We start from the raw sequence: 144,179 nt of genomic DNA on the forward strand, positions 1-144,179 counted from the left end.
ATGCTCCTTTAAATCCCCTTTTAAAGACACACTTTTACAAGCATGCTTTTACAGTATAATACAGATCATACATCAGTTCTATGTAATTTTGTGGTTACTGTCAGCTTTTAATTGCCTTTGTTTCCCTTTAATTATTATGGTGTCCTGTAAGGCACTTTGTAACTGATTTGAATTGTGCTATATAAATGAAGCGTTATTGTTAGTATTACGTGGTCATCGTCGTCTGCCGTGCATTTGAAAACACGCGCGCGCCAGCTTTGTGTGAATTCATTGATATGACACTGACATGCGATAACACACGTTTCAATATTCTTAAAGCTGCCATATTTCTGGAAACTTAAAAGTTTCTGCACTCAGCACACTTGCTCACAAGGATCAGCACTGCCTCACACACACACACACACACACATCTACAGGCTATCTCACAGGCCATCCCATCAAAGTAGGGACCATTTCTTCCACTCCCTGCCTGCCTTATTCTCTCTAAATCTGACACTGCTCTCATAATAAGCAGCCTTGCATATCAGCTCCTTGGAAAGAGATGCAACTGCTCAACTGAAGGGAAGAAAGTGGGAGGGAAGGGGAGGGGGTGTAGGGAAAGGAAGGAGGGAGGTGGGCGGTTGGGGGAGAGATAGAAATCGCGAAGACTTCTGTCACTTCATGAAAAATAGCTTCCCCTTTGGACGGAACTTCACAGGCCACAATCAAGCGGTGCCAAGACGCTGCAATCGTGGCAAATCAAGTCAGCATCTATTAATAATATTTCTGGGGCTGCTGCGGTGAGTGCGTGGCGTGTCCTCCCGCTGTCACAGCCCCGTGATGGAGCGCTGCCTTTATCTCAGCCCTGGCACGCTTCTGTCACCGTGATAAACAATTCACACACAAATATGAATAAGGATCCTCCCAGTAGGCCCCTACACACCCTGCCTTTTCCCCTCATTTTGTAGATGAGGGAATGTAATCTTCAGGCTTGGTCTTTCTTTCTTTTTCTCTCTTTCCCACTCTATCCATCACTCTATTTCTCTCCATCTATCTCTTCCTTCCCTCTATCTTTCCCCTCTCTCTCTTCCTCCACACCTCTGTTCCCCCTTTCTCTTTCTTTTCAATCTGTCTTTCAAAGATATGTAAATGACCCTGAGATGGGACCCCAGTGCGTAGGTGGTGTAGCGTGAATGTCAAAGCCCAGGCCTGTGAACCCTGCACACACACACACACACACACACACACACACACACACACACACACACACACACACACACACCTGCTTTGCATACTTATTCCCAATCATATGTTAGAGTCGCCCGTGTATATATGTCTCTCTCTCTCACACACACACACACACAGAAGCTGAAGGACACTGGTTTCTTGATTGTGAGAAATCAAAAGGACCTTGTTTTCCGCCTTTAAGTTACACAATGAAGCTTTATGACAGCCATTGTAAAAACGAGAAGTTCCATACTGAATATTTATGTATCTATCAATTATAATTTCTTGAAATAACAGAGTTAGAGAAATGATAATTAATGAGTCAACCTGTGTTTTCGCTCCACTGCCTTCCAGCTGTGGCGCCTCTCATTATGTGCACAGCCACCGATGTTGTGTTATTCAAAGATTATTGCTCCTTCATATATGTTTTATTTGATAGATGGATATGCTATAGATCATGAAATTTAAGGGATACTTTAATTTTCCAAGAGATTATAAACACACAAACTAAGTTACCTGTACCGTCGCTCCGTTACTCACGCACACACACACACACACAATACAGGAATATAGAGACGTAGACAAAGGAGTAATATTGCCTCTCTTTGATGGACACTGAAGATTAATGTACTGACTTAAGATAATGGCTGAGAGGCAGTCAGATCATGTTAAAAATCCTTCAGTAAAGCCCTGACGCTCTCAAGGTGTAGAATATTGATAAAGCCAATAACTGCAGTTACCTCCTCCTTCCTGTGCTTAAGTATATAAGCTATAACTGAGACACTGTCAATATCACGGCAGGTTGTGTGTGTTTATCAAACCCTGCAGTGAGTATGTCACATGCACACTATTGTTGTACTAACTCATTTATCAGAGATCATTTCATTGCACTGCACATGTCTTTTTTTTAATATAATTACTGCAGTTTAACAGTTCAAAATTGTACAAAATCTCCCCCAATTTAAGGAGATTTTGACGCATGAACGCGTTACATCACGTGACGCGAGATTTTACATGTTCAAAATCACGAGCTGCATGTTGCGGGAGTGAATGTCAAGGAAAAAAAAAATGAAGCCCACGTCCCACTTAGCTGTGCTGTAAAGTCATTATTATGTAAATAAGCAGTGGGTGGATGTAACTAAGTAGTTTACACTCAAGCAGTGTATTAAATGCAGTCTCTTAAGGTGTTTACATGTGAGTTTTTCCATTCAGTCTTACTTTAAACCATGCTTTGGATGGATGGATGGATGGATGGATGGATGATAGATAGATAGATAGATAGATAGATAGATAGATAGATAGATAGATAGATAGACAGACTTCCTTCCGTCCTTCCTTCTTCGTGTGTGATGTGCTGCAGTACAGTTCACACCTGGTCTGTTTGGTGTTTAATTGTTAGTGGCTGCTCCCTGCCAGGCCTGGTACCTCCATGTCCGTGATGTAATTGCGTATTTCCGCAGTGAAACATCCAAAGAGGCCTAAATGAGATTTCACTCAGCAGGACAGAGCCTGCGGTGGGGCACTGATGATGAATGTATTGTAAGATTGATTAGCGCCAGTAAGAAGTGTGGCGGATATGGCCACCAGAGGTCTGTGTGTGTGTGTGTGTGTGTGCTTAAGAATGTAAGAGGAAGACAAGATGTTGGTGGTGAAAGTGAAGACAAGTGAGAGAGTGTGTGTGTGTTTGTAAATGCACCATGTGTGACTGTGCTAATTTGTGATGTGTGTATGTGTTTGGATGGACTGCAGAGTGCAGATCCAGGTGAGAAATGAAACTTGGTGGGGGAAAAAAAAACGTGTTGAGTTGTTCAACAAATTAATTAAAAAAAAAAAAAAAACATTCCAAAAATATATCTACCACGTTCTTTCTTAAAGGGGTTCTCCTTCCTCTTTTGCCATCTTTGATTTATAGATCCAATCCAAATTTATTTATAAAGTACATTTAAAAACAACAACGTTTTTAAACACAAGAAAACACTAAGATCTTAAAACCAATAGAACATTAAACTAATAAAGGCATTAAGACCAATAGGAAAGGAAAGAAGGATTAAAATAGGCAACTCTCATGCCGAGCCAAAAGATAAGGAATAAAAGTAAGAGTTAGTCTTTTTTATGAAATGTGGTTAAGAGGGAGAGCAAACAAAAACATAGTCACTATATCAAAATTAAAGTGAGTAAAGTAAGATTTCAATACTGAGTATAAAATAAAAACAACTGGGATTGATTAGCACTGAATATGCACGGTTAATTTGAACTGAAAGTCACTTTTTTATAGTGCTTGGCTTGCGTCTCCAAGTGCAAAGCTGATCACTGTCTAGTGTATTGCATGGTGCCCTCACTTTGCCAGTTTAATTAATGGAAATCATCATTTTAAACAGTCAGACTCAGCCCCACTTATCCCTCTGGCCTTTGTTTTATTGTGCTGTATTGTAGGTCAATATTTTTTCATGAGACTCTCTTTGTAGCCATTTCACTTGTGTCGCTTGTAAAAATGTAACCAAATATAATTGTTTGGTAACACTTTAGATTAGGGGACCCATATTCACCATTAACTAGGTGCTCAGTAACATGCCTAAATAGCATACTAGCCGTGTATTAGTAATTATTAAGCACATATTAACACCTTATTCTACATAACCTTAATCTACCTCTATTACAACATGAATTAAGATTTTTCCTGATTAAGGTGTGCTTAATCAGCTTAATACGTGCTTAATAATTACTAATATATGCATCTAGTTAATGGTGGTGTTTTAGAGTGCATACAATATTACAAAACATTATGTGGTATTCACTTTATATGGAAAAGAGAAAAGTAAATAAACTTCCAAATATGCTAGCGGTTGTAGTTAATAGCACTAATTTTAAAAGCATAATAACAGCAGTTGTACAGTGGAAACAGTGGTAATGATAGAGACAATAGTAGCAGAAGTTAGTATTGGAAATGATACACTAAAGCACCACAGTACAGATTTCCCAAGAAAAAAAATGCTTAACCATCAAACCAGAAGCTGTACTGTGAAATCCAAACCATGCTCATGCAGATGAAAGCAAATCTGTCAGTAGCTACGGTAACGCTGAGATGAATAAATTGACGAATACAAAGTGTGCAACAAAAATCAGATGGGATAGATAAAAAAGACATGGTAGCCAAACGATTCTTAAGCCCCTTCATAATGTGTCACATTTAACACAAAACGCATGTTGTTCATACTCGTTCCACACATTTTCATTTACATGGCTGATTGTTATTGTGCACAAACACAGGGAGAAAAGGATGTGCTCTGAATACAAACGCTCTGCGGTTTTCAATTGTAGAGCACCTTTTTCTCACAGAACTAAAACACCAGCACCTGCACTGATACTCATCCATGTCCATACAAACATCTGTAGCCGTCACAAAAAAAAACACACGTTCTGCAGAGCTTCATGTCTTTGTTGTCTTTACAAACCTGACAATTTGTTGTTGTTTTCTAAAAGCAAATGAATCCTCAGATTTCATTTAACCGTGGCAGTGGCTTGGTAGGACACAGGCCTCTGGGCTTTGGCAAAGTATTACTGTACCTCTTTCATATGAGGGAAATGTCTGTGCATCCATTCACACTGGAATCCAGCCACCAAACACAGAGCCAAAAATGCCACACGGACAATTCCCCCCACTCTGTTTTTAATGGTGGTACACAGAGGCAATAATCATAAAAAGCCAGGATCTCCTTCTGAATGGTAACTGACATTTGTCTCCTACAGTAACCGCAGTGCCGGTGCTGGGCAATTTCCCCTCAACATGCAAAACTGTGGGGACAAAATGTGGGACCTGCCATTCTCCATGCATATTAAAGACACTTGTCATCAAGACGTCACCCAGGAGCTATGAGAACAAGAGGTACAGTTCCTCCGAGACAGACTCACTCACCATCAAAACCATGAAATTAGACCCAGGAAAATATCCTTGTGATGGGAAAAATGCTACACTTTAGTGCATTTTGCATATAAAAAAAAGTGAAACGGATGCATGTAAATTGCCCGTGCCACAAAGACAAATTGGTAATTCAGGTTTGGAATGAAAATGACACTAAAGTGCAAAAAGGAAATGATGCAGCGTGAAAGGAATAAGGGTTGTTAAAATGTCACATTTGAGATTCTGTGCCTTTAGGAATCGAGATGTATTGTTAGAGGAAATGTGATAAACACAAACCAAATGTACGGGGAGCAAATAGAGCTCCATGTATACCACGTTGTCTTAGTCACCGTGCTCACAGTGACGCCCACAGAGCAGACGCAAACTGATGAATGTACATTTTGTAGTTATATACTTCCCCGCACCTTAGTCGCAGGAAGTCGTACATTTTCTCAATAATGACAAAAAAAGGCAACATGTACCCACACAATGACATTCAAAGTGTAATTCTCAGTAAATGAAAACCAAATGCTGATGTGTTCAAAGTGTTTACAGATCTGAGAAACACATGCTTATGTACTTTCACTGTGAGGTGGCACGCAGCCATTTTCAAATCCACATCAGAAATAAATATTTTTTTCATTTCTGACAGCGTGTCAACTACACGTGGATCATTTTTCAGCCACTCAAAAACACTTTTCCTACAATTAACTAGTGTCAGTGAAGAAAACAATATTCTTTAGTGTGTTTGTTGTGTGTTATTGCTTAGTATAAATATATATATATATACTGTATGAAATGCAGATCGCTTCCCCCCACATAGGTGCTGGTGACATAAGCCCCCCTCAGTTTGTCCCTGGGCTCCTCGGGGCCCAAGACCAGTGCCCTCCAGGATGACAAATGGCCTTAATGAAATTGGACAACTCAGCATACATGCATAAGAGGATGTTAAATATTGATAGTCAAGATCAACGTAGCGGTGCATATTCCACTCTTTAATATTTTAAGTGTCAGACAGGCCTATTGTCTATCTTTTGGGGGTAAATCACTGTCTGCCCCCCTAGTTCTCTTTGAGGCTCATATGATGGCCAGGGCAGTGTTCACTCAGCTACGGATGAGAGAACCCACGGCCTGCGCTTTGCATATATGCTCACCAAAAGCCACTTGGGGTGGGGGTTGGGGGTGTGGGCAGCATCTTTACATAAATTTTCTTTGTGTTTATGCATTTGAGAACCTCATATTTAAGATAACACATGGAAAGCACATATTCATTTATAGTATAAACTGCAACTTTTCCACATGACTAACAATAAGGGCATTCTCAAGTCTGGCCTTACCAATATATATAGGATTTATATTACCAGATAAAGGATGAACCACACTATTTTGTTATGATCCATGTCTTTGCAGGATGCTTTAGCACCTACAGTCAGCACAGTTACATGACATCATAAGAAATAATTATTGTGTTTGTCCAACCAAAACCAGACTTTTAAAATACATGAAAAACATGTTCCTCTGACTAACCTGAATGTCAGACTAAGACACTCAGATGCCACAGTTCCCACTCCCTGCTTAAACCCAAAAATACACAAACAAATGAGATAACAGCCACAAGAACATGGCAAAATTGCGGCCTGGATATTTTGGGACTGACGAGGAGACTGACTGTCAGCTCAAAGGATCGAAGATTTTCAAGTTCATAGATGGTAGGAACTCGGAATGGTGCTCTAGCGTGGTACCCCACGACTAGCCACAAGCTAAATTGGAAACCGCCTAAGACCAACAAACTGAAAGGCAAACATATCACTACGTAGCATAGCACAAGCAGAAACACCTGAGTCAACATGCTGTTTCCCCATATTGTTTGTATACAAGGACAAGAACATGAGAACAACTGCAAGTTTCACTGCATGGAAATGTACTAACTGAGAGAAAACTTAAAGGTCCAGTGTGTAACATCTACACAGGCTCAGTGGCAGAAATGTAATATATTACCTACTGTAAATGTTTGTAAAAGTGTAGAAATAAAAATTGGTTTTGGTAGCCTGAGAATAAGCCTGGTTGCCTTTTTGCAGCCTGAATGGACAAACCAAGGGTTTTGTATTTTGAAGTGGATGTTTACAACACATGCAAAGTATGAAATCCTTTCTGCTTATGCAAAGATCGCTGTAGTTCCCAAACATGCTTGAGAAAGAAGGAAGAAGGCCTTAAATCTCTCTTCACTTTTTGACTGAGTTCACCATTTTTTTTTAAATTCCACTTACTGTTATCTTACTGCAACTTAGATATTTTGTATCCTCTACAAATTCTGTGTGCAAATTAACTGAATTTGTTTTCATATTCTGCTACATGACTAACAGGGCATAAGCCCATGTGCAATATTATTCTACAAGAGACGGAAGACATAAATGTGTTACACAATGATGGTGCATCAAGTGTCTGAAGTGCAATGTGGATGCCAGACTGAGTTCAGATGTCCCCAGTGCAGAGTCGCGGCTGATCACAGACCTACCATCAGTGCTGACTCAGACAGGGGACACAATTCACACAAGCCCTCTGCTTGGCTGCATCTTGGTCCTCCACTTATTCTTTTTGTGTAGTCATACCTCAGAGACATGGCTGATGGTGTCTTATTCAAGGCTTGGGGCATCATCGGAGGGTGACTAACGCAGTGGAAGCAATATAGTCAAATTATGCAGTAGGTATGCGACCTCCTATGTTCTTTTTCTTTTCTTTTCTTTTCTTTTTTTTTAAAAATCACCCAATCACTTACAGGCCTTTAGGCGTCAAGCCTGGGGTTCAGCCAGAGGAACATTAAACCCTAACAGCCTTTGCCTTTGGTGTTCACCAATTGTGAAGCTCATTAGAGGGCTTAGCACATACAGAATAGAAATAGTAGTTACTGGACATAACACAAGCTCTATAAGTACAGTACATGCACAGCCTTATAATTGCAGGCCCAGCTGACCCTCTTTTTATTATGTATGTGGCTTAGTTCCAGTAGTGTGTTGAAGTTTTATAGGTGCTACGCCCTGATTAGGCAATAAGTGCAATAAGATGTCTCGGTGCTGAGGTGGGGCCTTTTATGAAAGTTGAATTATGACCCATAACTATACAATTTTCTTTTACTTTAAAGGTTTGGTGTGTAGGAATGTGTCACATCTAATGCAGATTGTAAAAAATCGAGGAATCTCTCCTCTTCCCTCCCTAAATGCGTTAGGGAACTACAGTGGCCTTTACTTTCTTTGTTTGCATTATAAGCTTCAGTTTCAATACACAAAACACACACTGTGGCTGGTTTGTCAGTTCAGGCTGCTGTTGAAACATTACCACACAAGATAGAGGCCTTCAGAGAGCAAGCGCCTTTTCCAAAGTACATTAAAAAAGTGTCATTCCAAACGATTTTCATTTTAAAACGATTATACAAACATAATAATGGTTAGCATGATCAATTTCTGCCTAGAAACCCTCCTAAATGTTGCACACTGGACCTTTAAATACCAATAATTTAGGTTATAATTTAGGTTTAGATATGCCAGATATGCATGCCAACACTTTGCAAAAATACAGTGTACTTATCACAGTGGCAGTGCTACACCTCAAGGGTGTGTTGTTGCGCAGCACAGTAGCAACAGCAAAGATCACATGAATAACCATTATTCAAATCGATTCAAATTACGGGGGCATTCAAAGTAATCGGCTAATATCCTACAAAAAATCAATTCCACTCCCATTTGGACACAATTGAATGCGTCTGAAGAGGGCAATTATTAAACACACAGATCAGATCCATAATTGGCAGTGGGGGGGTGGCATGCATTGTCATGAGGACTAATGCACTTCCACCGAGCCAAGAGCCACAGCGGGCACTTAGCACAGCCTAGGTTGCATAGTGGGGGCTGACAGTGCTGGCAGCAGATAGGCTGAAGAACTGCCAGGAGTTTTTGAGGGAGGGGTGAAGAGTGGTAGAAGTGGTGGGGTAGGAGGGCAACTGGGGACTTTGCTTAGCGGGGCCAATTCCCTTGCAACCTCACGAACCCACCCCTCCTCCCAATGTCTTCTACATCCCCTGGAGGCTTGCTTCACTATGGGTCCCTGACACACCGGAGGGATGACCCTGGGAATCTCATTATGCATACAACCAAAGTGTGCCCCCCCACCACCACCACCAGAACCACCACTGCCGCCACCCTCAACCTTACTGCCAGCCGCCCCCCACTAATGCATTTGCATACAGAAGACAGACCAAATAAGGTAATAAATCAGCGGCCTATATTCAAATGGTTTGCAGGGAGATTGAAACCCCTGCATGCACCACCTCGAGTAAATTCACCCACATACCGGGGAGCAGATACCCATTCTCATCAGCGGACACAGGCGCTGCGTCCACCGGACACCTAGATATAAATATATATCCTGCTCCACTGCATCGCCGAAGGATGAACTACCTCAATATATCAATATACATATGCTTATATCTCATATGCCTTAGGCAAACTAACTGCCTTGGTTATAAGGCTTGGCTTTCATGGCACCCGAAGGTCACAGCTCATACTGAGAGAGGGGGGACAATTTGAATATTGCACTTAATGTAGGTCTTTGGACACCACCTCTACCAATTCACTTTGCCTCATCAATAATGAAATTGCCATGAACATGGAAATCAAAGTAATTTCCTTAAGGTGGAATTATGGAGGGTTTCAATCTTCTCACTTCAGGCCAACATGTATTCAAGCTGTGTTTTTGTGCCGGCATCAAAGTGATTCTCGGCTGTAAACTGATATCATTCACATACAACATGAAGGAAGCGCGTTACAGCGCTACACATGCTTGACATGGCTGATTATAAAAGTCTTGGAATAAATAAATAGGAATGTCTGGCTGTTGTGCATGCTTGAATAGGACACAGTGAGATGGAATAATAAAATCAAACTCTTAACGGAGTAAGATGTATTTGTGTGTGTGCATGTGCTGACTGGCACAATAAAGCCAGCCCACTATGATTGCATTATGATCTGGTGGAAAATGAATTCTGCTTAACAAGCCAACCCCCTAGACCACCACCCCACCCCACACACAGACAGCTCCACCCTCAAACTCGCTTTCATTCTTTTATTTTTAATAAAATTGTGGAAGAAAAAAAAAAAGATGCATTTTAAGATACATGCAAATAGCTATCCATCAATCAATTTGTTGGTCCCAAAACTACCATCAAAGGGGCAGAGGCTGTGAAGTATGCAATTCCACATCAACAAATGGAGGATTGAAACTGAATCCTTCAAGCTTAATTAATGGGAAGTCTGCCACTATTACTTGGTTTGTTTAACGCGCCTCACACAGAGGGCAAGTTGTCCTTTTTTGACTCACTGCACCGAATTCCACTTGTTCAACATCACTGAACTGCTTTTCATGCAAAAAATACAATCCATCTCATTTTTAATCCCCTCCTCTCATGGGCCGACATGTCATTATTTTGATCCCTGCATACAATGGCTTCACACATTCATATCGCATCACTCGGAGAGTGTGTGTGTCAGTAATTATCACGAGGCAGAAATTTCTATTTGTAGAATAACTACCTACAGTTAGGCAGAGGCACTGATGCAGTAATTTCTGTTCCATCCCAAAGTTCAGCCCCACACCAAACACCTCTCGACTCCAGATAGCCAATTACATCTCGGTAAACAGTGACTGGAAGTCCTATTTTTACTCAAGTATCATCGCAAATCTATAATAAAAGCTAATAAGAAAAAACACAGAAGTTTGCTCAAAAATGTCAAGCTTGAACTTTCTGTAGGGAACCAAAATGGAAATGAGTCAATGTAAATAATGGTTTAATAAAATCCCCTCCCGTTGTACATCCAATGTGAAATTCACCAAAATAAAGGAAAACTTTTCACCCTCTTGAGCTAATAACTAGTGACAGGAAGAGGGCTTAAACAAAAGATCAGTCAAGCTGATCTTCATTTGAATATTCAAATCCTTTTTAATAAAACGCAGCTTGATTCATTTCCCATAGATTTGCCAAAAACCCTCACTTTGCATCGCCGAGAACATCATTTGAATTTTAGCTGGGAAGAGAGTCAGAGAATGAGACGGTTTCAGCTGTTTTGGGGCATTTTCTCAAAGTATCTTCTGCAGACAGCAAACACTTGGCTTCTGGACACAAACATGGAACAAGTTTGCAGCAAAGCTCCCACAGTAAGGACAAATCACCGCTTGTTGTCGAGCGGCTGCATGAGAACACATTGTACCATGGATGTATTGCAACAAAGATATCAATGCAAGGTTTAAGAGAAAAAGAAGAGATAAATATAATAAATGACGGCAAACGTGTAATTAAAAACACAGTCATGTCTTCCTAAAAAGTCTCAATGTCAACTCATGCTCAGAGTTTTTGCATTTAAACTAGAGGAAGTAGGGTTTTCAAAAATCCCACATTTGGTGTCTCAAAAGCTCCAGACCAAAAAGTAAACACAACAACATTGGTGCATTTTGAAGCTGTAACTGTGGCTTTAGCCTTTAAAAAATCAACATGCATTAACAACCAGCACTAACCCCACTTCTTGTATGGTTAGGTTTATGTCTGTTAGGGTTAAGTAAAATATCAACGTCATATTACAAAGCCCACAGAGAAAGTAAACTAAAGACAATTGCATGAAATCCAAAAATCCTCAGAACAAGATGTATTTTATTTTCTTGTTAATGACTTAGAATTTCACATTTCAACAGCTCTGTAACATCACTGTGGATTTTTTTTTTTTTCTTCGCATGGTACCAATAGGTCTCTTTTCGACACTCCTGTTCTCAAGGCCTCAGCACTCATAAACAAAGTGATTTATTCAAACTTTCCATATCAGAATTCTGCTATCTAATTACTTCAGGGGGACAGCATATTCCACTCGCCTATGAGTTATGGAGAACCTTCTTTATGAGTGAAGTTGATGGAGGATCAGGCGAAGAGCTCATCATAAATCCTCAATAATGCAAACGTTTGAGGAATATCTCAAAATAAAAATGCAAATGTGATTAAGAATGGGTTATCCTGTGCTGATATGGCAGCTTGTATCATCTAAAGAGATGCAGAGCTCCTACAGAGGGAAAAGTGCCACACACTTAGGAGGTAAAATAAATAACATTCACCAACTGAGATGCTGTGTAGTAATATCTCCTCTACGGAACACACAGATGCACATATGTCCTGCACATGCAGACGCGCACAAACACACACACACACTCTGGAAGCCCCACACATCCCAAAGCACACACATGTGGACTCAGTACACTTATGAAAATGAAAGTATGGCCAACATTTTAATCTCACACCTACGTGGCCCTAATGAGAAGGCATAAACTTTTAGGAGGCAGGATGAAGTGGAGGCTTGCAGATGCAAATGGGGGACGGGGAAATGGCGGAAGTACAATGTAGAAGCTTGTTAGTGACTGAGAGGCAAACAGTGAGGACGATCGCGACACCTCGTCACTTGCCTTTTATCTCTCGTCACTGGCAGATGAAAAATCACTGTGAATCTGCCACATCCGTCTGCATTAACATAACAAAGCCTCTGAGGAGAGAGCAAGAGAGGTAGAGACAGAGAAAGTAGAAAGAAAGAAATAAAGAAAGAAAGGGAGGGAGAGAAAGAGAGAGGCCATAGTGACTGTCCAAAGTCCAATCCAAAATGCAGAACTGACACATTTTCTGTGCTTTCTTTCTGTCTTTCTTTCTTCCTCTCTGTCTTCCTCTCTGGCTTTTACACACATATTCACACAGGATACACAGAGTGAGAACAGATGTCGAGCTAAAGAAGATGCTCCCCAATCTTAGCATCATCTCACCACTCAGCCAGTCTTGTCAGCACAATAGACAGGACAGAATTATACACAGGCTTCTTTTCTTTTTCCTTTCTTTCTTTCTTTCTTTCAAAAAAAGAGCTCACAAAAAAGGACACTCTTCACCTTTCTTCATTTCCATCTCGCCAATCCTCTCCACAACCGCCACCTCTTCCCCCCCTCGCTACATACAAAGCTCATTGGGTGGAAAGAGAGAAAGAGGAATGGGAAGAAGGGGGGGGGTTGAAAGACATTATGCATATGAAAATGTCCTGAAAGAGGTGTGATTTATGTATGCATTAGATGCAGATTCCATTACGGGCCAGTGGCTCAAGTGAGATCTTTCCAGGAACACTGAGGCGACCTGATCAAACTCAGTCTCATTACTGGCCATACGGGCAGCGGGGAAACTACTGACGGATGAGAGAAAGGGTGCAACAGAGTGAGAAAAGGGGGGAAAAAAAGATGGAGGAGGCATATTTACAACCTGGACACACACACCTCACCCACAGGGAGAGAGTAAATTGCAATCTGCCCTCCAAGACCGCGGTGGATCACAGACAGGCATTCACCTGAAAGACATGTGGGAGAGAAAGAGAGGCGCAGGGAGAAATGGATGGCAAGGAAAGTGTGAACATACAGTATGTGTGAATACTTTACATGTCACTTGTGACTTTTCTTACTGTAATTTCTGTATGAGTTACAGTTAATCATGAAAAGGAATTCATTTACAGTTGAAACGGATCTGAGGGCATTTGCAGCTCGACCACATACTTGTGGTCAGCTGTCTGTCACCATTCAGCCCCTTTATTTCACCCCAAAACGGCCTCACACCTCGGCTGTGTACTGTATGTGTCCATGTGCATTCTTAAAAAAAAAAATATATATATATATATATGCAACTGCACGCCTGTAGGGAGGAGGAGGAGGAGGGTTGTTTGGATTGATAATCACGTGCCTGCTCGAGATAAGGAAAAAGTGTTTTGTGAAAAGAAAACATGGACGGCAGTCCTCCATCCTGGCTGACCCCACCGCTGTAGCCTCTGTGATTGGGGTCAGCCTGGAGATTCCTCTCTGGCCAGCTAATGTGATTGCATCGGAGCAATCCCCTTAAACGCCATCAGCTCTGATCTGCATAGTAATTGGCTTGACTCTCCTTGGACGTGACCTTGGGGAGGGGCGCTGTCACTCCTGCCGCTCTCTCCTGTACTGGCAATCATGTATACACACACATCAGAAAACTCACTCACACACACACACACACACACACGTATGACCATGGAAGCAGGCATAGACAGGAGGAGGTGAGGAGAAGATGCCCTACATGGTTCACTGCATTGTGAGGAAGAAATTCAGTTTGCAGGTGTTAATAAACTACCAGGAAATGGATGGTATCGCACAATCAACATGTCTTACAAGATAATGGCAAACTAAGTTGCCCACAGGTGTTTCTCACAGTGGTGGGAGGCTGCATTTCACTGTGGGTTAGCGAAGGTACAAACTGAAGTCATCTGCTTTCTAACTTGAGAAGAGCTGCATATGCCCTCAAATCTGTTTCAAGTATAAATGAATTCCTTTTCATGATTAACAGTAATTCATACAGAAATTACAGTAAGAAAAGGGGAGGAAAGTCAAGCTGCCGCATTTCCATTTTTTCAAACACCCGGTAACCTTCTCTCTTTTTGTCCTTCTTGCATCAGCAGTATTTGTTGAAGATCTTAACGAAAGACAAAGAAGCAAATGTATATTTTATGAATGTGTGCCTCTGGTTTATCTTCCTTTGTGGGGCTTGTGTATACAATCAAAACCAGCTCTCCGAGAGAAAGCGTTTTTTCTTCTCCTGTCCCCCGATGTCAACGACAAGGTAAGTTGTGGCTTTGTCTGGGTTTTTGATATGCATTTCAAACGGGGGGGAAGAAACTTCACAACCATTGAGGCTAATTTGCAATGGAGATTCTTTTTTTTTTTTTTATTATTATTATTATCGTTCTCTGCTTCGGAAAGCAAAACAGTCAAGGGTGTCAAGCGAGTGACAAGTTTGTTTTCCTGTGATGATTTCCGCAAACTTGAGGTCTGTTCTGTTTTGTTCCTTAGACAGTTTGACCTAGTTGGAGTGTGAGCGCGTCCCCTCTCTCTTTCCCTCACTCATGCATTGTTAAAGCCGTGGGCCCGTATTAGGCACTCCCAAGTCATCACATGTCAGAAGAAGCTAATACTAACTGTGTGTGTGCATATGTGTGTGTGCAGTAACGGAAAATGTATTATTTTATTGACATTAAAGGCAAAAAAAAAAAGTGCTTTTTGCCAAGTTTCAGCCAATAAATCATGAACTCACTTGGAAGCAGCTGAAGCAGGACGCCACCACTGTGCAGCTCACTACTATGAATTAAGTGACACTCCATGAGCTGTAAGTCGTGACATTAAACCGACAACTATCCCCACTCCCAAAGTAACCCTCTGCATGGCCGCAGAAGCACTGGATTATTCATTTAAAACATCAGCACTGAAACAGGCCCAATGTCTGCAAGAAAAAGTTTCTGAGGCATCCTCAAATGGTTGGGGGGAACGACTGGGGCCCAGAGGATTTGACTGGAGCGCACCCAGCTATACTCAAGGAAAAAAAAAAAGGAAGAAAAAAAAAAGGAGTGCTTTGTTAGAAGAGCGAGAGGCATCCCTTGGGCTGTCTCTTTGAATGAGCTAGGAGTAAAGCATCCACCAGCACCACCAACCCCACCGCACACCCTCCTCCACTTCTCTCACTCACTCACTTCGACTCTGTACCCACCATCTCCTCTGACACCACTCCCCCACCTCGCCCCCCCCACCCTCCTCCCTTCAGAGCGACAGAGGTATAATTGTGCCACAGGGTTTTAGGTGGTGTGACATATCTGTCACCTGCTGTATCATGCTCTCCAGAGAAGCCTTGCCTTCCTGTTGGGTATCATGGGGGAGAGAAGGGAGAGAGAGAGGGAGAAAGAGAGAGGGAGAGAGAGATGGCAGTTGGCTGTTTGTTGACTTTTGTCACCGCATTGATGATTTGTAAACTTTCCACCGCCCTCAAAGTTTTGCTGCCACGCTCAGGTACATGAGGTGGAACAGCGGCCACGTGTGCTCCATGGCTAAGGCACTTTCTGAGTGTCATTACATCTAATATATAACCAGTGGGAGCAAACAACACCTCTGTGTGCTTTCATAAACTCAGAGAATACCAGGTATTATTGCTGACACGTCATGCGACTCCACATATGCCAGACAATATGGCCCCGCTTGTTGTCCCTCCTAAGGGGATCATCCGACTTTAAATGAAAAAGTCTCCATTTTTTGCATAAATTATGAAATGTGCACGGTCCTCACTCAAACGGGCCTTCACTCTTTCTTTCGCCCTCTCACTTCAGAGCCAAATCAAGAATTCCGTTGGCAGTGAAATACATTGAATTTGACAACTCCAAGAAAGACTTTCTGAAGGATAGTGTTTTATTTTGGGTGACCTAATTGCACGCTCCCCATGGCTGCTCCTTGTGCGGTATCTCACTCACTCCTGAAACAGCTTCATTTCTACATTCAAATTATTCATCATCGCCTGGATTTATTTCCTCCTTTCTTCACTTTTCATACCTTTGGTGTTCTCTGCAGGGATTTGAGATGAGGAGGGAGAGAAAAAAAAAAGTGATTCTTTGTTTTTTTTTTCGCGAGCTATTGTTGAAACACCTTAAGTCTCTGGTGTACGGCAGAAACTGAAGTGATAGACAGGGCTGCCCTATTTACAGCCAGATTAAAAAGAATCACACAGGAAGACAGTGTTAAATGATGATTGTCTATGACATTTAACAATTGATTAAAGAAAGATAAGTTTTAATAGGTGCCAGTGGTGGTGGTGATGTGGGTGTTGGGGGAAGGGAAAGACGGAGGTGTTCTTTTTCGGCTGCAGTATTTTCTTTATGCATGCCATATTCTGCTGCGTGTAACGACGACACGATACATTTAACATAAAACATCTAAAGTGTATCAAACACGGTGGAAATATTAAAGAAAATGAGGATAAAGAAAACTTGTACAGACATTGTGGTACTTTTTCCTACATCCTGCACCCAGAGGAGCAGACATACACATTTTTTATTAGAAAACTATATCGGATTTGTTGGAAATCTCTATTTCGGGGTTTTTTGAGGACTTACAAAAGTCATTCAGTGTCCAACGTTCTACTTTTTGAATGTGTAAATATTTAATAATATACAGTACAATTTGCTCAATTTGTTGTTTTTGCGATGCCATTATGACTTCGCTTAATGGAACACATTCAGAAAATACAGCTCTTCTACAGACTTAAGTGTCAAGGATTTGCTGTGACCCTTACACTTCAACAATAGCAGGACCCTGGCTCTCTGAAAGCCTAATTAATGTTATTTGTAAAACCAGAGTTTGTCCTACTATTTCATGTTAAAAAAATAAAATAAATCTGCTGTGAAACAGGTCTATTACGCCAGGTTTATTCGAGACATGCTTGAGCATCACATGCACGTTGTTGCATGATTAATTGACAGCTCGCTAATATACAAGACCAACTTTCAGTCACATCATCCCAATCCAGATGCTAAAGATCACAGACTCTGAGAGACATAAAAGCAACAAAGCTGGTGGTGCCCCCAAGACGTTTGCACAGTACTGCATATCACATATGTGTATTTTAATTACAAATTAGTTTAATCTTTATTTATGTGATTAAAAAACAAAACAACACCACATTTGCTACGATTTCTTATTCACTGTAACTATTTTTACATTTTTTACATTTTGTCCTAACTGTAACTGTAGCAAACATCGTCACGTTAAGTGTGAGCGCATGTGTAACGTCTGCCGGTGTTGCCAAGCATCATGTCAGTGTGCGTCTCACAGCATGATCATAACATGTGCAGCGGCCCCCGTGTTTGAAAAGGGGCAGATAACAGGAGCACCTGACACGACCACAGATAGAAACGCTCTCAGACAAAGGAGTGAGTAAAAGACTCACATCGGCAAGGTGGCAGTCGCACTGAAAAATCGACAGACGGAGGTGGTGGGGAAGTTACTCCACTAAGTGAAACTCCAGGGTTTTAGCAAACAATGGAGATAAATATGTGTGGGATATTTGTGTTTTCAGAGCTGAAGTCTCTGCACAGGTCTGGGTCAGTTTGTTGTCAAAGTCTGACTCAGAGCTGCAACGACAATATTTAATCAATTGGTATGGGAGTGCAGATTATTTTATTTAGAATATCTGTCTGACTCTGACAAACTTCCACTGCATCTGTGTGGCAGACTGAATAACACACTTGTCACACTAAGCAGTTGTCTAACATGATCAAAGTTTGATATGTAAGCCCACGCAGTAGCGTGCACAATTTTAAGCTGCAAGCAAACACCTCAAAATTATGTGCAGGAAGTTTTCAGTTCGTACGCGATCATAACATGTTCAGAAAGTCTAAATACTGACTGAAAGTATGTTAACACATGGGCTAAATTGATTCTTTTCCCTGCCTGGCAGCTAATTACATGTGCACCGAGTTATTTCCATCCAAAACATTTAAAAAACAAAAGTACAGATGTACAAATTTCACAGGAGTCGAGACCGACAAATACAACTTCATCTGTGAGTTTAATGACTTGAATTGTATTGTGCTGTAAATAGTTTCTCTCCGCAGGGCACTGCATTGGCCTGCGGACGGTTCTCTGTGAAGTGTGGCGATGCCCTGTGGGGACGGGAACACACACACACACACACATACATACACACCCACCGACACCAACCCCACCAGCATCCCCCCTCGCAACAGCTGCCGTGCTGCAGGAGGCAGCCATACCCCTCGCTGATCAAATCTTGTCCGTCACATTTCCCCTAATTAACGGGCATCTGCTTCCCCCATTTTCCCTACATGGCTACACACTTTCCCTCTGTAGTTCCAATCATCTGATCGTTATGACCTTTAAACCCTCCGAGCTCGTCTGGCTCAGAGCGCGCCTGTGTTTTCCCGCCTGCCCACCCTCCTTCCTGCTTACCTGCCTGCCACATACCAGCTGTGGAGACGTGAGGGCACGCAAACAACCACCGTGTTCATCTGGAAGACAGACGCTTACACCTCTGTCTTTTCATTCTACACCAATTTCCCGCAAATTTCAAAAAAAGAAAGAAAGAAAAGAACAACTGGAATTTTCCTTTAGTATCTCCAGTAGATGAACCACTGTTTTACACAAGAAGTGAGACATTTTCAAATCCAGACATGATCCAAACAAACCAAACACTTAACTCATTTTCAAATCACATGTTTTGGCCAGTGTTTAGGTGTTTGGGTGGTTTTCCTGGGGAGGCGACGGGTGAAAGGGACAGGTGTAACAGAAGTGACAACAACAATTTAGGTGATAGAACTATTTTTAAAATTGCCACAATGAAGTCGTAAATCAGTGAAATCTTTACACCTCACAAATATCATCATCTCAGATGTATCCTGCAAATAAACGCCCATGAATCCACTGACAAACTACTGAAAAATAAGCTTTACACTTTTTTTTTTTTGGTAATGTTACTTCCGTCTCTAAGTAATCCACTGACAGTCGGTGACATACAGCAATCAGAACTTGCTAATAGTCGATACAGCTTGCTTAATTTCCAGCAAAAATGTAAACAAGTTGCATTTGGATTGTGATCTCGAACTGTCAGGCAAATCTGGCAACCCTGGCTTTGGCTCCTCTCTACTCTACAGAGAAATAACGCTCACCTCATCTCACTGTGGAAAACTTGTCTGAAGGATCTGTAATGATTATTTCCCTCTGCAACGAATGACCCCACAGCTTGTCACAGGGGTGAGGAAATCGCTTTTTATTGGAGCATTTTTGAGTCATGGCAAGGGCAGAGGATGAGGATGATCATGATGATGATGATGGTGTGTGTATTATGTACGTGTGTGCGTATGTGTGTGTGTGTGTGTGTGTGTGTGCACGCATTCCGTCATTCACAACACAGAAAAGCACCTGAGCAGGCACCAGCTGGCAATGTGAGAGGTGCGCTCTAATTTAAAATGCATCTCATTAGAAGCAGCAACCCATAGCCCGTCACTTTACTCTTTATAAAGACACAGCGTGGGAAAGAAAATCTAGAAATAGCTGTCGAAATGTTTCTCTGAGTAAATATAAGAAACATACTAAAAAAAAAAAAGTAAATCCCTACTTTTTAATTCATTTTCAAATGTGTTTTGACCAGTAGTAGTCCTCTGGATTTTCCTGTTGAAGTTGACCTTGAATTAGCCCATGTGCATTTCTATTAAGCGGAGATTGAATGCTTTTGTTTGTTTGTTGCTTTTGTTTAAAACCCATTTCCCATTTGCAGTAAGAAATATACTTAAGAGAAGTGTTTATTCATTTGTCGAGATGGCTCCACTGCCAAGGAGAGGAGACTTGATGGAAGCTCAGATTCATTAAAACTTAATTAATATGCATCATTATGTAAATGAGGCTGCAGTTAATGAGTTTTTAAAAGAAGCATTCCTTAATTAGTTCACTTTTAATGGCATCATCATTTATCTTTTTCTTCTTTGAAGCAGAATGATGCACTGGATGCAGGCAGTTCTAAAATGCTAATCTACGTTTTATCATCTTATTTTTCTGATTTCCATGTGATAGCGACGACATCTCGAATCTTGTCACTAATGAGGGACGTTTACACATTTTAATGTCAGTTATTTCAATTCAAGACACTGTAAAAATTTCTGAAAAAGGAGGATGAATTCCAAACAAACACAGAACGATTATCACTTATCCTGAGAAGAAGAAGGGGAAAAAAAGATAATTAAAAATGTATCGACCAGGAGAAGTTAAATCCAAACCCGTGGGCTACTCACAAATGCAGTCTTTTTTTTCCCCAGCTCACTTTAGAGAAGAAAAAATCTTAACAGTTCTATTTCCCAGAGAACAACACTGGCAGGGTGTCAGAAGACTTGACAAAACCTGGAGACTTCTGACGGTGTCACACTTCTGGATAATTGGTCCCCAGCACATCCTGTAAAAAGTGAGCAAACTTCCCCTTTACAGAGAGAGAGGTCCCAATAAAACTTTCTTGACAGTGTTGCACCTTAATCAAAACTGCATTTTCTCCATACATTGTTATGCATGCCACAATGCTGTTGAGACTACACCATAAACTGCACAGGAAGTGGGTTTTTTTTTTTTTCGTTGTTGTCTCAGTTATTATCAAATCCTGAGTGAGAACATGGTTCTGTGGTGAGACCTGAGAATCTCATTTTTGCACGGCATGTGTACAGTACCAATAAACTCATAATGCGTAACGACTGAATATGTAATCACAAAAGTAAACAAGTACTGTTTAAGCAGTTACTTAAAATGTCGGAGCTTTTCTTGCAAACTGAAAATGTGGCGTGAGTGACCCGGGTCTGGTATCATTCACACACACGCACACAAACACACACACACACACAAACACACCCTTCCACACATCTTCTCCTCTGATGAACATTTTGATTGTTCAGCCTCAGAAGGAATCAGTTGCATCATTTCTCTTAGGGCATCAGCACTGGGCGGTACAAGCCTTTTGCATTAACAATAAATTTATCATGCATGAGTATGCCCCTCTCCTGTGAATTGATAAGTGGATGTGAATAGGAAAACGCAGTATAGTGGCTGTCACAATGCGCCTCAAAGCCCAAATGTGGACACCAATTTTATGACCAAATTCACAAGAGACATTAAGACTTTTGGAATTGGAAGCATATACATTTTTATATAATTTCCCTCAGACTTCATAACCACGTGACATTGTAGGATTTACAGTACAGGGATTTTCCTAAACTTATTTTGTTTGATAAAATGGGGAATCCTGTTATTATTAGTAGTTGTTGTTGTAATAGTAGTAGTAGTAGTAGTAGTTGTTGTTGTAATAGTAGTAGTAGTAGTAGTAGTAGAAGTTTTATTGCTCGTGTTGTTGAAAGGCCTTTGTTTTGCTATTATTATCTCCCTGCTTCCTCTTATAGATGAAATGCGGCAGTTTCTCTCATTATTTAGATGTGCATTCCCGTGGAATCAATTCTCATAGACACATATAAATTATTGTTTAACGAGAAGCTGTATCCTATAAATTATTCAAAGCACCTGGGATTACAATATGAGATCAAATGATAGGAAAGAAAGAGCACTCTGCTGGAGGCAGCCCGCACACGAGCCATCACATCCCCAGTTTGATGTTCCACACAATCTGCTTATGCAGGAATAATTGGAGAGTAACAGACACTATGTGTACAGATGCACTGGCCCCGCTTTTGTACGCCATATTTGGAAAGAGGTAATTGGGCCGCTGGACATGGTCAGCAATGTCACCCCAATTCGTGTACCTACACGTTTGTCCTCTGTGCAGGCAAAGTTACCAAGCGCCGGAATAACGAGAAAAAAAATAATCAGCTTGTTTATTCTCTCCTGCGGGGATTCTTACAAAACTTACAAAGCGTGAAAAAAAGAAGAGCGAAAGTTAGGGAGGAGCTACTTGTTTACAACTGTCACACAGAGATACAGAGGAGCGAACTGTAAAAAAAAAAAAAAATTCATGGCCACTTTCTCCATCTGGGTGAATTTAAACAGCAGGTTTCAGTAGGTAAGAATACAGAAACAGTAGAATTTATTGGTGTGTTACGGTGCCCTGATGTGTTGTAAAAAGGACACTCCAGTAGATAAGGAGAAAGCCATTGTGTGGCGTGTGACTGATGGAGAAAGGGGATTCAAATTGAGTCCTCAGTCATAAAATAAATAATGTGTATGTCACCAAAGTGGGGAGAGGAAAGAAAGAGAAAAGAGAAAGATGACAACAATCCGATCTTACAGGAACCCAGGGCGTTGTAGGCTGGTATAGACGGAGGGGATTGTGGGACTGTAGGAAACATGAGAGATGCAGGTGCACTGAGGGATGAATGTGGTTTTCGGAGTGTGTGTGGCTGCACTAAGATGAGAGGGGGCACATAATTGCCCCGGCAGATGGGTGAAGTGGAAGGAGGCAAGAAGTGGGTGCAAAGAAGATGCAAGCGTGTGCCATGGGTGCATGAGTTACTACAGCGCATGTGAGTCTATTTTACTCTGCGGAAACCTCAAGCAAATCAGTTACGAGTAAATTCAAGGTGAAAGAGGAAAAAAAATAAAGTCTCAGGGAAACAATGAAACTTCAGCAAGTAGGGCCCAAAAAAAGTTGAGGCCAGAATTTGTAGTATGTGCACATGTGTCCAAAACAAGCATGGGGTATAAAAAGATGTGAAATCTTCTTTCAACAAAGTACAATAAGTTGAACAGGTGCTGCAATACCCACAACAGGCCTACATTCTCTTTCCTCATGAATCTGAGCCATACCTCTCAAAATAATAATACAAAAAAACTAAAAAGACACAGAGACCAGAAACTCAAAGAGGAAGAGGGATTAAGATGAAGAAAGGACGGGCCGTGGGGAAGGAGAGAGTGAGGGAAAAACGGGATAGAGGGAACGAGAGAGTGGGAGGAAAACAGGAGGATGGAGATCATAGTGAGGGAAAAGACGAAGACCGAAAGATCATAAGAGATGCAGATGCATTTGCACACCAGAGAGAGAGAGAGAGAGAGAGAGACGGAGACGAGGGGGAGAGGGAGCAGGAGACCGTTGGGGACTGTCCCCATTCCTGCACCCCACGCTGAGCGCTCCTCTCCTCGACCGTGCCACTTCCGATCAGCCACGCACACAAGCCTCAGCCTCCACGATGGAGCTGCTGGGACTGTTGGTGCCAGCTAAAGGCTGGATCCCCACTGAATATACCGAGGAGAGAGCAAGAAGTTTGGCTTCTCAGTAGGCATGTTCCTCCCTCTCCTATTCATTTCAATTACAAGGGGCTTGTATTCCTGCAGGGCAAGGCCGTGTCGTGTGATCCACTGTAATTCAGTGAGGGCGACATGGAGACACGCTGATGCACCATTATCTGCATATTATATGGAGCTGGTTACATTAGTGGCTACAGCGTGAGGGGAAATGGGCAGGGGATTTCTGCAGAGAGGTGACGGAAGTTGAAGTGATGTGAGCACATAAACACCAGATAAAAATGAATTTGTACGATACATCCTGAACACTGAAGAAAAGGCCTAATTTATGCTTTAATGCATTTGACACACCGGGTACAACACTGCCTTGTCCACGTACTAAAAAAAAAAGCTTAATTTCTTTACATGTATGCATGAACTTACTCACACGAACACAGAGTGACGCATTGTTGCTCTTCTATTGTTCACGCATGAAAGATAAACACAGAATCTGCACCTTTAACTAATCATATATCACACTGACTAATCACCAACTCAAGACATGCTCTGGTGGAGAAAAAATTATTTGGTGAGTCTGTCTACCTGAAGTCTTTCAATTTCACTGGAATATGGGTGTTTTGTAGTATGACTTCCTTTTCAGTAAAGGCTTTCTTTGTGCAGGCAGAGAATGTGTTTTATTTGTATTTATGCATATGAATAGCATACGCTGAATGCCAATGATTAGATGGCTTAAGTTCCCCTTCAGAGTTCATATCCTCCATAAAACTGTCCAATTATCTGTTCATGAGCTGAGAGGATATGTATGCGTGTGTCTGAAAGCATGCCCAACAGTGCCACCTAGCCCTTGAAGGCAGGGGGGGAACTGTTTTGTAAAATCTTCCCCCATTTTCTGCATTTTATATTTTATGATGCATAAGACGACTGCTGTGAAGCTGGCATTATTTTGGTACTTTTTTTTTTTTTTTTTTACGCATTCCATGTTTTTGCCCATGTCTTACACCTGGTAATTGTTTATGGAAAAACAAAAATGTCGTGTGCAATTGAAAGTCTTTTTTTTTTTCTTTCTCTTTTTTAATGATCGAGGCAATAGTAATAATTTCCTTTCCACACAAAACAGGAAACCACAACGTCCTATTGTTAAAATTCTAGTGAAATTCCAACACAGCATATAATATGCATACCTTGTCACTCGTGCAATATAATACCTCACTGTGAGCGAGTGAGTAATTTTTCGCTGTGTGAGTCTGAGTCTGAGCAGGGGAGTTATTCTCTGCCTGATAACTGCCAAAATAACAGCAGATAATTAGGCCCTTTAGAGCGCTGGGTGTCTCTTAACAAAGGCACCTGCGTTTCCTGTGGTGATTGCCGTGCACCCCGAGTGATTGTCATTTTTAATCTAGCACTCCCGCTGAGACTTCTCCGGCAGCAGCCTAGACTGTAGGGTGCCAAAGGTACCTGCATGGGAAGCGTGCGGGTGTTGTTGCTGTGCATGTGCATGTGCATGTGCATGTGCGTGCTACATGCTTGTGTGCTAATGTATCCGGTTACCAGCGCGGTTGTCGGTGCATGCACATGAAAGTCGACGTGTTAAAAAAAAACACCCTGATATAAGATGCCTTTACACTTTTTCGCGGCGGCACATGTGTTTTCATGTGTATAGGAGTCTTTATGTAAATGTGAATACAGGCACTCTTCTCATAACTATATAATTGCCACGAGTGAAAGTGGTTGACATTAAAATTGACATCACGCAGGAGGTGAACGTTATCAGTCAGCCTCTGCAAAGGAAATTAGTCTCTTTACATTCAGGTCTGTGTAGTCACGAATGTGGCTTCTACTACTGGCAACCAGTAAATGTTTGCAAATGTACAGGAATGATTCTCAGTTCGTCTGAATGAAATAATTTGTTCTGAACATCCTCCCTCATCTGACTGCTTTGACAAGAAACAGACACCCTCCTCCTCTCCTCCTCTTCCCTCGTTTCTCTCCCTCTCTCTCTCTCTCTCTCCCAATAAAGAAACAAACAGAGAGCCAAATAAACCCGTTGCAATTCCTCTCCAGTGCAGCCATCCACATCCTGGACTGTGCCAGGATGGGGAAATCATTGGAATTGTTTACCCCCCTCCCCGCCCAGCTACCCACCACCGCCGCCCACACCACCACCCTCACTCCACCCCCAGTACCACCACCACCACCACCACACCACATCCACACCTCCCATCTTCATCTTCCTAGCCCCCACCCACCCCGTCCCCCCCCCCACCCCCTCCTTCTTCTTCTCCTCTACAAAATGAGATGCCCGCGTCTGATCGCCTGAGCCAATTTGCAGACCCATGTGGCACCCTTCCCTTCAGACCTGGGCATTGTGCCTCTCGCTCCCTGGCAAAGAGGCGAGGAATTATTTTTATCCCCCAAACACGCGGATATGCACCGATGATTTCAAATGCCTGCCTCGCACATTGTCAGGGATGATTTTGGCCAGGTGCCAAACCTATTATATTGATCTCTCTTTCTCTGTATTTCAATGGCCACAGACAATGCAGATTTACTGCAGAACATATTAGGGAAATAAAAATCAGTCTCAGGCACTAAACTCGCTGGAACTGATGGTATGCTTATGAGCGTTTGTGTGTGTATCTGTGAGTAATTGTCCTGAAGGATTTTCTCTAAATTTTGTTAAACACAATATTCTCAGGTCTGCGTCTATCTCCATGGCAGCAAGACATCCAGTGTTGAAATACGTTCGCTCACTCCAATCAAATGTCTAATTATGTTCTGATATATTCTCATCATGTCACTGTGTATCAAAACATTTGAGCCATTATTTTTTTATACCTCAGTTTATTGCCTTGGCATCTAAATCTCTCTCCTTGGAGTGCGTTGCTGGCATGTCGACGCTGGCTTTGGTTGGAAACGATGAGACCTCCGATGTTTGCCGAGGTACACACGGGAATATTGAAATGTTGAAACTGGCAGGAAACAGTGCTGTCAGCTAATGAGCGTGTCTATGAGAAAATGATTTGGTTGTTTCCTGAGAGGGAAATCACAGAGAATGGCTAAATGGGAGCTCTCCGAAGAGACTCCACAGAGGCTTGGTGTACAGCGATGAGACCGTGTTGGGAGGCCGGCGTGTTGGATGAACGCTGTCTGTCTGCCTCTGTGCCAATGTCATTAGTGCTGAGGACTGAGAACGACCACAATGTCCCCTTTGATTGCCATTAGAGCCCACAGCCAAACAAAGACCCAAACAAAAGGCCCTGGATAGACTTGAAGTGGAGGTCATGCCAGACAGTAAGAAACTTCAACAGTTTGGTGTCCTTTAGACCAGTCATTTCCAGCTAGTTTGGCAGAGTGCTTTACCTTAACAAGATAAAACATTATTGTAGTCATGCACAGTAAATAAACTGGTTACATATGTTTGATCATCTCATAATGCTTTATAGCTGCTAAACAAAGGTCTGTTTATTTCTTTATTTCAAACTGTTGTGGGGCAAAAATTGGAGTTGGTTGTGATAGATAGATAGATAGATAGATAGACAGATAGACAGATAGACAGATAGATAGACAGACAGACAGACAGACAGACAGACAGACAGATACAGATACAGATAGATAGATAGATAGATAGATAGATAGATAGATAGGTAGATAGATAGGTAGACAGATAGATAGACAGATAGATAGAGGTTTCACTTAATTTAAGTTGTAAATGCTCTGGTACTGTAAACTGCATTGCAAAAACTCAACAGGCCACTAAAAGGTTCAGCACACTCTAATACAGTGGGAACAGTACTTCCCCTAAGCAATACTGTATAATTCATTATATAAATGAAAGCAGAGGATCTTGCAGTCCTGTTACACTCGCAAATGTTGCAACCTCTATTTCACGTCTCTACAGTGTTAAGTTGATAAAACATGTCGTTTTATTTTATTGTTTCCTCACAAAAGTGCATTTCTCAAATAGTATGTATCAATATTCATTCTTTCTTTCTTTCTCACCATTTGCTTCTTGTGTGTGTGTGTGTGTGTGTGAGAGACAGATTCATTTTTGCAGCCTCTCTGTGATCCCAGCTACAGTTAGATTAGCAGGGTCATCTTCATCTTCGTTATAAATGAAAAACATTTATGGGCCGGGAATAAAGAAACAGTTAATGAGGGTTTTCGCTGAACTCTGAGCATCTTTGACACGAGTAACACCTCATTGTTTGGCCTTGAGTTTTCACTTGCTTGTTTAGACAGGCATCCTCTTGTAATTGAGGTCAAAATGTCTCCGCAATGATAGACTTTTCACAATGCACTGATTTTGTGCTCATGTTTCCTTCTCCCTTTAAACGATGACCAGGTGCAATAAGAGTTTTAAACAGGGAGCGTAATCTGCAGAAGGTTGTTTTTGCTTCTGCCCTGGCATTTGTTTGTGCAAAGTAGCTGCTGTAAATTGCTACACAGATTCAGCACAGCATCTAACAGAAGCTTTGTGAGATTGTGAGACTTGAATAAGATGGGTTTTATTTCTATATTCATTTTTGTATTCCTTTATCATAAACGCCATTAAATACACACATCTATATCAACAAGGTCATAGTGACAGTAGTGGCACCATACAGAGCTACATGCCATTCAGAGGCATATGTACAGTAGAGGATTACCATGTGATTTGATAAATGTGACGTGTTATATATATATATATATATATATATATATATATATACATATATACATACATATATATGTATTGTTTTTGTAAAAAAATAAATATTTGTGTTCTCATGCAGATCCCATAAGACTCCTCTGGCTGGTGTCCCGTCAGAACTCGTCTCTTGAATGAGAGATGACTCGATGGTGCTCAGATGGAGAGACTATTGTCGGAGGAGCGGCATTTGACTAATCAGCACTGGGCTCGACTCCCTGCTTCCCAAACCATATTCTGCTGATTCAAAAGATCACTGAGGCTTCGTCGTAATGGAAAAGCTTGATGGGGCCATCAGAGGAAGGCAAGAAATACAGTGGTTATTGCTTTGGTTGATGTCCAACACAATATGCAGTAATGTATCAGCAGATGTGTTGAAAGGCATTAAGGTAGTGATTATATGATGTAGATAAACAACTGCTTGATTCACTCCGGTGTCAATAATCAGCAAGAAAAAAAAAAAAGTCACCGTTATTCATATCTAACCAGCACTTTTGCAATGCAGCTGCTTGTGCCTTCTACTATATGACACCCTTTTTCCCATTGTCTTTTTATCTCTTCCCTTCCTCTCTCTGGTCATTCTCCGCCTTTCTACGTGCCTCCACACATAAAATGGAGGGCATTGCTGAGGTTTCAATTCAGAACAAATTTGTGGTGCTGCCGGCCCCCTACCCGCTCAGCAGTTGCCGAGGGGACCCAGGGGAGCCCTATCACAGCTCTATATGCAAATGTCCTTGCACCTGGGCAACAGCGTGGGCATGCTGGGACCGGGAGCTTATTTATGCAAATCTGAGGGAGACAGTCACAGCACAACATAGAGCCGGCCACAGACACTGCTGGCCATATCACCACGCCAGCACAACTAGCTGGAAAGATTTGAAAAACATGAAAGATGTGGACCGAGTGGCAAAAGAGGGACCAAGGAGATTAGGCAAATGCGGTATTTATGGTAAATCAAATGTATGGATGTTGCAGATGGCTGTACAGTATACAGGAACTTCATGGACATTCGGTATTAGAAGGCTGGATTGAAGGGACTGCACAGGTATGTGCAGTGCGACAATTAAAAAGTGAGCTAATTAATGATTAAAAGCTTGATCGTCTGTTGTATTGTCTGGTTAATGGAAACAGACAATACAATTGAACAAACATGTCTGTTTGCATAAAGCAAACAGATACGTATGAGAAAGCAGACACATGAAACATGCACACGTAAGCACAAAGTCACAAAGGTGTTTGTTTACCATCACAACACCACTGACAAGAGGCAATAACACTGAATGTGTTAAAGCGCACCGCGGCGAAAGGAGAACAAAACCAATCTTTGTGTCTCAGCTGGCCCTGCCTCCCGACTGGGCCGTACCACCGTGCAAGACATCACACAGGAAAACGCTACCTCTCCGCTCACAACAGGCCACATTAATGTGCAAATGTATGCAAGGAAATTTCAGAAAAGCCAGAATTACTGAGCCAAATGAGGTATGTGCGCTCAAATTGTCGGGATTATGAATAATAACTACACATTTCACTGGAACTTTTCCTCCATTTCCTAGAAACACTGACTTTCTTGGTTTAATTGAAGAAAAACTACTTTGGGGTGAAGTGATTGTTTTCCAGTCACCGAAGCCTATTTTCATACGTTGGGCTGAATTGCATTACATTAGCAAACGGGAGACATTTGATTAAACACCTCATACAGTGGATTACACTTTTTTACCTTACCCTAAGAATCGCACACACCAGCCTGAGAAGTGACTGGCAGCTGTGATACTCTGATCACCAGAATGCTGCCTTTCACCATCGAGTTCAAAACCAGGAGAGTAGGGGGAAAAAAAGGAAGACGAGAGACAAGGTGGTTAAGAATGATGGCTTATGACTCTTTGTGGTTTGATTGAGAGCAGCAACAAACTTGTATATGACGTAAAGTGCTTTAAAAAATGTAGATGAGTCCATCATGAAAAGCAGATGAAAGGAGTCTTTGGTGATGTGGACCAGGAAAGAAAAATGTCGGAGAAGGAAATGACTTAAAGAAGGAGGTAGAAAAAGGGAGGGGTGGGGATGAAGGCAGGCTAGGATGGCTGTTGTTATTGTGTTTGATGTAGTGCTTGACAAGAGAGAGAGTTTAGAAATCCTTGTGTAGTACGAGGCAGAGGAAGAGAGGGTTCATTTAAATGCATGCTCACTCAGGGCCCATACGGAGTGGGTGTCTGCTGAGAATTCATCATGGCCTAGCTGATAAAGCCTCAGCCTCTTAGCGAGGGGAAAGGAGAGACAGATCACTCTCTTGAGGTGAGATTGCCTCGTGGACGGACACTTGTTATGTAGAAATACACAATACTGACGGATATTGCCATGGCACTTTCGGACCGGTTAGTCATCCCTCCATCCTCCATCCAACCATTCCACAATTTCCTCAGGTTGAAAGTGAAGTGCTCTCTGGGGAACATTAACTGCAGACTGCATCAGTGATTAGAGCTTCACAACAATTAGGAGGAAACTTTCCAAAGAAACGGATTCATCTTTTCTTTAAAAAAACTATCCAAGTCGGGATTTTGTTAAAATACTAAAGATTCGGTGAAGACATGTTCAAAACATAGACATGGAGCATTCACTTCATATTAGTGATAACCTGTCATCCCATGCTAAACTGTTGTATTTATAGTATGCTTCCAACATTCATGTTCAAGGATGTAAACTTACAACCGCTAACATACATTTTAATGATCATTAAGCCATCTGGGAGCACTGCAACATCAACAAACACAACATTTGCATAACATTTTATTCCCTTACGGCATTAATATGGGTTAAAAGGAGTCAAATAATATATCCATGAGCTCTATTTTTATCTTTATTTTTTATCTCTTTTTGGTTTCCTCCAAGCCCAAGGGGAAAATATTGGTCTTTTTTAGCTGCTTCATCAGCAATTGTCGTTTTTGTGCTGGACTGATCGTGTGTAAGGAGTTGAACAATAGCTGCTAAAACAGGATTGACATGAAGAGTGAATTTGTATCAAAACAGTAACATTTTGGGCTGTGACAACAAAAGATTGAGCTAAAAGATGCTAATTTGTTTCCTTAAAGGGGGAGAATGTGACAACGACTCTCTGTGGGTTGATCAATGTGTTAAATTGCACACAGTGATATCATTTCATAGCTAAAATAATACAAAAGTGAAAGCACCTTTAAACAAACTACAAGCGAGAAGACAGGCATAATTGATCAGTTTTAATTGGCATGAGGTTTTACAATGTGAGCTGACAGCTTTTGCGGTAAATCTGTTTTATTACTTAAACACTGAAAAGGAGATTGGTTTATGGCACGAAACAGATGTTTTCCAGCTCAGCTGGGGAAGCACATATAAAGCTCCTGGTAATATCACATTCAAATGAAAAAAAAAGATTTCAACAGGTATATTTAGAGAACTTACTACATATAGTACAAACAGAATTATCTTTTCTTACTTTAGCCAAATTGGCATTAATGTGGCCAAACACCACAGAGCAACAGTCAAGGTGGTAAGTGCCGTGTATTTATGTCTGTTGGTTTTTCATTTGTATGTTTTAAACAAGGCCGCACACAAACATAAGTCCCTCTTTGATTTTAACCATTTGAAATTGGAATTTCTTTGTTTTCACTGATAATCCCTCATTATTTAACCATACGTTATGCTAAATATGCTGAATGATTAATGTAGAAATTCAGGTTACAGCATCAGCCACAAAACGCTACACACCCATTATTTTTTTACTGCATGTACACACAAAATTGAACTCAATAACACAATGTTATGTAATGTAATGTAAAGTAACACAATGTAGAATTTGCTATCGTGGTCTTGCTGTTGGTAAACAGTATTGTTTGTCACAACTGTTGTAAAGTATATGTTGCGGTAACGCGTGCATTCGTTGTGACCTCTGAAGCAGGACTCCATTCATTCATTCATTCATTTATTCATTCGCTACCACTTTATCCTCCACATGAGGGTCGTGGGGATGCTGGTGCCCATCCCAGCTGACATAGGACCAAAGGCGCAGTACACCCTGGACAGGTCCATTGCAGGGCCAACATATAGAGACGAACAACCACTCACTCACACGGGGCGATTTAGAGCATTGAATTAACCTCTGCATGATTATGAACATGTGTGAGGAAACCAGAGTACCTGAAGAAAACCCATGGCACACGCAGGATGAACATGTAAACTCCGCACAGTGGAGTACAACCTGTTGTAAGCTCATTGTATGCACATTGCTTCAATCACTTCAAGATGGAGATGGATGGGATGACTTCACTAACACGGCCTCATATACAGCAAGCTCAACCACTCAGATACAGATGACAAGCAAACAATTTGCACTTACTAGTCCAACAACAACAGGAGCAGGTCACCCTTAGTCAAGTGTCCCTGTGGCATGGACCCGAAACCAGGAGGTTCATAGTGCCAATGCAGTCGATGTAGACCTGCTCAGGCTTTGACAGGGGAACCATTCACCCTAATCCTGGAGACTACATTGTGTTGCTTTCACAGGTGAGGTTGTAGTCAAACTAAAACAGCAAGTGTACCGTTCTTGTTTGCTTGCTCTGGCAATTAGCTTTTGAACCTTCACCACTTCCTCGGCTACAACCTCCGCAGACGGCCCCTGCCTCGTAGAACAGGTTCATTTCCCCACCTAAACCAGTTTTGTCCCGCCACACAGTCTTCCATCTGCTTCCACATGGTGTCTCTTAAAAAAGTTACTCATCTTTATGTTTATTTTCATCTCGGAAGTGACAGACGGGAAAACTTTTTTTTGGAGTGCAGGGGGTTTTGAGGGGGTGGCATGGCTGTGGTGGCGGCGGTGGTGGTGAAGTAGGTAGCAATTAGTGTGGCGCTAATGAACTCCCTCTCATTATTAGTGAATCAACAGGCCTCCGCTAATTACGGTTAGCAGGACAGACTCCTCTCTCCCACTGCGACGAGCTTCAAGGTCCCTCTGGAGCTGCAACACACGGGATGGTCTGCCAGCAGCCACAGGTGCAAACCACTCAATGCCAATGTTAAAAACAGAACATAACACATCCGTGTACACACCGACACACACAAACATGGGGCCTGGCAGACACATGCAGACATCATTACTCTCTCTGCCATGTTGTGGTCATCTCATGCAGATGGCCTCAACACAGCCTTTTCTGACATTTTGTCAGAAATTAAAGTGCTGTTAGCCCTTTATCATCAAATGGGGAACATATGAGATATGATGTGCAGGTTTGGATGGTGCTTTCACCTGTACTTTATTACATACACATATTTTTTTCACTACGAATCGTTATCTCAGTGCTGCAGTTTATCAACATGTTATTCCGACCACCAACTCAATTGTCTTTCCAGTGATATGCTAGGACTTGAGAGCATATAACGCAAGATCAGAGGTTTTCATATCATCACTGGATGAAACGATGTAATGTGTTAATGATGTCAGTACAAGTACAAGTTTTATTGCTTATGTTTAGCTTAGCATAGGGTTAACATTACACCAAAATGAATGGGACAAGACAACGGGTCACTCGGAATTGTATGGACACCCCAGCAGCAAGCAGCAGACAGACAACGTTAGTGACCACCAGAGCGAAACTGAATATGTCACACTTTAAAGTAGTGGAATGTTTCTTCTAGCTCACTCACACTTTCATAAGGTAATGACTGTAATTGTGTAATAGCATTAGTGTTGGTCTCCAAGTAACAAAGCTGGTCAGAACTCCATACAGTATCACCCACACAGTCTATTGTGAACAGTTTACAGAACAAATGTTTATTTTTGACCTGTAAATGCTGAACAAGCACAAAGGTAGTCTCCTATGTAATGGCGTTAAATGCCGACCTACTTTCAGTTTAACCACAAGTGAAAGGGGTTGAGATAATCCATCTTAAATGGCTTTACACTCATCCCCTTGTGTCTTGCGCATGGTTGTTGCCATGTTGGATAATCAGCAATTACTTGTGCATGTCCAGTGTGATCATAACCAATAGAAAATATGTCCAAAACTACACAGATGAGACTCAAGTTGTGATAAACGCATTGCACAACAGCCACCCAGCATTCCTCCACTCAGCAAACAAGTGTTTTACAAAAAGACACAGCAAGATCCTTTAATCAAGTCCCACTTGTGGCCCTCACTTATCAAACACTCTAAATACTTATTGGAAAACATTCGTTCTAACTCCATTGATTAAGGAAGTAAAGGTTTTTTTTCCGGGAGTCACTGAGGCGACCAAACACCAAAAAGATTCTCCATGTCAGCCCACAGCATGAGCCATAAGATGGGACCTGGGAATGTAACACAGCCCCCCCCTTCCTCCCTTTCCATCCATAACTTAAGTAGAGATCAGTGGCTAACATTCTTAATCCCAAGGGGGTGCTTTCTGAGCTGTAATTTAAAAATAGCGTTTTAATAACACACCACTGCTACAGTACATTAATCTCAGAATTAATTATCTACCCCACCCCCAGCCTATTTGCTTGAAAGAGGCGCCTTGCTACATTTCTTGTGTTTTAGTTCTATTTATTCCATGAGTGAGCGGATAAAGAGATGCATGTGGAGTGTCCTATGTAGAGTGCAGTAATTACGCAGTTGCTAGTATATTACAAGTATGTATATGAAAACCAGCAAACAAATTAGAGCTGCGGGGTGTTATCGGCATAAGTGGTCAGTCAGGTGAGATATTCTTAAATGGCATGAGCAATCTCGCTCAGACTGCAATATAAACAAACAACAATTTAATTTAAAATTAGGAGTGCATTAAATACAAAATATCGCCGTAATGTAAAGATATTGTAGCAAACAGCTGCAATATGTCGAATAACTTCATTTTCGTTTGCATTTTTATGCAAGAAAATGTTTTTAATCAAATGTCACTCCCAGCAAGGGAGAATCAATTCCGAAGAGAAATTAAAGAGCAGAACGTAACTGGGAGCCAGGCCTAAAGGCAGCGCAAATATTCAAAAACAATATTAAACTGTGATAAATAAAATATGAACCTTCTTTGGTAATATAGCATTCAAGCGTCGAGGGACGTGGGCACTTAATGCAAGTTAATGAAACACAAGAATCATGTTTAAAGTCATGGCAATCACTGAGCATTTGTCGAAAGGTGATGATCGTGTTGCTCAGCCCTCTGGCAGAAGTTGCAGGCTGACAAGAGATCAAGTTGCTCACTGACAGTGATTATTAGTACATACTGTAAGATGGGGATGTTAATAAGAAAAAAAAAAAAAGAATCCTTCTTGTTCCCTTTTCCCGTTGCTTCATCTCTTCCTGATTGACTGACTGACTGACCTCTATTGTCATAGCTTCACAGCTGACACTGATATCCACACATACATCACTCTGTATACGTTCCCGGCTGAACAGCCGCAACGTGCGCGAACTCTGCATGAGGCAGGTGCCCCCGGGTCTGTGTATCACAGATAACCTTTATAAGGAGGTGTTGTTCCCGCCTCCCGGCCCCCGCACCTTCCCGCTATCACATCAAAGGATCTGGATGTGGTTAAATTCAGGCTGGGGAGACAGTCTGGGCTTGGCATGCATGACTGATGTCGAGTTTGTAACATTAGGTATCATAAGGTGTAATATAGGAGATAGCGTGAAGTGTAAGATTGCATTTGAGCACGTTGAGAGAAATAGGAAGCTGTTTGACAGCTCTTGGTACTTTATAGTTTCCTGCTGGTCCTTTTCTGCTCTGGGTATCTGACCATAGCTGTAAAAACAAAAATCTGCTATTCATTTGGGTTATGCAGAGTGTTAAGTCAGTCCTCCTCTGTAGCTCTGCCTCACATTTTGTCTTCCTGTGTATTTTTGCCTTCCCTGCTCTTAAATAAATCTCTCTCTCTCACACACACACACACACACACACACACACACACACACACACACAGCTATTCTTCTTAGGACACAGCATTGACTTCCATTCATTTGGACAACCAAAACAAAGTGTTATTCATAACCTTAACCATAACCAGTTAATAGTTAACCCTAAACTTAACCAGTTTCTTTAAAAATAAGGTTGTGCCTCATTAGGACCAGGTTTCGGTGCCCTTGAGGAATACTGGTCCTGTCAAGCACAGTGTGTATGCCAAAAAGAAGAGGTAACAAAACAAGTACACATACACACACACATACACACACACACCCTTCAAGATTTTTATGTCTCAATTGAGGTTTGAAATATACAAGTCTTGGAACCAAACCATGAAAGAAATGACATACATTTTTGTTGTTTGTGACATGACACCACTCAAATGTGTCTGTCTCCTACATGACATCCTATTAATTCTGTTTATATCAAGGCAGGTGGTTGTCAGTGAAAGTCATTTCGTCAATCAATTTTTTTCGGACCGACTATTTTTCAAATGAAAAAAGAAGTTGCTAATTTTGTCAGTGCTCTTTCTAGACACTGCAGGTTTAATTGCTAATTGTTAACTGGGAATGAATGCATTTGCATATTAATTAGTTAGCCCATTTGCATTTTTAATTTGCTGCCTTCAAAGGGGGTGAGATAAAAGGTCGCACAATTCTGAATAATTTAAATAATTTATGCTCCATTGGTGAAAAGAAGCTGAACAGAAGTGTTCTGCGGATATTAACCCCTGAGAGCTTTTACCGAATAAAGCACTCCAAAAATTGTTTTAACAAATCTAATTAAACGGAAAAAGGTCTGAACACACAACCACCCAGAGCACTAGGAGCTAGAGTGTGTCCTCGGGAACAAAAAACGCTCAGGAGAGAGTGATGGAGGGTGCATGGATATGGAGGACGAGACTTCCAGTCCTCTATCCGGATATGAAGGCCTCTCATAGTCTTTTCATCATTCAGATTGATCAAATACCCCTACAGAAATGCTGATGGAGTCAGTGCTCGGTAATAGTAATTCTCTCTGAAGTTAAGCTGCTCTTTGCAATGTGTCCTACACCATAAGCAATCAAAGAGATGTATGCACCGTGGTGGATCCTTGAGAGTTAGCAGAGACTAATTTCAACTATGCCTCCAAGTTGTCATTTTAATGAATGGACATTAGCGGTACAAGTAAATTCTTCAGATCTTCACAGGGAAGTAACAATGAATAGAAGTTATTTGTAGCCATGTGTTCCTCATTTTAACTTTCTTCTCTTCTAACTACTCAAGTGTCCATTAAAAAAAAGAAAAAAAAAACTTTCCATTTTTGGGTACAATGAGCTGATATTTTTGCTCCCTCTTCTTCAACCAGGTCCTGACTGCTTTGTGAGACTGTCTTCTCTCCTTTGTCCCAGTGATCTTAATTACAGGCCCTGGGCCTTGAGCAGAGAAGCCCATTTAAATCAGAACGCATCCAGCTTCCATTATGGGCTTGGCATTTGGTCTTTGTGCCCATGCTCTTAAATTACATGCTGCCAATCCTAGTGGGCACAGGCAAGATGAGGAGAGGAGGATGGGTGAGAGATGAGGTGAAAGCAGGATGAGAGAGAGGAGAGGGGGCCGAAAGAAAGAGTGGAGGGGGCCACAGGCTGCACTTGTCGACGGAAAACACCCCCCCACACCCCACCCCGCGCTCTTCTTCTGCCCTCTTTATCACCAGATAACTTATGTAAAGTAGCAGATGAAACCCATTCCCATTCACGTCAGCCTGATTGTCAGAATAAGCTTGCATTCCTTTGAAAAGTGATTGACCGCCTGAAAGGGTACAAATTAGGGGCCTGTTCATCTTTTCTTCTCCGGTCGTGGGGTTTATTTGCAGCATATTCACCCAGGCCCAAAATTAAGTGAACTCAGGCAGGGATGAATGGGAGAGCTCTGATTGAATAATTGATTTCCTTTGTGCGGCCTGTGTTTAAGAGGGATAACTAGACATCCTTTGGAGTGTAATGATTGTAATTACTGCGATGACTGGTCATGTCAAATATGACACGGGAAAGGACTGTTATTAACCTTTATTCTCCACATCGAAAAAAATAACCCAATATCCTCTTTTCTCTCCCGTCTGCATATGGGTTTCACCTCTGGTGGAAGCATGGCTGCCGTAGGTTGAATGCATGGATGAACTCATTCCCTGTCTAGTACTCCTGGCCCATGAAAGGTAGATGGGTAATTGACTGTGCAGTCGGACTCACTGGTGTGCCAATGACTCACGCGGCTAGTGAGCCTTGGGGTAACTCTCAAAGTACAATGCATTATGGCTGCAGAATTGAAGTGTAAAAGATAGGAGTTATAGCCGTGTTCATGATATCTGTCAGATTCCCTTACGCCTTGACCTCTCAAGCAATGCAGCCAGAATTGGGCTTTAATACACTTGACGCATTGAGGGCCTCAGTGAAACAGACATTCATCACATAGTGATCAGACACAGTCTGCTGACGTGAGTGGACACATGGTCCATGTGAATCACACAGCAGACCTATAGTGACTCGTCCAAACTGTAAGGTCTAAGGTCCTGCACAAGAAAACGTGGTGATTCACAGGTCTAAGACAACTGACCCGTGAAATCTATTTCAATCAACATTGTAAATGGAGGTGATCTATTATTTAGTCTGACCACACTAGGTCATTTTGTTAAATTGTAACAAATGTCACATTCAAACCATTATCATACTAGTTAAATCAGCTCCAAACGACTCTCTTAGTTTGCCAGAATAGCAGCGTTTGGATCTCATTTTGCTCACCGACTACATTGCACACAGGAAGTCATTTGCTTTATGCCAAGACAGACAGAGGTAACAGCAACACTGTGCAAGTGAGATGGCTGCAAACAGGTGGAAGTATGACTTAAAACACAAATATGAACAGTTTCCAATGTGACTTCTCCCCACCTGCCCCCACCTGCCCCTGTACTGGTGCTGTATACAAACAAACACTCTGTCAGTCAGGCCTGATAGTATTGCTTGACAGAGCCCATTTTAGATGAAGGATGCCGCATACAAACGTTACACTGTTTCTGTTCGAGTGGACAAAAGAGAGGCAGATAATATCAACAAAAGAAATCGCAAAAAGTTACGCACTGCAGCTTTGAAGCAGATCTGCATTTTGTAATCACATGGAGGCAGAGAGAGGAGCTATAAATACACAAATGCCACATCACAGTATATGTTGATATGTCTAATGTGTTACCTCCTCATTTACATGTAACAACAATACTGAAGTCAGCAACCAACAAATAGGCTACAAGTCAATCTCTGGGCGAGGACTCCTGTAGTCATTATCTACACACTTACTGATCCAAAACCCAAACATTGGGCTGGAAGACAAAAGTACTTCATAGTGCTGAGGAGGACTGCAGAGCTGGGCGTAATTATCAAGGAATTTATACATGTGACCTCTTTAACATATCAAATTTGATCCATTGTTAACATAATTTTGATTAGTTCAGCTTTAAACTGAGTTGATGCAAATGTTCTCGCTTGCACTCTTCACTCTTAGAGACTTTATATAAATTACATGCTCTACTTCAATTATCGAGGCCAGCTCAGGTTTAATTTGTAAATATAAACACTGCTAAACAGCAGAGAGCGCCGGCTTGAGTGATGATGTCACACCAAAGCCAATTCTGGAGCTGTTCCATAGACTGTGAATAATTGAACAAGTGCAAGGCCAATGTGACAGCCCTCTGTGATTTCACCGGGATGGGTAGACATTTTTTGATTCATGGTTTTAAGGCCTACAGTCAAATAAAAGTCCAGTACTGCCAATGGAGTATCATTTGTCTTGCTATTCAGATTTCCACCTTTTCTTCTTCAACAAGCAACAACTATTTGTCCTGCCCATCATGCTATTGATTGACCGCTTCATCTTCAGGCACAACATTTAGTAGTTTCCAAAAGTATCACTGTAAAGCACTGTTTTTTTTTTTATTCAGCCAGTTGAACCTCTGGAGTTAGTGCTGCCAGCTGTGGACAACAGAAAATCTTCATTGAGCACCAGATGGATGGCACCAAGGACAAAGAATACATTTTCCACATGACCTAACTACATAGCAATGTCTATTTATATTAAAGTCGTGAAAACATTAACTTTTAGGGAAGTCAAGGTGGCCATCCATCAGTACAGAGCAGAGTTTTTTAAGTCACGAGGAACACTGCCAGCTCTGCAGTGTCTCCTTGTGGAGACAGGACAAGGAGGTAGGGACATGAAGCAAGGATCCTCACTGAGATGAAAGAGACAGACGCCTGCATGCTGCTGTTCTGAAAACAGTGGGAAGTCTGCTGATTTTGCAGTAGCAGCAGTGTGTGACACACAGCTCACCGAGGCAATTAAGGTACTTAAAGTGGCAAAATAAACCGACTTTTGAGAGCTAAAGCAGTACATCCTCAAACAGATCCACCAAAATGTCAGAAATATGATATCAGTCTGTTGCTTAGACTCAAGAGATGTGTCACTGTGGCCTCAGCGTGTGATTTGTTAAAAAGTGCCAACTAATGATAGCATAGAATATGACCTGCACTTTAAGGGGAGACTGAACCAAGGTGAGCGTGGAGCTGTCGGTACAAAGGCCTCATACTGAAATGCACTATGAAAGCACAAGATGGAGGCCCATTCAACTGTGTTTAACCTGTGTGTGTTGTGCATTTTAGCATCATCATTTGCTTTTATAGCTCAGCACACTGCTGTGCAGCTTTAAGTTTGGTTTATACTCGTCGCAGCACATCCATCAGACGTCTCTTACTGCTTTAATGTAGCTTATTAGATGCACGGGGTGTGAAAACAAAACTAAAATATGTAAAATATTACACTGTCGTTCATCCCGACAATTTCCTTGTATGCGACCTAAAGGTTTGGGGGTATACTGAAGACCATAAACACCTCTGTGGCTGCTTGTAGGGTGCACGCCATCTGCAGATGAAACTTTTCTTCACTCGCATCAAACTTAGCATGTCTGAATGCTATATGCTGTTTTTATACTGCAGATGAAAACTTCCCACTGACACAATAAAGTCTATCCTTTCCTGTAAAAAATGTGTCTTGGAATGTGTAATGTAACTGAACATTTTTTTTTTAACTGAGCACTAAACAACTAACTCATTTGATTTCAACTTTTTATATGACTATTTGCATCGATGAGAATCAACTCAAAGGTGAGTTTTAATGAAGGGAAATATTACCTCGACAAGACTAAATTACTGTAGAAATGTAAATATAATCAATTATGACCTTTTTCTCATAAAAGTTTAGTTTTTTTCCCATGAGTCTATAAATGAAGACATAAATTAAGTCTGGGGTTGGTTGTGACTGTGCCATCCCACTATTTGTGTTCCTTAATGACTTTCTAATTCCTCATCAGTGGGTAGCTAGCCTCCACAGCAGGCAGACAGAGAGCAGTGGCAGGGTGCCATCCAGGAACAGGTGCTCTTCCATGTTGTGCTTATGGTGTCTGTAGGCCTCAATTACATCCTTTAGGTTGCTCTTAAGTTGGAAGTGCTTCAGCGGGTTCAGTGCTTTCTCCCCTAGCAAAACTTTTTCTGATTACATATTTAAGTGCAACGGTTCAGCGGCAGGTAAATAATCAATTGCTACGTTAATGTGGTAGCAATGCAAGGTGATTGCAATAAGAGTTAGCGGGGAAAAATAATCCATATATGTCACATTTGGACTTTTCAACTTGAGCTTCAGTACTTTTTGGATATTGTTTGTATTGCTTTGAAAAGGTACATTTATTTTGATTTCTCTGTTATTGAAAACATCCATCTGAACCAGTGACAGACTCACTGCATGTTGGCAAAATGATTTGTGGTGTGAGCTGTGGAAAAAAAAAAAATAGCACTAAATTTTATGTAGGTTATTACAGGCCTTGTGTCAGGATTTTCCTCACATTGCTGGACATAACTACCTACTGTGTGTTTTATGTGGAATCATCTCTGCAAGAAATAAAATGATAAATTATGGCAGGTGCACCAGTCATTCCAAAAGCATATTTACATGTGAAATAATGTAAAAATAACTGTTACAGTGGAGGGGGAGTATGCAAAAGAAATGACATGCAAAATATACTTGAATTGAGTCCTGCAGCTGAATGATATTGGCCTTTAAATTTTAGTTTAATTTTTTTAGTTAAAGTAAAAAAAAACACAACACACTTATTTGCCTCATATAAATAATATATAATAATATACAGCATAAATCTTTTTTTTACCTGGATACCACACTGCAGACATATGTGTGCATAGCTGCACATATAAACAGTATATATCTTTTTCATTTGTGTTACCACCATACTGACAATAGCATTGATACAAAAACAGTTCTGTTAATGTATGGCATCTCATACTGCCACTTAATTTGCTTTTCAATCATACTCATAAGTCATAAGTCATAACTATTTTCATGACAGCAGCCATCAGGCTACAGTATGTAGCTCATAATCACCAAGTGAATATTTTACTTTTATTTCATTCACTTAAAAAGAAGTTTTTTTCTTCTTCTTTTCCTTTACCATTCATTTCCAGATCTATGTTTCTTTTTAATACCTTACATGTTTGGTCAAGACACTTTCCAGAACCACTTGTCAGCCACACAATGTAATAGCTTAATATTTACAAGGCAGAGGCCATTATTACAACCTGTACTGCAGGTGACATACTTGTCATGTTTGCATAAAAGATAAACAGGGGAAAATAAACACCTAGATCACATGAGGGAGAAGCAGTTTTAGGACAAACTACAATCTGATCTTGATCCTCATCACCTTTGCCTTTTTGTATTTTATAATGCTTTGTTGTTTCTGTTAATTGTTTCCGTGATGTGTTTTTATGATAAATTTCATCAAAAGGCATACATCACACCACTGCCTTAAAACAGCATGCAGAGGGAGAACAGGTACCACATGCTGTAGTCATTTCTAAACAAATGGATCAACACAAAAATGCCTGTTGCATTTTGTATTATTTGTATACACAAATGGACAAATATGAAGAATTCAAGTATGAACAAAAATCCTCAAGCCACACACACACACACACACACATAAAAGTCCTGTCCACTATAACACTTCTCCGCCACAGTGGTCAGACCAATGAACAAAACATAACAGTACACATCTATAGGTCTCCTCTGATCTCACCCAGGAAGGAGACAACACGTTCACATCAATACCCTGTCATCTCACAATGTGGCATCTTCCCCTTTGAAGGTACAGTTGTATTGTTGCAGTTGCTCAGATGTGAAACTCTCGCTTTTATCATCCTGTTTTGGGCAAGGAGGAGAAGAGTGGGAGATGAAGGAAGCTATTTCTTTTTAACTTGGACCCACCAAAGTGAACAGAAACAGTGTGTTGACAGGTGTGTGAAAGGAGCACTGCTGGGGCAACTGGGGAACATCAGAGACCACTTTCGAAGGCTTCATGAAGTCTCTCCGAAGAGAAGCTGCAAAGAGTTCACTGGCAGCAAAGCAATAATAATTTCCTACATATCAGAAGTTAGCAGTGACGGCTTATTCTGGATTCCTGCCATTTAGGCCTGCTAACGTGCACTAGAACCACCACTTCACCAAAGACTATTTACCCAAAAACCAGAGAGATTTGCTCCTTGTCCTGAATTACCAACCAGCTGTAAACTACAAGTCCCATTCCACAGCAGGAGAATCACTCCTCCCATTAGCCTTGGCATAGTGCCGACTACAAATGTGAGATCATTGGCCGTCAGGAGGCCCAGTTGGGACAAGACCCTCTGTCACTCATGGCGACACATGTCATAAACTCATTGTCTTGCCATCAATCTGGGGACCTAACCACCTCAAAAGCAGATGGAGACCCAGCAGGACAACAGGGGGCCATGCCCTGAGTCTGTGGCCCACACAGAGTGCACACGGCAGGAGTAAAAGGGGCCACAACTATACGGGATCCTCATACCCTAGACTGGACCTCCTGTGGATAAACCTCTGGATGAAGTCCTAATATTGTCCGTGATTAATTAGAAATAAATGTAAGTACCCCACTACTGCTGTGTAAGAAAATTAGCTTGCTTTTGATTTGGACATTTAACTAATTAGATTAATATTTAAAAGTTTATGTCTGCAGACTTTCACCTCTACATCACATAGCCTCAGTTGTGTATCAGCAATTCACCTCTCTGTTGTATCTCTGAGTATACAGTATATGCACGTCTGCATCCACAATAAGAAGCATCATTCCCAAATTCAGGAGTGAAAATACTGATACATTTGGTCTCCAAGAGGTAAAAATGTCTTGCTGATATGTAATGATATTCATAAAGAGACCACCAACTGGGGGCACAGGAAAACCGTTTCTTAGCAACAACATACATGATCTTACAAGGTAAATCTACGGAAATTTTGACTGGGGTGAACACAATACAGACCTTTAACTAAGCCATTTTGTGAGCCTCCCTATGGCTGATATCGGTGTGTCTTGTCTGGAACAAATCCCACCTACAAATAATGATACATACTGCATATCAGCAAACCCCATGAAGAGAATGCAAGTTTCAGTATATGCGGCTAACCCAAATGTCACACCATGTTAGTTCCTTTTAAAATGTAACATGTGTGATCTCATGTCATTAACATTCCAAACGTCATCAGCATTAATACCAATAATCACTTTGCCACAAACAATTACCTTATAGGCTACATAAAAAAAATCCACATGACAGTTGAGGAAAGTTGCTGCAAAGAGGACAGTCTTGCTTTAAAGGTCAAAAACTGGTCAAACCTGCTGTCAAATTCTTCTTCTCCCTTCAGCACTCGGAAACCATTTCACAGTATCAGTTGTTGAGAAAATTGTGATGGCTCAGGAGCTTTATGTCCATGCAGTGTAATCAACTGTATCATGGGATTACCTATGATATACTTCCCTGTGTTATGTTGTGTTACCCTCATCAAAAAATACAATTTACAATTTTAATAATGCGGAAAGTCATGATTTTCAGTTAATAAAAGACAGCAGATGACGTCACCCTACGAGAGGTAACAGGGGCATATGTTTTGAGAAAAGTGCTTTGCGGAAAATGATCAACAACAACAATATAGGAGTACAGAGATCATGATGAAATTACATCCTCACAAATAAATCATAAAAAAATTATCTATCAGGACCCCACTGCTATTATCTGGCCTCCAAATCAGTGGTGACAAATGCAGCCGTTCGAAATCCTCATTTTATTTCCCTTGAAGACCGAGACATTTGTAGCGATCACTGAAGGTAAAGAGATAACTGTAATCTGCAGCAGGAGGTTGTCACCGACTGACTGGTGTGTGAACAGTGTGTGAATGTACTCATGCCTTTGCTGTGTCTGCAGGAAAAGGCCAGTAGAAAGGCTTCACTGCCCTCTTGTGTTGAAAAGATATGACATCCGTGCAACAGTATCAGTCAACACTGCAACAGGCCTTTCTATGTTTCTACCTAAATATGCTGTACGTTCCTAGTGTTGTCATATACAGGACACGGCAAGATAGGAGAGAGGAGACGGAGAGGCTTCTTTCACGTACCTGATCAGATGAAGCTTGATGGGATGTTTTACAGCGGTCACAAGCGTGGAGCGACTGGTCGGCAGGTCAGACAGCTCAACAGTGGGATGGCTCTGAGGAAGAACAAATTGTGTGGTAAGTCATAACATATGCATTACTTTATTAGTCTCTAGCTGAAACTTTTCATCTAACTGTGATTAGAATTTAAATAGTGTATGTTAACATGAGACCTCTGAGGATTAAGCAGCATACCAGGTCAAATTCAGAGAATTTCTGAAACACACAGAAATACAGGACAATAATTTATCTTCATCTAAAAGCAGGCTTTGATGTTTCTTCCAGGAAAGTAAGAGTAACTATAACAACAACAAAAATGTTTCAATGCTTTCAAATGTAGCCATTAAATCACAGTCTTTCTTGGTATTTACCCTCCTGGAATCAGGTGAAGATTGTCTATAAAATGAGCCACAGATGTCTGACTATTTCACTCCAGACTTCCCAATAGGTGTCTGATTTTAAACTCCACCAGACTGACACTGATTAGAGGTAACAAGACATTTTCAGACAGAGGAAAGACGCATACACTATGTCAATTCTTATCACAGTTAAATGAAAGTCTCACTTGTCTCTCAAAAAGAGGAATAAGCATTTTTATCCACATACATAAGAATTATGCCAATGAAAATGTTTACATTCTCTCCATTTTTGGCTTCTCTCTGTTCTGGATACTCACCACTCAGGATGCTGCCTCTCTGCAGATGATGGTTGCAAGAGAATGTAATGCCTGAAAAACACAAGAGAAATAAATAAATGTCACTAAATATGAATAATAATGTATACTTTACAAACTGAGGTATTTGTAAAAATTATACAAAGGATGATACAAGTGATACAGTATAGTGTAGTAACATCACAATACAAAGATGGATCCTCTTCTATATTCTATCCATTATGACCTCTGAACATCACTAAAAGTAATTTTGTTTTTCAGTTTTCTGTTTGTGTATTCATTGTTAAAACACTATAATGAATTAAATCATTAATTCATTATAGTGGTCTGTTGGCTTATAACAGACCACTCTTTATATGTATCAAATCTAACTGATCCTGTTTGTCGCAGATTCAGTCAGTAACTCTAACTGCAAAATGCAGGGTAATAAAGTAGATGCACAAGACGGTCATGATTTTGTGTAATTGATGAGTACTATTTAAAATAGTTTTATTATTAATCATTTATTTTACATTCATCTTTGATTTCTGCACTTCTTTATTGACAAACAGTGCCATAAGAATGATATTGTTCACCCCACTGGTGTAAAATTGTGTTTAAAATGAAAATACTTCCTGTTGTCTGTGACTGTTAATATAACATGTACATCTTGTGATAACACCAAATTCAACATGATTAGAAAATGTGGATTTCCAGCAGAAAATGCTGTGTGAATGGTGTGTGAATGCACTGCCACTGTTGCCTCTGATGAGTATGTGATCTGCACAGATCAAAGGCAGAACCACAGGTGCCATGTGAAGGCAAATGAGGGCCCCGTCCATTTCCATTCATTGTCATTGGGGCAAATGGCAGGCAAAGCAGAATAATTCTAAAACTCAGGAATTTTAAAAAGCTGTATATGATGTGCTTAGATGGAAAACACAGAAGCAGAACAGGAAGATGTAGAAGAAGGTAAGGTAAAGGTAGGCCAGGCTTACTTGGCCACCCGTTTAAGCTTTAATGCATGAATACAAAACAATTGACAAAATGAATGGATTACATGCAGGTGACTATTAGACTGTACTGCTGTACAGAAAACAGAATGGATTTGATTTGAAAAATGGGAGTCTCAAACAGCTGTTTCTGCAGTATGTGCCACCTCCGGCAGGTTTTGACTGAAAATCATTCATAAATGAATACAAAACAATATTTAGTGCTGCTGTGCTATGTTCACGTTCTGTTTTTTTTTAGATATCTCCAATGAATGTGTAATTAACTTTGGCAGAGGAAAGAGTAGTACTGTGACTTTATTTAGCCTTTCTGCAGCTATTCTGCAGTTAAAACGATTACTTGTATGTATTAATGAGTAAATATGCCCCCTCACAATTATAAAAAAAAAGCCCTCAGTCACTTCATCCTGGTACAAATCTTTTGTCAAGTCCTAACTAACTGTAGCTAACTAACTAGGGGAACGTAGTGCTCAGTTTTACAGAGAAACTTGAACGCAGCACTCAGAGCAAAGAACTGTGAGGTTGAGGAGGACGGTAAAAACAAAGATGGACATCGACCGAATATAACCGATACTGGTAATTAATTGTGTACAAGCGTTCGTGAAATGTAAATTGCACTGACCGTGGCACGAGGGTAAACCCGTGTATTCGGGGATGGAGTGACATGTCGAGCAAGGGCTGCTAGTTCGGTAGCTAAGTTAGCCTGAGTAGCATATTAGACACGTACGTTAGCGTTACAAGGTGTGTGTAACCTGAAGGACAGGATACTTGGGCAATATTACCGACATAGCGCTAAATAATAACTAGCATGTTTGTCATTATTGGTATAAACCGAGTGTAGCGTTTGCAGCCGTCACTCCCCTTCCTCGATTTCTCGGTCAGCTGTTGTTGTTGTTGCGCTGTTACTGAAAACCAAACAGCAGCCATTTACTACTTCATCGCAAAAGACAAGGGTGCAAACGTATTCTCACACATGATTATGATGATCAGCTATGCATCGGTTCATCTACTATGTGGTACAATGAAAGCAGGGAGCTAGCAGGCAGAATTGGTATGCAAGTGTGTATTATATTGCTTCTAATTAAATTTTGCGTGTAGTTGTAACGGCCTCGGGGTGTCGCTGTTGAGTGTTGACTCGTAACTAAGCAAGTCGAAATATTATAACTGTAGCTGTAATAGCAATAACAATCTCGTATGTCCCCATACACATTAAGAAACACCATAATTGTGTCTAAGATAAATAAAACAAATACATTTTAACAATAACAAAAAAAAAACACTGTAGAACAGGTGTTATGGCTTGGCAGTGCTTCAAGTGCTTCCAGTATAACCTGTCTTCATTGGGCTTTAAGTTTTGCACCATGATCAAATAACAATGTATGCACGGCATATATATGTGCGTACTCTCCAGTGTCACAAATGAATAAAACATTTAATGACTTTTTTGGGAGAGAGAAAAATAGTTGGAAATCAGGTCACTTGTTTTTAAGAGTAACTAAGCATGTCTGTTTACCAGCACACCAACTTTCTTAAATCAGTGTGAGTTGCAACTCCAGGACACAAGACCAGTATATTGTAGCTGCACTACTGTTTAGTTATTATAATGTTGCATCAGGATAAGACTAAGTAGTTGGTTATGTCTGATCTAGTCACTTATTTCATTACACTTGACAGCACAAACATATCTACACCTTTCATTCATTTTGCTCCATGTTCATTTAAACAGGCTGCCAATGTGCCATCGGTGACCAAGACTCAACAAAGAACCCAGGGGGAGAGAGGTGAAAGAGGGTTTAACTCCTGGACCATGGAGGCTTATTTTGGTAATATTGTGTTCGGCTCCAAGTTTGACTCAGGGAACCTGGCTCGTGTGGAGAAGGTGGAGAAGGCTAGCTCAAGCCCTTCTTCCGACACAGCTTCCAGTGGGAGTGCTCCTTCAGTCTCAAGCCTCTCCCCTGATTATGAGTTCAATGTGTGGACACAGCCGGACTGTGCTGGCACAGAACATGAGAATGGAAACAGGTTAAAAATCTTCAGCTTTTGTTGCACATATTTGTACACAGCCACTGTGCTGCATTACATTCATTTTATTAAGTCACGTATTTTGCGTTTCAGGTCATGGTTTTACTTCAGTGTACGGGGTGTAGCACCAGGGAGGATACTGAAGATCAATGTGATGAACATGAATAACCAGAGGAAGCTCTACAGCCAGGGCATGACTCCTCTTGTTCGCACTTTACCTGGCAAGAACCGGTGGGAGAGGATTAGAGACAGACCCACAACTGAGGTACACACTCATACACCCTTGGGACTATTATGAAGAGCATGTGGGCAACAGGAGGCAGTGAGGCAATGTGCCATCAATCTGGTTCCTGACAGCTATAATAATCTTTCTAATAATATCTCTCATCTTCCGTTCTTCTGTCACTTCCCAGATTAAAGATAACCAGTTCATTCTCTCATTCACTCACCGGCTGTCAGAGGTGCGAGGGGCAACCACCTACTTCTCCTTCTGCTATCCATTCTCTTATAGTGAGAGCCAGGAGATGCTGCAGCAGTTGGATGAGAGTTACCCCAGTGGTGCTCACCTCAGTCCAAGCAGGTACAATACATACAGCTCACCTAAACACCTGACATTTGACACTACTTATTAAGTAAAATGACCTAAGAATTTGGCCGTTCGTCATGTCTGTCTCACTCTCTTTTCTACCAACGTTTACTCCTTGCAATCTCTGTCCCATTCAGTGCTCCAGAAAGTGTGTATTATCACAGGGAGTTGCTATGCCACTCTCTGGATGGCAACAGAGTGGACCTGCTCACTGTGACCAACTGCAATGGGATGCAGGAGCAGAGAGAGCCCCGTCTGCCTAAGTTATTTCCAGACACTAACACTCCAAGGCCACATCGCTTCTGCAACAAAAGGGTATAACTCAGCTGTACATAAAGTCAACGATTTGGCTTTAATCTGACACCTTAGCTGACACGTAATGACTTAGTATAAAGCATGCATATGATGTGAAATCACCTAAAATTGTCAGAGTGGTTATTACACTAACCCTTGACATTTGTGTGTTTGCAGGTGTTTTTCCTTAGCAGTCGGGTGCACCCAGGGGAAACTCCCGCATCCTTTGTGTTTAATGGTTTCCTGAATTTTATCTTAAGAAGAGACGACCCGCGAGCTCACACACTTCGAAACATGTTTGTGTTCAAACTCATTCCAATGCTCAACCCAGACGGGGTTGTCCGCGGACACTACAGGTAAGAATGTCATACTCACATACACGTACTGTACATGCACCCTCACAACATTGTACAACAAAGAGATTATCATTTGACACAATCTAGACTAGAAATTACTTTTGTCTCATGACGACATGCTCATGAAGCACTTTTTGTTTCTTGTCTTTTGTGTCAAAGTCAGCACTGCACACACTGGTGCCCTTAGCAAGTCTTCTGCTGTGGTCTGAGCCTGAATCAAACTGTTCAGCAGATATTGGATTATTAACAGATAAACTTGCATTCTTTGCAGTTAAAAGCCCCACGTTGACTCAGCAGATTTATGTTATCTGGTATTATGTATCAAGGTATACTTCCTCTCTTTGTGTCATCATCAAAGTCTGTGAATCTAGCATAGTATGTGTGCCATCTGCTCTTTGAATAAACACTTTGTAACAAGTTATAATAAGTTCACTACAATTAGTCACTGATTATCAGGCACTATTACATAAGGAAAGTGTGTTGTGTGACTTCTATCCTATTGTTTTTGTTAATGGTTTTGTTAATGGTGAGTGATCTGTGATTCTTCTGCAGGACTGACTCCAGAGGAGTGAACTTGAACAGACAATACCTGAACCCCAGCCCTGAGCTGCACCCATCCATCTATGCAGCCAAAACTCTGTTGCTCTACCACCACACACACAATCGCTTGCACAATACACAGTCCAGCACACACTTAAACAACACTACAAACACACAGACTCCTTCCCCCATCAACATCAAACCCACCAGTCAGCACCAAGCTCCTCCCCGCGGAGTCAGCTCGAATCAACGAATTGCAGAGAAAGAAGAAAATCCCACACAAACTGAAATTCCCATGGCGATGGAGGAAAATGTCTGGGTTATTACAGAGATGGGGAAAGAAGACAGCTCCTCGAGCTCCTCAGAGACTGTAGCCCCAGTTACTGTAGACGTCCCACAGGTGGAGGAACAGGAACCAATTCCACCTCAGGAGGGGGGTGTGGCTTATTATGTGGACTTACATGGCCATGCCTCCAAACGTGGTTGTTTCATGTATGGAAATAACCTCCCTGATGAGAGCCAGCAGGTCAAAGCATATGTATTCATACCAACCATTCTCAGAATGCTGTCAAACTGCAACACGGCTTCATTGCATTCTTTTTTCCTCTGTCTGCAGGTAGAGAACATGCTGTACCCAAGGCTGATCGCTGTGAACTCTGCCCACTTTGATTTCCCTGCCTGCAACTTTTCTGAGAAAAATATGTATGCACGGGACAAGAGAGATGGGCAGTCGAAGGAAGGCAGTGGTCGGGTGGCAATCCACAAGGCCATAGGGCTGCTGCACAGGTGAGAATTGAATAAATACACACTGCTTCAACAGTTTAAATAGCAAAAATCAACAATTAAATCCTCACCCAACCCAACACTTTTTGTGGTTTTGACAAGTCAAAAAAGGGAGATCAAAAATTCATTGCTGGGTAATTATCCCATTGTTAGTGATGTATCTTTTCATATGTTGTAATTAGATAACATCTATTTATTGGCTAAGTATTGAATATATTATTGCAGAATCAGCTGTTGCAACCATTAAGCCTTGTTTCCTTCAAGCAGTTTAGTACAGAACAGTACACCCTGCTCTGTCTTGCATTTCCACTGCTGGATTTGTGGGCCAGATCTGTAAATTATGTAGCTGTTTACATAATGGGTCTTCTATGTAAGTAGTTTAATGTCATACCAGCACGACACATTGTAGCTCACCAACTAATCTCTGTCAAAGAGGGCAATACAGTAAACAAATTACCTACATATTACGTACTTGTGCTAGTTTACATTTGACAACGGGAACACACATTATTGTGTACCATACCACACTAAACAGGGCCCTAGTCACATATCTGTTATTGGTTTCCCAACAGCTACACTTTGGAGTGCAACTACAACACAGGTAAAACCATGAACACCATCCCACCTGCCTGTCATGACAACGGACGGGCGACCCCACCTCCACATTCATCATTCCCTCCAAAATACACTCCAGAGATATTTGAACAGGTAGGAGGACATAATCTTTTTTTGGGTGGGAAATAGTTTTGCCTAGATTTTAGTTTTTCTGAGGCACATGTATAAACAACGTTTTAACAAATTGCATCAGAGGTTTTACTACAGTGTGCTTTTAAGGTTTATGATGTAAATAACACTTTATCTAATGTGCATCAGGTGGGGCGTGCTGTGGCCATCTCAGCTCTGGATATGCTGGAGTGTAACCCCTGGTCACGGCTGGTTCTGTCGGAGTACAGCTGCCTAACAAATCTTCGAGCCTGGATCCTCAAGCACGTCCGCAACACCAAAGGCCTGAATACAAACATGCATGCCCACCCTCCAACAAGACCACACCACAATGGCAGCAAGGCTTCACCACCAAAAGGTTTCAACAAGTGAGTTCAGACAAAGACACCAGGCACCAGGCACAAATGTACACTGAAGTGCATTCCTATTTATGGAAAAGATGTTGTTTTTTTAATGTGATTTTCCTGGTAGCTTTCTGTCTGGCTCCACCTCTGAGAACACCCTCAACCGCGTTCGATGCAACAGCCACAGTAGCAGCAGCCAAACACCCTCTCCCAAGATGCACAGCTCTCCAAGCTTTACTTTTGGCTGCCCTCCACCCCGGACTCACTCGCAGCACAATAGCACACACACAAGGGGACGTGGCAGCAACAAGACACTCGTACCGGTCAGGGGTAAGCTGATCTCTCAACAATCTGCATGTCTTGCTGGTTAGTATTTTGTATCACCTCTGACGGTGTCAGTTGACTCTTCTCTTTGAATCTCAACATCACATATTCTATCTGGTGTCTTGTTTTTCTACTGTCCTCTATTTTTTTGTACCATTGTAGATGATTGGAGCTTGGGACACGTGTTTTTATGAGAATTGAACAAATGGATTCCCTTCCTGGATGTGTCTGCCCTGTAGTATCTGCATGACCCAAGCATGACACACACCCCCCACACACCTGCTACTTGTGCATGCATTTTGTGGCCTCGCTGACATTAGTTGTGCCCAGAGTGAGGATGAAACTACATTTTTCATTAGTTTTCATGAGCCTTGTTCTTAGGCACAACAATAAATTGTTTATGCAGTTGGAAACTGAAATATCTCTAAATAAATCAAAGTTTAATCAAAATTTAATTGAATTTTGAAAATTTAATAAAAACAGGACATTCTGAGCTGGAGTCAGATTGGTTCAGGGAATAGGCAGCAATACCCAGGCCTACTTGTTTTCAGCTCAGACGACATATAGCATATGTTCCTACCTCACAAGTTTATTCAATTCAGTTTGATTCTGTGTATATAATTCCAAATCACAACATACGTTATCTCAAGGCACTCAAAACACAAGGTTGATTCCTTACAATATTCTCAATGTATCCCGTTAGTTTCCAACATCTGTTGTGCCTCAGCCCATTGCTCTTGTAAATATTCATATTGCACACAATCGTTGCACGTCGTTGAGCTGGTGTGTGTGTGTCTTCCTCTCTGTAGACCCTAAGCCTCAAGAGAAGAGACGCCCCCCCCACCACCGCTCCGTCCTACAGTCTCCCAGCAACAGCCACACTCCCTCACGCCCCCCACTCTCACCCCCTTCCTCCTCCTCCTCCTCGTCTTCCTCTGTGTGTGCTGCAGGCTCCTGTCCCCTCCCGGCCTCCGTCAGTATGACAGGTCTGTACACACTCCAGCCCCCCAGCCTCTCCACTTTGCTCCCCTCCCTGCAGGCTCTGCCTCGACCCGGGCTTCTCTCCAAACTGAGCCCCCTGCTCCTTCAGAGCCTACCGCCAGCCAGTACCACTCCAACTGGGCCCACCCAGGACTGAATCAATCCTAACCTTTTACCGTTTTGGCCTCCGTGTGTGGGGGTGGGGGGGTTGGGAGTAGGCCGAGTGACCCTGTTTAGACCTGGTATTAACATTCCTTGAGTGATCCGAACACGGACAGATCGCGCTACCGCTACACACAGGTCTGATCACTACCAATCTCTTCGGAATGCGTCCTCATATCGAAACTCAAAAAACACATTCAGACAGTACATTTGAAAATTCATGGACAACAATAATAACTATTTTTCAGCATTATGAATATCATTAACTGGTGTATTGACCACTACAGAAACATGAGAAATGACTCTGTTAAAACACTGTTAATTTAGGGCAACTGTGTGGCTTTGGGTGGTGGTCTGTTTGTTAAGGACTGTATCTGTATATTATGTTCAAACAGATATGATATCAGTGTAAATTTAAATGAAGGGCCGTGGACACCAGATCCGATCACATGTGGTCACAGAAGACACATCCAGGACACATTTTAACGGCGGAGTGATCAGTCGTACTTAGGGCTGTCTGCGTGTAATTGGATTGCTGAGGATATCAACACCAGGTCTGAATGGGGCTTTGTAGGTTAAGAGCAGATCACTATCACAAGTGTGTGTGACTGACTGAAACATTATTGGTGCTAGCTCTTGTAACATTTTCCTCAAATATTCTGCACATATCTGCGTAATTACATGTGTCTGCAGTATTAGCACCTTAGAATAAATAATACACTTGAGAGCGCAGAGTGCTCCTCTGGTATCGTCATGTTGAATGAAAAGTTTCAACATAAATAAATCAAACTTGTGTGTGACACACACACACACACAAAACCCTGTGACAGTGAGTCAGTGATATCACAGTGGGAATATGTAACAAAGAGACACAATTGCTTGGCTACATAATTTCCATTGTGCCCTACTACTTGCAGTATGTAAATATTAGTATGCATTGATATTTGAAATATTATACTAATGGAGTATATTACAATGAGTAAGTCTCTTTTTAAGTGTATATACAACTAATAAGCTAAGAGGAATTACCACATTACTGTGCTGATATTTGGGAAATAGCCAGGGCTATCAATTTTTAAATGTTATCTTAAAGTCACTGTCACTCTTACAAGTAGCTGTACTTTGAATTATTTTGCGTTGTTGCACTTATTTATTGGTTTTATTTATTTATTTATTTATTTGGAGAAGAAAAAAAAAAGCAACAGGTTTTGCTAAATTAGTGGTGGCTTCTGTTCTCTGATGTATTGTGTCTTTGTATTTCACTCTATAACTCTATAATGTGTGCACTGTACGTAAAACAGGTCACAGGCCGATCTCACCGTCCCTTTATGGTTACTTCTGTGCTCCGAGTCGGTCGTGGCTCCTGTAATCTGCATTTAATGTCTCGTGGTATTTAAAAGACCTGTTGTTTCATTTTTATATTTACAAGTATGCAGTTCCTCCTTTCTGTGATAATTATTTCAACTTCTTTACCATTCCCAGTGTCAGTCCAGTCTTGGTCCTGACGTTAAGATATTCACAGAGTAGCCTACTGCCAGAAACCTCACGTGGACCATTGCTGGTTTTAAATCCTTACGGATGGTGGAATCACAGAATTGTCAAAATAAGGGTTGTGTCATGGAGCTGTTTGCCAACAAGCAATATCATTTAATACTATTTGTTTGTCCGAAGAGTGTTGCAAAGTCCAGCAGGCAAGTGTCAATAATTTTTCTAATACCAAATCCAGTATTGGTTTTGGTGTAAATAAAGTGTATAGTTTTTAAATTTTAATACATGTTTCATCTAGCAGGTGAGACATTCACCATTATTTATTCAAACACATATGTGTGTGTGTTTGTTGTATAAATTGAATGTGGCAGGCGTGTAGTAGGCCCTCCGTCGATGGTAAAAAAAATAAAAGTTGATATATTTTGTGGTTAGCCGAGATGAGATATTATCTTGCTGTCCTTGGTGTTTTGTGAAAGCCTTGAGGATAATTTGTGGAATTATAGTTATTTGTCTGTAATTCATTTTTGTGTGCTGTCGTCAAAGAATTTGATGATGGTGTGTGTTGTAAGACCAGCCGTTTTAGATGCACTGAAGTTGCCGAGGTGGAACATTTGTGATCTGACATATGATTGATTGGATCAAAATAGCTTTCAGAACATTTGGCCTTGCCTTGCCGTAGCTATTGTCTGTCCCAGTGCTGTGCATCATTGTAGTCATGGTGTGCCTTCCTCTATTGTAAACAGTAGGTCTAAAAAGGGTGCACTCATTCTTTTTTTTTAACCAGAAAATCCAGATTATATTGTTATTGAAACCCCTGAAAGTTGTAATAAGTAATCAATGGAAGAATGTTCTCTATATTTTTGATGATTTTGAGTTTGCTGGCCAAAAATAATGAACGGTTTTAAAAAAAATACATTACAATGGATTACAATAAGTTAAAGGGGCATATTTAGGACTTAAGAGAAGGCAGCTAATTTGAGCAGATGTCAAATAAGAACTGATGATTCTCTTGCACACTATCCTCTCATACAGTGATGTTTGATAGTTTTTCCAAACTAGAGCCCTGACATCTAAGCAGTTTGTGATCACATTCCTGATTTACTACGAGGAGCGCAACAACCCAGTGAAAATGGGATTTCGGAGACAATGTTGTTTTTATACTCTTTTCATATATCACTTTTGTGGTTTTCATCCTACATAGTGAAGACAATGGATAATGAGTTTTCAGCTGAGAACAGTTTTGGAGTGATGCGGTGAAATGCACTGTAGTTGTATTCTGCTTCCTCACTGTGAACTTTGTCCTGCTGTTTCCCCACTGTTTCAAACTTAAATGTCCTCATCCTGAATAACAAAAAAAACTGTGTGCATAGTCAAATTCTCATTAAGTCTCCCTGCTTTATACTCCTCATGTAATGTCCTTTCCTTCACTGTGGTGCTAACCTTCTTTACTTGACTTGGGTTAAGTGTTTGTCTGTGTAACATCTTTAAGAGTATCACCTTCTTGAATGTGCTGCTGTCCTTTTGCTGCCTCTCTGTTTAACCTCTGGAATAAAATATATATATATATATCCTTTTGTGAAGCAACTTCTCTGTGCGAGTGTTCTACTCTCTATTCATTCTTTTGACTCTAATCATGTAGAGCACAGGTCAAAGGTGAAAGTCAGACCTCAGGAAATTGATCACTGAAGTGTTGACATACATGAAATAGCATGTGTAACATTTCGTATTACTTGTTATTGTGCTATAAAATGATGTTCATTTCCCACTGTTGCAATGCTCAAATGCCACCCACCGTTTCTCCTTTCCTGGTTTTCTTGTCTTCATTTTCATTCCCCATCATGTGCTTAACAGGCATCAGCTTTCCAGACTTTCAGGCAGGTGGAACCAGTTCAGAGCGTTCGTCCAAAATACCATTCCCCATGCGTCCTGGGCGTGTGGCGAAAGGCTGCCGGAGTCTATTGGTAGGCCGTCCCTCCACAGAAGCCTGTATAGAGTTTAGCAGACTTGTGGCTCACATACACACACAATGCAAACTCTCCTCATTTTACCTAATTTGACCTAATTTGTGTTTAAATATGTATAGCTTATATAAATCTTTTGGTTTACACAGGTTGCTAAAGACTCCGGGCCTGAACACATCCTTTCCTCCATCAAACTTACCAAGTGAGTTCAAGAAAACACAGATAAGATTACACATGTGTGTGTTGTATACTACATGACCCTCTTTAATACATGCTACGACAACTTTTCCATTAGTGGTGAAAATATTAACCTCTTCACTACCTGCCCAGGTGTGACCTGCAACCGCATGTGAGCTGCATCACAATCCGGAAGCCGGGGTCAATGGACAGCCCATCCACACGTGGCAGTAAAACGAAACCGGTTGGCAATACTCAGTCCTCATCTGGAGGAAAAGAGGAGTCGGCCGCCATCAAAGTCTGGAAGCTGCTTCGACCAGGTCTCCACCGACACCTGTCACTGTCAGGTACCTATGCATACATGACATGGTTTCCACTCTATTTGTCAACTGACTAAGGACTAGATGTTTTGCACTCAAACTTATTAGAAAGGATGGCTTCAGCATGACCTCAGCTGCATTACTAGAAAGTATATCACTTAATTGTATCCGCTCTAAAAGTTAAAGGGTTTCTTCTTGGTCCATATCTATCAAGTTTCAAGAGAATCAGTTCAGTAGCGTTATTTAATTTTGCCTAATTTGTGGAGCATTTTATTGTCTTTTAAGTTATTATTTTGGTTTTATGCCTCTTAACCTGGAATCTCTAAATTGCTGATGCCCATTTTCATACTTATGTTGGGTGTAAACTGCACGATACATATAAACAAATAAGATAATCGTTTGCGTTTCTCTGGTCAGGTGTATCAGGGAAAGATGGTGCCATACAGCTGGCCTCCAAAGCACTTCTGAAGGACACAGACAACCATCTACACTGCAAGGACTGTGCCATCATAAAGGCTGCACCAGAGACAGATGAAATACTGCAACAGGTGAAAACCAATATGCACACTTTGATATGTCAGATCACACACTTTGTGTCAAATATACACATACAGACAAATACAGTCAAAAACATCACCTGCTTGGTGGGCATAATTAAAGTAAGACAAATGACTTTACCAGGCTGTGCCATGTTGTCTTTGAAGGTTGACGAAACTCCAGTGAGTCCGCTGCCGGAGCCTGTCGGTATGGGTGACACAGTGACCCTCTGTGGAGAAGCCTAGGAACTGCAGAGGAGGAAGAGGCACTTGTGTACGGCACCAATTTTTAAATCATAACCATTCAAAACAGGCATTATATCACAGACTGACTAAACAGTGCAATATGTTTTTTTATTATTATTTTATATATTCAGTTTCCTGAATATTGTTACCAGTACATAGTTAAAGGATATAATTCACTACAACTGTGTGGCTCAATACCTACAAACTGCTCAGTACATTCAAGCACCTTCCCTTAAGTCACAGGGGGTGAAGTGCCTTGCTCAATGACACCACAACGGTGAAGCACACATGTGAAATATCTCTTAACATTTCAGTTACTCTTAGTGTCCCTCATATTTGTGTTTTTTGCCACTTTACTCTTTTCCTGCTGCTGCTCCCTCCCTCAAACAGATAGTGAACACAGTCTGACAAGTATTCCTATATACACTGATGAGTATACTGCATGTCACAGTCAGCCACTCGTTACATTAGAGGTTGACTTCTAGTCTCACTTAAGAGCACAATGGCACCTTGTACAGCTTCCTTTAAGTCCTTTTTGTATTTTAAAACAATGTGAGAGTGAACTGTTTTGATTTCAAAAGTCCTTTGCGCTTTGTATGTTACTCATAAAAAGGTATTCACCATTCATCTTACCATACTGTTCACCAGAACAGAAACTGGAATGTCTAATTGTGGAGTCACAATTATCCAAAACGCAAAACAGTCAGTGAGCAAGTCTGTCATTCATTTGACACCACTGACACAAGTACAAAACATTCCGAGTAGACAGTGTGAGATTCGGGACAGATGTACATCTTACATGGGACCACCCTCAGTGTGTGCATGTGCACATGGCTCTCGTGAAGGAGGCCAACCAAAAACAAACCCATCATGAACCCCTTTGTTGTTATCATGTAAAGAAACCTCTCCAGAGCAGGTCAAGGAGGCCTTGTGGAGCTGGAGGGTTAAAGAAAGGCAGCTAAACACAAAGAAATTCCAAAAGCAAAACCATGTGTCATCTACAAAAGAGCTATAAACCTTTACTTTCCAAAATTTCCAGGTTGATGTGGATGTAAAACAAATATATAGCTGTAGTTGTTCACATACCCTCTTAGAACAGTGATTTGAAAAGAGGATCAATCATTTTGTTACTTAGAATTAACATGGTAAAATTTGACTTCAGATTTTTCCTTTTTTTGGAATTTTGTTTCAATTAAATCCAAGATGGGATTCTACTTTTATGGATATTGAACAATATTTCGTACATACTTGTATTACACCAGTGTTGTGTGTGTTTTGTTCACATGAGACAATCTGACTGAGATTATACTATGTTGGAACTTAAAAGAAATGTGATGTGTAAATAAATGATCTTTGAAAACACCAAGTGTGCATTCACTTTTGTGAGTACATCCATCTCCTACCACTTTAAGCTCCACATGAGGGTCACGGGGTTGCTGTGCTAATCTCAGCTGACATAGGGCGTTAGGCGGGGTACACCCTGGACAGATCACCAGTCCATCACAGGGACACCTATGGAGACAAACCACCATCCACTCACACCTATGGTCAATTTAAAGTGTCCAATTTACCTAATCCCCATTTGTGAGTAATGGGATAATGGAATTGTGTTATTTCAGTTTTACCTTGTAATACATTTGCAAAGATTTTTTTTTATTTATTTTCACATTGGCTTTATGAAACCGAGTGTACATTGTTGAGCAAAAGGCTGAACGTAAAAGGGTCTGAATACTTTCTGTATTCACAGTACATATGGGATTGTGACAGGAATTAACTGAAAATCAATGCAAATGTACTTAATGTGTTTTTATTACAAAAAGAACATACACCACTGTGCAACCATAGCAACATAGAAATTCATCTCTTGGAAAGAAGGATGGAAGGTGGGGAATGTTTCCAAGGTGGTGGCTTTGATTCCCATCTCATCTGTGGGGAGAAAAAGACATTCAAAATGTGTCCCGGTGTCTAACCACATTATTACACTGATGTTCACAACAACTATGTGTGCCATGTTGGCCTTTCAATTCTGGAACAATATGGAATAGTACTGACAGTAATGACAAAAAAGTGACATGGTGAACCATCTTCAGCAAACAAAGATTGCACTCACCTCTCCGGTCATATTGGCGGACTCTACTCCTGCTTTTTGGGGTTATTGACAGCAACGTAGTGATACAACACAACCAACAGGAACAACGACACGCCAAGCATGTTGGCAAATATGGCCAGCTGCACGTCTGTCACCATTCTGCCGAGGATAAAGAAACTCAGTGGAGCAAGTGCAAGACTGCTATTTGTTTTTAAGTCGTTTTAGCAACTGGGTGAAGGAGGTATAGACGTTTGTATAATGCAGTGACAGGTTTCTAAGTCTATTTCGTGACATTTGAAAGTTTTATAGGATATGGTTGACTTTATTTGGGACAAAGTGGTGCTGGCAAACAAATCAATAGATAATATATCACAACAGAGAAATAGATAAGTAGATAAAATGCACAGATAACAAAAATAGGATGAATACAGAAGAATAAATGGGAAGAAAACAACTCATTGCCAATAACAAATGTACACATGGCTACATACTGTATTGTATCGTAAGACATACAATAATAAGTCGTTATAGGGACTTTTCTCTAAGTTAATGCAAAAGAGTAGGTCATACGATATCTCCGGTAAACGTATACATTTTAAATGATAAAAAGAAAAGGACATGTCTCAGAACATTAGTAGATAACTGATCGACTTAAATCAACGTTAGAGTCGCAAACTCGGGCTTGAATATTCCATATTTACATTCCGATCACGTCGACACACACGTAGATGATTATTTTAATTTCCATAATAAATATGGGCACAATTGTTTATCTTTTTTGTCAAACTAAAGGGTCAATTTGGTGAAAGAACAATCGTTTGTCAGGTTACTTAGCTAGCTAGCTAGCTAACTAGCTAGCCGACTAACAGAACTGACACAGGTTAAACAAGCAAATACGACGTACAGTAGACGTGTAGCATTATACAATAACATGGAGAAACACACTGCAGCGCGGTTTCATTGGTGTTATAACTTACGTTATTCCTTTATTGAGGATTGACTCTCGGCTGCACTGAAGCCCCAGTAGATCAGCAGCAGGAAAGAAGAAAAATCTTGTTTCCGGTTGACTGAGAAAGACACGTCACGTTACAGAGCGTCGTAGAAATAGGTTTTCTCTCATTGATAAACCACGAATTGATAAACCACGATTTAAACAATTCATACACCAACACATTTGTTTTTTTCTCAAGGACATTGTCGTTAGCATTAATCTATGTATTTAATTATTTATTTATTTGTCTGCTGAATATATTTTGTGCAATATTTATCTTAACCTGCAGTTTTTCTCCCACAGTAAATGCACTGAAAACAAATCAGAACATGTACAATGCAGAACAATAGCATTGGTGACAAAACAACAGTACAGTGAAACAGAACTGTAGTCGTTATTATTAAAACTGCAAATTCAGGAAATGCATATGTATATACATATGTTATTATGTTTTAATATGTATAAAGAAGTATAACTCGTACGCTTAGTCCTCCCAGCCAGAGGCGGCGGTAGTGAGCTACAATTACAAGTGTGGCGTTTACACACCGTAGGAGTGGCCCCAGTGTTTCTCGACCTCACCGCACCCGGCCGGCGTGAACGAAAGCAGCTAAGTTATATGGTTCTTGGACTCGCCAGTTAACATTCGGGATTTGATATTCATTTATCTCCTCGTAGAGCCATATTGCACCACCATGGCTCTTTATGAATATGTCACCCAGGAGCAGCTTGCGGGCTTCGACAAATATAAGGTATGATTAAGGGACGTTAGCAGCTAGCATTAAAGCTGCCTGTGTGTGTTTTACAGCTAGCTGTCACGGTCTGCAGGGATAGAAGTGTGTGTAAAGTTAGAAATGGTTAGATAAAATTAAACCGGATGCTGCTTAAAAAAACATTTTAAAAAGTAAAGAGGTAGATGCAGTTCCCTTTAGCCTTTTCTCGTGTTTTGGCTTAGATATAACTACCCCTGTTCTTGTTAAGCTTCATCTTCGTGCCACATGCTTTGTTATTTTCAATATCCATTTATTGAAATGTGTACAAATGTGTGATCAGGCGTTAAAAAGTACCCACATAGTTGATAAAATGTTTAGCGTGTCTTGTTCAGTAATGCTTATTCTAAGGGCCAGTCTGACAACGAGATGCATAAACACAAGCAACATGTACACAATGCTACATGTGGTGAATTTTTTGGGAATTAATCCATATAGTGTGCATCTGAGAAGTTTGAGCCACAAAATGTTCATGATTACATTTTATTTTGAAAGTGACGGCCGGAAGTTTTTTTCGTTTACCACGCCGTGCTTGACATTGGCGCAGATGTGCTAATAGCTAACGTTTCTTTTCCTTTCTGTTCCTTCTTAATGGCTGCTTTGTACCATCTGTTTTCACACATTTCATAGCTCCACCCGCTCCTTTTCTTTCTGTATAAAATAATTGATATTAATATGTTATTGTTAAACTATAGTTGAGTCCATAGTGGTGGAAGAAAGCAGCTTGAACCAATACACTCATACTGACAAGATACTGACGTTTGTCTTGAGTAACCAAAGTATTTTTTATTTTTTAGGTTGTTATTCAGGGTTCGAATAGTACCACCTTTGTCTGTGCTTCACACAGATATTTCAGTGCCCAAGTAATAGCCATAGACATTGGCATTGATGTGGTTTTATGATTGTTATGGACTGAAATTACTTAAAAAAGGAGTGGCAGATATTTGAAGGATGTCACAATAAGTGGTACTAATAGATGTAGCTGCTTTGTAGCCCTTGAGGCTATATTCTTATTTCCTTGCTCATATGTTTTTTTCACGGATTCAGGCCACTGAGGCTCTCTGCAGTGTCTCCTCATCTGATTACTGTGGGAGAAGTCTCCCTTGAGGTTTCCATCATGTGAGGCCTGTTTTGTCATTAATCCTTATGCCCAAAGTGTTAATCACTGGAAGAGATAGGAGGATGACAAATGAGGCAATTAAAGGATTGTGGCTCTTTTTAACGCAGCACTTGTTTTCCCAAAAAGACAAACAAATGTAGCTGAATACAAGCGCATATGAGTGGAAAGCACACCATGTAGGATTGTCCGACTGATTGTCTCGCTCTGTTTACATGCTGCCACCCATTTTTCTGCTTCATACATCCTTTGTCACACTCAGCACAAGCTACAGCTACCTTCCTTGCTTTAAAGGGTATCTTGTGTCCAAGCTTTACTTTTTTGGAGCCATGTTTGTACAAGACAAGGATGTGAATTATGGCTAGACTACGTTTTGGTGGTTAATCACATTGGCTACTTTTTCACACTACATAACAAATGAACTGTATAAACTGTAGACTTTTAAATTGAAGTCCAAGAAACATTTAATAAGCGTCTTCTTTTTTTTTCTTGAGCCTGATGATGGAGGAACTTTGCTGACATTTTACCATTAATCTGTGATAATTAATTGTGAAAGTTAAATTAGGTAATTTTGCTGCAGGCCCATTACAGTCAGTCATTACAGTGCCTGCAATAAATAGTGCTGTGTTAATCTCTGTCTATTTTTAGTATGAACTGTCTGCAATACTTCGTATCATAGGAAGCACTTTTATTTTGGATGCTTAAGAGTTTAGTGCTCATGTGGAGAGAGAACAATTGAAGGGTCATTTATTAATTATTTTGCAATACAAATTTCAAAGTCCAGTCCAAATTTCCCAAATTAACAAGACATAGAAAATAGTTCTCCAATAATATTGACTTCAGAAAGGCAGCATTCACTCTCATCTCAGAAGATACAAAAAACAGCCTTGCACACCTCTGAAATTGTATGAACTCCAGGGACTATAGTTCACGTTGTAGTGCTTACACTTATTTGTCATGCCTGGATAAAGTTACTAAGACTGGAATCAGGTTTTGTTTTGATCCACATTGTGATATACTGTTGCATATTATCCAGCAAAGAAGTTAAACATGCAGCTAAGGCCATGTAGCCTAAGGCCTGGTTGACTTGCAGTTATAACAATCAAATAGATTCAAGTAGATTAACTCTGTGTACATGATTAACACACCCTGGTTATGTCTATGTGTGTCTTTGCAGTACAGTGCAGTGGACTCAAATCCCCTGTCTGTCTACGTCATGCACCCATTCTGGAACTTTGTGGTAAAGGTGAGAAAGACCAGTTCAACCAGATCTGTGCGAAGACAAGCTGCATCTTTAATGAGTCTGTAACACATTAACAACCTCTTCCTTGTCTCTGTGTCAGTCGTCCTATCAGTTCTGAAATTAGAAGATAGTGTATTATGTGCTGTACATGAAAGATGCATGTGCTCTCTTAAATACTGTGTTAAAGAGCCTGGTCGGGCACTGACACAGTAATCAACTAATATCTATTAAGCCTTTATTTATACATTGATATCTGTTTGACTGGAACTTGACATTATTGATAAGAATTGTGTGTTCCTTTCCCCCAAAATTATCACTGTGTCTTAACAACACAACCTCTTCTTTGTCTCTGTGTCAGACGTCCTATCAGTTCTGAAATTAGAAGATAGTGTATTATGTGCTGTACATGAAACATGCATGTGCTCTCTTAAATAATGTGCTAATGAGCCTGGTGGAGCACTGACACAGTAATCAACTAATATCTATCAAGATATCTTATTTACACATTGATATCTGTTTGACTGGAACTTGACATTATTGATAAGAATTGTGTGTTCCTTTCCTCCGAAATTATCTCTGTGTCACTGTCCAGAATGTTAAGTAATGACTCAGCGACAGGAAGAACATGTTGATTAACTTTTGGTTTGTTTTCTACTCCCAACTCCTCTCCAGTTCCTACCAACATGGCTTGCTCCAAACCTAATTACATTCACAGGCTTTATGTTCCTGGTGTTGAACTTCCTAATGTTGGCCTTCTACGATTTTGACTTCAGTGCTTCCAGTAAGTCATCTCCACTACTTGTCTCACTCATGCATGAGGTTGTCGTTGTTGTTAAAACATACACTGGTTGAATCCTTTCTCAATAAGAGGTTTGGTAAAAGAACCAGATGGGTTTGTTTATGGGAGGCAAAGTCCATCACTGGATACAAACCCATGACAACATACAAACCCATGCACAATAATCTGTCATACTAATTATGTACAACAACATTTCCAGGATATAGAAACACTGGCAACAATGACCTTTCAATAACATTTGTTGTCAGAAACCGTTTCTTAAAAGAATAGTGAAATAGAAGCACATCTCCACAAGCACCTTGGTTAAAAACAACTCTGGTCTGTTCCACATGTTTTTCAGCATTTTAGATGCTGCCTGTTAATGACCCCTAATATAACCCTAAAGTAGGCATGAAGATAAAACATGTAAATTATTACTTGCATGTCCCCCTGACTACTATCTGACAAAACCCTCATTGCTTAAAAGCAGAGCATCAAAAAAAGTGTTTTTAAATGTGGGTCCATTTCATTTAAGTTTGATTATTTAAACTTGTCAAATTGAAATGACTTTGTTGTATAGACTGTACGTCTTATAGTTTTTCTTAACTGTGTTTCTGTGTGGCGTGATGTGTTTTTATGGTTTGTGTCATAGCTGCAGGACATGAACATGTGCCTAGTTGGGTCTGGGTTGCTGCAGGGATCTTCAACTTCTTGGCATATACACTTGGTGAGTTTGAACCCCCGTCACCCACAATTTATTGCATCTCTCTCTTTGTTTTTCTCTCTCTCTGTCTGATTTAGTTAGAGGGTCAGGAGCATGCTTGTAGTGCAGTGCCTTAAGCAATGAGACTGCAAATGTAAGTGGTAGTTAAGTGTTAGACTTTGACCGGTGATTAAGTTTTGCTTTAACTGTTAAAATGTGGTTAGTCATGTCATTCTTACACCCACTAAAATCATACAGTATCACCAGAATGTCACAGTGAAACACATACAGTTGATTGTCGACAACACAAAGTAACGATTGTACATGCTCGGCACGTCATTTGCAAGATACTGACGTGACTGTGCCACACTTGTTTCTTTACTCTCATATGTCACATACCAGTCAGCCATAGCCACCAGTTATGTCCATTTTATAATCATTTTATTCACTGGATGTTTTACTGGCTGCCAGAGACAAAGCAAGGATTTTAAATCACATTAAAACAAATGAGATGATGTAAAATGTGGTTTCCATTAGTTTTCTGTGTGTCATTGCATTTCATAACACTTGATAGTTAAGCTCATGCTGTGCACATGTACAGTAATGTGTATGTGTATGTAGACACACATTTCTATGTATATGTCTTAAATACAGGTTGTCCTCAGATATTGTGGAACCTGTCCGTCAACCACAGTCATATAGACACACAGTTTGTATGTTGGTTTGTGTTACATGTACAATATGAACTGAACTGAGGTTGGTTTAAAGTGTTGCTGACCACTGAGGATGTTAGTGCAGAATACTTCCATGTGTAGATGAAATGAGTGCAGAGGTTGTGACAGTGGGAAGCAGGAATGTGGCTGTTTTCACTCTGTGCAGTTGTGTGTGTGTGGGCAGCAGCTTTTGAGAGACATTGGGGGGGGGAAAGGAAAATCTCTGTTGCTGTGCTCCTTGAATGCTCACATAAAAAAATTATGCAGTCTATGTAATGACGTGTACCTTTTTGTTGCATACAGATGGCGTCGATGGTAAGCAGGCACGTCGCACCAGCTCCTCCACACCACTAGGGGAGCTTTTCGATCACGGCCTGGACAGCTGGGCCTGCATCTTCTTCGTGGCCACCGTGTACTCCATATTTGGGCGTGGTGAGAGCGGCGTGAGTGTGCTCACGCTGTACTACATCCTGTGGGTGGTGCTGTTTTCCTTCATCCTGTCTCACTGGGAGAAATATAACACGGGCATCTTGTTTCTGCCCTGGGGATACGACATCAGCCAAGTGGTAAAGACGACGCACTCACACCAGCACTCGCCTTCATTCACACAAACATACCAGACTCCTGAAGACTCCATGTATGACGCCTCATCTCCTTCCAGACCATTTCCCTTGTTTACCTGGTCACTGCTGTGGTCGGCGTGGAAACGTGGTACCAGCCGATCCTGCTGCACTTTCTCTATCGAGACCTTTTCTCCTTCATGATCATTGGTGAGCTGTGATTGGTCACACGAATATGTTATTTAATTAGTTTTACTGAAGCAGCTGCAATAATACATGTCTGTTGATTTTTAGCCTGTTCCTTCACTGTGACTTTACCCATGAGCCTCTACAATGTGCTGAAGTAAGCAACGTTTTCATTAGTTTTTTTTCTATGTTGCTATATCATGTTCACCCAGTGCTCTGAACGTGTCACTTATGTGCTGTTGCAGGGGTTACCGCAGTAACAGTCTGAAGCACAGCAGCCTTTACGAAGCGTTCCTGCCCTTCCTGTCTCCCGTCCTTCTCTTCATCTTGTCCACCATTTGGGTGGTGTTCTCTCCATCCAACATCCTCGAGCTGCAGCCCAGGATCTTCTACCTCATGGTGGGAACCGCATTCGCTAACGTCACGGTAAGAGCCTGTGGATTTTTCACACCAGTGCGTGTTATTTTTTTGTGATTCTGATGACTAACACTCTGTGTATGTGTTTGTCCTACAGTGTAAGCTGATCGTGTGTCAGATGAGTAACACGCGCTGCCAGGCGCTGACCTGGCTGTTGCTGCCCATGTCGGTGGTGGTGATGTTGGCAGTCACAGGGGTGGTCACTAACGAAACGCTGCTGCTGTATGTGTGGACAGCCACTGTCATATTGGCACACATACATTACGGCGTATCAGTGGTAAGAGCGCACATGTGAACACGGCTTTCTGGACTTTTAAAGCTCATGTCCAGCAGCTTGTTTATGTCACTGCTGAGAAACTATCAGAAAATTGCATTTAATGTATTTGATTCAATGGTCTGCTTGTTTAACAATCAATGGATGGAGCTCAATAATAAGTCAGCTTGAATAGACTAAGCTCTCTCTTGTGGCAAATGAGTTTAAACTTCAAATAAAAGCCACAATTCCTTGCTTGAGTAAATGTAGAAGTAAATCAAAATAAAATAATAATGATTTTGTCTTTTTCCCCCCCATCACCAGGTACAACAGCTCAGCAACCACTTTAACATATTCGCCTTCTCTCTGAAGAAACCCAACAGTGACTGACAGGAGGAGGAGCGAATCGGCCTGAAAGGAGCGGAGGTTTAAGCTCCTCCCCTCCACTACTCTACCGACACTTCACTCTCATCACCACGGAAACCACATCCCCTGCCTGCCGTCCATGAGGACGCTGCAAGTGGACTGGACTATAGCCCAATTTACTACCGTCTCCAAAAACCCATTACAAATACAACACAACGCACACACATTCCTAACCAATCAAAACTGCGGCCGTTGCCGATGGGGGGCGGGTCCAGGGGCTGTGGCTTCCGTCACTGGTGATTGGCTAACTTGGTTGAGCCAATGAGGTACAATTGTTTCCTACGGAAATGTGCTTCGGTCATGAGGACAGGAGCCCAGACGAGCCACGCAAACACACACACACACACACACACACACACACACACACACACACACACAAACACATTCTGCTTTCATGCAGATGTTTTATAGCTTGTGGCAGGTGTTTCAATGCAAAGCCACACGCACACACATACACACTGTTGCGCTCACATAGTATTATGAATGTATAATATGCCTTGGGAAAACACCATTTCAGTTAATTTTATCAACAGAAAGTAGTGCTATTTCAAACCTGACCTCTTGACCTCTGGTCACATGTGGCTCATCCATCCACAGCCGTGTCCACAGTAAAAAGGTTCAGTCACCTGTTCATCACGAGAGGATTTTCAGGTGGAAATGTTTGTGCTATCTTGTAATAACTATATATATATATACATATATATATAATTTTATATAAATATATAGTGTGTGTTAAGGGTTTGGGGCATTTTATTTTCAATTAAATCTTTAAAAATTATGATTGATCCCGTATAATTTATAAAAAATTACCTCTAATTCAACTCTGCAATGGTGGCGGTCATAAGTAACCAACCAGGGCAAATATTGACCAGGATAACCTCTGACCGTTTGACGTCTACTAATCTTTGACCTCTGTCTGAGCACTGGCCTCTTTGCTCTCCTGAATCTCTGAGGTGTCGTGGGTTCGCGCTGATTCGTTCATTGTTTTTCAACTCCTTGATATTATTTGTCGGTCACGTCGCCACGGCATTGGTGTGTGGTTAAGTTTCCCCCCCAGCGCTTGAATGAAGAGTGCCTCCAAAAGCCGGCAACGGAGCGGACTCACTCTGAGGGAACAAGCTGCTGCACAGGACACCGCAAACACCACAGAACACTGCCTGGTGTCACACTCACTCACACACACACGTTCACACCCTTTATACTGTCTTAAGTGTAACTTGTGTAATGCTGCCTTTGTTTTGGTTTTTCAGTCTGTTCAACACTGATCCTCAGTATGATTCTTACTATGTTTAAGAAGATGGATGTTCAGTCGTGTACAGACTGGACTCTCGTACTGTTTTTTTTTTGTTTTACTTCTAGGCCAAAGGAGACGAGACATTCTGTCATTGTTTTTCATGTCGTAACAATCAGTCTGTAGGTTGACAGAGTCGTTTATTTTTCTGGGTAAACCTCACCGTTTAGAATCCTGCCTGCACAACCGTCATGTCCGCCTGAAAGGACATTTATGTAGAAAGGAACAAAAAAGTCTCATCACAATTTGGCCTAAAAAAAAAAGGAGTCCACGTCTTAGTTTAAACTTTCATACTCTAGTTCTCTACCGAAACTGGAAGAGGCTGGTGCGTCTACGGTTTACATGCCATGCTTCCCTGTCACCAGACAACAGGAACATGTGCTGCACTTTCACTTGTTTATGACGTTATACAGTTAAAATAAACCAGAACAATAACAGTGTGGGAATTATCTTACTTGCCGTGTGAATGTTATGTTTATTTGGGAGTTCCTGTACTTGTCTTTGATTTGACTGAAGTCCACAGTCGCACTCCTAATGTCTGCATGATGCAACAGAAACATCAGGTACACACATGTCGATCTTTTTAAACATTTTCGCCTCAGTGTCGACTCGTTCTGTCGCTCGTCTGTTTTGTACAACGGTAAACATGGAGGTACGAACCCTGTCGTGTCCCCGCAGTACCAGAGATCCAATCCTACTGCCGTAACATCCAGCAGAGCAGATCGCGCTGAGAGCTCATATGCAGTTCTAAAGCACATTGTAATCTGTAATTTTAAATTAGTTTTTTTTAATGAAGCCCCATATCTGTGACTGTGATGACCATAGATTGTAGTGATGTGAGAACAACTGATTGTGAGATTTTGCCACCAAAACCGCTTTTCTTTTCTTTTTTTTTGGGTGCAAAGCACTGTCTGGGTATGTGCAGATCCATGTGTGCTGTTAATGTATGGATGTATACTCTGTATGTGTGAATATCTGTGTAAATACATACATAATGTCTTCAGTTTTGTTTTATTTTTTTGTTCTAAAACAAGATAAATGCTCAATTAGATTTTTCTCTTCTTTTTTTTCCCAAACCCTTCACAGCTGAACTTAGAGACCAGGAGCAGTTTCTCTATATCTTACTAGAGTTTTTGGACAAATTTCCATCTCTGCTGCTGCTGCTCGACTTTTGCAAAAATGAAGTTCAATGCAAACAAGCATTTCATATATTTACAAAAAAAAAATTCTAAAACTTTCTTTGCTGCTTTAACTGGGGCAGATTTGCAGCGTGCACCTCAGCTTTACTCAACTCTTTCTCGGACAAACTGCCCTCTCGTCGAACCTCCTGGATTAATGACCCAAGCCTTTCAAATTGTGACTAATTTGTTGTATAATGCTGCTCTGACAAACACTTCAGGGCTTCAGTGTGGCTGCTTGTGATGTTGTATTTAACTAGTGAAAGAAAGGACTGTTGGGAAATAAATGTATTTGTTTTTCTTTAACCACGTCACTGTGTCTGGCACAAAGGTCTGTGGTAGTTTGTAGTTCCTTTAATATCAACACAGAACGGCAGCAAACAAAGAAATAGGATTGAAATGATTCATCGATTACTAAGTTAATCATCAACTATTTTGATTATTGGGTTTGAGTGTTTTCTAAAGAATTCAAACCAGTTTCTGTGATTTTTCATCTTCTTAAATGTTAATATTGTCTGGTTTCTTTGCTCCATAAAGTTAACAAATCACTAAAACGCAATCATGTTGGTTTGTGGACAAAACAAGACATTTGAGAACATCATCATTTCCAGGTTTGACAAACACTGCAAAGGTGAGCAAAGTCCTTTCCTCACCTAGAAATTAAAAATTGATGATCTGTCTGAATGTTGAACACAACACATTAAATTAAATTAAACACAAAAACACTCTGGGATCAACTCTTACATATTATTTATTACACTAATGTGTGGCAAACTATTTAAAATGATCATAAATATGTTGTCATTATTTGAAGCCTAATTACAAAACAGGAAACCTTTGTATTGGTTTATTTGTATGACCTCTCTCGTCCTACAGTACTTTCACAGTCTGTTAGGGGACATGGTCCACACTTCACTAATCAAAGGTTAAATAAAGAGAATAAAAATAAAGTTTTATACAAAGTGACATGAGTTGAAAGATGAGTAAAATACCAAAACTCACATTATGTCCCTTAAACGTCCAACACCAATAACTCAAGGCCATCTTTGGTTCTCTTTCTCACCTGTGAACACAGAAACATATTTGTTATGTTTTAAAAGGTGAAATCAACCTTTTCTTGCAAATAAAGGCACATTACAGATCATTTGTTGCAAGCTTGTGGATACAGATGTCATCAAACGACACAAATAGCCTATTTCAAAATAACCGTGAAAGAAATATTTTTTTTTGCTTAATTCATATCATAGTCTATTTAACATAACACAATTACTCAAATAGTGCTATTGTTGTGGCTGATCATAAGATTTAAATCTGTCCTGCTAACAATGTGTGAAAACAACAGCTTTTCTGATTTAGACATGTTCAGATGACGTCATGAGTGAAAAGTCCCCAAAATCCCATCTACATGAACACTGAGGCTTTCACTCACTGGTATTAACATCGCAGTATTACAGTGAAAGACTGGTAACAAATAATTAAACTTTACATGAATGGGGCACTTAAATATTGTAAATATAATACTTTTATTGTGTTGCAAATAAATAATGAATATTGTGCATTTTTGTGGGGATGCAAAACTTGACAAAGGTCATTTGACCTTTTTAAATAAAGCACAAAATACACTTCATCTGTCATCCTTTGAAAATGGGTTGCTAGGTTTCTATGCAACCAGGTACCTAGTTGAGCATGTTAACTAAGAGTTGTTAAGTATTATTCATTCATTCATTCATTCTCTACCACTTTATCCTCCACATGAGGGTCACGGGTCGCTGGAGCCAATCCCAACAAGCATTCACTCACATTCTCACCATCATTTAGAATGAACTTCTGCAGGTTTGGGGCATTAAAAACTCCACTCAACTTTTTGCTGCAAGGCAACAGTGCAAGCCACTACCCCGCCATGTGGCCCCATGTTAAGTACTAAGATAACCAAGCGATCTGTACTGACAGTTGTGAAATTTGAATAAAGCCTCAAGGAACAATTAAGAAAACAATGAAGCACTCACAGAAACACTTCCTCTCTGACAAAGTCATTTAATGATAGAATAAATAAACATTATTGAATCTACTGCCTCTCATCAACAATTATATGTGTGGATACAGGTGGCTGAGTGGACGATGTAGAATGATTGAAGCATTAATGGAGAAGGAGCTGTGACAGTGACATCACAGTGACTGTTGTCTACAAGCTTGATAACTTGCAAGCCCAGTAGCTGCAATTCACACTTCAACCACAGGAGGGCGGTAAAGACTTCAGCTAAATAACTTTCCTGAAACCTATGATTCATTCTGCTACTGAAATTGAGGAGTTCTTAATAATAAAACCTTACCTTCTGGATGATTGACTATATTAACAAAGGGAAAACTTCAATAAAATGAATAAATAATGAACATAAATCATGGTTAAAATAAAAAAGTTAATCAAAAAAATGAACTGAAGCCACAGTTCGTCGTTATCAACAAACAAAACAAGAAGCTGGAGGTTTAGCTGTGACGTGTAAACTGACTCCGAGCTCATAAAAATGAAAAACTGCATATGAGAATATTAAAGTGGGAGATTTTGCACGGTTTATTTGTGGTTTGTGTCACAGCCAGAGTTCAGTTCACTGAGCGATGGCAGAAAATCTGAGCTGCAGTCTTTACCGTTTCTTTCATAATAGTCATTGTTTTGTTTCTTATTGTCTCAGAGTCCACAGCAATGGACAATCAAGAAAGCCACACATGAAGGAAAGTAAGAAATCCAAATAGAGAATCATAGCTTTATGTTTAACTGTCTGTTTTTTAACAGTTTCACGACTTAAAGTTGTAGAAAAACTGTCTCTGCAGCCAGGAAACTTTTATTAGTTTCAATATTATTTGCCTTCTTTTAACTGCATGTGTGATCACGTGGCAGTCAGGGCTGTGATACCTAATCAACATGTTTTCCTTTCCTCTGACACAATATATAATAATATAACATAATGTGATGAATGATGTGATTGCATCTAATAAACTTTAAGTTTCCCTGGTGGTGTTCCTGAGAAATTCTACTTAGAAAGTGTTTTAAAAGGTGATCTAATAAAAATGGAATTAGCTCCTCCTAAAGTCTTGAAACTTGAGATGTCGTCTTCACAAGAAAGGACCAGACAGTTGGACGTATAAAAAGGACAACTGAAAAACTAATCAACTATTTTGAATGTATGAACACTTAACACTTACAACACAGAGCATTTCGGCTGATTATTTCAATGTATTTTCAATTTACATGTACAGTATATAGAGAGGCTATAAGAAGTGCAATATAGAGTCTTATATAGTGTTATGTCTGACAAAAAACTATGAAACACACCTAAGCAAAAAGTATTCAAAGTTCTCTTTGCTCGTTTTTATGAAATTTTTTTTTTGAATTGTGACGCCTGCACAATTATTACTACTTTATTATCACTTATCACTAACATTTGATACAAAATGAATCAGAACTTTGACTGAACAACACATAAGAAGACAAAAAAATTTTTTTTTTTGGAAAGCATGTGACCTATAGACACACCCCCCCATGATGTCCATATAAGGAGTTGTGTATTATTCCCACATCAAATTGCCATTGGATATGTGCTGCATGAGCAGTAATGGTTAGAGATGCTTTACAATTGAGGTCTAAATGAAACAAAAGTGTTTTTCTTTAACTCATCCAGGCCAGATTATCTCTTCCACTCGATTACTCTCAAATACCTAATACTATGTTTCATCCATATGTCAATCTTACAATCATGTGATTATAAAACGTTTAAAACTGCTGAGTTTAGAGTGATGTGCCTATAACGTGTGCATGGGAGAAAAGCTGCAGTATTAAAATAACATGCAGTACCTAGAGTCTCCAGCAGATGGAGGTGTAGGTCAGTAAATGTCTAAGCTGCCATGCTTTCATCCCAGCAGAGGATTGCACAGAACACTATAAGATGTTTCTACACATATTTCAAATAACCTTCACCGGTTAACACAAGATTTTGCGATTTTATAGTTTTTACAGTTTACAGCATACAGTTTTTACAGTTTGAGCAGCGCGTGTGCTGAACTTAACACCTTTGAACCATGTGGCTCTGCTCTCTGTTACAGACTTAATTGATTGTCTCCTCACCCCCACGTTTGTCTGGCAGAAAGTTTGTTTTGAAAATCCTTGTGGCGATCGGAGGACATCGGAGTGCTGACTCCAGAGTGAAATGAAAAGTTTCACACAGAGAGAAGCTGCCAGACAAATATCAAAGTGGAGGAACAGTGTGACACGTTTATCTTTAATACTGGCTCCTTGTGTATCATGAGTTAGTGTGTTTGGAAGTGGAGGCCCAGCATGTCTGGAGTGGACTGGGCTTCTTTATTGACTCTGTGGGTGCTGAGTTGTGCCTGTCAAAACAGTTGGCACCGCGTCATGACGGTCGCTTATCTTGACAGGATCTTTTTCATCCTGAAATATGACTCGCATCGAGCAATGATTCATCCAAACCATGCGTTAGAAACGAGCCAGCGGATTGCTCAGCCATTAAATTTGTGATACACCACTTTGTCTGGGAAGAGGCGAGAGCACCCTGGAGGGGGGGGTGGGGGGGGTGGTTAGGCTGTTTTAAATGTCCACTTGTAACAGTTAAGAGGATTTATAAGCAGAGAGTGAATTTACTACTCATGACTGTGTGGATATACATGTATAATCACCTTAAAGCTGTAGTGTGTAACTTTTAAATATAAACATATACAACTCTGTGATTGTCAGTATTGCAGTGTATTTTATGTCACAGTGCTGTAATGTAAGAAAGTACAAATACGTCAGTACAAAATTCATGTACATTTCCTCTAACTATTTTTGTTACTCGTTAAGACACATATAGACTAGCAGAGCCAGGAATTGAGCCCACAGCCTTCCAATTGAAAGACAACTCACCCTACCACTGAGCCACCATGGCTTAGGTAAATTTTATATCAGAAAATCACTTTTGATACTTCAGTACAGTAAATGTCATATACTGTAAGACATTTACTTAAGTAATATTATAAACTTCTACCAAAGTCATATTCTGGTAAGATACTAGTAATTTTACTCAAATATCTCTTTTAGGTACTTTATACAAGACTGACGTCACAACTGAGCAGGTGATGCGGGAGGAAGCACACAGTTCCAGTAAAGCCAGAGCGCTTCTGCACGTCCAGTAGGACGCGACAACCGCAATCGTAATCACGAACACGACTGTGATTGTCCAATATTGAAGAATGAACGCTCCGCCAACAGAACTCATAGCAAGTGAAGCGCTCCATTAAAAACAGCCTGCATGTGCCAAACACAACACGCCTGCTGCTGTTCACTGCACCGTGCGTCTCCAAGTTTCCTGGATGCAGTCTGGACATGTAATACTACGTTTAAAGACAAATAAACAAACTAGAACTTAACAAAACACGGTAGAAAGAAAAAATCTCATGTTTGGAAGAAGCTAAGAGCTCGATCTCTGTGTGTATGTGTGTGTGTGTATGTGTGTGTGTGTGTGTGTAGTTGTGAGAAGTCACACACTGGAGCTTTAAAAGCATTTTTTGGTTCAAAGCCTCAGAAAGAAGCCACCATCTTGTGCCTTCATGTTTCTAGAGCAGCCCTGAATAAACAAACTAGCCAGAGAATGCATCTCAAGAAAATGAAGATATGTGTCAAATATTCTGGGATGGATGTCGACGGCATCGCGCACATTTACACAGTTTCGTTTTCTGCAAAACATCACAAATAACCTCTGAGGTGAGCGATTCGTTTTTATAATGACTAAGAGTTTTCTGACAAAAGTCTCCTCTGATTGGCACGGCGTCTTTTAGTGAATTAGTAGGTGTTGATCTTAAGCTGACAGTTAATCAGAGGTGGCATCAATTAAACAGTGTTCAGCTCAGGTTGCTGTGATGCTGGACGTTTTGTGTGCTGCTGACCTTTGTGACACACACACACACACACACACTGTGATGATGAGCAGTCCGCAGACTATTTAACCAGCGCTCCACCCTGGACTGTTCTCCCTGCGTGGTGATGCTCAATTATGGATGACCGTCATTAGAAACGAGACACGCCGGAAAACACAGGCTTGCCCAGACTGACACACACCGTGATGGGCACAACAATTATTCTCTGAGACAACAAAGACTACTGAAGTGCTAATGGGGGTAACACCATCCTGTACAGTCCACAACCTGTAATCCCGGAGGATGAGCTGAATGTCGGTGTAGATTTTCCACACCATTATCAAACTAATCACAGTTAAAGAGGAAATCTTGAGATGCGGGTAGTACAATAACAATATTATTCATTCAGTAACTTTACTGAATGTGGAAGTTAGTTAGTTCTTTGGTGTCTGCGATTGATCCATGAAAAACTGCATCCTATTAAGTGCATATGTACATGTTTAGGTCCCTGCTTTCATTGTGGAACATGCCTATTTATCCTTTTCTTAATTTTAGTATTCGATACTAATACTGGGTTCACTGATCACATATGGGTGACGGGGAGATTTTACGGTGATATAAGTTTACAAATACTTGGATCATCACCGGTTCATCCACCCTGTAACAAATTAATTTAAACAAAGGGAATTCAACCCAAAGACCAAGTTTGCCTGGACATCCATTCACTGGCGCACGTTAAAACGGGTCTGGGGGAGTGGCTAAAACCAGGACTGATGAGTCACCACAGTCTGTATTTAATTTCTTTTTTGATAGAAGCATGGCTCTGTGGCGAGTCGTTGTAGTCAAGTGTCCAGTACATTTCATGAACTATTAGCATGTACACAGCTCCCCCCCCGTGTCCTCATGTGGAGAATAAAGTGGTCAAAGACGGATGGATTTGCATGAATAACAAGTTGTATGTTGTGTATAGCAAACGTTCACATGTTAAAGTAAGACCATGGGTATGTTGGCACCGTCATAAAACCAGTGTCAGCGAAAGCTTGAACCACAACCATGGATACAGATGACTTCTTTTAAAAAGGGGGATTTCACAAAGCGGTGGTTGACATCATCGTGGATCGCCACTTATTGACTCAGACAGAGCATAAAGCACATTATAGCAATGGCACAATCACAAACAGTAAAGACAAAAGCTCAGTCATGGGGAGGCAGATTGATTTGATTTGCCTCTGCGAGAGTTAAAAATATTTCAACTTTTGCTAAACATGTAGAAGATGAATAAAGAGAAAAAATTAGTGGTGAGTAACGAGTTCACCGTTGGTAGCAAACAAGTCGATTAACAGAAATGAAAAAGTCCTTGCACTTATTCTCTTCTGGACTGAAGATAAATAAAGAACGATAAAAGATGATTTAGGGCCTGGTTTGCCTTGTGTCTAATATGTAACTAGTTCACCATGTCAATACAAACCAAGAGACAAGCCTGGGCATGTTATATGTTCCACAGATGACTCCACAGAACCCCCAGTGACCACAACTGTCTCTGTCTCGTATGAATTAATGAGGCATCACAGAGGCTCTAACTTTTATACAACTTAACCAACATGTGCTGTAAACTAGAAACTGAAGTCAGGAGTGAATGAATCAAATGTGAGTGTGTTGATGTCGACTGTGACACCCGACGTCTACTCAGTTCTTTAAGTCTTATATTCTAGGTGAGATTAGGTTTGTTACAATGAAGTATTGAAATCAAGCAAGACAAAATAAATCAGTCCAGATCAAGACTTCAGTCTTCCATGGTCAAGTCTCAAGTTCCTCCCTTTGTGAACTCCTTTCTGACCTAACTGTGTCCATCGACCGCTCGCACTATTGCAACATTGATGACCAGTCAAGGTCAAGATATGTTCTTTTTGCTCTTATGTCACGGCTGTCGTCGGTCAGGACACCTTTGGTCAGCGAATGCGTCACTGATAACCCGCGGTGCTCGCTTGGAAACACACTTGGCGACGCCATCGTTACAGGCACCTGCTTTTCAACGCTCCACCGGTCACAAATACATCCCTCATATGCCCCCGTGCATTATTAATCTGTTTTCCATACCTTGTTTGTGCAGCTCTTACGTAAATGCACCAAGTCAGTTTCAGTCCAGTCAAGGTCAGATGCCAAAAGAAGGGAGGGAGGGACTTTTATGGCACGTCTGGCATCACACACCAGCTTCCTTATATCATAATTGGATCCTCTACAAAAACATGTCACAGGATTACAAAGATTACATTTTTTTTAAGAGGATGCACCTCTGACTTAACTTGGACAGCGGACTTTGCTACCGTTGTTTAGTGCATTGGCATCGTGCGGTGCAAATGTGTGTGACTGACACAGTATCAGAACTTACTGGTTCATATCACTGTTAAGTAGCCAGAAAGGTAACTGGAGTGGGGGGATGTATCCACCTCAGTGGGTTCAATCTGTCTTCACAGGGCACACACAGAATATGTACATATCACAAACACGCAAACACACATAGAGTATCGGGTAACGGGCGCTGAATTATTAAGCAGCCGCCAAGAGCGCCACGTAGCAGCAACCAGATTCTTCCACAGTCTTTGCAGCACACCTGAATATTAATGACACACAGGCGCAGGGACAGAAGGAGCACGAGGACGACGACGTCTGTGAGAGATTTGAAAACAAGTTTTGCTGCAAACAAAAAACCTTGCATGATGAGAGAGTGTCACAACATGTGACTCTCTCTCATCATGGACAGGCTTCAGACTCAGGGCACCAGTGTGTGCAGATATGCAGTGTGCAGATATTCATAAGATACACAAAAATAGACATTGACAAAAACAAACAGAAACACAAAGCTGCACATACTGAAGGGGTACTGAACTAATTTGTTTGTATTTAAAAGCTGTGCACCATAGTTTTAAGAACTATCTAAAAAAACAAAGAAGCTCAGCGTAACAGTCGAGTTGTGACTTTGTTTTTACTTTGACTTTTTGTTGGTACAAAATGTTGAAAACAATAAATACAAATATAACCACACTGTAAATCAATGTGCTTCCTGCATTTCACATTGCAGTGGGTGGTGCAGACAAAATGGTTCAAATGTTAAATGTCATATTACTTGAACTGAGGAGTTGAATCAGAGTTTACACTTTTCTTTGGCACTGCATACTGTGTGGTGTCTTGTCTCCACGTGACTGGAACAGTAAACATTGGGAATGATAGGTTTAGAACCATATTGTCACTGCTTTTGCACATGTTGTGCACACTCCTCTAAGTATTGTAGCTGCACTACTTATAATTTGCCTCTTCTGTTCACCTCTTTTTTCATATAAGCCGGCGTTCATGAAATGGCTGCTACACTAACTTCTCTCTAACTCCTCCTCCTCCCCTTGTGAGATCGGTGCTCCTCTACTGTCTCTGTGTCAGTAGTCCATACTGTGTAACTGGCTCTTTTTGTCACCTTTCCCCTGCAGAGCTGCAGGTAACAGTGGCAGGTTCAGATCTGCCACCCGACGCTGGAGCGATGACCGTAACTGAACTGAGTTCCTCTTTGCTCCACTCATCACTCCTCCCCCTGTCACTCTCTCTCCTCCAGCTCCTCCTCCTGCTGTTGGCAGGTCTCTCCTCTTCCCTCTCTCCTGCTTGAGGCTCTTGATGACCAAAGTATGTTGTCTCTGCGAGGGGAAGGCGGGAGGTTTAGACCCATTGACCAGGAGTCCAGGGGGCCCAGGTCGGGTCAACCCCACCCACGTCATCTTCCTGCCTCTTCTGTCTTTATGCCCCACATTGCGTAGGCGTGGCAGTGGGGTAGTGGGTGACGTTTGGGTCGTTTCCATGGAACCCGTTTGATCTCTGTCTGAGGAGTGGGAGGTGCGCGTGTCGGCCTCCAGCAGCATCCTGGGAGAGATGCCGTTCTTCTCCGAGGAGTAGAACGTCTGCAGCTTCTCCAGTCGCTCGTCGATGCTCAGGTGGTGCGAGTGGTCGTCCTGGTGGCGGTTGTCATGGAAACAATCTGACCCGGGGTCTGCTGCCCCGTCAGACTGAGTAGTCCTGAGCGGGAGTGTGTGTTGCATCGGTCTCATGGGGCTGTTGCCTCTGATTGGCTCAACTGGAAGGGGGACATGGCAAGGGGCGGAGTCACAGAGTTGAGACGTAGAGCTTTTAGGTGGAGAAAGATGGACGAGTTCCCTGTCTCTAAACACAGACACTGAAAAAATAACGGTTGAATGTGTCACATATTGTAGTGTGAGTGTGTCGCTTTGTTTTTGCACACTAAATCTTTACCTTCTGGAAACAGAGTCTCTCTGGTGTCCAACGTCACGGCGATCTCGTCATCAGTAGCCCCTCCCACTGCTGACAGAGGGGCAGGGGAGGGCGATCGGAGGCAAGGGGGCATCGGGGGGGAGGCACAGTGAGGTAGCTGAGGCAGAGAAGGAGAAGGGGGACGGTTCTCATCGTCCTCTCTGTTGTCCTTTCTGTGAAAGTCCTCAGTCCTCCTCCTGTTGCTCTGACAGTCAGTTGCCTGCTGAGCCCTCAGAGGTCGACTGGGCTGCTTAGAGCTTTTTTCACTTGTCGGTTCAATCTGAGAAAGCAATGATTGATATATATATATATCATACATATATATATATATATATATATATATATTTATATATATATATATATATGTATATATATGTATATATATGTATACATTTATTTTATTTATTTATTCATTCATTTATTTATTTATTTATTTAATAAACTAGAAATTTTGATCTAAACAGACTAAAGACAGTGACAGTGGTAGATATTTGATGATAACAGACAAATCAAGGCTGTGTCAATAAACTCCTGAATCAAATGATTTCTTCCTTGGGCCATAACCATAAACTGAACATAAATGGATGCAGCTCATGGTCTCAATCGCCAAAAAAGCACCACACCCGAGTGGACACAAGTGTAATTGACGGCTAATATTGTCCAGCAGATGCCTGGTTGCAGTTGCAGGTGAAATCTGTGAATTTTGCAGTTCCAAAAACCTGGTCATGGCGCCATGAAACGTGCAAACACAAGACTGCATACGTTTACAATATCACATCTATCACTCTTTACCATTTAAATACTTTGCCACTGATGATGGCAGCGTTACCTGTTGCTGATTCTTTGATTCAGTGTTGCTCTTCTCTCTCCATGTATTCTTACTGGGAAGACTCCAATCATTGCTTTCCAGTTTCTGCCAAATTAATCATTATTAGCTGCTCAATAATTCTTTTAGGTCGCATTATACTGACGTGTGCATGTGTACACGTGTGAAAATAAAGTGTGAACCTTGCTGGCCTTGGCTCCTCTCTGGCTCCTGTTGAGTTTGTTGAGCAGCAGGTGATAGGAGGCCATGATGGCAGAGGGTCGGTTGCTGGTGAGCATGTGAATGACTTCAGAGAGAGAGAAGCCCAGTGTCTCCGTCATGTACGACAACACAGACGAGTTGAGCTCCTCCGCGCACAATCTGGGAAATAACAATGACAGAGAGGGAGGTAAAAAAACCATGACAATGAGTACGTGTGATAATGGGTTGTTCAGCATCTGTGGGTGTGAAATGACTGGTAACTAAAGGATTTTCAGGGCTGGAACAGCTCAGCTCTTATTTCATTCATGTGGATTTCAGAGTTTCACATTATTGCTGGGAGCCACACATGATTGCATTTCCACTCTGCATAAAGTGATAAAAGTCTTTTAGTCATGCTATAATGTCGAGTTGTAACCCATCTGACCACCGAATTGCTCATTTTCTTAGAAAACATGCAGGGATTTTCCTCCGCTCCGTTTTTTGCCCAGATTGTAACGTTTGTCGCAGAATTACCCCCGAGGCGTCGCTGTGTCTGATGGCACAAGGGGCTGCAAAGAGTGTTTTTTTAATTTATTAAAAAGCAAGTGAGAATCTTTACATGTTTTTGCAGCACATATACCAGAATGTAACGTGACACACCACAACTTAAAGCCAATTTAGACAATATATTACAGATCCTTTTACATTCTTTAGAATATAGGATTAAAAGTACAAGTGGTTACAGTATATTGCTGTAGCGTTTGCAGATGTCGTGTTACAGAACGTTCACCACAGAAAAAGCTCTACCTGTTTTTATAGGCGAGTGTGTGCAGTGGTTTCTTTGCATGTCCTTCGTTGATCCATCGTTCCTCCATCGCAGCTCTGACACTGGGTCTCTTTGCAGGATCTGGCTCCAGGAGAGACAACACAAATGCCACAGCACCTGCAACGGCAGCACAGATAAATCAGGGTATTATCATCCAACGATAGAGTAGTCATGTTAGATACACTTTCCAAATGATCAGATTTTTTAATTCTGTAATTTCTGCATTTGGTTTGGTGTAAATGTCTTTAATAGACGTACAAGCAGATACAATAAACTATATTCCCTTTCCAGTAAATTACATTTGGCATGTTCTAAATCTCTCAAGCACTTATGACTGATTAAGTAATACAGTAATGAAATAAATAAATTAAAGGCAGAAATGAATATAAAAGAATGACAAACTCTCTGCCCAAAAAAGACTTAAGCTCATTCATAGTCTGACTTTCCTGGAACACCTTTACAGCTACATTTAAAAAATAATAATTTATCAATACACAATTAAAATGTGGCAACATATAATATCCATATAATTATACATAGGATCAAATGACTATGTCAAATAGTTTATCTGGTTGTCAGCTTTGTAGTTTTTATTAACCACTCTGAAAATCCACTGTCATCGCTCTGTTTTTGTCTGCACAAAAACCAAAAACCCAACACCAGTGAGCACTTGAACAAGGTTAGTGATTATCTGGTGAACACGACGGAACATTTAGCAGCTAAACAGCCACATTCTGTATTTTCGTCTTTGAGAGCTGCCGGAGTGGAGACTGTCCTCCGGCCTCACCACCAACCACAAGACCAATGCTTAACATTCAACTTGATTTGCCTACACGAGCATCAGTCACGACCACACAGTCACAGATGGTTTTCTACATGCAACAACAAGCGAATGCCGGGCAATAACAAACACATTTGCTTGGTAGGGTTTTTGGTAAATGAGCTGTAATTCAAAAAGGCCTCATATTCACACTCACACAGATACAAGTCTTGTTTTCTGGAACAGTGTTGTGCTGAAGAGCGTTTAAAAGGGAGGTGAAAAGAGAAACACCGTTCATTTGAATGTCTCAGGTGCTCGTCTGTCTCTGTGTTGTCACCGTTTCAGAGCATCAGAGTGATACTGGTTTTCCCCTCAGTAACGGGAGCTGTGTTTGTTTGCGGTGACATGGCGCCACGACAGAAGCCATGGAGAGAGAAACAGACACACTAAGGCACTAAGTGGGTTTATTGGTACCGAATAAGTGGAAGAAATAAGTCAAACTTGTTCTTTTGTCTCAGCTCAAGTCTGCGGTCTGCAAAAAGATCCTGCGAGTCCTACGTGATGTTTGCTGGAATTATTTCTAAAACGGGCACAAAAGCTCCTTCAGGATTATTCAGGCTGTGACATCCACTTTAGATTTAACTTACCCAAGAGCTGACCTGGAACCAAGGAAAACTTTTGCAAATGGAAAATATTAAATCATTATAGGAGAGGAATCGTATAGTATGCATGTTGACATTTTATGGTTGACTTTTTTCTGTTGGCCATCATATTTTGGATCTTGACAGTCAACCACTACAGCGTGTGCAGTTGTTCTCTCCATATCACCTCGAAGACTAATGAAACTCGATCCAACTCCAGCACCAGTGGCGGTAACTGACTCACTGGGCATTTTGTGGACAAATGTGGACTTACCTTTGCTGATGTCACTGGGGATGCTGCCGATCTCTCCGTTGACCATTTTCTGGTGGAGCTGTTTGATGTTGAACGGCTCGACGGTAAAGGGCAACGTTCCTGTCAGCATGGCGAACATGCTCACACCTCTGTGTGAACGGACACAAACACTTTAGCATTATCCAAACTTTATCCAGTGTCCTCTCTAAGCTAGGATGAAAGCGAGACATTATCACTTACATGGACCAGACGTCCACTTTGGGTCCATACTTCCTGTGAGCGAGCAGCTCGGGGGCTGCGTAGGCCGGACTTCCACACTGAGTGCTGAGAAGATCCAGAGACAACGACTCTGCCTTCAGAGTGTTGCTCAGGCCAAAGTCTGCATGAAACATCATCAATGGATTCTCATCACTGCACATTTATAGAAGATATAGTTAAAGATATGAGTAGTTCTGCCTGGAGCAATACACTCAGTATAAAAGTCAACATACCGACAATCTTTATGTTATTATGCTCATCCAGTAGGAAGTTTTCAATCTTCAGATCTCTGCAGGAGAAGGAAAAGACAGATATTTGGTCGATTAAAGTGCAGATCATTCTACTGTTTACATTTTGTTGAAAACCTATGCTTTTGAGGTTGTTTAGAGGCCAAACATTCGAATCAATGATGAAAAACTACTATCCACCACACTGCCTGCAGCTAAATCCATATTAAGTACAGCCTGTCACCAATGCTCCTTTCATCTGCCTTCATCTAACCAGCAGATATTCAAGCTCCAAGAAACTGAGAGACAACCCAAGACAAAGTTCAAAGAAAGTCGGGTCAAGAAAGAGCGAGAGCAGACTTTGTCACGAAGGAAAGAAAAAATCATGAAATCATGTGGTAAACCTGCTGCACGTGGGTGGCAGGAGGTGCGTTAGAGTGCAAATTTTCCAGTTTGATCATTTATACGTGTTGTAGTGTGTGTGTGTGTGTGTGTGTGTGAGAGAGGTTGAGAGCGACATCGTTGAGGGACTTCATTAGAGAGGAAGTCCATGATGTTGTGATGATGTGTGAATCATGGCACTGGTGCAAGAGGGTGAGGTCATTGCCTGGTAATCACATCCCCTCCTTCAGAGGAGCCAGAGTCTTAAACCAAAGCCCAGAGCTGTGTATGATGTGTGAGGTTACAGCACAAGTGTATATGTATGTGGACGTGTGAGCGCGGGGGTCTCTAACACCTACACATAGTAAAAACGAATAAAATGACCACTAGAATAATACACTGCACTGTGCCAGGCATGGCCTCTCTCGTCACATTTCCTCCGCTGTTAAACTATTAATGCCCTGCAAAGTACCGTCTACGCTGTGTTCTCATGCGTGAGTTTATATTTGTATCTTCAAGATGTAACAGCTACTGTTTGAGCTTTAGATGGACTTTTAATTAGACGCTTTTTTGTGTTTTTAATGTCGGTTCTGCTAAATCTCCAGCAGGGCCAATCTCAAGATCACATGCTCCTGATTGATTGTCCAGAAACCTACTGGTTAAAACTGCACAACCACATCTTAATATGAAATAGTTTAACAGGAAGGATTTCCAGTTAACATATGTCATATATATATATATATATACAGTATATACATATATATATATATATATATATATATATATATATATATACATACACATATATAGATACATATATATATATATACATATACACATATATATATGTATATGTATATATACAATCAATCATCTTCATACAAAATACACAGAAATATGGAAAGCTAAATGTAAAGACTCAAAATGTTGTTACGAAGTTCTTCACCAGTTCTTAAATAAAAATAAAAAGTCTGCCACAGACTGAATGTGCTAAAGGTTTCACCTTGTGACTTCCCTCTTGTGTGCTTGAATTGCATGTTGAACCACGACTGGCTTCCAATCTAGTTGTGAAAGAAAATCCAGCAGGAATCTTAAAATCTGATGGTGAAACTTTTTCCTTTACGGCGGATCGTTGTCAAAACTTGGCGCATGCACGCGCTACATTATTCTGCGTAGCGACAGAATCACTTCCAGCTAAATTCCCAGTCATTTCCAAACCTTTTTGTCGAGGTGAGGGGACACAGAAAAACGCTATTACTCATTTTTCCGAGCTATGATATCTAAAAACAACTTACCTCAGTTTTAACTTGACGTCCAAATACTTACGTCTGCAAATCACCTATATCAGTTTATATAGCACAATAGACGTTTGCTTCAAAGGTAACATTTGTATTATTAATTATAATAGAAAGACACAAGGTTACGTCATCTGAGAAGTTGTCTTTGGCATTATATTTGGTTGAATGAGAAATACAGATTATTATGGAGACTTGAAAATTAAATTCAGTAATTCATCAATTCGAGGATCATTAGTGTGTAAATAATGTCTTTTGAGGGTCCTCACAACTTTGAAGCAGTTTTCTGAGGGTTCAGGTTAGAACAAGGTGAGACTTGGGTTTGTATTAGGGTTAGGTTAAGGATTAGAGTTAGGCATTGAGGGTATGATGGTTACAATTAGGGTAAGGGGACCAAAATGATGGCAGAATACTTGAGGAACTGGTTAAGTTTAAGGATAAGCTTTGATTTCAGGTAAGGTTATGATCAGGGTTAGGCATTACCTGGTTATGGTTAGAGTTATGCATGTGTGTGCGTGTGTGTGTGTGTGGTCAGTCTCACCTGTGCACAATGCCATGTTTGTGCAGGTGCTCCACTGCAGAAAGGATCTGTCGGGTGTAGCGCCGCACCTCCCTCTCCTCCAGCCTCCTCCTCTCACAGATCCTGTCCATCAGGTCTCCTCCTGCACAGAGCTCCATGGCCATGTAGTAGCTGTTCTCTGTCTCCAGAGTCTGACACAGACATTCACATTGTAATTATGATTAAAACGCACTATGAATAAACTCAAAGAAGAAGACTTTATTGGGACTGCATATGAATTGATGATGTTTTTAACTTCTCATTAATTGGTTTATATCAATATTTTTTTACCTCGAACAGGACGACAATGTGAGGATGTCGGACCATCTGATGAATACGAGGTTCTCTCTTCATGTTCTTCAGTACGTACGAGTCCTGACGTGCTTTCTTCTTGTCGATCACCTTTATGGCAACCTAAAGCAACAAACACATGTACATGTACATGCACTGTAAAATAAAGTTGTTGTTTTTTGTAGTTTTTACATTGATTTATCACAAGATTTACACTCGCACACTTTTTAGATAAACACATTTGGTTATTAACCAGCCAATAGAGCAAGATGTCAGTGATGAACCTGAGTCCACAGCTCTTTACTAATGAGCAATGTTTTCATTGCTTTCATCAAGGACACCACTGCAGTTGCCAATGAATTATTGCTCAGTCATTTTCTCCACCAACATATAGTTTGACCTCATTTGGAGATCATTCAGTTATAAACCCTTAGGTTTAACTCCTATCATTCATCAGCTGTGGTGTAAATTATAAATGTTAAATCCTCCAACGGACAAAATTAGAATTCCTCACAGCATCCTCACAGTAAGTCATCTTTTGTTTTTCTCTAAGTTGCAAATATTCTGTTTTTATGTTCTTTTGTATTTTACCACAAGATAATAACAATGATTAATAGATAAAGTAATTGGTCTGCACAGGAAAAAGAATCCCTGAACGTGTTAGCTCATACAGATGACTGTTGTTTGTCTTAGGTCATGTATCAAGTAAACAGTGTGGTGTGAATGACAGCACATTGGTGATAGATTCTAAACAGGCCAGTTTAATTCCATTTTACATTCCATTAATACTGTGTACCAAATATGTCACTTGATTACATATTCATTTTTTTATCCCGCGTGTGTATACATGAATTTGTTGCCTCTTTTAGGACCTTTTCTGGCATGAACACTGACCATGTCAGAACCAGTAGTCCACATTGAGACCAAAACCTGGTCCGAATGAGGCAAAACATCATTTCCGACTGATGTGAATTGTGGTTAGGTTGAGCCGAATAGCTGCACAAACGTGTGTGTGTGTGTGTGTGTGTAGATGTGACCTCCACAGGTCTTGTATCTACAGAGGGTAATGAGGGTTAAGGTGGGCAAACACAGCTAGGAGATGAGTTTGGTCACTGTCATGGCAACCAGGTCAGGTAAACATGAGCCAGGGTCAGGGATGAAAAGAAAGTTACACATAAAGGAATGCACATGCTCACACACACACACACTCACACACTGCTATTCTTCTTCGAACATGCATTGACTTCCATTCATTTGGACAGCCTAAACAAAGCGTTATCACTAACGTTAACCATAACCAGTTAATGCCTAACCCTAACCTTAACCTAACCACAATTCAAATCTTGGCCTGAAACATAACCAGCTCCACATATCTGAGGTCCTGCCGCATTAGAACCAAGTTTTGGTCTCCATAAGGGCTTCTGACAAGATCAGTGTTTATGTCATAAAAGTTCCTTGAGAGGTAACAAATACAAGCTTACATAATGCAACACAACACACATACACACAGATTCAACGGCATCGGTTCAGGGCAACAGTGTGTTTACTACCTCAATGTGTTCTATTTGCCTCATACACAGTACATGACATAAATCATACTGAAACTAAAATTTTCTTGGATAATGTTATAGTTTTTAAAGCAGTAAACATCCCCCCTCATCAAAAATACAGGTGGTTCCGATGAAGACTACAAGAATAATAACAGTCTTCCACAAATAATTATCATTTACATGTGCTGCCATGTAATCATGTGAGAGCTCTACATATGCACTGTGCCAACCCTCCAGCTCGAGCCAAACCACGTCTCCTGGCTCTAATTCTCAGATTAAAGAGCAGGCACCGACCTTTTCCCCCGTGCCAATGTGCAGCCCCTCCATCACTTTGGCAAATGAGCCCTTGTTGATCATTTTCCCCACCAGGTAGGATCCCACACGTTTGGAGTGTGGGAAGCTCCGCAGCAGCTCCCTGGGAACCTTCAGCGAGGGAAGAGTTGGCCTCTCCCGCTCCAGCATCGAGTTGTCCCACTGGGACACGCTGTCCCCCTCACCGTCCGCCACCATGTCCTCTGGACTGGGCTTCACTACAGCAGCTGGCATCCCCAACAGTGCCTGGGCCCCATGTGGCTGCCGCTTACACTCACAATCAAATCCAAAACCAGGACTGACCTTGTAGAGCACACATACTATCACACACAGATGTACATAAACATATCCAACGGTTTGTTTGAGTTCAAATGTTGCTAAAAATACAGCAGATCCAAATCCCCCTTTGGAAGCAAACGAGAGCCTTTGGCAACAGATTTGTGTTCCTTCCACTCTCAGATAAATAAATCCATTACTGCAGACAGTTGATAGATGACTCCTCTTTTCTTCTTGGTTTATTTTACCTTCTGACAAGTGCAGGTGCGAGGCAAGTGTCTCCCTTTGGATTCCAACTATGCAGTATTTGACTGGTCTCTCTCTCTCTCTCCTTCCTTCCTTCTCTCACTCCGTCTCTGTCTGCTGGGTAGTGGATGATTAACCGTCCTGTTCTTAGGTCAGCTCCAGTGATGAGGACGACATTCTACACCGTAATTACCCCCACTGCACACACTCGGGTTCACACAGTTATACAGTAACCACTCAAACGTTCTCACTTTATTAACTTGGCTTCCCTTTAGAAAACTTTGTTTCTTTCAGTTTTATTCTCTAAATGGAAGTAAAGTGTTCCTTTTTCCTCCGTTTTCTTTAGTGTCTGGTTGGTTCTAATGACACATGAGAATAAGTGTCACAACCTTCATTCACCTACATCATCACTTGTGTATATACAGTATATACAGTCAGTTTCACACAGTGTTTACATTCATCATTTTATTGTGAGTAGTAAATGTCCTTGTAAAACTACGATGTTTTTACACTTTGGTTTAAACCAACATTGGTGCTGGATATTATAACATTTGGACTGAACTATGGCAGCTTCCAGTCTTTATGAGTGCCTTAAAATAATAATTCTTGTTCAAGGGTACATTTATTGGCACAAATGATACCAAAAATAAAATGTATCAGCACATTCCTAAAGCCTTTATCAAAATTGTTATTTTATTTTGGTAAAACATGAAAGATTAATTTGAATCAGGTTCTTATGCAACTGTCTGTACAAAATATTGAACTGGATTCATTGGATTAATGGGGTGAGAATGCACTGCAAAAACTTCCCCCATTTACAACTACGAACTTCATTATTGACCCCTTCAAGGTAATTATCCTTTGTCAGGGTCAGAGGTCAGACGTCAGGGTCAAGAACAGATGAGCAGGTCTGCAGCATGGTGGAGAGTCAGTGTCTCCGTTAACAAACGCTCAGCAGGGCAGACCGTTGCCAGCTTCATACCCTGAGAGCCACAATTATGGTTTTCACATTTTTACTTTAAATAATGCGTTTACACTGTAACACTCATCATTTCAAAGTAAAAAAAAAAAAACAAAGTGAAGATGGAGTGATATTGACTCAGGGATATAATACTGGCAGCAGGTACTGGAGCCACAGCAGCATGTGTTATGGCAGTGGTGACCAATGGAAAACAGAAGTGAGGTTTTGTACTGACGAGCGATGGCGAGCAATGAAGTGTGTCTGCTTTCCTGCTACTGTAAAGTGCGCAAGTGTGCGTGTGTGTGTGTACATCAGGGTCAGATTGCAAGTGTGTTTGTGCTCAATTCGTCCTCACTCAGTTGATGAAAGGAGGGATAGAGCCCGAGATCCGTCATGTAACTCAATAGGCACTCACACACACACACACACACACACACACACACACACACACACTCACTCAAACGTTACACAACCTTAAACTGAGCAACAGCAGTGGCCAAGTGAGGCTTCTTATGTTTTCATGTTTTCTTGTAACCATGCTGATTTTGTGTAATTTGACTGAGCATTCACAGAAAAGACATTTGCAGCAGCCATGACAGAGTATTTCCTCCACTTATAGCTCATTTCCACCAAAAAAAAAAGATTAAAAAAAAAAAAAATCATCTTTCATTCCCAACATGCAGTATTTTTTTTTAAATCAGATTAGGCTCTGACAAATAATTTCTTCTTTGTCTGCTTCATTTTTGGCAGCTATACAATTTCCTGCATCATTTATGGTGCAACACTAAAACATGCATTCATCTTCTATCCGTTAGCATAGCAATTAGTGATGAATGAGTTTTAGAGAACCTTACTTTTTACAACTTGGGACAGTGCTCAATGTTTTATGAGCAACTTAACTCACCAAAGTAAATACTAACAACTGTAGCATTTCCACTGACTGTCTTGTTATTGATTTCTTCTTCCTTTAACTTGTTAAGTTCCGGTGCATTTGCGACCATCAGGTTGGAGTAACGGGAATTTTGTAACGTGGGTTGACCAGGGTTAAGAAATCTTTTAAAAAAATATTCATGGTACGCAAACAGCAATATCAATCAACTCAGGTCCAAACTAGAACAAATCCATTCCTTACACTGCTTCAACACTTTTTCTGGTATATTCTGAAACATAATATCTACAATTTGTGGTTTCACATCAGTAGAACCCAAAACACTGTAAAAACACTGGCAAACCCCCTCTAAGAAAACTATTACTTTTCCTAAACATGTCACATATCACATCTTAATCACTCTTGTGTAGCCTTCAGTTCGTAACAAGACAATGGTGTGTGAGTGTGTGTGTGTGTGTGTGTGGAAGGAGGTGTTTAACACACCCTCCCTAATGCCAGAGGGAGAGTCTGAAGCTGCATCTGGACAGATGTTATGAAAGAGCGGAGGAAAGTGTGACTCCTGTAACGCTGTGATCACAGGAAGTGAGTGAAAAACAAACACAGGGTGAGGGCGAGAGACAGAGAGAAAGAGAGTTGCATAACTGAACTAGTGTGAAATAAAATGACCTTATGCTTTTTATGAATATGCAGCACTGCCATGTTTAAATGTTTTGCAGTCCTTTCTCTGTGTGTGTGTGTGTGTGCGCCTCCTTCCACGGTTCACAAAAGGTCATTCTCGCTGCCAAAAACCACAGTCTATTTGTGTGTGTTTATGCACACACACTTATTGTGAGGTGAGTATGTTTTTGAGATTACACATCTTTGCATCTACACATGTGAGCTTACGATGTGTGTGTGTGTGTGTGTGTCGTGTCGCGTTGCGTTGGTGCAGTGGAATGCTGGCTCGCCTGTAGGACTTGGCGAGCTTCTCGGCGGTCACATTAAATGAGAAGAGAAACCCCCTTCTGCTTCCTGCCGGTAATAAATGGATCCCCAGCAACCATTAAGGCATATTTTAACACCAAATAACTCCTCAAAACCACACTAGAACAGACACTCAGTTGAACCCTCCCTGTTCTACCATCTCTCACTCTTTCTCCTGATCTATTTATTTTTGATTCTCCCTTTTATACAAACTCTTCAAACAAATAATAGCTTATACACAGTGTCGGCTGCTGAGTGTTTAATGGTAGTCATAACTCTTGACAGTCTCAGTAAATGAGCAGCTTTCAACCTGTAGCATGTAAGTTACATGATGTTCTTGTCTGTCTACAAACTATGGGCAGACTGCTTTAAATACAGACTGTGTTTGAGTCAGAAACAGAAAGAAAAGACGCTTTGAACCTCTCATTTACATTTAGAGTGAATATTACATGTGAACAACACGGCCAACTAGGAAGTGCTCACAGAGCATAACTTATTAAACCCCCAGTGTTAAAGGAAAAAAACATAATCCCCCCTTAATCAGATCCCTCCCAAAATCTTTCTTGAGTCCGACAGAAAATTTCATGGAAATCGGTTCAGTAGTTTTTGAGTAATCCAGGAAAACAACCTGATGTAATCCTCTCAGTGCAGGTGATTAGAAATTATTGTGGGATTATGCAGTAGATATTTACAATATGGATAAATACAGATTAGCCTTCCAGTAAACAGAAGGTTCCTGATTTTTATGAGATGCAAAGCACTTTGTGTGATTGATAGAAACTATAAACTATAAATATTCTTCTTCTTTTTGCATCACCGTTGAGGGTTGGCCACAGCGGATCATCAGATTTATCATATTATTTTATGATCCTATTAACATATCATGATATGACTTTTGAACATTTATTACTGTAGACAGTTTTTTAGATAAACTGCCTCGCTATTAGACCGATCACAGTAAAAGTTAAACTCAGAACAGACATTTTGTTAAACTATGATGTGCTCTTTAAATTATTCACATTGGTAAAACTTTAACTTGTATACACTTATATAAAATTGTTGATGTAATTTTCAAATGACTCTTGTGTTCATGTAGTTTTGACGTCTACTGTATATCCAGAATTGATGCTATGACTACGTTGAAAAACTGTAACTTTACATGGCTGAAAAACAGTGAGCTGGTGTCAAAGCTACAGCCTTCCAACTACAGTCTTATAAGGTTTTATAAATTGGCCTGATATGATTTTTAGGCTGAGTAAACACTGGTGTTTACTGGTGTCCACTTGTGTTCAGGTTTCCAGTGCTGTTGTCCCTGTCTGCCCTCCAGTGGACATAACAGACTGATGCAAGGACACTGCTTTTAAATAAACAGCTCAATTACAATAAATGAAGAAACATCGCAGCATCATGTGATCTCTTTTTCTCTGTGTGTCATTTATCCACAGCAAAATTAACTTTAAGCGCTTAAATATATTCACTCGTTTGTAGATCACCAGTGCAGCAAACAGCGATGACTGTGTATGTGAATGTGTGGAGCACAAAGAGGTAGAAGACGAGTGTGTGTGTGTGAGCGTAACTCATGTGTATTTCATGATGTAATGATGTAACTGAATTGTCTTTCCTGTGATGATGTCATTATCTGCTTCAGTGGACAGGTGAGGGGCCGGCCGATTGTCAGTCACCGCTGACTTCACCCGTGGCCGCCGCCTTCTTAATTGTCATGTCATCATCTGTCAGTGTCACTTCCCAGTGTCTTCATCAGTCAGTGCAGTGTAGTGTAGCATGCTGCTTAGCGTGTCATCATTCGGCGCCTGCATGACGCTGTGGTTTACTTTAAACCTCCCACGGTGATGCTGATTAGACGCAGTTCATGGTTTCTAAACAGACAAACACCGACTAGCGCTCTGTCTTTGCGTTAAAGCTGCGCGTCTTCCACATCATATACTGTGAACGCAGCCTAAGGACCATAATATTGCTGCCCACAGAATCATTTCTGTGATATCAGGTTGCTTCTGCACTGACTGGAGCCAGAAATGGTGCAGAGTTACCTCTCCAAACAGGCAGGGGAAGTGCATTTTGTGAAAAGTGCATGTGCCAAGAAAAACTGAAATGAAGAGAGGGCAAAAAAGTTAAATAACACTGGTAGTGGCGCTTTGATTTGAGGCTGCCTCGAATTCTTAACTCAACAACGTGCAGATATTTAAATGTTAAAGCATCAGATTAACCTATCCGCAGCATGACACTTCCAATATTTCAAATGCAGAAGGGGTACAAGTGAAGAGACTGATGCATTTGATATTTTCTGGGACTGAAAAGTTTGATTTGCACCCCAAATCTTAACACAAGTAATGACAAACTCTCCACCTCGTCTAACACTGTAGGTGTTGATTTCTTGAGTAGTTGCCTGAAGGCTCACTGCACACAGAGCACTGTAATTTAAACACACACACACACACACGTATGCATGGACACACACATAAAAATACATATCCATAAAAACGTCTCTCCCAGAGCCTCAGTCCATCACAATCTGCTATTCCCACACAATCCTGACCAAGCCTGAAATGGGAGTTTGTGTCACGGGTGGTTTAGAGGTTTTCTTCTGTCAACATAACACTGATGGGAGAGAGACAAAGAGAAAGTAAGAGAGAGAGAGAAGTCTGAGAAAAATACAGAAACAAAGGGATGAAAAAAGACCCCACCCATTTGAGCCGAGAGGCCAAAAAAAATGAGTGCTACAGCAGCAGAAAGTGCACTCCCACTGTCACTAATGTGGACCGTGTGTGTCTGTGCCTGAGCACATGTGTACAGATGTGCACTTACGCTCGGCTGTGCTCTCCTGTGGTGTGTGTGTGTGTGTGTGTGTGTGTATGTGCGTGTGTGTGTGCGTGCGTGTGTGCGCTTGAACTGCCTGCTGCGCCGCTGCCAAATTGAAATGTGAAAGAAACGTGTTGGAAGGTGATGACAAGAGTGAAGTGAACCAGTCGTTTCCTGAAGGCCCTGGCCAGATGTGTGGCACACAGAGCCTCAGAAATGTGCTGCACATTTCTCTTTAATAACCAGGATATTTAACCAGGGGAGGCGGGAATATGTGGGGCAGTAACTCTGGGTGTGCTTACCTGTGTGCATGTGCGATACATCTTTATGTTTGCCGGGGAAACATATGTGAATGTATGTGTGTGTGTGTGTGTGTGTGTGTGGGGGTGGTGGCCTGGATGTGCCGTTTATGACTTTAATCGGGGTTTTTGAGACTGTGGTGTTGAGGAAAGTGAAGGAAGCACAGGAGGAGTAAGACGACAGAGAGAAAGAAGTCTGACACACTGATGGCCACACCTCCCGTCACCACTCAGGACACACAAACACACACATATGGCACACACACTGGGTCTTTTCCATACTGTACTCAACTACTGACCACAATGCCTGCCACTTCCTCCAGAAGCTAACCCTGGCGCCTAGAATGACAAAGAAAATATTCAGCTCTATAACGTCTGATGTCTTAATATTTCCAACCTTTCTCTCCTCATATATGCATGATTCATGGATCATAATTTAAAAATAAAATCAGATCCTTTTCCACCGGTTCTCCTGCCAGTTAAACGGAGCATTTTCAGGAGTCAGTGCAACGGGAAATAATGCAGAGGTGTTGCAGAGTTTGCTGCCGTACACTGGTCTTGTTGTACGTGGTGAAGCAAAGAGCCATATTTCTGCTAACCTGAGCCAATGCTTCAGCCAAAAAATGGTCCACATCCACTGGCAACGACGGTACACATAGATCAAAAACAACAGTAAAACTGATTTGAAGGCTGTAGTTGATGTTTTATATGCATTGACTTGGTCAAGCCATGAAAACAAAAAATGTAAGGTTCGAGTGACATTACTGATGGTTCAGGAAAGAGTTTTAATGTTGTCACATGAGGTGTTTTGGTCACTCCGGCCTCTGGAATATGACTTGGCTTCAATAACTTGCGTTGTCATCATGTGTCTGTCTTTGAATGTACCATTTTCTAACCCGTTCCATCACCTGAATCAGCGGTGGAATAGGACATAGTGTGTGTAGTAGTAGAAGTGGTGCACTTTGTTTTCGGCAGAAAAAAGGCTGTTATTTACATAAAAGGTGTTGGACTAGCACACGTTTAACTGCCTTGGTGTGTAATATGAGAGCGTTTAGCTGTGTGTGTGTGTGTGTGAACATAATCGCCCATGATATACAACGTTTTGGCCATTTCTTAATAGCAGCGTTTTAAGAACGGCCGTTAATGCAGCTTGTAAAATATTCCCAACACCACGCCAAACACTTCAATTTCACCTCCCTCCTTCTCCCGCGCTCTCTCCACTTCGCTAAAACCTCTCTTTCCTTCACCTCATTTGTGCGGGGAATTTATTTTAACTCGTTAAAAACAATTCTCTGAATATTCCCAGCTGAGCGACCAGGCTTCCGTATTTTTCACCCCCTCCCTCATTCTTCCTCTCCGTTCACTCTTTCTGGCTTTGTTTTTTCCTCCCTTCCCTTAAACTAACCTGTATAATGTTGTCAGAAGTGCTCGAGAATGAAGTGCTAAGTGTTGGTTTTTATGGGGAGGAAACAGACTGGAACAGCGGGTGTGTGTTTTCTGATGCCTACTAGAAAGGCACACACACATACTGTATATACACATGGACTCACACACACACTTAGAAAACTTTAGAGTGACTACGTTATAAATTACAACCTGTTCACTGATGAGACAGCCCTGAAGCTTTTGCTTATAGTCGATCATTAGCAGTTGTGAGTGTGTCACAGTTGTGTGTGGTAGTGTGTCCTTGTGTGTGTGTGTTTTTCTTTAGGGTTGACTGTGTCATTAAGGCACCTTGGTGAAAATCTGTTCTCAATTGTTGTGGTGATTTCTGCTGTTTTAATTTGGACAGTAAAGCCGCTGCCAGCTCTCCCCGCCGCGATGCCGTGACCACTTTGCAATGTTAACACAATTCCCATGCACTCGAACAACACGCACACACACACATTTTTATGTATCATATCCATAAAAGCTCTGCTCAGAATTTATTTTCCAAAGCGGGAATGTGTCACAAGTGAGGAGTCTTTGTTTAAAGGGTGAGAATAATGTGCAGAAAACGACTCAAACTTGTATTTCAAAGCATTTCAAAGAGCTTCTCTAACATGGCTTCCTTAAACTGCACGTTTTAGATAAATATTAATATTTTGTATGGATAAATACTAGTCGATTAGTTCATGTGAGCACAAGAGCAATTTAAATAAATCACCAGAGTCTAGGGTAAGCCAGAGCTAAAATTGAAGCTTGGTATTTTCTCATGTTTCTGAGCTGAACTTAGAAAAACAGAATGTGAAAGAAGTTGATTCTGGAGTCGAAGACACCTGGAAACAAGAGCGTTTCGATATAACTCAACTTATAACGCAACTTAAAGCCTATAAATCAAATCAGAGGGGACTTTATGTTTTGTGAATTCATGCAATTACCACATTTTCTGCACACATCCAGTGTGAGTCATAGGCACAACAGTTAATTTATATGGACTTGAAGCTGATGAGTGCTGTTCTAGTGTTACAACTTTGTCCATCCTCCCTCCAGACTCTCTGCTGTCCCAGCTGACAGCTGGCTACAAGCACTTCTGACTCTGCCTGAGGATGAGATAAGCTCAAACACGACTGGGTAGAGCTAAAACAATTCCTAAAGGGAAAATGAAAGGTTGCATCAGACAAATAAAGAGAAAATGGATTAGCAAATATCAGGATTTGGTTAGAATAGGAGAAACGGATTAGATTTTTCAAAGCTGAAGCAAGATTTTGTCATCGATAATAAAGCTCACACAGTGCACTCATGATTTCCAGCTGTGGGTCAAGGATGCAGGATGTTTCCTTTCCTTTTTGCTTTCCTTTTAAATTGATTTCCATGGTCTAAAGAGCTGCTCAAGAATCATGTTGGAATATTAGTGGGGTGTAATGGGTGTAATGTTGATGCCGCTAGAACTGGTGGAGCAGTGAGGGGTCCACGGCCTGAAACAGAAACCAGATGGACGCTTGGATGGCACCAAGTTCTTTCACCTCTACCCAGTGGAAATGGAATTAAGTGCAATTATCCACGGCGCTCCGAGCATCAAATCGCAGCTCTATATCTATATCTATGATATCTTTGTTTTGACTTGTGAGAGAAAATGTGCATGTGTTTCTGTGTGAGTGTGATTAGGTATGTGGGGTGTTGGCCATTAAAGCGGGCTAATAAAGTCTGTTCCCTTTCATTAGTGAGTGCTAAAATGGCCTGGCAATGTGAGTTTGTGTGTGTGTGTTTAGGTGTAGGTGAGCTTGACTGTGTCTGTGTTAACTAGGTAACATTTTGTGCAGACAGACAGTGTACACTTGCCCATGTGTGTGTTTGTGTGCATTCATTAAGCATGTGTTATGTTGTTAATAGCACACCTCGTTGGCCAGGCAAGATGAGGTCATTAAAGTGGTGTACAACTGTGCTTGTGTACTCAGATTTAACAAAGGCAAGCCTATATTTGGGTTTGTGTGTTGGAGTATTGCTTCACCTCCTCACAGCTGTTATAGCACATAAAAAACAAAGCTAATGTGATATCCTGACAATTCTTTTGAAGAGATTCTACCCCATGATCATAACCATGGTTACAAATTCTCATCATCAAAGCTGTAGTGCGTGACTTTTAAACATACACAAATGTATGTTACGTTCAATGAGTTCACACAATGCCGATTAATTGGTATTTCTCATTATATAGCAGTGTTTTGTTTTTGAGAGTGATGTGTTTTACAAGCGTAACAGCTATGCTAGTAAAATCAGCTAGTTGTAGAGATGCTAGTAGTCTTTTGGCGACAGTTTTCTGTAAGAATTCAGAGAGAGGCTTGAGTCACATTCAGTTCTTCAGTAATGCTTTCACACTCAAACACTTTAAGGGAAGACAACGTAGAATGCTGTAATTTATTATGGATTAAGGATTACACTGTGCTGCTGCTGTGCTCGTGGCTATTGACTCAAATTATCTACCAGACCAATCATAAAATATTCTCTGAATTTGCTTTCAAAAATAAATCCCACAACATTTACCACAGTTTGATTTCCATCCAATCATCCATTCATCCTTACATCTGTATGTGCATAAAACCATAACTGCCAGGTGACTCCTGAAGCAAACAGCGAACTCTTCGGCCACTAAACGTAGCCCCATATTTAACCAAACTTTGTGCTGACATAACAGCTGCCCTGTGCATCTGGAAACAAGACTCATGAGAAAAGTGAGCGTGAACCAAAACAGTAAAGTTGTATGCTGTAAAACAAAAACATGAGCTGAAAGACACCAACAGGGGGACACAGCCCTGTGATGACTTTGATAATTCTCCTTTACTATCACACACACACACACTAAAGTCGTTGACTGTTTTTTTAACTACCTGTGTCTGACATGTCCTAAACATGTGGAGGTGGGATGAGTTTCTGCCTATCACCAGGAGCGCAGATGATGATGTGTTCACACAGCTCAGATGTGACTGTTTTAGCAGCTCCTAACTCCGCACCTCACAGCGGGACACACTTTATTGCAGCGTGTGCCCCTCCCAGTCATGCCTGGTTACTTTGTTTCTTATAGCTCAGGTTTGGAATCCTAAAAACTGAAGCATGAAGACAATCTACCCTGGACACCTCTGACTCTGTCCATCCTCTAGTCTATTCTATTGCAATAACATCTGCACCTCGTGTATGTGATACTGCTGACAGAGTGACAAACACTGGAGATTCAAACATGGGGGTATAGCTCAGTGGTAGAGCATTTGACTGCAGATCAAGAGGTCCCCAGTTCAAATCTGGGTGCCCCCTTATCTCATATGAAGCATTGTTGAACTCAATATAAAGTTCCAAGCTACAGTGTGTGTTTTGTTGTCGTTAAAGTCATGTGATCTGTAAGTGGCTTTGGATAAAACCATCTGCTAAATGCTTAAAAGTAAATGAAACATATTTTGTTGTTTCATTATAGAAGGGCTCTTGCCAGTTGCTTGTTGACAGCCAATAAAATAACCTAAGCAAGGTGTAAAGTGTGGTTTTGTGGGAGTAAAAAGTACACGTAGCATGCTGCACCGGGCCATCGAACACTACATGTGCACTTCACTTGTTATTTTGCACGGAACGTACGGTAGTTCAGGGATTTGCAGGATTGTGAAATATCTACATTCTTATCTAGACCCGTTAATTCAGAAAATAAAAGGGTCGGATCATCATGTTTCTCAAAAGTGTTCCCTTCTGTAAAAACAGTCTTAACACTTGTGTTCACTCATATTTTGGTAGGAAACGGTGTGCGATGAGGACAGGACATAGGATATTGTTTCTGGAAAGTGACACCTCTGCTAAGTTATTCTCATACTTTTTCTTTTTTTTTAATGTGCACCTCAAACCAATTCAAACGCCTTGATAGTATCAGGGTGGTGACAGATGTCATTTCAGAGCGCTGAAGGACGCATTTTGAAAAGTCCTTGGATCAGATCAACCTCATCTTAACCCGATACGTCAAAGGAAATATTTCAGGATGTGTGCTTCATTGGGACGCTTGTGTAACGAGCACAAAAGCTGCAATCGTGACTCAAACTTTTACCATCTGTTAATGAAGGCAGATGGAGGTTGCCTTTAATTTAGTGCAACTTTTATGTCCGCCTTTAATGAGTCGTACACCATGTGCACCAGTGTCATGTGTTAGCTTGGGTCTTTCCTGTGGTGCCTGCCTGCCCGTCTTCCAGTGCTAATGTGCTAATCTGCTGTTTAGTCCATCCAGATGGGTTTCTCCCCCCACACTTGGGGGGAGCGGTGGGGAGAGGGGAGGGGGGGGAAGAGAGAGGAAGTTACCTGCAGAGATTTCCCCTCATTAAAAATCCCTCAGCCTAAATCACACACCCCACACTCAGCCCCTCCCTTCCTCGTCTCTCCTGCTTCCATCCTCCCTTCCCAGGATAAGGGAGCCGACGTTTATTAAGCACTGACAGGCTGAGACACCCAAACTCCGCTCCACTGCGTCTCCCCTCTACCTCTTCCTGGTTATTTATTATTATTTATTTAAATCTAAGTTTGAAGGCGAGCCTGAATTGAGACGTCATAGTTTGGCATCGACATCACAGGCCCGTTGGCATGTGATGTGATTTCACATAAAACTAACACATTCCTTCGCTGTAGATGAGAATAAAGTGAGGCGCAGATGAAAGTGGTGTGAGATCTGAGAGCGAGATATGATACGCACACGCGTGGAAACACAATATGCAAAAGAAAGAGGAGAAAAACACACGAAACCAAGTCACGGAGACCACACATACTCTATATGTCTGTCATTCACACACATGCATACATGCTAACAACTCTCTTGCCGATACCTAAACCATCATGCATGATCATATATTCAACAAGCAAAGGGAGGTGTAGAACTGTGGGCAGGAGGAAACAGGGATGGGGGGGGGGGCTTGAGAATGGTGTTAAAAACCTCTTTAGAGCGCAAATAAGAGAGGACTGTTTAAAAGCCTGATTAAAATTCTTATGCTTTATTACTCTGCTCTTTCAATGAGCTGCTGACAAAAAAAGGGGGTAAAGGGGGAGAGGAAGAAGGTGAAAGAGAGCCGACGTTAAAATAAAACTCATGTTTGTTGAGAAAAATCAGTGACAGGAAAAAAGAGAGAGGGAGAAAAACCATCATATCAAATTTAAACTCATGGACAAACATGTGACCAAGGTTACCAGTGGCCACCTCATGCACACGCAGGCTCTGTCTTTCAGCACAAGACAATGATCTCTTTTCCTGGACTGTCTACACACTCACACACTCCAAACCAAAACCGCGGGACTAAAAATGGGTCCCTGTCATAGTCTATTAGGAGTAAATTTGCTGTGTCCACAGAGCTGTTGCTCTCTTGCCCGTGTAGGCCTTTTTTGCCGTGTTTTGAATGCTCACTGGATTTCAACCTCTCACCACCTCATCGTATTTGGGATTCGGCTGCTGCCTGGCAGTCCGATCAGCAGATAGCATCAGGCCGGTTTTCTAAAGAAGATTTAAAAAAAAAAAAATGCACGCCAACAATCCATCATCTCCTGTCAAACCATGTACATGGACATTTCTCCACTGTCTTCTTTGGATCCTGTTACTTAAAACTGGCCTAAAACAAACATAAAAAAAACATTCTTTATCAAAAAGGACAATAGCTAGTTACACTCGGTGTATTTTTCTTTGAAATCATTCTGAGTATATCTGCGTAATAGCTCTAATTATTCTATTGAATTTTTTCCCGGTTTGATAATGGAGAGAAAAGTGCTGCCTTATTGCCAGAGATAACGTTGACGTTGGATGATTATGGAAAAACCCTTGATTGCTTTTCATGGTAATAACAACACTTATAAAGGAGAACATTTTGGGGTAATAGAATAAAAACTGCAAGCAAAGGAAAAATAATATATAAAGTATATATATATGTATGCACCATATTTACAGTCTTGTCACCCCTATTTTCCAGGCACTGGAATTGACATGCGCTGCCAAATGACACTCATGTTACACCACTTGCAAATGCAATAAATCATTTTACACTTTGTTTTTTTGTACTTTTTAAACAAAGCTACACAGTCTCTGTGCTAAAAATGTCAAACTATTGCCTGTACAGATTTGTTTTTAACTTCCGTATCGCCCTATGTCAGCTGAGATGGGTGTGGAGGATAAAGTGGAAGAAAATGGATGGATAAGTTGAAAAATATAGGGTCATGTTGTGGTTAAGATTAGACAACTACATCACACAGCTTGACATGTTGATCAGTATAAAGTACTGATATCCTGTCAAAATAAAAACATGATGTTTTTCTCACTCAGTGGTTCAATCAATTTCAGTTTAATGTTGTTTTTTTTGTGTGTTGGAGACCCAGTGGTCTCTCTGTTGCTAAGAGTTGGACTTGAGTGCACCATAAAGTCAAGGTTTCCAAAACATTTTCAAAGTCAGGACCTATAATAAAAAATGTGTTTCGGACCACTCAGCCAAGGCTGCATGATGAAAACTGAAAACATTAAAACAATTCACCAGAAAAAGAAGCAAAAGCCATTTAGGGTTGTAAATAACAGTTGAGAATCCATGGCCCCGACTTCAAAGTAAAAGTCTAATATAATGAATGACATCAACACAAAAATATTGTGTATCAGCTCTGCGTATCTATATGCACTAATCCTTTCAGCCACATGAGGCACGAGTATTTAAGGGAATCCACAGCAGTCCTCTACACGCTTGATTTATGGACAATTACACTATCTGTTTCCCTGCTGCTTATCTGTCAACACAGTTTGAAATACAGGCCGCAAGCCATTCAGGGACCAAGGATAAATTAACAAAGCTGACCCTCAAGAAAACGTAGGAGAATACAAACAGACAGACTGTATTAAGAGTGAGGAAAGAATATTTGGGTGAAAGTGCAGCGATTAAACTTGGTGAGTTTGTCACTAAAACACCAGTTATGTTGGAACACTTGTTTTTAGTTCTCAGGCAAAAGAACACGCATTCATCGCCGTGCACAGCCCAAGAGACTGCCTGTTGTAATTACCTCCTCTGCTCCGCACGTTATGAAAGAGAAACACACTGTCACATACACCATTAACTGCAACAGGAATACAGGGGTGTTTTTAATAAACCTATAAATGTTGTTTACATAGCCACCGAGTCAAAGGACATGGACACTGATCCTCCCTGACAGTAATGCATGCTGCTAATCTCTGTGTTTCTAACCAAAGGCCTTTTTCTTGGCTCAGTGGTGACAGTCAGCTCTGAAACGGGGCTTTCAGCACAACACAGTCAGGACAGATTTAGGCAAAGACTTTGTGATTCTGAGCCTTAATGCTGTGGCTTCCTGCAATGATTCATGTGTGTGTGTGTGTGTGTGTGTTCAATAGTTTGACATGTATATTTTGCATGCTATATATGGAATGCATTTTGAATTGACTGAAACACACACTGTGTGATGGTTTGAGTTTGGTGTTTATTTATTCATTTTATTATCACTTAGTTAAATCTGTGGTTCTCAAACTGTGGTACGTGTACTACCAGTGGTACGTGAGCTTCCTCTGGTGGTACTTGGAGGAAAATCAGAAATACTGTACGACTGTATACCAGGTTATGTGATCGGAGTGGAGCTGAGGAATTTGAACCAGAGTGTATAGAAAATGAAACAATACCACAAAAATAAGAATTGAACAATAATAATAATAATAATCTCTCACTCCATTTTAATCTAATTCCATTATACCAGTTTATTTGGGGATGATGAGACAGCAAAGTATCTAAATCTGCCTCCTGTGAAAAGTCTGCAGCCGATGTGCTTGACTTATTTACACTACTTAACTTTGTCAATAATGGCGTTAGTTTTAGAGCTCATATTTTCTCAGGTGGTACTTTGTATAAAAAGTTTAAGAACCACCGAGTCAAATCATTGGGGGGCAGACGGGTCTCTCTCTTGGTATTCAAGATGAATTAAGGTGGATTTAGTTTTTTTGTTGGTTGGTTTCGCTTTAGTTTAAAAAACTCTCACAAAAAGATACTTGATGAATATATATACAGTATAATATATATATATATATATAATACTAACACAAACCCCACAAAGTGCCCACAATCCCAAGTCTACGACAGGTTTGTCAGTCCAGTCCAAAAGAAATGTTCATGTTCTTGTGTGACAATGTGTTTCATAATAATAATTGGAATGCTTCCTGATTGCTCTAATCATGACATGTGTAAGTTATATTGTTGTAATTTAATTAGAGAGTGATCAGTTGTCAATCTGTGACAATTAGGTAATTGTCCAGCTGTCATTTTATGATTGGTTTAAAAAACTAAATGGAATCAGAAACATCAAATCTAATTCACAATTGGTATATTGCAGTTTCGCAACAGCTTTTGACGGCATGTTTTCAGTTCCCTTCTTAAGTTGCACACTGAAAATAATACGTATTCTGCAGCCATGTGCTAGTTTTTCATGTAGTATTGTTCTTAAATGATCACGATCAACAGTCCCCTGCTCCAAAGAGAGGTCAAAGGTGAAACCAGGTCAGGGCTCTTAGAGCTGGGAGACATCAGAAGTACACAAAGGATGACCCACTTATTAATGAACCCATATTGTTTCCATGTGATAAAAGTCCAGTAAATGAGACGGCATGCAAAAAAACAAACAAGCGTCACCTTGGTGTGCTCTGCAGGTGTGATCAGTCCAGCTGCTGAGGGGGTGTGGCTTCTTCCTAACAGCCTCATTAACAAATCATAAAAACCTCACATGGTCATGAGCATGTACATGTGTGTACTTGTATTTATGATCTTTTCTGGCATGAACACTAACCTTGTCAGGACCAATAGTCTTCAAGGAGACCAAAACCTGGTCCTAGTGAGGCAGTAAGATTTGAATTTTGGTTAGGGTTAACACTAGGGATAACGCTTTGGTTAGGCTGAATGGAAATGTGTGCGTGCACGTGTGTGTGTGTGTGTGTGTGTGTGTGTACTCAGACCATGTTCAGATAGTCAGTCCATGTGAAAGATCAAAGACCTGGCCAGCAGATGATGAGTACAGTTAAACACATGCACACTAACAGCTCAGCTGAGTCAGAATGTGTTGTTTCTGGAGCAATTAGAAGATCTGAGTGAAGGAGTGCCAGTGTGTCAGCTGGCTTAAATAAAATCAACAACTCTTCATTTTGTAGGATAAATAAATGATAAATGGACGCAAAGACAGGCTGGAGAGGCAAAAGCCAAAACAACGCCCTGCCTTTTCACTCCATTCTTCAACAGTGCACTGGTGTCGTATCGGCTAGAAATGGAATAATAATATCCCACTGTATAAACATCAGCCCAGACCACATTCATAGTAAATTGTTCAGCTTTAATCTCACATTTCTATTGGTATATCTGAACCATGTATTTGCTGCCTTCTCCATCCACAACCTGTTAGAAGTAGTCAACATCTCTGGAGTTTATTCAGAGCCACAATGACACGTGGCAGTTTTGCAGGGATGAAAAATACCCCAGCCCTTAATATATGGAGAAACCCTATAGTTGTGAATTCAGTAAGCGGCATAAAACGCATATACACATGTGCGTTTTGCGTCGAGGCTATAATATGTTTGGACAGAGCAGGATGCCAGGCTGTGCCCGTTAAAGGCTCTAATGTGGCGGTGGTTTCATGGTGGTTGGCACGGATCAGCAGGAAGAGGGCAAAAAGAGGGATATAAAAAATGAGGGAGTGATGGGGTATGAGGGAAGGAGGGAGGGAGGGATGCCTGGAAAAAGAAAGAAAAGAGCAGGAGCAAGCTAAAGAAAGAGGACTATATTTACAGAGGCACGCCACAGGCATCAAACAGTCATTGATATATGAATTCTCTTTCTTCTCACACTCCATGTCCTCACTTCATCCCTTTTTCCCCCCATTCTCTCACTCTGGGGGAAGGCCCCATTCACAGTGTGGACCTATGGTGATCAGAGTGGAACCTGCCCTCTTCCTCTGTCTCTCTCCACTGTCCTCCCTTTCATCCAGTCTTTTCTTCTTATTTTGCCATGGAGAGAAGGATCAGTCATACTTGAGCTAAATTTTCTCTTTATATGTATGTATATATATGTATATGTATATATACACATATATACATATATATATACATATATATATATACACATGTATACATACACACAAACAGAGGTTTCTGCATTTGTCCTTATAAGGCATTGACTTCCATTCATTTGGACAGCCTAACCAAAGCTTAATCCCTAACCTTAACCAAAACCAGTATATGTCTGACCCTAACCTTTACCTAACCACAGTTCAGATCTAACCCCTAAACTCAACCAGTTCCTCAGAAATGAGGTTCCACCTCATTGGGACCAGGTTTTGCTCTCCATGAAGACTATATACAAGTACAGTATATTAAAATGATTAAATAGGAGTAGAGACACAAGAAAAAGCAACTGGCCGCTGAAAAACTGCCTCTGGGTGTTTCATATTTCCTCTGCTGCAAAAACAAGCTGTCACAAAACACACCAGTGACAGAACTTGGGAGGACAAAAAAGATGACCTTCTCCCATTCATAAAGCTTCTCTAAGTATTTCTTCATACTCGTATCTTTCACACACACACACACACACAGAGGGAGAGACACTCACCAGCTCACAAGCAGAGCAGAGCGGATATTCTGGGTGGTGTTATTCCAGGTGTGGAGTCGTTGAGGTCTCCATGCTGTGACCCTGTTATCCTGGGAAGAAGGAGAGTATTAGAAGCATGCCGGGAGAGGAAGAGACTCTATATCAAAAACACATTTTAGCCTCAGGCTGTATCACTGCAGCTATATATGTGTGTGTATGTGCGTGTGCGTGTGCACGTGTGTGTGTGTAAAGACTTTATCAATCAATAACAGGGAAATTGTGACCATTACATGAAGCTGAGGGCTGAATTTTTAAAACTCAGAACACATTTCTTTCTGCCGCCCTGTGCACACTTAGTTAAAATGAAGCAGTACAGTAAGAAAATAAAAGTGAAAATCACTCTGTTCAGCTTGCAAACTCACGGCAATTACCTATAAATCAAGTCGCTTGTATGCTTAAAGTTTGCATGATCAATGTTTCACTGGTTATAATTAAATCCTTTACTGTAAAAATGCCTCATAAACATAAACAGACGAGAGCGTGTTTGTAAATCATTGTGTTAGTCATTATCAATAAGATTATCTAAATCGGATTTACTCTCTGCAGGATGTCACTTTTTTCTTTTTGCACATTCCTCAGCAGTGAAAACAGTTACGGTCTCTCTGTGCACTTGCTTTCTACACTGCACAAAAAAAACAACATTTATTTCACATTTTTTGTTTTTCAATTTAAGCCAATTTGTTTTATGTCTAAATCCATAGCTATTTAATGTCATGTATAATGCTGATTATTTCAAATGCAAAATAAATGGTGTTTATTAAGTGCTTTTGATTATTTAATGAATACACTGATGATGCAAAGAAAAGCCACGTAAATCCAAAAACGTCAAACATTAACTGTCAGTAACAAAGTGGCTACAGCGTCATCACGTTCACGTGAGAGCATATTTGTTTGTGAGTTAGTGCTTAATGGTTTCTTAAAGTTTTGCTGTCTTCAGTCTCATTTAGAGTTTGTTCTTTTTCTTCATTGTAAAAATGGTCATTACGACGTTTCGAGCCTCAGAGTGGCTAAAATAGAATAGCAACTGGTTGTGGCAAGAAAACGCTGAAACACAAGGTCATAAAATGTCACATATATTGTACATATGCATGATTTGTGCCTTTTCGTTAACGCAGAGATTTCTTAAATGCAGTAACAAAACAGAATTCCTTAAATCCGCACTAAATGTTAGTTAGCATTACGGTCTGGACGTTGACTGCAGGCAGAGCTGAGAGACGAGCTTCGCGGACGCCTTCACCGCCAAACTCTAATGACTTTGCTCTTTGATTAAAAAAAAGAAAGACCTAAACGCTTCCAGTTGAGCCAAAGAAAAAGAAAAGGAATAAAACTCCAACATCTAAGAGATGAAAATAACCGTTGTTCTCCGATTTTAAGAGGCACGTGTGCTGGGGTTGGCCCGAGACGTCAGTTACGAGCTGCAGATGTTTGTATGGCTTTTTTTATGATTGTTGTTATTTTCAAATTGCGGTGTTTCCGTGATGAGTTTGCACTCGTTAGGAGAGTGTGTGTGTGTCTGTGTGTGTGTGTGTGTGTGTGTGTGTGCATGAAAGAGACAGAAACATCCAAAGAAGAAAGAGACGAGAGAGTTTCATTAACCGTTGTTTAATCTGTGCGTGCTTTTTAGCAGCTCATCATGTAGTGTAATCACGGGGAAACGTTGACGGTTACACACGGTGATTGACTGCGCACTCACACATGCACTCGCAGACGCACAAACACAATAACACACAGCTAAGAATTGAAGAATTCCCTGGCACTGAACAAAAAAGGGGTAATCAAACACTCGGCATACACAATCCTGCCTTCTAATGACCTTGTGTGCGCACGTGCACACACACACACGCACACGCGCGCACACACACAGCTTTGATTCGTCTCTTCATGTGGTTTTAAGGGTTATGAGAGGAGAAAATGTTTTCACCTCTTCTTATACGAGATGAAGAACGCCATAAAAACAACACCTGCTTACTTGTTCTCAGCCCATCATGTCTGCCACTCCATTCTGTCCTTCTTTGAAGGCAATGAGGTCATGAGACTGGGGTTGTTTTGTTGCCGTGAAACAGAATGAAACACATCGCACTGGCCATTTAGCTCATTCTCACCCAAAGCATGTTAAAAGGGAGGTTTGGTGCCTTGCTAAAGGGCACAGGCTCAGGTGAATCCTGTCAAGCTAAAGCAGCTTTGATTGCATCTCATCACCTGGCATGTATAGATAATCCAGGTGTAGACGACGAGGTGATGAAACGGAAACGAGCAGAAAGGTTTCTTGACAAAAACAAACTGGTTTTACAATCTGTTCAGTTCACTTCCGCAAATCATGACTCGGCTATGTAATTAATAAGAGTTGGGAGCAGACTGAGGTCTCCTGCTGACTCACTTAAATATGACTGCAGCCACTTCCACCTCTGCTGACACGATATATAAGTTTAGAAATGATTTATTTACAGCACTGCAGCATATGGAGTCGCCTTTAATTAGATACACAACTGTGCTGCTAAAATGGTGAAAACAATGGCAGAGTGGAGTTGTTTTCAGTCACTCTTGAAATCACACACTGTTGGGACTTTCTTGATCTGGGTAAAACAGAACAGAAAAAAAAAGAGACAAAAAAAGAAAGAGAATAGGAGTGCTACTGTTTGACACTGAGTGGAAAAAAAATATCTCAAACAATGTGCTCTCTGGTGCATGATGTGCACAGCAAAATATTTGAAAACCGAGGCACTCGGGGTTGTGGCAAAAAACACAACAGACGAAAAAGAAAAACGATATTGGTTTTCATGGTAAAATTTAAAAAGGAGCATCAATGCATTGTGGGAAACTCAGGGTAACAAACGGTAAGATTACACTTATCTTGTAATAAAGTATGAAATAGACAATAAAGCGCTGTTGCCCAAACAGTCCTTGTAGATAACACACAAGCACCTTTTAAAAATGCCATCTGATTTATCACCGTTGCAACACAGCAAAACACAAGTGAAAAGTGAAACCTTTAAAATGTAAATTTGCATTAATAAATATGTATAATATTTAATTGACACCAGGCGAACACAACGACAAAAACATATGGTTTCAGCTGAAAAGGACAATTAAAAAAGGAATAAATGATGCCGAAAAGAATTCTCACACACACACAGCTTCACTATCCATACACCGTGTGTGGAGGCCTTTCTCTGTCAGTAAAGCTCACGAGCTGAAAACCCCTCAAATCTCTCTTGTAATGTGTTAAAGCTGGGGTCTACAAGTCTGGAAAAGCCAGCAAAAGCACTTAAAAAATGGAACCAATGCATCCCAGGCCCACGCACTGACGTTACACCCTCAAAATAATATGAAAGCGTACCGTCAGTGACATCAAATACAACATGAGTCACTTGTAAGAAAACACTAAATATGATGGTAATGGATTACAGGGAACACGTTCACATACAGCGGTGAATTACTCTTTATTACAGTAAGAGGTTAAATCATTTAGATGAACAAAAGTGTTCCAGAAACAAATTATGGACTTGCATCACTCAGTCAGTTAATAATGGAAAATACTGCAAATAAGAGATTGATAAACTGTATGACAAGGAGAGGATTCTACAAAAATAATTATGTTGGAGATCATATGGATAATAGTTTAATGCTTTTTTAAAGCTTGTGATCAGTTAGTGTCTGCATCTGTGCATCGTTACTGCAGCTGCTACATAAACACATCACATTAGCACACTCGTGTGTGAAGTTTAAATAATGAGTAAATAAAAGTATTACAATTGGGCTGCAGGAAGACTAATTACAAATCACAACATTATGTTTGCTTATTGGGTCAAAAGAAATATTGTTAAATTATTATATTTGTTTACATCAACAAGGACAAGGTTATTATCAGTCATCCTGAATCTCTTTAAATGTGATCTGATTGCAATGCCTTTGTGATTTATAAATACAAGGGGCATTTTTAGGCTGACAGTTTCCTCTGTGTGTGTGTGTGTCAGTCTGTGTGTGTGTGTGTGTGTGTGAGAAACAATGCATGGCAGCCAGAGCAGGAGTTCAACTTGAATAACATCCGAGACACACACAGAGGCCCTGAATAAACGGCGTCAGGACCGGAACCGGCTCGTAAAGAAATTCAATAAATGCCATATATCCATCAATTTCCATCAAGCGTGTCAGTAAAATACCAAGTTTCTCAATGGAAGGTTAACTTTATGAAAGGGAGCAGGGGTCACTTCACGCGGATGATGAGTGACTCTCAGCCAGCACAAGCAGGATATGCTCGCTTGCTCTGCGGCGCTGGCACGGCTGCAGATACATGCATGGAGTTAGGACTTTGCTTGTCTGGGATCAGCCCGTCTCCCAGCACAAGCAGTGGGGGGGGGGGAATGAGCGGAACCTGATCCTGATCCTGCAGGCAGGCGGCAGGCACACGGATGAAAAAGCATGCTGCATATTTTCCCCATCACTACATCGTCCTTTACTGTGACTACTTACTTTCCCCATGCATTCTAAGTTAAAAAAATATCATGACATAAGGTATCACTCCGTCAACCTGTAACACTTACGAGTTTACTTTAACAGCATGGTAATAGTGTGTGATATTTTATTAATATTGAGGTAGCCTTATGCTAATAAAGTTTTATTTCCAATGCAAGTTCCAGCTTGGTAATAAGGATTTAATATCACAGTAATTTCCAGAGTAATATCACAGGTAATAGATTGGTAATGAAAATGACTGTAGGCTATCATCAGAGCGTTTCCTTCACAGTAAAACACTAAATAACCATTGTGCTGTATCACTCTCTCTCTCACACACACACACACACACACACACTCTCACACTCTCACTTACACACACCCTCATGCCACTTCCGTCATAAAAGCCCTGGCAGTGATCCACGTGCCCATTAGCGCGCGCTAAATAACTGTTAACAATGTATTACCCAGACTCCCCTGCTCCACCACATCTACCCATGGCCCCGCGTCCCCTTCAAAGCACACAGGTAATTATGTCAAAGTTTTTTTTTTTTTAATAAACAGCTCATTCTGTGTGCAGTATAGTTACGCCCACCGTCAACGTGACACAACAGATTTGTAAAAAAAAAAAAAGGGCTGCTCTCTGATTGGCTCAACGACGACAAATCACCGCGTAAAAGCGCGCGCGCTGCACGTGACTGCGTCATTAACATTAATGCAGATGAATTCACCGTTTAAAAAAGTGCTTGACTAAGTTTATAAAAAGGTAGATTTTATTATTAGGCCTACATAAATATTATTAAACGCATATTCGTAATTTTACAATTACATTTCAGTCACTTGATTAATTTACCATTTGTGTTAAAGTTTTTTTTTAAACACTGCCAACCTATATCTACACTTGTTACACAAAACAGCATTTTTGTATTTTAATAAATACATCTGCGTCAACCTGCAGAATTCGAATAATAACAATAATAATAATAATAATAATAACAATAATAATACAGAAAAATATGAAGCTCAAGGTGTAAATAAACTGAATAATAATAAAATCGACAGTAAACAGAATAAAAGAGGCCGAACACAGAGAGTTCCCCTCTGTCAGTGATGTGCAGAGTTAGAGTCGTGGCCAAAGAAAGAAAGAAAGAAAAACATGTTTGTTTTACAGGTGAACTCATTCACGCTGCTTCAAAAACGCTCTGGGCGACGATGAAGTACTTGAGTTTTCTGATGTTAGAAAACGCCACGTCATAAATTATATGTTTACACAATAGAAGTTTGAGCGAGTCCGTTTTTTTTATTGTCTCTGTTGGCAGCTGTGCTGTGTTTATTTTAAGTATTATCAAGTTATGACTGATTAAAGAGTCGTGGACAAAATGGCATATACAATGAACTCAGTGCACCTGCTCAAGAAAAAAACATAACAATCCACAGTGTCGCGAAAAGGCTATGTTTTATTAATTATTAAACACAAACAAAATGTCTTCATACACCTGTTTATGCTATAATAAGTGGTGAAGACCTGCACTGTTATCATTATCCAGACTATAGAAATGTAGAAGAAAAACTGTAATAATAATGATAATAAGAATACATTTCGTTATATTTAAGTGTAATTGTTATCAGAAGATATATTTTTCCTTTTTAAAGACGATGACATACTGAATTATTTCACTTTTATTAAATTATATATTAAACAATGTTCAACAAATGAATCGCTTGTTTTAAAACCAAAATTGATCAGGTCAAGTTTTCCCTCAGAGTTTTACACATTTCGTGTGTTCAGGAAAATACAAGCTAATTTAACCAGGATATTAAATATGTTTTTTGTTTGTTTGTGTAAGAGAATTAATCATATTATCTTGACCAGGACTATAACTAACTAACTAACTAAATAAATAAATAAATAAATAAACAAACACCATCACTAAATTTCACTTTTATCTATCTCTCCATTTGAGAGGCAAAAATGTCTTTGAAACATTTTACTCTCGCGGGATTATTCAGAAATATGACGCGTCTAAAGGCCCACGGGAAAGTGAAACATGCTTTGATCTGATTACCCACGCACAGAGATAAGCACGGACACGCACCCGCCGCGTGACGTGACGTCCTATATCAAATACACCACGGCGTATATGCCAATAATAAGCGACGGCGACGTGTTTTGTTTATTTAACCAACAAACCACGAGAGGCCTCGATCTTAACTTAACACAGCGGTCCACATGAGGAGGAGGAGGAGGAGGAGGAGGAGGAGAAGGGGAGGAGGTGGTCACCGTGGCAACAAGGAAGCTTCAGAGAAAGAGAGAGAAGCTTAATTAAAGTCAAATGTGGACAATCACACGGTGGTTGTAGCTAAGTAACAAATTGGCAGGTTAATTCAATCATGAGATTATTTCCACACCAATTATGTAAAAGTTACACAGATCAAACTGGCCTGAAACGCACATAAGCACAAACATGAAGTTTATTTATAGCCTCTCTCTCTCGCTCTCTCTCCTCCACACTCACCCACGGACACGCATTCCCCGAGTGGCCACGTCCACGCTGCCTTCGCAGTGCAGAGGATTATTGACAAACGAGCAAAGACAAGAGATAATCCAGCTCGTTTGAGATGGTGTTCTACATCACAGTCATGACGCTTTAACTGTCATGTTTTCACCGTTCTTGTTCAATCAGTTACATTTTTGGATTTTAAATTTCAATTCCACACCAATGCGATGCACATTAGTGCAACAAAGGCCCGCGGAAATTATTTATTATTATTCTAATATTATTATCTATTATTATTACATTAAACATTACATCAGTTTATAAGTAAACTAAGTTAAGCTACAGGTTTGTTTGAGTAGAAATCAGCAGTTTTCTGCAGAACGTTTGTTATTGCAGTGAAAACAAATGGAAATCAAACCAAATGAAATTAAGGATGTTGTAAAATGTTATTGTTTAATTATATATAACAAATGCAGAGTATTGTGATAAACAACAGCTGAGCTTATGCTGTGTTTATTTTATTTTGTGAAGACGCCCTGGTAACAGGCTAATTTATGTTGTTATATCTTGTAAAATATGTGGGATTATTTTTTTCTTTTTTTCCTTTCTATTTAGGTCGGTGAACATACAGGGCATCATATTTATTTTGGCCATACATTACCACGTGCACGAACACATTTGGGTTTAAACATGAACATGTAGGTCAGGATGTGAGCAGTATCAGTGGAGACTAAAGCATGTGGGACCGCTGCGTGAAAATGCGCGCGATGCCACGACGAGAGATGCTCCGCGCGTCCCTGAGCCTGGAGACATGATTCATGAGCCAACTCCTCTGTTACCACATAAGGTGGCACGAGTGGGGCCCCACAGCAGGCGGGACCAGGGGGAAGTTCCGGAGGCTGTGACTACTCGTGATTGGCTGCTCTGCGCTGTGATTGACAGGTCGCTCCTCTAAGCTCCGAGTAGTTGACAGTGTCCAAAAGTGCGCACGGCTCTTACAGACAACGGAGACACTACATCTCCTCCCGGCTCCCTGTACTGACTCTGCTGTCCAGCCAGAGGACGGAGTGCCCCGTCTCAACCCACGGCACCAGGCTGTCATCGCGGATTGACATATTTCGAGACGAAACTTTTTTTTTGTTCGCTCCCCGCAAGCTCGTGACGCCGTCTCCTCCTGCCTTTCTCTCCCCTGTCCCGAGACACGCGAGAGAAATGGCAGAGAAGCGTCGCTCCCCGTGCGCGCTCAGTGTCAAGGCTCACGCGTTCTCCGTGGAGGCGCTGATCGGTGCGGAGAAGAGACGCAGGACGGACGGAGGAGAAGATGCTGTGGGTCCCGGCTACGAGGACGGAACCGACGTCTCTGATCTGACCGGGAGCCCGGTGCCGCGTGCGGACCGGGCTCGAGACCAGAGCAGCGAGGCTGAGTGTGCGAGTGACGGATCCCGTAAGTTAACAACATCGCCATCTACAACATTTAGAGAAATAATAATAATTAATATTGTTGCTAATATTATTATAAAACAAATTACATTGCCACATTTTAAGTTAAATCATGGCTGTATTTTGTACTAGAATATTGGAAATTATTTAACGTTTCATGCAGAAGTCTCAGGCTTTTATTGCATATTATTTTATGAGAACAAACATCAGACATGTCCTCTGCTCATAATTCTTTCATATAATGGGTCACAGCACAGTTTTAGTATCAGGACTGCATGTTCTTTCTCCTCTGCTTGTTGCACAAGAATCCTCAGTAAAGACACAAAAATATGTAGATGCTCAGGTAAAAATAACAATGCCACTCTGTGGGTTCTGAGTTACGCAGTCGTGGGGGAATGTGATATCATATCACAGGCCTGGCCTTGTAAATATGAGTGTGACTAATGTGAGCCGCTTTATGAGTTGTGTTGCAATCATAAACACGCCAATTAGCAGCGCGTAAAGGCAGAGGGAGAGAGAGGGCCACGGCACGGATGCTGACAAGTCTGCAGTCAGAGCATAAACCGACTGGCCCGTGACAAATTAGGATTTAAATCCACTGTAATTTAAAAAAAAAAAGAAAAAAAAAAAAAAGCTCCTTGGCTGAGCAGTTGTCTTTGTGTGAGTTTGGCTTGTTAGGCCCATGTCTAATGTGCATAAATTCCCAGCACAACAACAGTGAGACACATAAACACTGAAGTTTATACTCAAGGACTCTATTATGAAAGTCGTTATTGAAAAATGAAAGAAAGAAAGGAATCACTGGTGTAGCTATATTTCTCACTCAGGTCGTGCATTCACTAATAAGTGTAGAGTAGCTCGGTTTAAAGAGACATATATTACTCTCATTTTCATACAGATGCTGAGCTTTCAGTGCACCAGAACTCACCATGAACACATTTATACATCTAAAAAAACACTTCACCTGCTTTAAATGACTGGAGTACATAAAAGTATACACACTGCAGAGCAGCACTACTTATATTTCCACATGCTGCTGAAAAGAGGCCTGTTGTGTTGTTGCAATAAATACGTTTTATATTTCATGGTTTTTGAATCATACATTTAAAATGTTCTATACAATATTTGTCTTTTCTAAGACACATTTAAATGCGTTGTGCGTTATTATTATTAATATTAGTAGTTGTGTTATTACAAAGTGTCATGTGACTCTTTCCGGTGCAGCGGAGAGCGAGGACGCGCTGCTGGAGAGCCCGCAGCCCGCTGTTCTGTGCACGGCGCCGGTCACCGGCACCGGAGAGGAGGCCCGCGTAGACCTGCAGGGGTCAGACCTGTGGAAACGGTTCCACGAGATTGGCACGGAAATGATCATCACCAAGGCTGGACGGTGAGACAGAACTCTTGACATTAAAAAAAATATATAAAAATTCAAGAGTTTATTATAGTAAATTCTCAGACATAAAATATATATTGTTGGCTAAATAAACAGAAGCAATTTTAAAGGTGTATAATTAAAAATGTAACCTGTAAATTAAAATTTTAAATAAAAAATTGAAAATAAGACATTATTAATATTATATTATGATTATTATTATGCGGTGGCTCAGACGGGACTGTGTGTTGTAAATGCCACAACCTCCAGAGCAGATGATTTATTTGCTTTCCCTGTCAGGCGGATGTTCCCTGCGATGCGTGTGAAGATCACGGGCTTGGACCCACACCAGCAGTATTACATCGCCATGGACATCATCCCCGTGGACAACAAACGCTACAGGTGAGAATTATACACACACTCCGTGCGTAAAACGCATGGCGTCCAAGCAACGACGTAACGCAGTGACCAATGTTAGGGGTTTTTAAATCTGACATTAAGGAAGCTTCCGATATATAAATCACACACATGTTGCATTAATCAGCGTCTTAATTTCGACTCACGAGGACAAACCTGCACACAACCAACCCCCCATTTTTTCAACTGTGAAACCCCGCAGCTCTCGCTCTCTCTCTCCCTCCCTCTCTCTCTCTCTGCACAAATGGCGCCTGGCACCAGTGTGTGTTGTTGTCACGGTGGTTTTCTCGTCTCTTTTGGAAAAAAAGGGCCTTTTGGATGCTTATAAAACATCTCCACCCTACAGAGAGTCAAACCGACAAATGTCGTTAGAAGGCACAAGCAAACTAATTAGATAGATTAGGTTTAGGCTATAAATCGCTTGACAGCACCTTGTAGTTTAACATCCTAATATAAAATGAAGAAAGGGTGAAAAAGGGCTACTCCATAGTATTATTTCTTTGTTTGTTTGTCTGTTCCTTTAATGTAGAATAAATCACCTGTATTCACGTGTATGTGATTGATATTTTGGCAGAATAAAATGTTATTGTTAATTAAATCCATTGACTGCTGTAAAAATAATTGACTGTATATTAGAGTAAATTACTGGCTAGTTACATTACTTTAACAGTAAATCACTCTGCATAAATAAACACTATATATAAGTGTACAGAATTTTATTTTGTCCTATATCATTTTATTGTACTTTATTTACTTTAATTTAACTACTTTAATTTGACAGTTTCCCATTTACTGTAATTTGGCAGTACATTCATGCATCAGTATTAATGCATATACACTTGATTTTAACAATATTAATTGTATTAATTTCATAATAAAACACAGAAAAACTGTACTATATTGTGAATTTTCACAATTTCACCCTGGCACATGACAATGATGTAATACATTTACAGTACAAGTGTTAATAAAATCTGTAAACTTGGGATATTGTGCTCATATACCAGCCTGTGTGTGTTTGATGCATGAAGGTACGTGTACCACAGCTCTAAGTGGATGGTAGCAGGGAACGCAGACTCTCCTGTGCCGCCCAGAGTGTACATCCACCCGGACTCCCCGGCCTCAGGGGAGACGTGGATGCGTCAGGTGATCAGCTTTGACAAACTTAAACTGACCAACAACGAGCTCGATGACCAGGGACACGTAAGTTACTTCACATATATTAATTATTCACTGGATGTATATCTTTATATGTTTATGTCAATAACACTTGTGTGTATATTATACATATTAAGTGTGATATGGTAAAAACATTTCTTATCAAAAATGTGTACACGACAATAGAAGTCTGCATCTGCATATTTGCTGCAATGTTTTAACAATTACACAACAATGTTTTATTTAAAAAAGTGGATCTTCTTGATAACTGTTGTTAGTGTCATTAGAGACTGAAAGAGTCTTTTTTTTTTTTCTTCTTCCCCATTCAGATCATTTTGCACTCCATGCACAAGTACCAGCCCCGGGTCCACGTGATCCGTAAGGAGTGTGGAGAGGAGTTATCTCCAGTGAGAGCCATTCCCGCTGGAGAAGGCACACACACATTTGCCTTCCCTGAGACGGTGTTCACCACTGTCACTGCATATCAGAATCAACAGGTAGCTCAACAGACTCCACCACTGCTGATATATATATATATATATATATATATATATATATGTATATATATATATATATATATATATATATATATATATATATATATATATATATATATATATACATATTTGTTTTTGTAGCTTTATATAAAATAAGAGAACAAAATACTTCAATGCATGTCTGTGTGTTGTTAGAGAAAGTGAGATCAAGGTCCTGCAGTTTTATCAGAGGAAGTTTAAACATCTCTTCTGGACTTATTGAATATATTTTCTATGATTTTAATTCAAATCCTTTTTTTAACAAAGATTTGTTTGAACATTGCCATATTGCTATTTTTTTTTTTTTTTTTTCTTGGATTTCTTTAAAGCAGAGGTTAGCTGGGATTATATGACCCACAGTGTATGATGGCTGAAGTCAGAACATGGTGGCAATGCCTATAAAAATCCTTTTGGATGTGGGTCACAGAGCAAGGCCTTAAACACCACCCACAGCCTGAGCACAGACATCTACTCACACGCTCAATAATGCATTCCTGTAAAGCTTTTCCATTCTACTTACTATCACTACCTTCTCCATTGTCATAAAGTAAACTTGCTACTCAAATATTTGGATATAATTAAGAGTTTCTTTTTTTTGCCTTTCAGATTACACGGCTGAAAATTGACAGAAACCCATTTGCCAAAGGCTTCCGAGACTCTGGCAGAAACCGGTGAGTTCATTTTCACATTATCTCGTGCATTAGCTGTAATGTGGGACCCATGGCTGCATTATATTCTGCCTTGGTTGTGGTTTTTGTCACGGCTATTTCAGTCTCATTTAATGAGGAGCAAAGCACTTTTTTTTTTTCCTTTCCTTTTTTTTTTTGCTAAAGGAAAATGTGCAACAGCCTCCCATTAACTCTTTGCTAAATGGCAGAAGAGAACTGGCAAAACTGTGCATATGTGGCACGTATTATGATGGTTTTATCATATTAATTGGTGATGCATTTTCATTTAAACGTGCTAACTTTAAAGCCAAATTATTCCCTACAATTGCATAGTTACATGCACATGCTTGGGGGGGGGCTAACCTCAACTGCAAATGGAGCGTCAGATTCCAGCCAGCCTTGTAACATAAACATCAACAGCAAAATAATAAAAGTCGAGAGTGTCCTGAAGAAAATCTGTATAAACACACTTTCTAAACATATATAAACACGGCATTAAAACAACACAGCAGTAAAACCCTAACAGTCCAAACAGCCACTCCCCTGAGGCCTCATAGAAATCATTAGAGGAGGGGCGGGTGAGGGGGAGAGAGGGAGGAAAGAGAGGAGAGGAGAGAGGGAATGTGCGAGACAGAACATTTCAGAGCTAGTAAGTTCGAGAATGGCAAACTGGATAACGCAGGGATCATGACAGCTGACCCTATAAAGTGAAACTCAGGAAGGCTGACAAAACTTCCCCTTAAATATTACAGGAAGAGTTAAGCAGTTAGCTAAATAAACTTCTGCTCTGATAGGCTGCTTCGGTGCACGCAGAGTCGCTCCGGGCAGCTTGTCTAAATTATCACCGTGGCTACAACCCTGCAGGAGGGAGGACTTTTTATCCTCACGCTAACGAGGGCTAACAGATCACTTGCAGCAACCTTGTGCCCCACCTAGAGGAGGAGGGAGAGATGCAGGTTTTTTTTTTTTTTGGGGGAGAGGAGGGGGAGTCCCACCTCATAAATCCTTGCAGCGGCTTCCTGCGCCTTCGTCCTGATTCGCCCATAAAAGCCGTGTGAAAGCAATTACCTAAGAGCACCCGGCTGGCAGCCAATCGCAACGCGGCGTTTATGCCCCTCGTTACCTGCCGTCTCCATGGAGATTGAGACGGCCCCATAGGCGACTAAAATGGCCGCCAGGTGTTTGGCGTAATGTACAACGCGGAAGGCATGCTGGGAATAAGCAGCTGCAGCTGCATCGACGGCTACAGAATGTGCAGGAATGATTTTGTGATGATTTGTGTGTAATGCTGATGAACGTGTGTTCCGCAGGATGGGTCTGGAGGCTTTGGTCGAGTCGTACGCGTTCTGGCGTCCATCTCTACGGACACTCACGTTTGAAGATATCCCCGGCATGCACAAACAAGGTAAGGTACAAGCAAATATTGAGAAAATGGGATTCAGTTCCACCTTTTTCTTACTCTTTTCTGATCTGCCACCAAGGTCTGAGGTCTAGGTACAAAGATCATTCAGTAAAGGTTGAGGAAACATTGTCGTCCTATTACAAAAAATGGATGGCTGTTGGTAGGAAATGTTACGCAATGGGTGGTTTCCTTTGTCAAAATCAATCTTCACATGCTCAGATATCCACCCTCAGACGTTCTACCCAAGTCTCTTGTAATACTTCATTTATTTCTTTTCCTGATAGACTGCTCAACAATAAACCAATGTCTGGTAAATATAAATATTTATATAATACAAAAAACACAGTCTCACAAGAATGGAGTTATTTCCTTCTGCACTAAAATGAAATGAAATGATGGAACAAGGGAAGTAACACACATTGCTCATTACATGTCATGACTAACAGGCGTCCTGATGACAGTCAGTCAGTGTGCTTTGTTTACGAGGACAAACTCACAGTGATGAAGATTAACAAAGAGCAGCAGCTTCACAACCAACACCAATGAGGTTCAAGGATCTTAGTGCATCTACATCTATATTGTTTCATGCTCTTGAAGAACTCTTGTGTTGTTTCTGTGTCTGTAGGAATGGCAGGAGCTCATGGAGGGGTCGGAGCGTCCTCTCACTTGCTCTCCACATCGCCATGCTCCTCACCTTTCCAGGTCTGCCCTCTCAGCCCACCCGACTACGCCTGCAGTCGACCCACACACCCCCTCCATCGCTTCAGCAGCCCCCCAGAGTCGTTCCCCTCTCCCAGAGGCCCGTCGGCATACGAAAGTGAAGGATTCTGTTCCCTGCCCCTCCCTGCATCTCAACTTGGCTATCTATCCAACCCCACTCCACAGGGCTACGCCGGTCTTCGCCTCCACACGCCGCCCTACAGCCTGTATGGTTACACATTCCCTCCGTCACCGCGCCTCGCAGCCAGCCCTGATAAAATGGCCGCCGCTGCCACTGCCAATCATCAGAGTCCCTTCCTTGGCTCGTCTCCTAGCGGGACTCTAACGGACAGTCTGGGTGTGCTGAGTGGAGGACAGCAAGGCTTTTTGTTTGACTCTCGGACTTTAGGACTGGCAGGTACCCAACCAGGAGGAGGGGCCTCACAGGTCACTGCCCACATGGGCTGAATTTGATCCCGGGCATCTAGGGTTGTCAGGAAAACAAAAACGGCACCCTGGAATGGGTGGAAGTTGCTTAATCATACATGTGCTAAACAGGCATTTTAGCTGAACTGTGGACAAAGAGTGACAGATCGAGCCATTGCTTCTGTGATCACACGTTAAAAAGCTCCAAGGAAGCGTTTCTTAACTCTGTTTTCGCTGCATTGGTCGCTAAAGGAACACATGTCCAGCAGCTTTCATTAAGGAGTCCAAGCAACACTGAACTGGAACTGAATATGGACTGGGCAGACACAGAGCGACTGGCCCAGCCACTCCGAGCAAGCACTTCAAACTCTGGCAGGAGGCCCTGAAGCAGTGACTATCATGCTCTCACAGCATTCTGCACGGCCTCTGTGATCTCGCCTACTACGAAATGGAGTTACTGAACACTACTTTTAAACTTTATTTTAAGGGACACGTTGACTAAATTACATCTTGACTGAACTTTGGTCTGTTGGTGTTACCATTCAAGTTTGTGCATTAGAGAACATGCAGTTAAGTATAATATGCACTACAGGCAGGCTCACTTCACCACGTGGACTGAAACAAACACACAAAAGACTTTAACACACAACACCACATATTCATTTGATGACATAAGAAGAAAAAGGGACACGTTTGCTGTGACACTTATGGACCGAGGAGGTTAAAGCTGCAGGAGAATAATGGATGAAGGACATATCTATATATTCTATGTCTGATTTTTTTGGAAGATGGTGAACCTGCTTGGATGGCAGAGATGTTTTCCCTTTGTGTGATGCAGACATAAATGCACACGATGGCTCTGTATATAAAGGGAGGGCGGGAGGAGACATAATGTATATAAAAGTGGCCGTGTGTTCGCACTTAGAAACCCTAACGCACCTGCTTCTGCTCTTTAGACTGGGTCAGGTACACGGACAGGCGGCCCTGAACTTGACTGAAAAGCTTTCCGCTATAACGTGATCTATTTTGTGATCTGTTTGAGCCAAATAAAATATATCTATTCATTTCTTCCCAGTGTAACTGAGTGTGTAGTAATGTATTTATGACTGTGTGTCATTTTTCTTCAAACATCTTTTCTGAGACAATTACAAATTTAAGAATAAAAAGAAAATGCACGTAAATTGTATGAGTGAGAGAGTAAAAATATAGCTTAAGGACAGGGCTTTGTTAGGTTGTCCACATGAACATTAGCCAATGCAGAGTCCTAACTACAATAGCTGTATTTCTCTCTCTCTCTCTCACTCAGAGTGTGTGTGTGTTTGTGCGTGTGTGTGGCGACAGGTGGTTGAGTTGTCAGCGCGTGTGTGACCTCACGCTCTCAAAGTTCATGTCGATGCCTGAGAATTGACCCCCCCGCCCTCCTCACTTCAAAGTCATCCCACTCTGCTGAGAGCACAAGCCAAGACTTCTGCTCTCTCCGAGCTCTGCCACTCAACCTTTGTAATTTTAGCCCGTTTTAACGCCTGAAACAGCAAGTCTCCAAAATAAAACCATGACAAAAGAACCAGAGAAACCTCTCAGCTGTCCTCTGTGCCATGTCCCCACAATAATGAGTGCATAATTACATATATGAGAGATGAAGTAGTTTTTATCAGTAGTAACAATATAAAAGCTACAAAAACAAGAAACAAATATCACAAACGACAACTGAAATGAGGAACCTGGATCCTCATTTCACGCATGCACACAAATGTTTGTCAAAATAACAACAGGACAGTTGGTACACAGCAGTAGTACAATATATTTAAAAGAGATACCCAATATGACCCATTCATCTAAATCATTTATTTTAAATGGTATAAAGCACAATAACAGGATCTAAATATGTGGAAGCAACTGAATTTTTTCACAATTAAAGTTTTCACAGTTGCACGACATGGATCTTAGTACAACATGGTACAGCTGCACTTGTTCTTAGATTGTATAGCAGATACGCTGATCGACTGATGTTTGCCAACTGATTCCTCAGGAGCTGATTTGTCGCCCTCCCCCCAAATGTACATTTTGAAGTTTGCTGACTCTGTTCTGCTGTTGTCCATTTCCTCTGCAGCTCCTCTGTCCTTCACCCATCAGGTGTCTCCTGAGCAGAGGGTCACATGTGAGGGGGCAGAGGAGGAGAGGGCGGACGGAAGCGGGGGGAGGAGAGCTTATTTTAGAACCCAGGAATGATTGGCTTGCTGTCTCTGAGTGACAAGGGACGGGACCCCTGCCTGCTGCATCCATACCACACACACACACACACACACACATATATATATGGCACGGCAAGACATTTATACAGAAATGGTCGCTCAGGCTCCTCCCTCGGTTATTCTCTTACTGTTACTTCCTTAAAAAAAATAGTTTTGATAGAAGTTTTGACTTTGAGCAGGACAGAGCTTAAAGTCATCACTCGTATATTCACACAGACGCACCCCGGCATGGTGTCAGTGTTCCAGTGATTCTCGGCTGTGGTGAGGATCATTAACACTTGTGCATGACCAGGTGCCGACGTGACAGAGCTGTCACGCCATCCTCCTGCAGTGGGAGGAGGGGGGTGGGGTTAGGGGAGTCAACAGAGAACAGGAGCAGCATGTGTGTGTGTGTGTGTGTGTGTGTGTCGATGTTCTGCTCACTTTCAGAGGACCTTAAGACTTTTATAGGACACTGTGGTAGGCAATTAATCAGGAAATGAAATGTGCATTCAGGAGTCACTGCTGGGTAATATTTCACCAACTTTCATGTCAACTCTGATTTTGAAATGTATGTACACATGGTGTGAAGGTGGTGAAAGAGTAAAGGTCAGTAAAGGTCAGCAGATCAGCACAGTCAGTGGAGTTCATTCTCTGGGGAAAGGGAAGCTACTCGAAATGTTTCACATCAACCCTGCGATGACACCCATATACTATATAATATCTTCTGAATTAAGCTGTCAAATGTGTAGGGGCTACAACCACTAAAAGAAGGAGAGGTAAAAACAAGTGTTATTACTACACATTTTTAATAAGTATATTACTTTTGTAAACAAGTGTGTTATGGAACTAAATCCTCTTTTTTAAAATAACAAACAGCAAATATTGCAGCATCTCCAAAGCATCTGTCCTAACTCTGTTTTCTGCATATTGTTTCTGACGTGACCTGCCATGACCTGCTGCACATGCATGTCATATTAAGATTAATCCTCTGTGGACATAAAACAAGTAGTAATTCAGAAAATACTTTGCTCAGTAATGGTACTAAGGGTTTTGTAATTCCTTAGCCACTGGGTGAAGAAAGAAATACTACAGTAACATATTACTGAATAACACATTCATGAAAAGATATAAATAAATAAAAATAATCTTCCTGCAGCAAAACGTAAATCACAAGTGTCAATGGGTGAAACCAGATTTTATGCCACAGAAATACTGTTTTATTTTTAATTAACATATTAAACATGGTATTTATATTAAAAATTAATTCACTGTCATTTTTTTATCTTCATACATCCTCTCATGACAACTCAAGAGTTATTATGATGAGCTGCAGTTTAGGACCTGAGTTAAGTTTAGACACATACAAGCGACCTGGCAACAGTTTTAATGTTTTATGATGATTTATGAAATGTTTTATGGATGTTTATGCTTATGCAACCAAAAGACTTGTTTTAGTTATCAGGATTAAATCGATCTTCCAAGACAGTTTTCTCATTCACCTGAACAGACAAGAGAGCCGAGTTTGGCTGTCGTACTGTTTTCTGACTGGTATTTTAATGTGTCATGACAATCAGTGTCACAGTAATACGAAACACACTGTTTAATGCATCGTCTTCCCTTGTAACATCTATTATTATCTGAAGTGGGCTATGTTGATTTACTGTTAACATTAGCCCCGTATAAATACACATTTAGCAGCGCTGCCAGGGCATCTCATCGTGACACTGAATATTCCCAAAGCTCCGAGGTGTCAAATCAAAGCTGAGAGATATGGAGAGTGTGTTTGCGTGTGTGCGTTCTTGCCAGCGCAGGCTTACAAATATAGACTCCACTATCCAAGAGGAACATGAATGAGTACGAGAGAGCAAGTAGAAGAAAAAGGTCTGAGTGTATGTACACACACGTGTATTGTCTGCTTGCTGCTACTGTTTTCCATGTTCCAAACAGGAGCCACAGTGTTTACACACGTATCGTTTGCACATTAACACATTGAGCTCATCTCTGTTTAAGACGATAATACTGTACAAACAAGACCAGTTTAAATGACTGTGTATTTCATTTCATATGAGCTCTGTGGAATGAAAGCACAGGGATTATGCTGCTAGGTTTGGGGGGGAAAACTGCTTATTTGCATAGCCTTAAAAAGTTTCCCATATACTGTGATGATGGTCTGTGGCATTCTCCAACAGTGAGTCTTGGCAAATGTGGAAGAAACCTATTTACCATTTCTTTCCTCTACACCCATTCCCTTCCTTCCCCTGGGGACAGGCAACCCTGAGCACTCATCACAGAAGTTAGCATTTGCATAGAGGCCAGTTATGTGGTTTTAGAGTCCTATGTGATTGAACGCGGCATTAACATAAGGGCCGACGGCAGGACCACGTGGTCGAGCGTGCTCAGACCGGAGTTATGGCCTGCTGTACGTGACCAAGCATAAGAAGTGGGGAGTACACAGGTGAGGTCATACTGGGTATAGTGACAAGAAAGTTCCCCTGAGCACAGCAAAACGTTTCAGCAAAGAAAAGAGGGCAAACATGTATCTAGAATTACACATTAAGACAAACCTCTCCTGGAATAAGGTTTCTGACAGAAAAGGGACGTCCAATGATAAAGTACTGAACAGGTGTGACATTTTTCACACATTAAGGAGTCAGCTATTCCGTGGGGATTAAATATTGGGAGAGTGACGCTCTGCTGCTCTTCCAGGAAGTGCACCTGTGCCGCTGTGGGGCTTCAGCTGGTGGGGGTGCTGATGATGTTGCAGGCTCAGCTCAGCTCCGCCTGCGTGACCTGTTAATGGCCTAGCGGGTATTTGATGACAGTTGCAAGAATCTGAGGCTCAGGGTGTCCTTTACAGCTGTTAAATCTTTGTCATCAAATCTGCCTGTGCTAAGTTGATTTATGCGCCGCTCCGCAGGGCATGTTTCTCGGTACCCCCCCCAGTTAGAAAACCCTGTGAACTCTGATCTAAGATGGGGGTGTTGAGAAATAATTATGACACAATATATTCCTGTAATCCCTCCATGTCAACAATGAGCACACGAGTGCCTCAAATGAATGTCCAGCTCTGCGGCGAGGCAAACACACAAGAAACACGCGTGTGCCAAAACATGTGGACTTCATAGTTAGCAGTCCGTGTCATTCTGTGTGCGTATGTCAGAAAGTGAGAAGGTCCCATAGACTGAGTGTCGAGCCAAAAAGAAAGGAGAGGCTCTGCGGTGTCTTGTAAATGTCCGTCAGTTCTTTAACCATGTGATCTGTTGCTTTGCCCCTTATAAGCCCTCTGGCCAACACGTAGCAAAATGCATGACAGTTATTCACAGCTGCCTTAGGCAAAAGGTTTTAAGGGCTGAAGAACCTTTGGAAACTTTAATTTACACTTGACCCAAGCACCTGCTAACCACTTCCACTAGAAAAGATGAAAAAAATGAATGTAATTTAGCCACAGTTTAGAACAGAGGGATATATTGTCACAAAGAGGATTCATCCTACTAAACAAGCCATTGCTTCTACATTTTTAATCACCAGTCAAAGTCAAAACATGATGATGTAGACGTAAGCAACATGAACAATAATGCTAATTGCTAAGAATTCAATTTTGCATGATAAGTTTGTTAACTTACTACAAAGGGATAAGGTTGAGACATGTGCAGTATGAGCACTGTTTATATATTGGTATACTGACATTTCATTAAAATACTGCATGCAATACACATCACTATGTGTTATGTTTGCTTTTTAGGGAATATAACAAATGTAATATTAGTCATAAAACCCCAGCATCGTTGAATGTTATGCAGGGTTTTGCAGAAGCATCTGAAACAACAGTATCTACTGATATGGTTGACAAAAATGGACATTGAAAGAACATCTTCGGGCTGAGTCCATCAAATACTATATCTATATAATTTAGTGAACATTCTGCATGTATGCACAAACACCACCAATCAACTCAAGATTTTGATTGTTCCAAAGCCAAAAAACAAACCGGATGTTCCCATTGTTTATAGGTCTAAATCAAGTTAACATATTCTGCTAGTGTATGTTTTGTTAAAATAAATGTTCCCCAAAGGTTTTTGGTGACAACAAACCCTCACACCTCCATTCACAATATAAATCATGACAAGTGGAAATCTGGGCATCATAACATTTCAGATCATTTTAACTGCAATTTCTGTGAAGAAAGCTCCAGTGCGGAACCTCTATTGCCCCCAGTGGACTTGTGAGTAATTACAAAAACACTGCGGTCTCTGTGACCTAGTTTGATCTCTCACTGCTATGCTTCACACAAACACAGAGAGAGAGACACACAACTTGTGCTTTGCAAGACAAAGAGACTTTTTCTCTATAATACTCTATTAATATAATAATATAATTAATACTCTAATCTATAATACTTCGGTAAGTTATATGTCGTTTGTCTCTGTGAAAAGCTAAAACCGTCACCGTGATAAAAAACACGATTATGAGATCCTACTGAACATCGTGCTTTACTTTTATCAGTCTTAAACTTTTTATGGGTGCAACTGTCATGCTTTACTTGTGCCGTGTGCTTCTTCCACCTCACCTGCTCAGTCATGACGTGTGTGTGCAGTGCAGTGATGTTGCCACAGACAAAAGCCAAACAGAGAGAGAGAGAGTCATGTGGAGTTGGTAAGCTGAATCAGCACTGTGTGAACTATGGTATGAATGTAACAGAAGTTACACACTACAGCTTTAATACCAGCTGCTATTTTTGAATGGGTACAACAGCCATCTACATGATTTGTGTATGCTATTTTAAATGTAAACACATAACTCTTAAGTAAAAGGCTGCAAATATATTCGGTGACCAAAATAAAATCTCCCACGACCAACTGGGAATAAATTGTTTAAACTACATTTAAAAACAGTCTGATAATCTTTCTATAATAAAGTGCACCATAGGTTCTGGTCAGCAGTGTGTTATTACTGATCCACAACAGATGCTGCTGGAGGTGACTAACAGGGTCATGTGTCCGTGTGTTTGTATGTGTATCTCTTTTGTATGTGTGTGTATGCTTACATGTAACAAAAATACTGCCCCTAACTGCAGGGGCCTGGTTCCCACATGCAGCTGCTAATAGGAAAGGTGCATATGTGTGTGTGTGTGTATAGCCCTTGCCTGACCATGGCCCAGTCCAAGTCTTAGCATGCTCATTTATAGCCAAGCAGCCCATCAATCTTAATAGAGGAGAGAAGTGCAAAGAGCCGATGAAACGCCTGACATGATCACTATTCATTCATTGGGGGCGAGGAGAGAGGGAGGTGTGAGAGCAAGGAGTCGCAGGGAAAGATGAGAGGACGGGAGACGGTGGAGCAGGCAGGGTGAGGGTGCACAGAGGGAGTGAAAGTGAGCAGGGTGGGAGGGAAGAAAGATGTGGTGAGAAAGAGGGAGGCAGCAAGTTGTTTATCCCTGTAGGTGATAATAATGATCTGATCCTCTGTCTCGCTGTTTGAGTGATTGCTGGCAGAGCCATGTGAAAACTGCTGAGCAGGCCAAAGTGAGGGGCACACCAGATCATATTGTCACTTAGTATGTGTGTGTGTGTGTGTCTCACACTGTTTTACACCCTCTCTCCGTCTCCCTCTCTCTCTTGTTGTCTTCTTTGGGATTTTTCTGGAGTGAACAGTTAAAGGACATTTTGGTGGTTGGGTTATGTGACTGGCACGTCGTGTATCTCAGATAGTGGTGGACAGGTCACATGCCTAGCATTAGATCACACTGTGCTCTCTGTTTATGTGGCATGTCTGTACTGAAACCTGGTATGGAATGGGCCCGCATGTGTGTGTGTGTGTGTGTGTTTGAGGCAATAGAAGGTCTGCTGAGAGGTTGGGAATGGTGAGATGATATTTGGCAATGTGCTGCGACACCGCGCTGACACAGGACACTGCGTCTTCATACAACACAGCTCTCACGCTTACAGGCAGGTGTTTCCTGATAAATATTGACTCAGTGAGGCAGTATTTGCGTTTTGACACTGGTCCATGTTTACTTGTTTACATTGTAGCAAAAGAAAGGAAATGCAACGATCGACGGTCCAAGACACAGCTCCAACAGTCGGCCACCAGGCTGTCAATGATCGTCCCCAATCCTGGTCAACGCAGTATGTGCAGCAACCATGTCAGCTTAGTAACGTCTAATTCATCAAGATTTAGTGTCATTTAATGTCACTGAGAGAGATCCCTGTGATTGGCTCAAACCAAAAAGCCAATCACAGGACATCACCGTCTGTCAGTGAGAATCTGTTTGGTTCCAGCCAATCAGAAGATAGGAAAAGGCCCAACAATTATGAATAATATAACCTTAAGCGGCTGTGTGATGACCAAGTAACAAGACAAACAATGCTGCAGTGTATATGTGCCGCCACCAAATAGCTCTTCTCTTTTTTCAATGACGAATACAGACTACTGCCCCCTGCTGGTAAGGAAAGTCATTTCCTGGCATGCAGGCACAGAATTTTCATGCTGGGCAGTGTAGGCGAGCACTAGTGTTAGATATTGACTGGTGAACAGCCTGATGCACTAATTGGTAGATTCTGCATTTTATTACTGGCCTACATGCAGCTGCAGGTGGTACACCTCTGATAAAAAATAAAGAGGTAAATATACAAAGGTGACGTTGGCCATTCTCAGCGTCCATCGTCACCACAGTTTCAGTGTCTTTATCTTTCGCATATGTCACACACACAGCAAGTCCTGTTCCTGTTTCAAAGTAAAAGCACTCAAGCCTTTCAGTTCCGTGATTCCATTGAAGTTTTATTGTGAAATATGTGCAGCAACAACAGGTCCATGGCATCATACTGAGAAGTAACTATTTTGAGTCCCGCCCTTTTATTTGCATACTGGCACTGTGCACATGTGACATTCACCCATTCTCAGAGTCTACTGTTTGTTTCTAGTGTCTAGTTTTTATTGTTAAACAATAACATTATAACAATTATTGCCGGGAATGTACACTAAATGTGTAATATAAGTCCAGTTTTTGGTTATTTTAATATGGACTAAATATCTAAATAAATAGATCGATCTTTGGGAATCTTTAATTTACTGCAATTTATGTTTGCTATACCTCATATAGATATGTTCTCACTTCACACATTGCAGACCACACACAAATCTAGTGTGAAACCTGATTTGATATGAAGCTCCACAAGCATGCGTGCATAAATATCATCTCCATTAATAGACTGCAAACATGACACCTGACCCTTTATCATTCGTGATGAAACATGTACACAGTAACACTACAGAATTAAGAATTATTAAATATTTCACGTAGCCAATAGATTGCTCACATTGTTTGGTTTATTTTTGATTTTCACTTCTTGAAATAATTGGCAAGATAAATCCAGCGCACATCAAAGCACTTCAAATATTTAAAACCTTATTCATGTTCTGTATATTTTGTCTGTAGGTCTGAAAGCCAGGACCACAGAGGGCAGGGTGGTGAGGTGAACCCAAGAAAGCCTGCAACAGCTGTGAGAAACCATCAGATCTGCCATTCCTCACACTTCAACAGCCAACAAGACGGCGATTTATGACGACCAGAGAGGGAGAGAAAGAGACAGAGAGAGAGAAGGACGGAGGAAAAAGATCAAGCGGTGGAGAGGGAGACATAAACAAAGAGAAAAGGGGAAAAGAATGATATAAACAGTGAAAGGGAATAAAATTGAAAGGAGATGTGATAAGCGGGTAAATTGACAGCAATAAAATAAGATAAATATACAGAGAAAAGGGTGACGCAACAAGACACAAGTAGAAGGAAACACATTTGTAGTTGCCAGAAATCGAGTAGAGCTTTGAAGATTAGAAATGGACTGAATTTATTGAATAATATTGTACAATTACACATGTTGGTGTAGTGACTGCAGTGAGGGCGAAACATGAGCGGTGTGAATTGTCCTATAATTAAAGCTGGAGTGCGTAACTTTTGTTGTTGACGTTACTATTCTGCCTTTGTTTGGACGTCATGAACAGAAACAATGTGTCAGCATCTGTATGTTGCTGTGTCCTTCACCTGAAAACAGGCTCTGTCAAGCAATACTATCAGACCTATCTGACTGGAGGGAGCATTTGTGTGTATGCAGCGTCAGAGCAACAGAATTATATAAGCATTTAACCCCTTGAAGTTCAGAACGACCACATCTTTTGTGCAGTGTGGGAATGTCGCCGGGCAATATTGAGGAATACTATACTGAGGAATACAAAGAAAGATGAATCTGCACTGTGTCAACTCATTTTGCCTGGTTGCTTGTTTCAAAGTTACACACTACAGCTTTAATATGACAAGAATGACCAATTAATATGAGTATGATTTAAAAATGCTTTCATAAAACGGTTAAAACTCCTGTCTTATGGCAAACATGAAATGAAAGATCTCCCAGTCCCCCCACCTCCACCCTTCCTCCCGTCGTGTTCTCATTCTCTGTCTACTTGTCTTGTCTGCGGTGGGTTGCCGGTGCAGAAAGCTTGGTTTATTTGGTTTTTTTAATACAAGCTGACCCCTGTCCCCTGCTGTGCACGTGTGTGTGTGTGTGTGTGTGCATGCATGTGTGTGCGTGCGTATGAACAGTGAGCGCTCTCCCATGACAACCACGTCAGCGACCCAGAGACGGTGTCGAAAGAAGACCACACCGCACGGGGGGAACACACATTAACTCAACACACATTTACACACATGCATACGCACATGCACAAAAATAAACTTAAACACATATACACTCGTATATCTAAGAAAGCAGCATGGCATGTAGAAGAATATATGTGTGTGTGTGTGTGTGTGTGTGTTTATGTGTGTTTTAGTCCCGAGGAAATCTTCAGCATGTGTTAGATGAATCCCCGGGGCTCTCACTCGCCCATGATTGGCTACTCAGCTGGCTGTGTTTGTTTCCACAGCGACAGAGCTGTCACTGCCTCCTACCACCCAGGTAGAGATGTCAATCACGCTGGCTCGCAGCCAACCACACACAGGCCACACTGCAACCAGCCCCAGCATAGCACCCGTAGTTAATGATTTACCAATCGACCAATTAGAATTAGGATAATCTTGGTCTGGAACATCCAGTGTACAACAGTTATTTATACAGAACTTGGCTTTTTCCAGAAAAGTAATGCATATCTAAGTATTTAATTGAGCTCAGGTGCAACATAACATTTATGAATTACGATAACTTCATTCTCAGTGGCTGCTTTTGTGCAGTGGCTGGTACATCAGTAATGTTATTAATAATTACATGAATAATGTTCTTAATTGCACCTTTATGGCTTCTGCAATGACATCTGTGTGCCATTGGGAATAATGCAAATGCTACTTGTAGCACAAATGTGATAATTAAAGCATACTTTACTACTCCGTCTGACAGAGGACTTTCTATTCAGGGAATTGGGGCAAATATGTGCAACACAGTGTCTTGCACCACAGCGTCACAGTCATGTGTTCACAAAAATAGACGAGCATACGAGGATGAAGATTGACTAATGTCACTAATGCAAAAAGCCTTAATAGATAATACAACATGGTCACTTGTTATGCATTCTGTGTTATTGTGATACAGGCAAATTGTGAATTATCAAATTATTACAGATCTTTGGTACAGTTTACATCTTTGGTAGACATATTCCTTTACCTTCCTGCTCACACAAACAGAACAAAACATCACACAATATGGTCCACAAGGCTGAGAACACATGGTCTGCTCTGCTTATAAAGACCACTTGGTATTAGTAGTGCTGTGTGTGTGTGTTTGTGTGTCGGTGTGCCAGTTATGGCCTGAGCTTAAACTGCTTGTAGCGTTGCTTGACTACAGAAACAGAGGAATATGTCCTTTTAAATGAACCAAAGCCCTTTAACAATTTACCTCCCTGTGGAAAGTGTAGGGTTCAGCGGACAAGCAGGAGGAGCCGAAGAACAAACCCCCCCAACTTGGTGATCATTGGGCATTCGTCTCTGCTTGTGAAAATGTCACATACTTCCAGTCGGATTTGCATCACCAAACTAAGGATTTCTATATTTAGTCACTCCAAGAGACTCCTGCTCTACCAGCTGAGAGGTATCAATGCCCTCAGTATGTCAATGAGATGAAATAGAGTATCACTAATCTAACCAGTAGTGTCTGTCCTTCCCCTGACCACCACATATCTGCTGTTGTGTAAGGCATTGTTAAAGTGGCTTTAACAAACAAAACAACATTCCCAAGTGCAGTCCCAGAACCCTCATCACACGACTGCACAGCATTTAACGGCCGATGTGTGTTTCTGGTTACCAATGCATCTTTGTTAATGTGTTTGCTTTAAATGCCTGTGTGTCGTTAATCCCCGTCCTTGCCCAACAGTCACACACACTGCTGTACGTACACATGGCACTTGGTCCCTTGTGGGCAACGGTAGCTCCTTCACTGTTTTCCTGCCTCTGCTCGGCTGAATACAGTAAAGCCTCTTCACTGTAATCACTGATCAATAATACTGATCACAGGTCAGTCATCAATACTGCGCCATCTGCTGCCATTTCTCTTGAGCAAATAACACACAGAGGCTTGACATTAGACAGAGTACATTTACATGACATTAGAAACAAATGTAAATAATTGTGTCACTCTGACTAAAGCTGCACTTTTAAAATACTTATTACACAGCTATAGTAGATAATGCAATTTGGACTCAGATTACTACTGCAATGTATACCCACATATGGACTCAGACTGGCCTGAACACCAGTGTCCAAGAGGAAATGAATTGGGCTTGTAACTGAAGGGTTGCCAGTTCAAACCCCAGGGTGGGTCAAGGGGTGCTGAGCAAGGATAGTCATAGTTTCTGGAAAAAATCTAAACAACATTTCTTATTCTTATTTTATTGTTAATATTTCTATTTTCTCTTTTAAAATTGTTATTTATATATTTGTATTTTGCACCAAGGGAGTGGCACCCAAATGTCGTTGTCCACAAAATAACGACAATAAAGGCTATTCTATTCTATTCTATTCTATTCTAAGGATCTGCTAACAACTGACTGAATTCTTAACTAGAAACCACCTAATACAAGCAGAGCAAAGCTGTTTGTATACTTGGAAATGGCAGTTGAAAGTGCAATTAAATGTAGTCGTATGTCAACTTAACTGTGCATGGAAACGTGTAAGATTTAGGAGGTATATTGTTAGCAGAAAGTAAATATACTACCCAGGAGTATGTTTGTATATAATCACTTGAAAATGAAAACTGTTTGGGTTTTGTGACTTTAGAATACACCTGAAAAGACTAACTGTCCTGAACAATGAACAATGACATCCTGTACGCAGTCACTTTGTTTTTGTACCTTTAATTGCACTTCATGAGTATTTTAAGATACAAAACTAGGAACAAAAAAGGAAAACCTTATCGATACCAATACTTAACACACACACAGACATAATCCCCTCCATCCCTCCATCCCTCGAACCCACACACACACACAGGTCTACAGTATGAACTCATCATTAATGCGTTGAGCCGGATGTTGCTGTGACCTTTTGCTTTTTAGGCCTGACCCCGGCAGACGACCCTAGAGAGGGATTAGTCCCACATACGTCTAATTAACCCCACAGCATACAGCTCAGACTGGACCAGCAGAAACTCATCCACACAACAACACCCTGCCCATGCTTTATTTATACTTTCTTTCAATCCTTATTTCATTTCATCCAAATTTTCCTTTCGAATAGAAAATGGCTTAACAAGGGAGCACATTTTTTTCATCAAACAACTTTACTTAAGCATCGGCCTATGTCTCGCATCTTAATTCCCAGACACCCCTCCACCTTGACCCACCCACTAACACTCCTCGGGACCAAGCTAACCTCTGTGTAATCCCCTTTGAAGCCTAAACAAGTGTATTTTGACTGTGGTGGTTTGCAGAAAGGAAGCAGAGGTGGGATTTCCACAAGAGTTTCTCGGCCTACAAAAGCATCAACACTGAAATCTTGCGGAAATGAGCCAACTAACAAAACACAGAAGACATGTGGCAGGAAAAAAGGTGCGACCGATCAGCTTACGCGTTATACCCATTGCTGGAGAATGACTTCTTAAATTAGTAATTTAAAGATATATCTAAAATCTTTGCATTACAATATCTAAAACTGAGAAGATGATACATAATCTGTATTTCTATCTAAAATGTACACACAGCTGTTTAAAATCCTGGCTGCTCACACACACCCAAACACGAGCACACAGCACAGTATGCAAAGTATCCTGGGTTGGGTTCAGATGATGCAACACAACACCCAGCTACTAAACAGTTGTACAGAACTGGACACTTTATTTAGGGAGGTTACCAAGCAACCCCTCCCCTTTGATTTTTTATAGTCTGTGGAAAAATAGCTCTGATATTTAGATTTCCTGTTTAGTTGGCTGAAGTTGCTGTCACACTATGAATAGATGAATGTGATGTACACAGTTTACCAACTTGTGTGCTGTTCACACCTCACACAGGCTTATAGTGTCACTGGTGGGCACGTAAAACAAAAAAGAATGAAGATATTTCTTGACTTGAAACTGAGGTTGGGAAGCACAATTTTTCAAAAATACTACCCCTATGTTTAGTAACACAAAGCTAAATGCAAATTGGTGAAGTATTCCTTTAAGTTTAGGGCTAACGTTTGAATTGTGGTCAAGTTAAGTTTAGGGATAAGGCTTTGTTTAGGCTGTCCAAATAAATATAATGTCCTAAGAAGAATAGCTATGCAAACCTATGTGTGCATGAGTGTGTGTACATTTTGACCTTGTGTGGACACACATTTTACAGGCTTTTTTCAGGGTTAAGACCTGGTTTTAGGGTGTGAATTGGGTTTAGGTTAGGGTAAGGGGCTAGAGAATGCATTATGTTGATCCATGTCCGCGTTAGGATATAAAAACAATTGTGTGGGTGTGTGTGTGTGTGTGTGTGCGTCATGTATGGGTTCCTCCCTGCAGCTGCAGCTTTTCCCAGCTGTGTCACTTTGATAACTGTGTGGTTACAAATGCCTGTCTTTGTTCCCATTAACTTGCGGCGCAGCAGACCATCTACACAGAGGAGAGTCTGTCACACAGGTGTGAAGGTGTGAAGGATATGAAATAAAGACTTTATATACACTGTACCTGTGAAAGTTGGTGTGTGTGTGCACGTGTTAAGAGGAAAACAAACAAAAAAGTACATTTCTATGTGAGCAAGAGTCTGATATTGAACCTCTTACACCTTAATCCTCGACACATGCCTCGACAGTTTAGTGTTAAAATGGATGAACACACTGAACATCGCTTGTCAATCAAAAATACCTTTCTGGGAATTTATGTGCAGATGAAATTTGAGTTGGTTGAAGTGAGGAACTTCTCTCCTGGAGGATCACTAATGTGAGGGCACAGGCAGAGGATCGGATGTGGGGGAGGGCAGAGGGAGCAGATGGGGGTAACTGGTTATTACAAGCATCCAGAGAGCAGGACAGATGGTTAGACACTGGTCAGGGTTATACAGCAAATGGTTGTAAAACAGATATGGGAAAACCATGTGTGTGTCACTCAAGAATGGATACATACTCTTACACAAACACTTGTGTAACTGTCATTTATTCTACACTAATAGAGAATGTAACTATTATTATATGGTTGGAAAAACACCCAGAATGCATTATTTCTAACATGTTTGTATCAGTAAAATCTCTTTACTGATTTAATTATCCCCATCAAAGTTATTTATTTGCCAATATTTGTCAGTTTGTATATTTTTGAGCAGTATAACTCAAAAAGAGTATTTAGGTATTTAGGTTATAGACAAAGGACAAAGTTACTCGTTTTCGGCGGTGACATGGAGATGGATCCCAATTTAGGATTATTTTTCAAGCAATAATTATTCCTGCGAGACGGGGGATTTGATCAACACTGGGAAACTAAGAGGCCTTGGTGGATGTTTGTGCTCTCTGAGTGCTTTATTTATGTCCAATTTTCAGTAAAGGCTTTATTGTTTTTTGTTGTTTTTAGAAAAGTGATTTTTATATTTACATCGTTATCATCTCTAAAATACTTCTCAGCTATCTCCTCAGTGGTCTCTGGGTAATTCCTGTCAAATATCTCAGTTAAATCTCCTGTGAGTTGGAGGTGTGTCACAGAGTGACATGGATGAGGAAGAACTGCACTTTTTGAATTCTAAAAATTAGATGTTTGGCAAGACTTGAGCAAAAAAAAACCCACTATAAAATACAGAAGTTGTACCACTGCTCGCTGTCTTTCTGCTGAAATTGTAAAACACATAGGGCTGATGGGAGCTGTCATGGTGCTGTGCTCCAATCATATTAAATGTGTGAGGTTATATAGAAGTGTAACCGGAGACAAAACTGGAAAGAGGGACTGGTTTAAGACAGTGTCCAGGCCTTGTGAAATAGCCCGTTTGTGAAAGTGTTTTGTAGAGGAAAGAAGAGCCAGTATATGAGATGCTGGTGCAGTAGAGAAACAAAAATGAAGTTAGAAAACACTCTCTGGCTAATTATGATTTGCTGCCTTCTTGAGAGGAATAAAAAGCATGATATTTTACTGAATCATACCCTTTTGCATCACATATAATCACACTGTATTAAATAGGAGACAACTTTCATTGAATATTCAAAATCACAGTACAAACATCACGTGACAAACACTGGCCATGTCCCAACAGAGTTTAAAACTAAAAAGTGGCCGCATAAAGACGTGAAGAGGACGGCTGCACTTTGTCTCCTTGTTCCAGTGAGGACAAAAAACACAGACAAAGCTTCCCAGATCACAACAACAGCTAAATAACTTCAAGTAGCATCAACAACCTCTTTCCTCCAGCTCTGCTGTCATCACCCTCAGGATCCGGGTGACACATCAGTTCACTGGAACCACAGACAGGCGCCAAGGGCGAGTCTAATCTGCTCGCTCATCTCTCTCTCTCTGTCTGTCTCTCTCTGGATTCCCTTCAGTCACACTCTAGCTTACACTTACACCTGCAGTGAGGCGAGACTATCCCACTCGGGATCTTCACAGAGGCAGGGAGATAGAGGAGAGCCAGCTCCATGCGTTTCATCTGTAACCACTGGTCACCGTTAGCTTCTGGTTGTCCTCTGTTTAGACATGTATGCAGCCTGTGTTTGTGTGTGTGTGTCTGTTTGTTTTTGGTCGTGGCTGTCTGTGTAATACCAGTTGTGTTAACATCAGGGCTTATTAAACTGATGGTGACAAAAAGTTATCACTCTGATAAAATAAGGGTTGTGTGTAATCTGGGCGGCAGAGGTAACCGCCAGGTCAGGATGCATTATAACAATGAAAATACTATGTTTTATAATAAGGAAAGCTGTGAAGGGAGAGAAAATACACTTTATTGTGTTGTTCTGGGGGTGCTGATAAGAATGATGTTTAGATAAATGGCTTCATTTCAGACTTCTTTCGTGTCGTTCCTATTCACCGTCAGATGTAAAGATGAAGCAGTAGCGAGAGGTTACTGAGGACACTTTTTCTTCTGAGCTAGTCAGTACGTTTACATGACATTAAAAAAAATTGAATAATTGCATTGGTCAGAGTATAACAGGACTTTAAAAATACTTGGAAACATGTTGTAACCTGAAATAGTAGCTATGAAACACATCCAAATAATGAGGTTGGGCGATGCATTATTATTATTGCATGTACGGTGCATGTTCAACTGGACCTAAATTGCATGGTCTAGTATGAGAAGATCCATTTTTGACACGTCGCCACTCAAATATAATTAATCTGGAGCCACAAAACCTATTTGACCCTTAAAATGAAGAGAATATCATGTATAAAATTTTTCTTATACATAAGAACTACAGTGTATTGGATTTATGAAATTTAAGAACTACAAAAAGTAAACTTTTGACATTTTAATTGCCTCTTGTTAAGTGGAGAAAAAATAACTACTTTCAAATTAAATAAAACAATATTTGGATTTTTATGTAATTCATGCTTGAGAAAACCTGCCTGGCATAAGTATGTGGATCCAAAGACGGACAGGGCTAAAAATGTGTACTTCTTCATGTACACATTACTTCATTTAAGTGTCGGGGATGGCTTTCGGGGAGGTTTTTAACGTAGGATGTGACGCACAAAATATAACACGTTTATTTACGCATTCATCTCTACAAAAAGAGTAAAAAAACACATGGAAATTAAACAAAAATAAACATCCCTATAGGTGCTCCACACATGGCTTTAAATTGGATGTAATAGAGGAAACTAGCACACAGAAGAGAAGGACAACAGTAAAACAAACATAATAAGCACCCATGTGTGGAAAAAAACAAACCATGATAGAACCACGTGAACGCTTTTCCTTTCACTGTTTTGAACATCTAGTATCTCTTGTATTTCTTATCCAAACAACGTCAAAGTCGGCACTGCACACACTGGAGCCCTTTGTAAGTCACCTGCCAAGTTTGAAGCCTGTCAAGCAACCCGTTTCCCGTTATGTGAGGAACAGTCAGACAGACAGATTTTCCTTGCATTTATGTGATGTAATGCAGCTTCTTTGTGTTGCAAATTTATTTTTAATTTTTCTGTAGAAACACTGTTCTGATGTCTGAGAGACCGAACTTACAGGGGATCCACGGTTACGCCAGAAAGTTGTCTCTTTCCACTTTAAGTATGTGTCATTTGTTGCCATCATTCAAATCCCATCGTTTGGTCTCATCTGATAATCAGTGTGATAAAACATGTCATAAATGACTCCTTTCCTCTTCCAGCTGGCAAACAACAAGTCAACATGAGATAGGGCTGGAGAAGAAAAGAATGATTTGAGTCTAGACAGGCCTTGTTGAATTCAATCTCCTGTCAACACCATGCCTGTCTGCTGCTTTGTGCGAGTGTGCTACGTTCCCACGATCAACCCACTACAGGAGACGCCGCTGGGAAGGACACGGCATTCGGACGCTAATGTAGCATGAGCGTCTCTCCCAATAAGACCATGCTACTGATGGTCTCCATGCATATGTGTGTATATTCATGATATCATCTCCCAGTGCTGCAATTACACACACCTTTCCATCCGGTTTAGACCCATGACCAAATAAACACACACACACACAAATATGTTTGTAGCGACTAAGGCTTGTGTCTGTAATTGAAATAAAATGGAGTGTGAGTAGAGGTTATGACCTGGAGGTTTTGGTGATGCATTATTAACTCTGCTCACCCAAAAAAGATACAGTCTCTCTAAAAAACACACACCCACACATCCTGTCATAGACGACTTCACATCTCTGACTTCTCCTCACCGTATATTTAACATGTTATGAAAATACATGTCTTTCCTGTCTGGATTGTTGCTGGATTTCTTATGAACCCTAAAATTCACTCTTTTTCACTTGCAGCACTTGTGGCTGGAGCGTGACAATAGCATGTGAGAGTCAAAACAATAGAAAGGTTGAGGGGAAAGGCTTACATCACACTGTAGAGCGATTGTTCAAGTTGAATGTTCCACTGTGTCTTTCTTTTTCAGACCCGCTTGATAAAACATCATTTGCAGGGATGTCAGTGCAGCTAAACCTACAGTAAGAAAAACCTCCTCACAGCCAGTGCAGTAGTGCACAAAGTACAAATACTTCTGTACTGTACAAAATTCACATATCTGTACTTTGCTATTTACAT

At 40.9% G+C, this 144,179-nt stretch overlaps 5 protein-coding genes and 1 non-coding gene across 9 annotated transcripts; 4 read left to right on the forward strand and 2 right to left on the reverse strand.

Annotated features, from left to right (window-relative positions):
* The first annotated feature begins 45,862 nt into the window (after positions 1 to 45,862).
* On the forward strand, positions 45,863 to 60,777 carry agbl5 (AGBL carboxypeptidase 5). 4 transcript variants are annotated; one of them, XM_044049087.1, is made up of 17 exons: positions 45,863 to 45,988; positions 49,299 to 49,594; positions 49,688 to 49,859; positions 50,008 to 50,174; positions 50,318 to 50,495; positions 50,652 to 50,830; positions 51,383 to 51,896; positions 51,987 to 52,156; positions 52,726 to 52,861; positions 53,027 to 53,244; positions 53,348 to 53,550; positions 54,354 to 54,530; positions 58,027 to 58,136; positions 58,286 to 58,338; positions 58,467 to 58,660; positions 59,051 to 59,181; positions 59,338 to 60,777. In XM_044049087.1, the coding sequence occupies exons 2-17, from the start codon at positions 49,380 to 49,382 to the stop codon at positions 59,413 to 59,415; spliced, it is 2,895 nt and encodes a 964-aa protein (XP_043905022.1). In that variant the 5' UTR covers positions 45,863 to 45,988; positions 49,299 to 49,379; the 3' UTR covers positions 59,416 to 60,777. The 4 variants fall into 4 exon arrangements, 3 of the variants coding, with proteins under 3 accessions (XP_043905022.1, XP_043905021.1, XP_043905023.1); XM_044049086.1 differs by lacking the exon at positions 45,863 to 45,988 and adding an exon at positions 48,036 to 48,148; XM_044049088.1 differs by lacking the exons at positions 45,863 to 45,988; positions 54,354 to 54,530 and adding an exon at positions 48,037 to 48,148.
* Positions 60,778 to 61,206: 429 nt separating this feature from the next.
* Positions 61,207 to 62,565, reverse strand: ost4 (oligosaccharyltransferase complex subunit 4 (non-catalytic)). The gene is made up of 3 exons (XM_044049362.1): positions 62,482 to 62,565; positions 61,526 to 61,663; positions 61,207 to 61,341 (listed from the first exon to the last, which is right to left on the reverse strand). The coding sequence occupies exon 2, from the start codon at positions 61,660 to 61,662 to the stop codon at positions 61,549 to 61,551; it is 114 nt and encodes a 37-aa protein (XP_043905297.1). The 5' UTR covers position 61,663; positions 62,482 to 62,565; the 3' UTR covers positions 61,207 to 61,341; positions 61,526 to 61,548.
* Positions 62,566 to 63,048: 483 nt separating this feature from the next.
* selenoi (selenoprotein I) lies at positions 63,049 to 72,433 on the forward strand. The gene is made up of 10 exons (XM_044048898.1): positions 63,049 to 63,244; positions 65,557 to 65,625; positions 66,295 to 66,403; positions 67,053 to 67,127; positions 68,120 to 68,382; positions 68,478 to 68,586; positions 68,671 to 68,719; positions 68,808 to 68,988; positions 69,077 to 69,256; positions 69,557 to 72,433. Exons 1-10 carry the CDS (start codon positions 63,188 to 63,190, stop codon positions 69,662 to 69,664), a joined length of 1,200 nt encoding a protein of 399 aa, XP_043904833.1. The 5' UTR covers positions 63,049 to 63,187; the 3' UTR covers positions 69,665 to 72,433.
* An 8,580-nt stretch (positions 72,434 to 81,013) lies between these two features.
* LOC122783931 (hormonally up-regulated neu tumor-associated kinase homolog) lies at positions 81,014 to 91,298 on the reverse strand. Its single transcript, XM_044048899.1, has 11 exons — positions 90,678 to 91,298; positions 88,834 to 88,956; positions 88,525 to 88,694; positions 86,314 to 86,369; positions 86,063 to 86,201; positions 85,844 to 85,971; positions 84,150 to 84,285; positions 83,345 to 83,522; positions 83,166 to 83,249; positions 82,319 to 82,616; positions 81,014 to 82,241 (listed from the first exon to the last, which is right to left on the reverse strand). The coding sequence occupies exons 1-11, from the start codon at positions 90,927 to 90,929 to the stop codon at positions 81,457 to 81,459; spliced, it is 2,349 nt and encodes a 782-aa protein (XP_043904834.1). The 5' UTR covers positions 90,930 to 91,298; the 3' UTR covers positions 81,014 to 81,456.
* A 10,504-nt stretch (positions 91,299 to 101,802) lies between these two features.
* trnac-gca lies at positions 101,803 to 101,874 on the forward strand. The gene has a single exon. It is a non-coding gene; the product is annotated as a tRNA-Cys (tRNA).
* A 15,276-nt stretch (positions 101,875 to 117,150) lies between these two features.
* On the forward strand, positions 117,151 to 125,383 carry tbx18 (T-box transcription factor 18). The gene is made up of 8 exons (XM_044048900.1): positions 117,151 to 117,629; positions 118,850 to 119,012; positions 119,298 to 119,399; positions 120,446 to 120,617; positions 120,902 to 121,069; positions 121,715 to 121,779; positions 123,087 to 123,181; positions 123,804 to 125,383. The coding sequence occupies exons 1-8, from the start codon at positions 117,398 to 117,400 to the stop codon at positions 124,343 to 124,345; spliced, it is 1,539 nt and encodes a 512-aa protein (XP_043904835.1). The 5' UTR covers positions 117,151 to 117,397; the 3' UTR covers positions 124,346 to 125,383.
* Positions 125,384 to 144,179: the final 18,796 nt, after the last annotated feature.

Source organism: Solea senegalensis, linkage group LG17 (genome assembly GCF_019176455.1).
Source record: "Solea senegalensis isolate Sse05_10M linkage group LG17, IFAPA_SoseM_1, whole genome shotgun sequence".
NCBI lineage: Eukaryota > Metazoa > Chordata > Actinopteri > Pleuronectiformes > Soleidae > Solea > Solea senegalensis.

Excerpts from the sequence above, each read along its gene's own strand:
- agbl5 (XM_044049087.1), top strand. The coding sequence starts at position 49,380 with ATGGAGGCTTATTTTGGTAATATTGTGTTCGGCTCCAAGTTTGACTCA. Across the intron at positions 50,175-50,317 it reads GCTCACCTCAGTCCAAGCAG|TGCTCCAGAAAGTGTGTATT; the intron begins GTACAATACATA and ends TGTCCCATTCAG. Across the intron at positions 51,897-51,986 it reads TCCCTGATGAGAGCCAGCAG|GTAGAGAACATGCTGTACCC; the intron begins GTCAAAGCATAT and ends CTCTGTCTGCAG.
- ost4 (XM_044049362.1), bottom strand. The coding sequence starts at position 61,662 with ATGGTGACAGACGTGCAGCTGGCCATATTTGCCAACATGCTTGGCGTG.
- LOC122783931 (XM_044048899.1), bottom strand. The coding sequence starts at position 90,929 with ATGCCAGCTGCTGTAGTGAAGCCCAGTCCAGAGGACATGGTGGCGGAC. Across the intron at positions 88,695-88,833 it reads ACATTGTCGTCCTGTTCGAG|ACTCTGGAGACAGAGAACAG; the intron begins GTAAAAAAATAT and ends TGTCTGTGTCAG. Across the intron at positions 82,242-82,318 it reads AGAGACTCTGTTTCCAGAAG|TGTCTGTGTTTAGAGACAGG; the intron begins GTAAAGATTTAG and ends TTATTTTTTCAG.
- tbx18 (XM_044048900.1), top strand. The coding sequence starts at position 117,398 with ATGGCAGAGAAGCGTCGCTCCCCGTGCGCGCTCAGTGTCAAGGCTCAC. Across the intron at positions 119,013-119,297 it reads ATCATCACCAAGGCTGGACG|GCGGATGTTCCCTGCGATGC; the intron begins GTGAGACAGAAC and ends TTTCCCTGTCAG. Across the intron at positions 119,400-120,445 it reads GTGGACAACAAACGCTACAG|GTACGTGTACCACAGCTCTA; the intron begins GTGAGAATTATA and ends TGATGCATGAAG.